This window comes from Spermophilus citellus, assembly GCF_964194105.1.
Source record: "Spermophilus citellus genome assembly, chromosome: 6".
NCBI classification, from domain to species: domain Eukaryota; kingdom Metazoa; phylum Chordata; class Mammalia; order Rodentia; family Sciuridae; genus Spermophilus; species Spermophilus citellus.
The window spans coordinates 65,618,026-65,762,204 of record NC_138187.1 but is presented as its reverse complement, the minus strand read 5'-3'; the positions used below and the strand labels follow the sequence as shown (position 1 = coordinate 65,762,204).

The following is a 144,179-nucleotide window of genomic DNA, read 5'->3' as shown; positions in this document are numbered from 1 at the left end:
CAAGAAATGGCCTGTAATGCTCCAGCTCTTAAAAAAAGAAACATGAAACATGTTTTCCAAAATTTGACATAATTTTAACAATTTACTCAACATTACCCATAAAGAATTGTGAAGTTGAAACAAACTTTTATAAACTATCCATAATAAAAATTTAAAGATAAAAATAAAGATAAACCATGTCAGAGGAAAGATTAAATTAGTTTTCTATGTTTTTCTGCAGAAAATGATATTACAAAAGTATTGTGTCTTAAAAAAAAAAAAGTATGTTGGGCTGGGGATGTGGCTCAAGTGGTAGCACGCTTGCCTGGCATGTGTGCGGCCTGGGTTCGATCCTCAGCACCACATACAAAGATGTTGTATTTGCTGAAAACTAAAAAGATAAATATTAAAATTCTCTCTCTTTCTCTCTCTCTCTCTCTCTCTCTCTCTCTCTCTCTCTCTCTCTTTTAAAAAAAAAGAATTACACGTGAATGTACACTGAAGTGGGTTTTTAAAAAAAATTTGGAAGAAAGCATTATGGAGTTGGATCAGGAACCTAATTAATAAAAAAGTGTCTTGTTGTTTTTCTGGAATTTTTGTTGTTTATGGATTTGTTAGCATTTTAAAATTTATAATTTGAAATTGTTTCTTTATCATCCTAATAAATCTTTTCTTTCATTTGAATTTTGTATTTAAAACTTTTCTTAAAGAGAGTCCCTGAATTATATAAGTTTTAGTCCTCAAATCTTGATCTTGGTGAGTCCTGGACAGCTAGTACATGTACCTAGGGAAGAGGATTGTGTGGAGACTGGTTTTCTGGAAAGGTGAAGAAGGGTCAGTCAAGTTGGAGGGCAATTCAGAGTCCATGGTCAGAAGAAGAAAGATGGGAATGAGTATTATGTTGTAGGGCAAGGGGGTAAAGACTTTGGGTTTGCCTTTGCATTAAGAGGTGAAAACAGGGGATCTTTAATAATTAAATCATCATCATTAAATGTAACAATGGCTAAATATATACTCATTAAACATTTTATTTTAAATGACCACAAAAGCCCTTCATCAGCAGGTCATGGGTGTAGGGGCCAAAGCTGGCCTAGTCTGAGTTGGTTGAATGAACTTTTGTCTTAAGTTTTCTGGTATAAACCGCACCCAGAAATCTTCCTCTATAATTTGGGTTTATAACTTTGGGGGAAACAATCTGAGTGAAACCTGCTTCTAGAGTGTTCTGTGATTTCTGTCTACTTATAGTTCTCTCACCAATATATAATTCAGCTACAAGCATTTCATTGATTTGTTGTTGTAGAGTGTTCTCAGGCATTCAGCTTCATTTTCATAGAAACTGCTCTTTTCGGTAGTCATATTTCATCAGTTTATATATTATTAACTAAATTACAGAATTTTTATCACAAGTGCAACTGGCAGAACAGATCTGGCAACAAACACATCTGACTCTTGGTACCCACACAACTCGGCTGCTAAGAACAGGAGGGTACAGGTCTCCTGGAGGATTGCTAACCAACCCATGTGGCCAGTGAAGCATGAGCTTCAGTGTGAGTGTTCTTGGGAAAAAGGGGAGGCTCTATATAGTTTATCCAGTAAGTCTGAGGTGGAACTTGGTTAAAGGAGCTTTCTACCTTACTGGTAAATCAAGTGAAAGCCAAGTTTTGCAAAGAAAGTACAGAAAGTAGGATTGTTGAACCTCAGCCCATATGCAAACAGTGGAAATTCAATTCGAAATCCCTTTTTTTCTAAACCATCCCATCTGTACATTAGTAATGGAACTATTTCCATAGAGCAAGTTTCTAAGATGGTAGGAATACTGAGGATCCCAAAAGAACTGCTCTCCCTGCATTCTAGTTAGGCTGGCAATATAGACACAGTTGTAACCAGTTCATTTCCCTTGTGACTTCTGTCTCTACACTTGCTAGACCTAACCTCCTAGTTCTTTCTCCTGAGCTGGCACTCTAGATGGCACAGAAATTTCTGGAGTGACTTTTGTATAATATGCTTCCCTAGCACCTTTCCTTATTGAAGCTAAGGAAAATTTCCTGAATTTTGGTTTGAACATCAGTGTGTCCAGAACCCCTAGTAAACCACTTCCCCATCCCACATGCAAGGGGGAACCAGGAGGGATATTGAAGATTGAATGTGGAGCTTTGTCTTATAGTCCTGTCTCTCCTTCATATACCCCTCAGTCTAGAGCTACAAGAGAACACTCACTATCTTCAGATGCACCTGGCTCCAGATTGACCTCCCACACATACAAGAAAAATCTCCCCCAGGATTTACCATCCTGTAGGGCTGATGAGTGCTTCTAGAGTTTGCTGCCTTTGCTGAGAGTGGTGTTTCCCAACGTCCCCTCCTCCTCACCTCTCATAGCCAATACTCAAGAAATCGTATGAGTTTTCCTTCTAAATGTCACATGATTTTGCTGCCTTCTCTCCAGCACTTAGTTCCAGCCCTCCTCATCTGGACCATGTTAAAGGTCTGTGACTGGTTCATTTGCCTTGAGATTTTGCTTTCCCCAATCTTTTCTTTGTAGAGATACCAGATCTAAATCTGATCATGTTACTTCCCTGTCTAAAATCCTTGACAATAAATCCTCACTGCTCACAGGATAAAGCTTAGATACCTCAACATGGTGCACAGGGCCCTGTGAGACCTGGCTTTGCTTTACCTTTTCAATCTAATGCCCTGCCTTTTGAGGGACAGGCCACCTGTATCAAATGTCTTTTCTTCCTTTCCTAGATGGCTAATGCCACCTGGCCTTTGAGAGTCTGCTCTGCCTTCATTTTCTGAGAAGTCTTCCTTCACTGTGTCCCTTGTCACAAGCATGTGCCCTGCTTTGTGTCTCCACAGCACCCCCCCCACCAACATATCTGTTATAACATTAATCAGAATTATTGCAACCATTTGTTTACCTTTCTCTCTGAATACATTGTGAGTTTCTCAAAGGCCTGGATAATGCCTTTAACTTCTGTATCCAAGACACATTGTGAAAAGTATTCGAATTAAGCCTTTTATTTAGAGATCCGTGGACATGGTGACTGGGACAACCATTTGAGAACACCCTCACCCCCAATTTGTTTTAATTTAGCAAGCTTATTTCAAGAAAAACATAGATTGATTTTTTTAAAAAAAGTTTGTATGTATGAGGAAGCTAGAGATGCAAAAGGAAAACAAAGGTGAGGTGGAGCTCTTAAAAATCAAAGGTGGGGCTGAGATTGTGGCTCAGTGGTAGAGCGCTCGCCTAGCACGGGCGCGACTCGGGTTTGATTCTCAGCACCACATAAAAATAAAGACATTGTGTTGTGTCCATCTACAAAAAAAAAAAAAAAAAAAAAAAAAAAAAAAAAAAGATTCTCTTTCTCTCTCTCTCTTAAAAAAAAAAAAAAAAAATCAAAGGGTAATCAGTAGAGGAAAGGGACCAAGAAGTGGGAGACAAGGAGGAAGGGGGAAAATGATGTTATAGGCCAAATTATATTGTTATATTATGTGCATGCAATAACAAATCCCATCAATATGTCCAACTAAAATGCATCAATGAAAAATCTGGAAAAAATTAAAAATCAGAAGGAAATGTTTATATGCAAAAAATGTTTTCAAGAGTACAATAGATAAAAAGCAAGGTTTTAAAAATAAGTTTGCCCTAGTCTGTCTCATAGTTCAGATTCTTGCCAGCTGAAACAATACAGCATTTCGAGGTCTGTTACTTTCTCTAAAGAGATCCAGAATATTAGTGGGACTCCTGCAAGAAATTTCTACAAGTAAGGTGGAGTATAATCCTTCTGCCTGTCAATATGGTAGAAGAAACAACAGTGGCATCCAGAGTGGGACTGAGGATGAAATGACTACCAGGAGACAGCATTCTCTTGTCTGGGGAGCTTGGGTGACTGTCAAGCTTCTAAGAAGGATGGCTATGGAAGGGATGGGTATAATTGTGTTGTATTCCTAGAACAGGGCAGAAAGAGTCCCTCTGTTTATGCACTCTGCTGAGATGAAGGACTGTGCTGGCAGGGGACAGAATGTTCCAGTGCAGGATATCTATGTTTCAGCACTGGTTATAAAAGGAAGGGAGTGTCCTTTATGGAGGCTGCTCAGTAAAACACTAGATAAAAGGCCACCATGAAAGCAGTGTATTTAGTCTGAGGTTCCACAACTCCGGTTTTCATTGCCAATGATCAGACTAAGGAGTTTTCTCATGAACTAATCAGAAAGGTCCAAGGTGGATTGAGGTAAGGCAAGCGAGTCAGGGACAGGAGCCAAGCTGGTTTGCAATGCAGACTCCCCTGCTCTGGGAATACCAGCTGTACATGCCCAGGAGGTGTTTGGAATGAGTCACCCGACCTACTGGAGGCAGGCAGCTGGAGCCTCTGTTTTGCAAGTCTCTTTACGGGCACCTTTCCCTTACCCATTCCTCTTCATGCAGCTGCAGCCTGAGCAAAATCAAAGCCATGGCTTCTGCTGGGATTTCCATGGGAAAGTATCCCCCTTTCTCTGTACTGTCCTTTCAGTCCCCTACACCCTGTGGCTTTGACATGGTTTATAAACACTGAGTCAACAACTTGCCAGAACCTCAAGGTCAGTGCTCATGGAACCTGTCACCTCCTGCAGCTGTGGGTCATAGAATAAATATGTGTCCTTGAACAGGGGTCTGTCTGCTGGATGGAGGCAGAGGGCTTCATGCCAGAATGGCCTGGCAGACAGACATTCCTAGTTAGGGTGACCAACTCTTCCTGGTTTACCTGAGACTTTCTTGGTTTTAGCATTGAAAGAGTCACATCGAGGGAAGCCCTCAGTTCTAGGCAATAAAAGACAACTGGTCACCAAACCCTCTAACTCCTACAAATGGTTCACCTGTCCCTTTCTCCTTCTCCACCAGCCCAAATGGCTATCCTTGTCCTCAACTGATGATACACCTTGTGCACACAGTAGCTTAGTGGAATGGATGACATTTTCTTCTTTATACTGGCTACTAGAAGTTTCAGAGCCTGAAACTTTTCTAACACAGAAGTCCTTAGGTGCATTTAATGTGTTCATCTTCTCTTGGCTAATCCTTCTGTGTTTAGATATTTTCATACTTATTGTAAGACAGCCCTCCTCCTATTTTATCTGTGCACCTTGGTAACTGTTTTAAATTCTTTTGCAAAGACTCCCACTTATTGGACCTCCCTCATATCTCTTGCAAGAAATCTTCCAACATAGTTCCAGACCCTTTTTTGAATGACTTGACAGTCACCCAGGCTCCCCTGATCCTGGCCAGGATATACAGATGTAATAAAATACACCTGGATTTGGCACATGGAGAAGAATCACTTGTACTAAGCTGTTTTTGTTTTTGTTGTTGTTGTTTTTGGTTATATACAGATTATATATTATATATTTATATTATATATAAAATGCTTGGAAAATATGTTGACCCTTGCTTAAATTCTGCTCCTCTTCTGAACCTTCTTAACAATTTGTTCTGTCACATTGTAAAGGTGAACAGGAGTTCAGCTACTACCCCAAACTATCATTTTTGGGTTTTCCATACACTGATTTCTCTCCATGTGAAAGATACCAGCTTTCCATGCTCAGGAAATTCTAAGCATAGAACCAGCTACTCATATGGCTTGGGCCAGGCCAAACAAAACCTGTCCCAGGCAGGATCTGTGAAAACAAGTCCCAGTGGCAGCTACTGTAGAGCTGGCTTTGATGAGGTGCGAGGAACATGGATTCCACAGGCCACAGTGTGGTTTGGAGAGTAGAAGCTTGAAATTCACAGAGTTTGTTTGCAATTCTTCGCCCTTGGCTGTTTTGGTTCTCAGTCTGAGAGGTACTCCTAGCCTAATTAACTTCTTCCTTTGGCACTCATAGAAAGGATAAGGGACTAGTCGGCAAAAGAATTTGGACATTTCTCATTTAGTGGGATTTGGCTAGGGGACTGCTGAATTCTGGGACGAGTGAATCTTGGAAAAATCACTTAGAAAATGTATCCAAGGTTTGTTTGCTAAAATCATTCCCCTTTTCATTTATCTTTGCAGGCATTCACTTCCTGCTTCAAACAAATTCAAATAACAAATTCAAATTTAGGTCTAAAAGAATGTGGACTGTGGCCACAATATGTTGTTATCTGAATTGTCCAAATGGTCCAAGGAAAATCTGATGCTTATTTGATTGATTTCTTTTACTACCCAGACAGATTATGATTCATTGGGAAAATGTTCTCTGTGGGTTTTAGAGTATTTTCAAGCAATGGTCATGCTGAAGAGGCCTCCGGGTCTGAAGACGTGTTTCTAAATGATACATAATAAGCTTGTCCCTGGGCCAGTTTTCATTTTGAAATCTGAAAGCTCTATCCACTCCCGGTCTAAGCATAGCAAAGAACCTCAGCTGGTTTCACCAAAATCTATTCCAGACCCTCAAACTTTGTTATAAAACAATGCATTTAGCCTTTGCTCCACTCAAAAGTGTGCTTTTTCTTTCTTCTTTGAAACACTGTGGGTTTGTAGAAAAACTTGACCAAGGCATTGGGTTCATGTCATGTTTATGATAAATACGCCACATATAATATATTCAACATGATTTTGTTTTATTTTATTTTTTGCTATGATGGGTAACTAACCCAGGGCCTTGTGCTGAGCTTCAACCCCTGCCCCCTCAACAAAATTTGTAGTTTCCTTTTCTTGAGAAATCTCTGTGACAACACAACACCTTAATCCTCGTCAAGTCATTGTGCAGAGCATTGAAACAAACCAAAGCCCCTGCTAGTGCTTGATGTTGGACTCTGGTGTTTTGGGATTTGTTTATAATATAATAGGTACAAATTCCTATAAATCACTCCAATGCATGCTTGAATGGAAATGACCTTATCCAAACTATAGGCAGAATCCTTTTCCAACAGAGGTTCAAGTGACTCAGTCTTCTCCAGTGAAGCCATGTAGGGCCTAAGAGGTCATCTCCACCCCAAAAAGAAAAACCAGGGAAGAGAAGGTCTTATGACATGCCAAACTTCTGGAGACTGGTGGTGGCCAGGAATGATCGCCCCTCAGCTTAAGACTTTATAGATACGGTGAAAAATAGAAAGGCCTGTGGTCCATTTTCAGGATATAGCTGTAATTGGATCCAATTCATTTTAATTATAGCTCTTCTCTTTGCCTGCCCCAATTTTACAATTACCTAATCGTGTAGAGTATACCTCTTAAGTTCCTGCAATCAGGGCAAAGGGCAGCACTGCATTAGGGAATGAGCAGGTGGACTGCCTGCCCAGGTGCATTTGCTAGTAGCCAGGCTCAGGTAGCACACTCATCTGTTGGCAGGAGTAAAAGTTTGCCTTGTCCACCCACTTTTGAGTGTGTGTTTGATTTCTTGCGGGGCTAAATGGAGGAAAATGGAAGCACATTTTCTGTGGAAACACACTCAGGATTATTCTTGCAGATGTAAAACAAGAATAAGGGGAATTAGAATAGAGGGAAATGGAAGAACAATTTGTGAATTCTAGAGGAGCTGTTACTCACTTTTAAGGTTTTGACAGCATCACAATAGCTGAGGATTTTTGACAGCTCTAGGTATGGTTGATGCTAATGGTAATATTTCAGGACCTCTTAACACTACATCTAGTTCATTGCCAGTTGTTGCATGTTCCATTCCTGAGAGGCTAAGGAGAATTTCAGTTCCTACTATAGTTCTAAGTCAGCCCAGGTTCTGTGGAATTTGTTTATTTTCTGGAGCACGGACTTCCATTCTGTTACATCTTTCCACACTGTGCATCCTTCAGCATTTATCCCACTTGGCATATAGTTTAATTTCCTTTTCTTTTCATTCTTTCTCTTAGAAATGTGGGTCTAAAGCCATCCCTTACTGAATACTGTCAGCAGATGAATATATTGAAAGGCGATGAATACAAGGGAACTTGGCCGTCAGCCAGTTGGTATAGAAAAAGGATGAGAATTATTTTGCTGTGAACCTAAAGCTGCACTAAAAAAATGAAGTCTATTGAAAAGTAAAACAAAACAAAAAAAAGTAAAATAAAAGAATGGAAATTCAAAATGCAAAAAGCTTAGGACCATACAGGATCTTCCAGTCCCTATAGTTTTAATGCATTTGAAATGTTTGGGACCAAGATCTGCCTCCTGAAGCTCTCTGTTTAGAGGGTAGTCAGCCACAGTGATTCCACACACCTGCTGTGCAAATGTCCTGGGGGTAGATGAGTACAGTTACCTCTGGCAGTGGGGGTGTGGACAAGTACAGAAACACAGCAGCACTGTAGCTCTCCCAACACAAACACAGGTCACCGCTGGAGAGACAGCAGCCAGCCACAGCCTCCTGAGAAGGGGACTCCTTTGCTCCGGCCTCTGTGTCTCTTCTCCTCCTGTTTCATAGAAACCTAGGAATGAGATGTGGTAGCCAAGATTCAAACCCAGAACCTCCAGATTTCCCTTTTTGTCAATCATTGTCCATTTTATTTAAAACCCATGTCACTTGGGCAGAGGATCCAGCCCTGGTTCAACATAAACTTCCAAACAGCTATTTTCCTCCAAAATCAGGTGACAAAAGAAAATTTGCCACAATTCTGTTCAGGTTGATCGAAATTATATTTTTTTTTCTAAAGGGGATGGCCAAACACTCATTGTCTCTGTTCATGGACAGGCAAATGTGAATGTTACATATGATGATAGATATATATTCAGTTGTATATATTCGATGTTGCTGATAAGTGGAACTGAATTAATGTTGCCACCCTCACCCCAGACTGCCTGACTCCCAAACATGGTAAAATGATCAAAAATTAGGGGATGGTTAAGGTGTGGTTCCATGGTAGAGCACTGGTTTGTCATGCTCAAGGTCCTGAGTTTGATCCACAGCATCCCCCAAATAAATAAATAAATAAATAAAGTTTAGGGGAAATGAATAGAACTGAATGATTTGTCTTGTTTTAGAATAGTGCATCGAATTTTTAAGTCAAGAAACATGCAAAAATAATTAATTTGATATGAAATTCTGGGAATTTTTCTTAGTAAGATACCTTGGCCAAGGCAGATGTTTGTTCTTTAATACCACAAAGATAGTAACATTGAATTCTGCAAAGCCATCATTTTCCAATCTTTCTAACCTACTCTAAGTAATTTTAAAAGACTGTGTGTTCCTCCTTGCACATTTTTAAGATGACATTTAAAGCTTTTTTCTTCAATAATTCAAATAGCTATAAAAGGTAGAATTTTCTGCATAATGAAAATATTGAAATTTTAAATAAAACGTTTTATTACTCTTTAAAGTGTATTATTAGAATATAAATACAAAAGTGTTTGGTACCGATTATTATACATTTAAAAATGCATAATATTCTCTTCTTTACCTGTTAGAAATTTAATCTTTATATTGCATTTCCATTTCTCTTTGATACCAACTTTTCTTTGAAGAAAATGTATTTAGATGATTTAAAATTTTTATTGACTATCTTCTTTGCCACAGAGATGCATATAAAAATGAAAAGTATAAAAATTATTTCTTCTGGGTTTGGGTATCACTTTTTAATATTGGCCCACATTTTAATAAAAATTAAATTTTGATCAAAATAATCATCAACTATAAACAGTAAACTTTTGTTGGAAATGTGTCTCTAATGAAATGATTGGTGTGTCATGGTGTCTTCACTAAAGAATGGATTTCTGATGCCAATATTTTTAATGACCCTTTTCTTTGGAACATCCACTATGGCAGACAGGCTCTCAGATGGCCCCCAATTTTTTTCCACATCCTGGGATTTGTGGGCTTGTGGTTGAAAACTATGACTTGCTACCAGTTTGCAGGATAGAGAAAGGACCCTGGGATGTCACTTTTGTGGTTATAATAGAACTTCCATCTTCCCTAGCAGACTTTCTTGACTCTCTTCCTTGCTGGCTTTGATGGGGTAAGACACTCTGTGTAGAAGGTCAAATGACAGGAACTCAGGGCAGCTTTCCATCTAACAACCTACAAGGAACTGAGCCTTCCTCAAACTTCATGAGCTTGGAAGTGGATCCTTTCTCATCTGAGCTTCGGATGACTCCTGAATGTAGCTTCAGAAGAGATCCTAAAGTAGAGGACTCAGGCCTTGCTTATACTCCTGATCATGGAAACCATGAGACAGTATCCAAGCATGATATTAGCTAAGTTAACCCATTACTCACTAGAGAGAATACACTCAAGATTAACACAGTAGGAATAGTTGGGATGGAGAAGGCAAGAATCTCTTCTTATAAAGTAAGAGAAGGGTATTCGAAAATGGATAGAATAAATATAGCTGGCTTTTTTTCTACCAAGTGTGTTCTCCTGCAAATATTTTACCAAAGAGTACATGCAAAGATTGAGAATCCAGAAATTGATTCTCTTCGATGTAGAGTGCCCATATACCATTTGGGAAGTTTCAGAATCCCCAAAGTTTGGTGTAAATTATTATAATTATTTGAGCCTTAATTGATTAATTAATTAATTAAGATATTTTTACTCCCCTATTGGGAAGGATCAGTCAGACTCTTTGACTGAAGAGGCATAAGTAAGGCACTCCTGAGTACTCCAAGCCCTGCCTCCAAGGGTCCACCCCCTCCATACCATCTAACCAAACTGCTCCAATTGGGAGGGACTTATCAAACGCTATGTGTGACACACTAACCCAGGAGTCAGAAAGGAGGGTGTAAGTAGCCTGACGGGCACCAAGAGAAAGAGGACAAGAATGTGCTCTTCATGCTGGGAAGATTCTCAGTCACCAAGACCATGGCTGCCCCACGCTCTCACTTCTCTTAGTATCTGAAAGGTAGGCTGTGTACTGCTTGCCTCAGAACTTGAGCTCACCATGGCTTAAACTGGTTTTCTATTTTCCTAATGTCAGTGTTGTCTTCCTCCATAGATTCCAATGTCAGGACAGGGCTCATGTCTTAAATGTATAATTAATTAAATGTATAAATAATTAAGGCTCAAATAGTTATAAAATAATAATTTAAATAACTTTTAGTAACATAGTCATTTATATTTGTTATAGAAAATGAGGACAAGCCAAAGAGAAAGAAAATGAAGAATAAATCATCTAAAATTCTTCTATCCATACATAATTATTGTTAGCACTTTTTTAAAAAATATTTTTTAGTTATTGATGGACCATTATTATTATTATTATTATTATTATTATTATTTCCTTATTTATATGTGGTGCTGGGAATCAAGCCCAGAGCCTCACACATACAAGGCAAGCACTTTACCCATGAACTTACTGTCTCCAGCCTCAAATTGATAGCACTTTGATGTCCTTTCTTAGAGGATTAAATAGTCACATTGTATATGCCCTTACTATGGTTTGTAAGTTCATATATTAGTAACTTAATTCCCAATGCAACGATGTTGAGAAGTGGAAGTTCCAAGAGGAGATAAGATCATGAAAATTCTGTCTTCATGAATGGATTGATGTCATTATTATCAGAGTGAGTTTATTATAAAAGAGAGATCAGCTCCCTCTTGCTCTCTTGAGATCTCTTGCCCTTTTGCCTTCCACTAAAGAATGATGCAGCATGAAGGCATTCTCAAAAGTTACGGGACCTCTCAAATTTGAGCTTCCCAGCCTCTAGAACTGTAAAAAAAAAAAAAATATCTACTTTTAAAATAAATTACCTGGCCTCAGGTATTCTGTTATAGTAGCACAAAACAGACGAAGACAAGTTACGTGGAAAATACATTATATCACAGCAGTGGTAGCTGCAGAACACCTCTTTACCCAGGCTCCATTCTTACCTCCTAACAGGCTCCTTACCTTTCCTCTCTCATGGTTTCTATGGAGAAAGATCCTAGGCACAAATCCTGGTGAGTCTGCTTCACCCTCCCTTTTCTTGCTGTTCTTTCCAACTGTTACTGACATAAAAAATGAGCAGATACTTAGGTTTGAACCTGGACATAAATACCTGGGCATGTTTAGTAGCAAGAAAAACATTTTGTTTAAATTGGAGACTTCTCTTTTGAATGCCTTGGGATCTCCGGTATGATGCTGCAGGAGTTACAACCCACAGATTGATTTCTCTTTTTCGGCACAATTTGGACCCTCTGTCCACACTGGGGCCAAGACTTTCTCCCTCATTGCTTTGTTGCTTGGCTCTTTGATGCCTGTCATTCATAGAGAAGTCAGGCATTACTGCTTAAACAATCTATTCCTGTATTACTCTAGGAAGTGACACTCTAGGAAGGCCTTGGTCATGGCCAGGTGGGGCTCAGACTCTTTGGAATCTGAGGGAGTGGCTCAAAAACAACCTGGAAGGGCCCCAAGCTCTGGTCTTAGAGGAATGCTTCTTGTCTTCATCCTTGCAGAGAGATCCTCTCTCAATTTGTACCAAACAGTCATCAAACCAGCCAGTATTGCTTGCCCAACTCATTCTTCAGTCCCAGTGATCTATTTCATAGAAGGTGAATCCAGTCTAAACAAGGTATATGAGAGGGAAAGGGCAACAAATGAATGAGCACTCTTTGAATGTGCAACCCTCACAGTCTAAATGACTTTGGGGGTCTTGGCTGGAAGCATCTTAGAGACACTTCTCAGAGACAACACACTCAAAGAAGGGAGTTAGAAATATGTTGCTAAGAACATTGTCTCCATAGATATTGTCATTGTAACAGCGGGGAACTTTGGACACATCTTGATTTCACTGAAATGCAGAAGAGCAGTTGTCAATAGAGCAAAAGCAAGGGTGATTGTTATAGTGGGCTCATACAGTCACAAATATTTATGGAGTACCTACTATGTGAAATGCGTTGATTAGGCATGATAGGAGAGAAAAGAGCTTAATAAGACCATCTGTGCCCATCATAATGAGTCCTGCCATATCAGAGAGAGACTTTCAGATTTGAGGATACAGTTACACATTTCACTCAGGAAGTATAAGTTTTCTAGATTCTGTTCTTCCTGCCTAATGCCAGGGCTCCACCTGTTTGTCTGATAGCTGAGACACTACCCACACTGGCTCTGCTATTCTCTGAGCAACACCCTACTTTCACAAGAACCACCCCAAGGCTTCTTGTCTCAGCAGTTTGGGTCCCTGGTCCTTCCTGTCTTATTTTGACCTTGTGTGTTAAAATGAGGCCCTGAATTTAAAAGATTTAGTTGTGATTTATATGTGCAATTTATGTTTCTAGTATGCCCACATTCAAATTTCTTAATTTCCTGAGTCTTTGCTATAGAATGAATGTATTCCTCCCCAAATTCATACATTGAAACCAAGCCCCCAAAGTGGTGGTGATTGAAGGTGGGACTTTTGGAAGGTAATTCAATCATGAGACTAGATTCCCCCATGAATGGAATCAGCACCCTTAAAAAGAGGATCCAAGGGGAACCACTTAACGCATCAACTGTATGAGGATACAACAAAAAGACACCATCTATGAATCAGGAAGAGGGCCTTTACCAGCGCCCAGCCATGTTGCACGCTGACTTCAGACTTTCAGACTCTCAAACAGTAAGGAGTGAACTTCTGTTGTTTATAAGCCCCCCGTCCATGGTATTTAGTTATAGCAGCTTGAACTGGCTGAAACACAGTTCTTCAATTTGTAAATGAGGTCTATACCAGTTAGCTTGCCAGGAGGGTTAAATGAGGAGGACTCATCATCAATGTGTCCAGTATATCCAGATACCCCAAGAAGAGCAATTTCCTTCCCTTTTCCCCAGTGTCTAATTTCCCTGGACAGAAAAGGCAGCTTTCTCCCTTCTCACTCAGAGGTTTTGTGATATGGGAGGAATTCCTTATCTGATGATGCCTTAACCAGCAGTCATCATTTAAAAATTTTGGATCTCAACTTCATTTTCCCCCTGGCAGGGAGATTTATACCATATCATATTTCCTCTTGCAGCCACAGCAGCTTTTATTATGTCATCAATTATGCATGGCTGGATGTCTGTGTTCTTGGGCTTTTGCAGCTGAGAATTTGACTATCTGGAAGAGAATACCAGTGTACTCAGTCTGTAGCATATGGGGACTGGGACACATGCCGATTGCTTGGCTGGACCTGTCAATGATAGAGATTTCCCATTCCGGTTCAAAACTGCCAGCAAATCCAGCCAGCTCATGGAGCTCAGTTTGACCTAAGCGGGGTGGGGGTGGGGGGAGGGGGGAAGCATCCTGCCTCTGTAAGTTTTGGTGCATCAAGGAAGCAGACCCATCCCAGGAAGAGCGATACAAAAGGCAACATCAACAGTTTGATGGTAGCTGCCTCCTCCTCTAGCCATGCTTGTGGGACAGAGATGCAAGAAAGTCATAGATTCCACTTATGGACTCAATAGTGTTGATCATACCAAAGGCTAAATTGCACCCAAAATTGAGGTTGTCGCTTTCCAGAAACTATCAGTAAAAGCAGACCAATCTTTTGGTTCTGGAGAAGAAAATCTCTCCCTTCCTGGAAACCCATGGTTCAAAGACAGTCCACATGTGAGGGCTGGGGTTGTGGCTCAGTGATAGAGTGCTCGTCTAGTTCGTCTAGGCCTCTAGTGAGGCCCTGGGTTCGATCCTCAGCACCACATAAAAATAAATAAATAAAATAAAGGCATTGTGTCCAACTTCAACTAAAAAAAAAAAACAAATATTAAAACAACCAGAGTCCACATGTGCCCATGCCTGATTTAAGGGCTTCAGTTTTCAGCATCAGCTCACATGGCAGGTTGGTGGCAGTGGGGAATGAAGTGGGGTAGTGATGGAGCAAGGACATCCAGGATCCATTTGCTCATGTGAGTTCAAGACTTTTGAAAGCATTCATTTATTCTGTTAAGAATGGAGGTGATCTCCTCAAGAAGGTATTTTAGGGAGTATTCTGGAACACATTCTTGCCTTGCAGTGGGGGTGTGTTAAAATAGTCCAGGATGCATCTAATCTAACATATGCCAGGGACAACTGACTCCCATGGATGCCAGTCCTCCACAGGTGTCCTGGGACTGAAATTCTTAGGAGTGGTTTTAACCAAGTTGCTCCTTCCTTCACTGCTGGGCACAAATTAGTTGGCAAAACAAGGCACATGGGGAAAGTTTCAATGCAACGTGTGCTGAGCAATGCGAAAGATGCCACAAGGCCATGTACAGTACATACCAGCAGGAAGCAGGCAGCAGCTCCTTTGGTGTTTAGAGGGGAGAAGGGCTTCTGTGAGATCAGTGGTCAATGAGGCCACTGGGGTTCAAGAGCAGTTCGTAGAGCCATGTCAGGGCGCCAGGCCAACCCAGAGAGGTAGATCTATTGAAAGTCAGATCAGCTTCTGAGAAAACATTTGAAGGAAGCAGGAATTGGAAAAATGTCTCTAGTTAGAACCCCATGCATCTGAGCCCAAGGAGGAGGAAAAGCCCTAGCTACCTGGGAAAGCTCCAACTTCCTCCGAAAGAATGGGTCTATTCTTCTTTATGAGATCATCTGTTCTCTGAGGCATTGCCTAGTAGATCGAACCGTGGAGCCCCTTCATGGGGGATAAGAGGCAAAATCAGGCTAACATGAACATCACAGTCAGGCTTGCAGTGGAGACAAAATGACAAAGCCTATAGCCTATTGCAGATGTGAGGGACATTCCTAGGTGCTAGTCCAAGGTCCAGAGTTTATGAACTGACTGCATTTCTGAGCCCCTGGAAGTGGCTCCTCATCAACCCACTCCAGCAGCCTTCCTTATTCTCTGCCCAGTGCCAGATATCAGCATACCCGGCCAGCCCTGACAGCTCATGGGGGACCGCCAATGAAGCTGAGTCCATGAAAATACGTTAGATGTTGGTTATGTTTACAGAAGCATTCATGAGAGGTGGTCAAAATCATGTGCCACAACATGGTAAAATATGTTCCCCAGAGAAATTTCCTTAAAAGGCATGGGTGTAGAATAGCTATTAGTGGTAGATGTAAAGAATAAAATTCTCTATTCTCTTCCTCCTGTGCAAGTAGAATCCTTTCTTATGTTTGCTTATGTATCCATTATTCTGTTCACATATATATTTCTTCTCATTTTTTCAATGTGCATTGACCTTTGTTGGCCTTTTGAATATGATAGTACATTTTATTGGCATTTGTAAGCTTTGCAATAAATTAGACATTTTAAAAGTACAAAAGTACATATCTCTAAAAATAATTACTCAAGCTTTGGCTAAAAGAGATGAAGTCCCAAGAGAAACATCAATTTCTTTTGTTGGAGAAAAGGCAAACATTTTTATGAAAACAGTGCTCATTCTGCAGAGTGGTATATGGAGGAGTATACACGAGAGACAACACAAGTCCTTTTCTCATGCAGCTGAACTGAAAAACAAGACAAATATTTTGAACAGTTCATACGTCAAAAAGACATGTGCAAGCTTCCCTTATTAAAATAATAGTGGTATCCTGGTGCACTGATGTGGTGCTTTCATCTTCAAAGCAATTTATGACTGTTCATGAATTGACTTGGGACAAAAGATCAGAAATTGGCGGGAGGTCTGGGTCTGTGATTTTGGGAAGAATGAATGAGAGAGAGATCAAAGACACATCTCCCAGCCCCCATGCTTTATTAGTGGGTCGCTTGGAGCCTGAAAGAAAGCCTGTGATTCTTCTGGACAGTGGAAGCCAGCAATTCAATGGCAGAGGGAAAAGGGTGCACTGGTTTCCACCCAATTCCATTCCTCTAGCCTTTTCTGGTTATGGCCCTAGAAACAGAGGGGACTAGGGTCCCAAGGACTACTTCATATTCAAACAAGAAAAGAAATTTCCAGATCCTATCATGGCCTCTATACCATTTCAGTCTCCTTTAGCCAAAATGGCCCCACCATCTGATAATGGCCTAGGCACTCTGCTGCCATGGATAGTATCATTTAATCCACATGACTATTCTTTGAGGTAGGCACTCTGATTTCCCCCATTTTGTAGGTGAAAACAGTGGAATGTAGTGTGGTTGAGTCATTGTCACAAAGTCGACAGCCACAGACAGAAGAGTCAGGATGAATATTCAGGTAAGCAGCCTCCAGATTTCACGATGCCAAACATGCCACGCTGCTTCCACTGTCAAACAAGGGAACTTGGAGTTTTAAAAACTTGTTCATTCACATACAATAAACTTCTGTAAGAATCTCTGACTATAGGATGGTGTTCAATTGTTATGCCATCCAGTGAGTATTTGAACATGTTGACCAAAAGGGCAAACAAGTCTAAACTTTTTTGGCTAACTATATACCTAGGAACACAGGGGGCTGGACAGCAGACTTTTGATCTCAACATGACAGACCAGGAAATGACAAGCAGAAAGCTTTTAACTGGCCTATGATAAAATGTGTTTTTGTACTCACTGTGATTCTTGACCCAGATGTCTGCTTCCCCATCATGGGCAGGACTGCTTGCTTGATTTCCCCTTCAAGGCAGCCTGCTTACTTGCTTTGCATGGACTTGGCATCCGCTTCCCACACCTCTCTCCAGGATAAAGGACACTCTCTTGGTCATCTCTACCTTCGGGTGACTCTTTACTTTCTATAAAGGAACCTAAGCCTGATTCTGATACCTTGGGTAAGGGAACTGATTACATTGGGCACATTCATGCCTCAATTTATTTCCTGCTCCTTGCCTAAGTATCTACAGAGTGCCCACTCTGTGAGAGAGTCTTTGCTAGGTGCTGGGGACCTAACTTGAATAAGGCAGGCACTGTCACTTCACTTGTGGAGCTGATGGTCTGATGACAGATGAGTGAAAAATAATTCATTAATTGAAATGAGCACTAGAAATGAAGATCCAGAGAGCTGAGTGAACAGATGATAGTGGCTTCTGACCGCATCTGAGGGTCAGGAAAGTGACAGTGGAACCAGAGGCAGAGAGATTAGTCAAGAGTGAAGAGGGGGTAAAGGAGAAATTTCAGGGTGAGGGAGGTGTGTGGGAAGCCTGAGGTGACAATTAAGTCAGGAAGTCAGGGAAAGGCCAACGTGATTTGAGACCAGAGAGTGAGGGGCAGTGGTAGGGGAGGAAGATAGGCAGGGCCAGGCCCTGTAGGGTCCTGTGGGTTAAAGGCCCATTTGAGGTTTAATCCTAAAAGCAACATGAAGTCATTGAAAGGTTTTAAACAGAGGGATGATGAGATTCAAAGTGTCTGTTTAAAAGAACATTCAGGATTTAGTGTAGAAAGTTAACTGGACAGGGCAGGAGTGGAGGAAATGAAGGAAGGAATGTCCAGATAAGACTCCATCATAATCATCCAGGTGAGGGATGATAGACCGGGATTAGAGGTGGGATTGGAGATGGAGTGGACTGGATAGGTGTTAGTTTATGCAGGCCAAAGAGAGGGTCTTTGCATACATGCAATCAACAACAAGGCTCTATAAATATTAGCGACCATTATTGTTAATGGTCCTTGCATCATTTAGATTTGAAATACAAAGATAAACTCTCTCTCTCTCTCTCTCTCTCTCTCTCTCTCTCTCTCTATATATATATATATATATATATATATATATATATATATATTCTGTAAAGAGAAACAGAACTCTAGATCAAATTTGGTAAACCACAACTTGGCTTGTGGGCTTAAGCTGGCTCTGTGCTTGATTATGTAAGTAAATTTTTATTGAAACACAACCGTGCTCATTTGTTTCCATATTGTCTGTGGCTGCCTTTGATGGTGAGTTGAGTAGTTGTAACAGAGGTCTTACGGCCTGCAAAGATGAAATACTTGCATTTAGCTTTTTACAGAAAAATGTGCTGACCTCTGCTCCAGATCAGTATGTTTTCTAATGATGACAATTAAATTTCTTTCTCCCTGGCCTTACTGATCCCAAGACCAGAGCTCCCCCTTGCCTTCTGTTCAAAGGGTAAAGGCAGTTTTCCTTCTTCTTAGCTAAAGAGAAAGCTATGGCTACATACATGCAACTAGCTATAATTCTATGTATTCTTGTCTTACAGAATAAACAAGAATAAAGCAGGAAAACCACAGGTGTTGATGTTTTATTTTAGATTAGAATTCAGAGTCCGTATGCTTAGGATATTTTGATCAGATCCCACAAAAGTCAGAGCTGCTGGTAGTACTTAAAGGGGATGCTGTCATATGGTTTCTCTCAAAAGCCTGACTTCCAGAGGAAGAGAGCAGCAGCACACCTATGTCCATGTACCTTAGTTCCTAATAACAGGCAGGACAAATATCTCATTTCTTTAAAAAAAAAAAAAAGTGGAGGGATTGCAGCTTCCTGCAATATACAAGTGCTAATGTTCTACAAGTAAGAGACAAACCCCAGAGCTATTTTATTTGATTTTTTCAAGAGGTAACATCCATCAACACAGATGGACAATAGAACAATTTGAGGGATGGAATCCTCAGAATTATGTGACAATATAAAAAAAATAGAGAAGTTACTCATCAGAAGAATAGAACTTAGAGTGGACTGACTTAACTACTCCCTGGATGCATAAATCTGAGCCATTTCAAAATTTCTCCAAAACAATATTTTCTTCATTTATAAAATGAGATTAATAATAAGATTAACCTCATAGGGTTGAATTCATCCAACTAATATTTGTTGAGCACCTATTAGGTATTAGAATCTGTCCTTGTTTTGGAGAACATGAATATGACCCAGTAAGAGTAAATCAGACAGCAACCACTCTGATGGAGAAGGCATAAAAAGTGCCCATCAAACTCAAAGCACTCTGCAAATATAAGGTGTGTGGTCTAAAGTAGATTACTCATCCCACCAACCATTACCCTAGACTTTCAATGTAACTTGGGGACTTGGGGATGTGGCCATCTAAAAATTATGCACAAACTGCAAGCTGGAATAGGGTAAGGAGAAAGAGAGGCCCTGGTCCCATATGTAAAATTTAAAGGGCACCAAAAAACTTCAATTAAGATATATAAAATATTAATGTGGCATTATAAACTCATGCTGAAGAATCCACAATGGACAAAACACCACCATTTTAAATGAAAACAGGCTCCGTATGACTGAAGTTTTTGACTTTCACCAGAATATAAACCAAAGAACTCCTGGTTGTTGTTGGCAAGGCCAAGGAAAGTGGAAACAAATAATTAAAATGGCGCCACATCAAGGTCTAGATTCACAGCCTCGGAGGTCTGTGGCCATGGCGGGGTGGATTCTCGGACCTCACAAGTAAAGCCCAAACAAACCCCAAATCTGGGTTTTCTAAAGCAACAGACCCTTTTCCTGTCAGGTCCAGGGCCTTGGATAGACCTCTCCTTCACTTCCAAAACACACAGACACATCGAATATAATTATTTGTGTTTGACAGTAATGGAAACTCACCCTTTTGAGACAGTTAAAACAACAGAAGTTAAAATGATTTGTACCACAACAAGGATATAGAAAGTATTTATGTAGAAGACTGAACAAATAAATTACTGTGTATGTCAGGGTAGGTGTGTGTGTCCGTGTGTATAGGTGTTAGTGTGAGTGTCAGTGTGTCAGCGTCAATGCATGTTAGTGTGTATGGGTATCTATGTGTGTCCGTGTATGTGTATGTCAGTTTGTATGTGTGTTTTGGTGTCAGATATGCATGTCAGTGTACATGTATATCAGTGTGTGTCAGTGTGTTTTGTATCTAGGTGAATAAGCATATCAGTGTGTGTTTGCATATGTCAGTGTGAACATGCATGTCTGTGTGTCTGAATGTTTGTGTGTGTGTGTGTGTGTGTGTGTAATTAAAACCCTCCCAGCCACATTGCGATTCCTGATGAAATCATCTGGTCTTGGCGTTAATGTGGTGCAGATGTGGTGACTCTCAGAATACCTGAGCTGCTCTGGGCAGCTCCCGATGCCTGATGACACTGAGCAGCCTCCATATTGTTGTTGGCATTGCTAACAGCAGCAGACGTTGCTCAGCTTCATATTTAACTCAACCTGCAGGCCCAATTCATTAAAAGGAGATTTATGGGTGTTCCAATGTTTTATTATAGATCTTGTTTCCAGGAGCAGAGCCTTCTGTGTGGCAGGCAGGAAGAAGGGGTGTTCAATTCATCAAGTCCAAGTTGAGCTACATGACAAGGAAGAATCAAGCAGGTTAGGATGTGATGGAAGGAGCACTTGGCTCCTCAGTTTTTTCTGGGATTGAAAAATACACCTTAGAAATCAATATAGTGAACTGAAAATTATTTATCCTGGTAAATATTAACCTGTTACCATTCATGGCCTACCAGGCTAGAAGCTTTGAGGGAAAGGAGTGAAAGACAGGATCTCTGCCTTCAAGGAACTTAAAGTATATTGCCTGGTTATAAAACAATGACATCGCCTTGAGGAATAGTTTGTGGGGTTCGTTTTATGAATTGACATCACCCCTTCTACCCACATTGTCATCAATAGATAGGTGGTACTCAAAGTGGAAGGAACATTGGGTTTGGTTTTTACCAGAAGACATTTCTGCAACCTTAGGCCAAGGCTTCTCAAAGTGCATCTTCTAGCCAGCAGCAGCACTGTCACCTGGGAGCTTGTGAGAAATGAAAATTCTCAGGCCCCAGACCAGACCTACTGAATTGGAAACTCTGAGAGTGGGGTTCAGGAATCTGGGTTTTCACAAGCCCTCCAGGTGATTCTAAAACACTCAAATTTAAATTATGTTCTATGTGTGTAATAAGAAATGTGATACATTCTGCTGTCATGTATTTAAAAAAATAAAAGCAATTAAAAATAAATAAATAAAACACTCAAATTTGAGAACTTTGGTCAGAAACAAATCTCTTCATTTCTTTGGTCTTATTTCCTTCCACTTACCACCCCTCAAATAATAAAAACCATTATCACAGTCACTAAGTAATAGGGATCCAATAAATTAATCAAGGCACTTGAAGGTAATAAAAAACAATAGCAAGTTATTATGTAATAACATGTAATTATCACCAGCACAAAACATAAAACATCTCCAAAGGAGATCAGGCACTCCCAGTAATAATTTTCTAGGGTGCTGTATTTCAGAAATGGTCTCCATCATGAAAAACAGCCAAGAAGTGCCTTCCATACATGACCATATTTTATTGTTATTTGCCCTTTTCAGATATACATGAGAGTAGAGTGTATTTTGACATATTACACATGCATGGAGTATAATTTATTCTAATTAGGATCCCAGTCTTGTGATTGTACATGGTACTGGTCGTGTATTCATATATGAACATAGGAGAGTTATGTCTGATTTTTTTTTTTTACTGTCTTTCCTATTCCCATCTCCCATCCCTTCCCTTCATTCCCCTTTGTCTAATCCATTTAAATTCTATTCTTCCTTCCCCACCCTTGTAGTGTGTTAGTATCTGCATTTCAGAAAGGACATTCAACCTTTGATTTTCTGGGATTATCTTATTTCAGTTAGCATGATAATCTCCAGATCCATCCATTTACTGGCAAAAGTCATTATTTTTTATGGCTGAGTAATGTTTCATTATATATATATATAAAACACATTTTCTTTATCTATTCATCTGTTAAAGGACACCTAGGTTGGTTCCATAGCTTAGCTATTGTGAATTGAGCTGCTATGAATATTGATGTGACTGCATCATTGTAGTATGCTGATTTTAAATCCTTTTGGGTATATACCAAGGAGTGGGATGACTGGGTCAAATAGTGCTTCCATTCCAAGTTTGCTGAAGAATCTCCATACTGCTTTCCAGAGTGGTTGCACCAATTTGCAGTTCCATTAGCAGTGTATGAGTGTACATTTTCCCCTACATCCTCACCCATACTTATTATTACTTGTAGTCTTGATAATTGCCATTCTGACTGGAGAGAGAGAGAATCTCAGTGAAGTTTTGATTTGCATTTCTCTAGTTGCTAGAGATGTTGGACATTTTTTCATATAATTTCTTGACCATTTTTATTTCTTCTTCTGTGAAGTGCCTGTTCAGTTCCTTTACCCATTTCTTGATTGGGTTATTTGGGGGTTTTGGGTGTTAAGTTTTTTGAGTTCTTTATATATCCTGGAGATTAATGCTCTGAGGTGTGTGTGGTAAAATTTTTTCCCATTCTGTAGGCTTTCTCTTCACATTATTTATTGTTTTCTTTACTGTGAAGAAGCTTTTTAGTTTGATACCATCCCATTTATTGATTCTTGATTTTACTTCTTGTGCTTTAGGAGTCTTGGTAAGGAAGTCAGTTCCTAAACTGACATGATAGAGTGTTGAGCCTACATTTCCTTCTAGTAGGTCTCTGGTCTAATGCCTAGGTTGTTGGTCCACTTTGAGTTTTGTGTAGGGTGTGATATAGGGATTAAGTTTCATTCTGCTACATGTGGATTTCCATTTTTCCCAGCACGATTTGTTTAATAGGCAATCTTTTCTCCAATGTATGTTTATGGAGCCTTTGTCTGGTGTGAGATAACTGTATTTATGTGGGTTTGTCTTTGTGTTTTCAATTCTGTTCCATTGGTCTTCATGTAAGACCACATTTCAAATGCCCACATCATGATAAATCTCATCTGTTTTAGGTAATTTTCCATTGCTACAAGAAAACATCTGATCACAGTGGAAGTACATATGAAAGGGATCACATAGCAGGACAGAAAGCCAGAGAACAGTGAAGAATCCGCTTGCTCTTCTATAACAACTTGCTCTGGTGAGAATGAACTGGGGTCCCAGGAGACCTACTTAATTCTTCTAAGAGCAGTTCCCCCAAAGACCTACCTGCCTTCCACTAGGCTCCCCCTCTTAAAGGTCCCACAAACTCTCACATCATCACACTGGAGACCAAGTTTTGAACACCTGAAACTTTGGGGGACCAATACCTTCATATCATAGCACCACCATACATTCACTGGGTCAGCATCTGCAGAGCCTTTAGTGAAAGGGAGTTTAGGCCACGTTACTCCAGGATACATAGACTGGAACAGAGTTTTTAAGGAGGAAGTGAAAATAAACCAAGGAGATAAACATTCAAGAGAGCTCAGAAAGTTACCCTATTGCTCTAGAGACAAATTAAATATATATGGCTGTGAAAAGAAAACAGAAACTTCCTTTGTACAGGATATTTGTATAAAGGTTTCATAGATATAAGTTTGCATAGTTGAGATGAAACCAACTCCACCATTATAAATCAAAGGGCTAAATGCACAGATAGTGGGCTATCCAAAATAGATGCTTTTGAATGGGAATTCCCAAACTTATTAAACTTATTAAATAAATAAGCCTCTTTGTAATATCAACTTCTCACATAACAATATGTTTACATTTTTATTGTGGCAAAATAAATGTAATGTGAAATTTACAATTTTTATTATTTTAAGTGTACAATTCTGTGCCACTGAATACATTCACCTTGTTGTGCAACCATCACCACCATCTAACTCTAGAACTTTGTCTTTTTTTTTAATGAGCACTGAAATCTTTGCTCATTAATAACTCCATCTCCCTCTCCCCCAGACCCTGGACATAATCATTCTGCTTTCTGTATGTATAAATTCAACAGTCTAGAAACATGATATAAGAAGAATCATAAACTACTTGTTCTTTGTGATGGCTTATTTTACTTAGCATAATATCTTCAAGCAAATGCCATAATTTCCTTCCTTTTTAGGGTTGAAAAGTATGCTGTGGTATGTGTTTGCCACATTCTATTCATCCATTCATCTGCCTATGAAAATTATTTTCACTTTTGGCCTCTTATTTGCTATCTACTTCAAAAGATGGAGAATAAAGAAAGCTGTCTGTACAGACACTTAGCACAGTGCCCATAATGTAATATATGATCAGTCAAAAATATTAGCTTATTTAGTACCCCTTGAGTAAGAAAAGACATGTTCACACAGGGATGTGCAGCCTCCTGGCCTAACTGCTAGTTGCTATGCGGGAAATCATTACTCTAGTTCTTAGTCAACAAGTGACCCCATCAGAAATGTCATTGCTCATTCCCAGCTTGAGAAGGGGAGGGAGAATGTGACCTAAATGTTAGTTCATAGAAAAACAAATATGATCATGGAAATGTGTTAGTAATGTTAACTCTATGTTAACAAGCTCCCTGATGACAGCATTTTGGGGCAGCTGAGAAAATGTACACTTATTCGGCAAGGGTTTATAGGCATGCATGCGGAGCCCCTGTCCACTAATTGCAAGGACACAGATATTTGGTCTTATGTTGATGACTCTGTTCTCAAACTAGGGGTCTGTTTATTTAAGCAATAGCTACTCTCTTTGTGAACAGTATAAGAATGCTTTTAATATAAAAATGTTCAGTGTTAAATTTGGGAAGCAAACAATCTGCAGTTTTGTTTTTTCTTTTGTTCCAAAGTCCATCTTATTGGGATCCTAATAAGAAGTTAAGGATGTGTGCGTGTGTGTGTGTGTGTGTGTGTGTGTGTGTGTGTGTTTCAACTAAAAGAGAAGTAACAAGAGAAAAAGGATGGACTCTCAGTGGACATTAACTAGAATGTATGTATTAATCAGTAAACAGTGAGCATCATTATAGGTTGGTCTGAAATATTGAGCTTTATGAAACCTCCTAGTTACCTCACTTCATAGGAAAAGAGGCAGAAAAAAGAATCACTGAGTGGTCCTCTGGGCTCCCAGGCTACGCCCAGCCCACCCATTCTCTCCAACACCAGTTTCTTTACCCTTTGGCTCAGGTTGTAGAGTGAATCAGATGCAGGTGTGGAGTTCGTCAGGGTCTGCTTACTAAGCAGAATGAAGACAGAAGAAAAGTTGAACTCCACATGTGTTAAGGAAGAAAATATCTCCCTAGGGAAGAGAGAAAGCCCTGGCCAGAGTTGTGTAGGCAGAGCTTTGTTAGGAGGAATATTTCATAAATATGAGCTAGAGAGGCAGCAAGAGGGTGATTAACATAATATTAACATCTCATTAGCAGCCCAAGGGAACAGGCAGAGAGAGAGGTGAACCTCTTTTTGCATGACTGGCAGGATCCCCAAAAGAACATATTCTTTTCTATTATTCTCTGTGCGTGTAAGTTATATTTTATTAATAAATAACTGGACAAATGTAGACCTCTCAGGTGCTTTTATTCATTGCATCTGGGCCAGGCAGGTGAAACTATTAAGAGTTATCTCCCATTTGGGATTCTTTCAAGCACATAATTCATGAATGTATACTCTGCTCACAAACTGACTTCATGCATCTTCTGATGAGACACAGTGGGAAGGACATACATTCACCTATGTAGTATTCTCGCCAAAAAAGTTTAACAAGGCCTCATCATCAGAGAACATCAAAATTCCAGAATGTGGATATTCCATGAGAAAATTAGCCTAAGCTCCTCAAAAAAAAAAAGTTATTAGGGAAGGAAAAACTTTTCTTCTTAGGTTTTTTGGTTGGATCCTTCGAGTTGGACTGAAAAGAGATAGATAAACAAGATGAAAAAATACATACATGCTATTTGACATTAATATTTTTATATGGCATGGGGGCTTCATAGAAGTGAAAAAAACAAAGAGGCAGTTTGATTGGGGAGCTTATAAACCATTGTAATGAAGAGTGAAACATTCTGGAGATGTGACAAGACAAGGAAAAAGAAGATTTGGGGAAAGGGTGGCAAATTGTGGGAAAGTGATTGCAAAATATATAGGGGAAACTAGGATTATTTTACTAAGGTTTATTTTTACTGTTTCATTTCAGCATCGTTCCTCCTCTTTGATGACAGGATATTCTCCTTTTCTGGGTATTGGCAGAGTGTATTTCTCATGGGAAATCTATGCCCTGGTTTTAGGCAAAAAAGGGAATGTACAGATAGCTTCCTGTATCTGCTGTTTCTCAACTGCCTTCAGTTCAAAATAATCCAGGGCTGGGGATGTAGCTCAGTGGTAGAGCACTTGCCTAGCATGCCCAAGGCCCTGGATTTGATCCCCAGCTTTGTCCACCCCCCAAAAAAATATGCAAAAGTGGTCTATTTTAGTGTCCATCCAATAGACAAAAGCCAACCAACCAACCAACCAAACAAACAAACAAAAAAAAAAGACAAGGATTCCTCCATATTTAAGAAAACTTAAAGAGAATGTCAACCTGTAAATAACACTAGTTAACTACTGAGAATTCTGATTGTGGATTTAATATTAGTTAATACTGATATTATTGAAATTAAATTTCTTGCTGGTGATCATGCTATTTTGATCACATAGGAGAATGTCCTTGCTACTGTGAGACACATACTGTAACGCTGATAAACGAGTACTATAGTCTTTTCAATTTACAAATGGCATGAGAACAGAGAGAAGAGAGACATATACAAAATGTGAACAACTGGTAAGAAAGTATAGTGTATTCCTTATACCATTCTTTCAACTTTTCTATGTGCTATGGGACGGCCATTGGGCTGGAGTATAGCTTGGAGTATAGCACTGGTCTAGTATGTGCAAAATCTTGGGTTCCATTCCCAGTACACACACACACACACACACACACACACACACACACACACACACACAAAGACATTATTCCAAATGAAAAGTTGGAGCAAGGGGTACAAAATATACTCTTTTCTAAAGCAACTTTTATTTCTAAGGCTAGTGTGATAGCCAGATCAGGCCTGCAAGACTTGAAAGAGTACCAAATCCACCAAGGGGCAACCCAGACGAGAGAGGGCACTGGCAATACCTAGCTAAACACCTGCCTCTCAACCCACAGAGGGAGAAATATAGGGCTCCATCTCCTGGTATGAGCACCAACTATCAATCCACTCAACTTAAGGGGAAAGTACCTGGGACCCCCAATACCACCTCAAGGTCACAACCCCAGACCATAGTTGGAACAAGAGACCACTTGTTGATACTGTTCTATTAGTAACAAGATGGAACAAGAGACCACTGCTTATGGTAATGTTTGTCTAATATGAGTGACGAAGCTCTTCTGTTTCAGTCAATCAAAGCCAAAGGACTATTCTAATTCAGGTGTTTTAAGTACCTCATATGAAGTCAGTTATCATTTTCTCCTAGAGTTTACTGACTTAATTAGTATGAAAGCTAAGAAATCCTTGAAGCCTTTGTTCAGTAATTATTTGCGTGATTAATATAAGCGTTACAATGGAGAGATTTTACTTTCCATTTGATATCAAATCTTAGAAACCTAGCACTGTGAGTGCATTTTCACTCACACTGGTCACAATTGAGTGTTCCACGGCAACTTGTGGCCACTGGCTCCATGCTGTACAGCAGAGCTGTGAGTGGGATCTGCAGCAACAGTGATTATTCTTCAATCCCTAGTTGGTCCAAAGAAAGTGATCCACAGGATCAAAGAAGTTGTGCCTTCAGAGGATTGGTAATCAGTGTAAAGGGCTTTTGGTTATTGCAGGCTCTTTTCCTGATGATAGATGAAGACAAAAACCACCAGAAGGAAGAAAGCCTGGGCTTTTCTCAGTTTAATCTACAGATAATTATCAAACATCTGTTCATGGTGTACTTTTTTCTATTTAAAAAAAAAAATGTTTTTCTCTTATACATGCATTATCTGTTCCTGCTCCTACACGAGCATTAAAAAACAAAAGAAACCAAGGTGTAGCTAATTTCACAATAAATTTAATAATTTAAAATTAAAATATTGGGCTGGGGTTGTGGCTCAGCGGTAGAATGCTTGTCTCGCATGCGCAGTTCCCTGGGTTCGGATCCTCAGCACCACATAAAAAAATAAATGAGTGAAATAAAGGTATTGTGTCCAACTAAACTATAAAATAAATATTAAAAATCACTGTACCCCACCCCCAGAGTACCACACAATCTCCAATTATTATGGAAGCAGAGCACTTTCAAAAATGAAAAATAAGTATCAAAACTCAAAAATAACAAAAACAAAAACCCATGTCAATAAGAAAATCAGCCCATAAAAGTTCTGATTTTCTACAATTCTTCTTTTTGTGAAATTTCACTTAAAAACCATATTCTCTTGGCAAATACATTCTCACACTTGTTCTTTACATGTATGTTTATATATTGTTTGGCATGCGCCTGGGCTACCGTCTTGTAAATATTCAGGAAAGCTCTATTACTTTGGCCATGCATCCATCTAGAATGAACATTTCTCCTATGACTTGTTTTAGTAAGCAGTTATTGTCCTTTGGAACTGACAATTGACCAGGAACAACCAGACTTAAGGTGAATAATCACAATCAGGTCTTTTGTAGCCCTTGGGTCCTTTTCACTAGGCTAATTGCAGTCTTGAAGAAATTCAAAGTGATTAAAGAGCTGGCTATGCCCTCTACGTCTCTGTCGGGTTATAATAAAAGCAAGCCTTACACCAAAATTGGCCCCACACTAAAACACTTATTAACAATTTTTTTTTTTTTAGCTCACAGGCCCAAAATAGTTTAGATAAGTGATTTAAAAGTTTGATGAAGGCCCAGTTTATGTATCCAAGTACCCCTCTTGCATGAAAAGTTTATGCTAGATAAGAGTAAATTCCTTCAACAGAATTCTGTTGGCATCAGGCAACAAAAATCCTCTTTGAACAAAGGTCACAAACAAGACCACTGGGGTCAAGCTTGTAAGCATTAAATGTTGCAGGCCTCCCTTATACAGGGTGAGAATATCTTTTCCCATTCACACATTTTGACCCCCTCTAATTCCCTCTAATGAGTACTAACTGCTCAATTCAACTGTTTTCCACCATGAAAACCCAATTTAAGGTCTTTATATGCTCATTGGAAGGGTGGAGAGTTGATCAAGAATAGGCAAGAGAAGCATTTGTAGTGGTCAACTTTGGACCAGCCCTTTCTGCTGGTGAGCTAATCTACGTGCCTAAGTGGCCACCTTTAAACTAACCAGCATCAGTAATTTTGCACTGTCTCTGCAGAATGACTTTGCAGTAAATTATAGGTAGTGCAACCTGTTCTGCATTAGGAAGTGGGGACAAGGGGGTACCACGAGAAAGCTGAGCAAAAGGATCAACTAGTCTGGGAGGTCAAAGAATCCTTGAGTTTATTTGAAGACTGGAGGGATGCCTAGGAATTAGCCTCTGGAGGCAGAAAGATATATGGGGTGTGGAAGGCCTGGGGGCCCAGAGATTGGTCATGATAATTAAATGGCCACAGAGGCACAAGGTTGTATACAAGTACACACCTTGCATGAAATGTTTATGCTAAATAAGAGTAAATTCCTTCAACAGAAAGCATGGGGACTCCCTGGTTTCAGAGGAAAGAGTCTAACCTGACCCTTTCCTCTGCTATCGCCACTACTAATTGTCTCCTCCATATCCCAGGACATTGGCATAGATTTCTGTCTGTAGAAAGAGGCCTTAATTAATTAACCACCCCAAGGTTTCATTTCTCAGGCCCAACCATTCCTCCCCATTTATTTATGACAATAGACTTGGAATGTAATGTCAAGGTGAAAAGTAAGTTTTGAAATACATTAACCTTGAAACTTTGCTGTTTATATAATTAAAGTATTGAGCTACTTTTAAAATTCTCACTATCCATTCATCTCTGACTTACAAAAATGATGCCTGAAGTTATTGCATGGACACATATTTTTGAAACAATTTTTTTTTTGCATAGAAAAATTGCTTCTGAATCTAATATTTCTTTTTCTCAGAATGTTCAGCTTGATGATCATTTTGCCACTGCATGGGGTGAGTTCTGCATGGGAAGGAGGGCCTATAATTATCTGGAAGACAGAATTGCCTCCTATTTAGGCAAAGGGAGCTGGATTCACACAATGGACTGAAATTGCTCCTCATCCTCTCAGATCAATGATCAGATGTTGGAAATCCTCTTCATTCTAACACCAAAGAACCAAAAGCCTACCAGAGGTATTATGATCTGCCAGTTCAATAGTCATTCATGTATCTTGTATTTTTGTTTTCCAAGTCAATAAACTCATGGGGACAGATGGAAATCAATATACCAATTGTGACACTTTAAGGAAGCTGGTGGCTTCACCTGAAATGGCCTATCTCTTACAGAGAGGCATTCCATACACTGCCACTCCTGATTAGCAAGGAAGAATTTACTTGTTAATATATAGGCTGCTGGCCCTCCCCTGAGCTTCTGATTTGATGACTGGGCTGGGTCCTGAAAATCTGCATTACTCACAAAGTCCCCTATAATGTTGATGTTGTGGGTACAGACACCACTGCCAAAATAAATAAAAAGGGAGGGAGAGAAGGAGGGAGGGAGGGAAGGAAGGAAGGAAGGAAGGAAGGAAGGGAGGGAAGAAGAAAGGAAGGAAGGAAGGAAGGAAGGAAGGAAGAAAAAAGAGAAGAAGGGAGAAAGATCAAAACAAACACTACTGTTTTCTCCTGTAATGATTCGTGGCTATTTTTCCTGCCAGCTCACCAACCATGTGGGCCTTTACAGGCAGATTATCAGAGAAATGCTGGTGATAATGAGGTTGTTGGCACAGAGATGGATGTCCAGAGACCCGGGACAAGCCTGGAAGTTGCCAATGAAGCCCATAGGCATGCAAAGCAAAGCTGAAAAAGAAAGGCAGGTGAGGCTGGCAGGTGCAGGGGAGATCCAGAGTTCTAGAACGCACACTGAATCACCTGGAGATCTTACGAGTATATAGATCTGTTAGGTGGGTGGGGCCAGAGAATCTGAATTTCTAACAAGTTCTCAGGTGACATTGATGCTACTGGCCACTAGACCACATTTGAGTCGCAAAAATCTAGATGGCACAGGTGAGAGATCCTGGCATTAAACACAGGATACCTGTAGCAAGGGAATTATAGACAGTGAGTCATTGACTCACATACCCATGGCTCATCACAGCACACTGGGGGCCAAAAGCCTAGGGAGGAGGAGGCTGCTTGAACGGTAAGCAGATCTACCCAGAGGCAGAAGCTTGAGTGATAAGAGAAGGAAGATCCTACTGGCTGTTAATGCAGAGTAATTTTAGATAAATCTTTCGTTTACTCAATGTCCTTATCTAAAAATTGAAGAAATCTGTTTGAAATGGCACACTACTTGCAAGTGCTTTCAGGAGACCAAGTACAAGCTCCTTGCCTTTGAGGTGACTTTTCCACTAGCCTTAGGACTGAACACCTTGAAGAACCCCAAAACCAGAAATTCTGAATTGATGCTGGTCATAGGAATCAGCTGGAATTATTTTAAGAAAAACACAGGCTCCAAGGCCTAAATCCCTAGGGAATCTACATTTATTGAAAGTTCTCCAGATTGTTCTTACATCCATTCCTCCATTGCAAGCCCCATTTCAATACTGTATTTCAAGACTTTCCCACTTCACTTCCAAGCACCTCATTACCTGCTCTCTCTGTGCTTCCTGTCTCCAACCTCTGCTGCTTTGTCCTAGCCAATTTGACTCAATAATATATTTTTAATTGCTTTTTTGATGATCCAATATTGATACATTATTATTAAGTCCATAGTTTACATTTGTGTTCCCTCTTTGTGCATTCAATGAATTTGGACGAATGTATTGAAGGAAACCAAAAGTATTTCTCCCAAAATATAAAGGAACAATGAGCTAAAGACTATCAATATGTGGAGATCTCTCTGCCTTCTCCCTGTTTGACTAGAATCAGGAGAAAGATTCACAAATACCTTTTCCCCCTCTTCCCCACCTAAAGATAAGATGCAAATCTTGTGCCTAACACTGTGTATCAGCTCAGGGGAATCTGGGAGCAGACTTCACTCCTTTTCAGTTGTTCTTTTGGTAACCTGGGTACTTGCTGTAGTTTGGGTCTAGAATGTTCTCCATGGAGTAGAGCATTGGTCCCCAGTCCATGGAGCTATGGGCAGGCAATGGAACCTTTAAGAGATGGGGCTGAGATTTTAGGTCTCTGGGGGCCCTTGAAGGAGTCTTTGGGACCCTGGTCTCTTTCCCATTCTTCGGTTTTCTGGGTGCTCTGAGGTGAGCAGCTTGTCCCACCACGCACTCCAGCCTCACCACTTGCCTAAAGCCTCAGGGCCATCTAACCCCAGATGGAGTAGCCTCCAAAACCATGAGCCAAAATACACTTTCTCATATGAAATTGATTTATCTCAGGAATTTGTTCCACTACTGGAAAGCTGACTAACACTAATTTCTTCTTTGACCTGTCACTTTTACAAAATGTATTGCTTTTTCTTCAAGATCCTTTATAAGCCAGGACACTAAGCCATTGCATCAGGTTACATTTTTTTTTTTTTTTTTTGGTACTGGGGATTGAACCCAGGAGTGCTGAACCACTGAGCCACATCCCTATCCCTTTTTATATTTTCTTTACAGACAGGGTCTCCTTGAGTTGCTTAGGGCCTCACTAAGTTGCTGAGGCTAGCTTTGAACTTGTGATCCTGCTACCTCAGCATCCCAAGCTGCTGGAATTGTCAGTTTGTTCCACTCAGGTCTCCCATGTAATGTGCATTGCACACATTAATAAACTTGCTTGTTTTTCTCTTGTTAATCTGTCTTTGGATATAGGAGACTGTCTTAACCATGAACTTACAAAGGGTAAGAAAAATTGTATTTCTCCCTATTGGAAATGTGGGTATCCCATTTTGAATTCCCACCAGCAATTAACAAATGTTCCTATTGCTTGATTCATTTTTTCAAATGCCACATTGATCTAGACATTCACTTGTTTGAAAAACTTCCATGTATGTTTCTCTGACAGCCTAAAACCCTGTTAAATTGGTACTGGGGATTGAACCCACCCCAGCCCTTTTTTTGCTTTTTATTTTGTGACAGGGTCTCATAAGATGCCCCGGCTGGCCTCAAACTAGTGATCCTCTTGCCTCAGATTTCAGAGTAGTTGGAATTCCAGATGTGTGCCACCATGTTCTTTTTAATATTTAAAATTTTTAATTGACACACAATTATACATATTTATGGGGCACAGTGTGATATTTCAATACATATATATAATATAATGATTAGATAAAGGTAATTGGCATATCCATTATCTTTAAACATTTATCTTTGTGTTGAGAACATTCAAAATCCTCTGGACTGTCTATTTTGAAATGTACAATCAATTATTGTCAAACACAGTTATCCTACTGTGCTATAGAATATTAGAAGTTATTCTTCCTATCCAACTACCCCCCTGAGCCTATCAACTGTTATTTCTCCCACTTCCTTCCACTCTTCCTAGACCCTATTTTGCTCTCTACTTTTATAACACAGTTTTTAAAACCTCCACATATGAGAACATGGCATGTTTTATCTTTGGGCCCCTGATCAATTTCACATAACACAATGACCTTTCCTCACATTGTGTAACAGTTTTTTGTTCACTTCTTGTTATCTATCTTTTTTTTTAAGAGAGAGTGAGAGAGGAGAGAGAGAGAGAGAGAGAGAGAGAGAGAGAGAGAGAGAGAGAGAGAGAGAATTTTTAATATTTATTTTTTAGTTCTCGCCGGACACAACATCTTTGTTGGTATGTGGTGCTGAGGATCGAACCCGGGCCGCACGCATGCCAGGCGAGTGCGCCACCGCTTGAGCCACATCCCCAGCCCTGTTATCTATCTTATAAGACAAAGTTAAAAGTACCATTTTTTCCTATATTTCCTTAATCACACTATCTCGTCCATGTACAACTAACTGCTAGCCTCTCCTGCCATGTTGGTGGTATCCTGATTTATCAAAGAACTTGGATAAATGTTTAAATTTTCATAAATGCTGTAGTGTTGGGAAGTGAGGCCTAAAGAGGGGGGAGTGTAGATGCTGAAGGCTCCACCCTCATGATTGGGCTAATGCCATTTTCTCAAGAGCAAGTTAGCTCCCATAGGGATGGACTCATCCTCAAGAGAGTGGGTTGGGGTTTGGAGTGTAGCTCAGTGGTACAGCACTTGCCTAGCATGCATGGGCTCTGGGTTTGATCACTACCACCACAAAGGAGAGGGGTGGTTATAAAAGTAAATTTGGCGTCTTCCTTTTTCTCTTGTCCTCTGCTTTGTTATGAAGTAGCAAGAAGACACTCACCAAAAGATAAGCAGATGCCTGCACCGTACTCTTAAGCTTCTCAGCCTCCAGAACTGTGAGCCAACTAAATTTCTTTTTCTTATAAGTTACTGAGCCACATCCTTATCCCTCTTTATATTTTCCTTACAGACAGGGTTTCCTTGAGTTGCTTAGGGACTCACTAAGTTGCGGAGGCTAGCTTTGAACTTGGATCCTCCTGCCTCAGCCTCCCAAGCTGCTGGAATTGCCAGTTTGCTCCACTCAGGTTACTTTTGAACTGAGGTTTCTCCCATGTAATGTTTCTCTCCGTCTCTAGCACTCTGTTAAAGAAACAGAAAAAAAGTCTTTTGGGTGTAAGTCTTCTCTTTCATCCATGGACAAAGTTCAACACTGCTGAAAGACAAATATAACACTTTATCAGCCAAATCAAATTCTATGTAAACTTGTCTAATGAAATCTTTACCAAGAAAGGTTTTCTGATGGGAAAAGAAATAGAATTGAAGGCAGCAAGACACAGAAGGGGGAAGGCTGGAGAAGAGGAGGCTGGGAAGAGAGAAGGCAAAACTCTTACTTCCTAATTGTGTTAGCCCTTTACTCTATAATGTCCCTGTCACAGATTAGATACAGCTGAAGCTGCTGAAGGCAGAGTTTGGAAGGAAGGAAAGAGACTTTGTTTTCAGACATCTGATGGAGACCCTGTGAATCAGGAAGGCTGCATCCCAAAGCCAGATTGACAGTTTTTGAAATTATTCCTCTTTATACAACAAAGAAAGTGGCCTTTTAAAATGTACCTTTAAAATATTAGGTCAGTAACACCTGTCTAAAGATAAAATATTATATAGCTCCTTTTAAGTGCATATACCCAAATTTATGGGAATACATACCATACACATTTTTCATTTTCTTAAACGGGATCTACTATATGTGGAGTTAATAAATAACCTTTTGGGGTTGCTTGCTCAGCATAAGATACTGTTTTAAGTCCTTTATATGAATTACTCATTTCAGTCTCCCAACAACCCTGTTAAGTTCTATGTGCGTATCTATCTTTATGGTTTGGATCTGAATGTCTCCTGAAGTTTCATGTGTTCAGAGGTGGGGTCTTTGGAAAGTGATTGGATCATGAGTGCTCTCACCTCAGTGGTTGATTAATGTATTGATGGCTGAATGGACGATGAGGAGGTGAGACTCCAGTCATAAGAGGTAGCTCACTGTCACTGGGGATGTGCCCTCGAATGATTTTTCTTTTCTCAGGTCTCTCTCTCTCCATCTCTTCTCTCTCCCTGCTTCATGGCTGTCATGAACTGAGTAGCTTTCCTGCCATGCTGTTCGGCCTCACCCCAGGCCCTGAGCGACGAGCCAGTCAACCATGGACTGAATTATCTGAAGCCAAAAAATCTTTTCTCCTCCAAGTTTTTTTCCCCCCTCAGGTAGTTGTCATGGCAATACAAAGTTGACTAACACACCCAGTATACAGATACTGCTTTAGTTAGTTTTTTCACCATTGTGCCTAAAAGACTTGACCAAAACAATTTAGAGAAGGAAAAGTTTATTTGAGGGCTTACAATTTCAGAGGTCTCAATCCATAGACAGCCAAACTCATCCCTCAGAGCAGAACATCATGGTGGAAGAGTGTGGTGAAGGGAAGAAGTTCACATGATGATCAGCAAGCAGAGAGAGAGACTCTGCTCACCAGATACAAAATACAAAATATATACCCGAAAGCCATGCTCCCAGGGACCCACCTCCTGCAACCACACCCTACCCACCTCCAGTTACTACTCAGTTAATCCCATAAGGTGATTAATTCACTGATTGGGTCTCATAATCCAATCATTTCTCCTCTGAACTTTTTGCATTATCTTGCACATGAGCATTTGGGGTCACCTCAAGTCAAACCACCACAGATAGGAAACTGAGGCATACAGAGGTTAAGTGGTTGGTTCCAAGTCACATAGCTGAAAAGCTGTAGAGCCAGGATTTGATCCTCAGCTGTCTGATTGTAAAATTCCTTCACTTATTCACTCAAGCAGACTTTTTCTTACATTGGTTCTATTTAATTTTTCTTTTTCATCAAAAAGCATATTTTGGAGCTATGATTTCATATTCTATGATTCCATATTAGTTTGTCTCATTCTTTTAATAGCTGCATAGCACAGTAAATTTCACTCTGTGCACACTCTTTTTATTTTATTTAATCATTTCCTATTGACATTTACATTGCCGGTTTTTTCCCCCTCTCCGACTATACTAAAATTGACATCTTTATCTTTTTATTTTTGCACATGTACACAGACTCTTAGAACTATAATTGTAGAATCAAAAGTTATGCATGGGAAAACCTGTGATTGATGATTGCCAATTTGTTCCTCAATTCACACTCTCTCCAACTGTGTATGAGAATATCCATTTACCTAGAATAGCTCTGAATATGAGTAATATTTTTGGTGAGCAGAGCTATTTTAAGTGGCCACCAGCCTTTTTTTCTTCTTTCTCCCAAGGAAGTAATAGAGGAAGTGTTTGTGTGGGTGGGTACAAAACAGTAGGTGCCTCAAATTCCAGTCACAAGACCTCAAACTCCTGCTTCTACACTCCTGTGCCACACCAAAAAGACCACCTGTTGAACAGAGAATAAATCAAAGGAGAATATTTTAAAACCTATGAACTTACTTAATGGATTAATTATTTAAATTGAAGTACTACATACTGACAGTAAAGTAGTCAAGTGCCACTGCTTGCATGGACAACAGGATGAGTTTTACTGAGTACTACTGAGATCTAGACATAGGGCATGTCCAGAATTCCAGAGCACTTACTATCCCTTCCCAAATGACATATACATTGGGATTTCATTCACTATAGAGTTGCTCTGCCTACATTTGAGCTTTATATAAGTGAAATTCATAAAATAACTTATTCCTTTGTGCCTGTTTTTTCGCTCAATAATATTTTTGAGATTCATCCATGTTGTTGCAAGACATAGCAGAGTGTTTGTTTTCACTGTTGTGTCTATTTCATTTTGTAGATATACTCTTGTCACAGTAAGTAGATACACATGAATAGAGGGCTGGGGGAAGGGAGAACAGGGCTCACTCCTTCAAAAGAGTGAGCTGATGGAGAATCCCACATATAAATTGTGTTCACCTGCCACGGGTTTCACTTAGGTGCCGAAGGGCAATTTTCCAACATGGTGAAATCAACACAGGTACGTTGAGCTGTGGAGGGAAACAGTAGCAATGTCCCCAAATACAAAATATATGATTCCAGACCAAATATAAAATCCCACTATGTGTAAAACTCTGAACTGTTTCCTCTCTTGGGATGACCTGTTCCATGTTCCCTGTGGGCATACTTCCAATTCACTAAACATTTTTATACTTATTCTATCTATGCCTCTTGACTAAAACCTTTCTTTCAAGAAGACTTCTTGCATATGTCTTTTGGTGAACAGATTGGATATATACTGAAGAATGGAATTACTGGGTTACAGGATTCGTGTGTGCTCAATTTTAATAGATACTTCCAGTTTTTGAAAGTGGTTATACCAATTTGTACTATCAGAGACAGTGGAAGTATTTCTCAATGTTCCACAGCTTACCGACTATATTAGACAGGGTTTTTCAAAGAAATAGAACCAATAGGATAGATATACATATATGAAAATATACACACACATATACATATATGAAAATATACACACACATATACATATATGTATACATACATACATATATGTATATATATGTTCATATATATAAATGGATTAATGTATTGAGAGATTTATTATGACTCATATAATTATGGAGTATAATAAATATATGATAAGCCATATATATAATTATATATATTATATATAATTATATATATTATATATATATAATTATATATAATATAATATATATATTATAATTCTAAACTGAGTCCTAGTCCAAAGGCTTGAGAACCAGGGGAGCGAATGGTGTGAATCCTGGTCCAAGGACAGGAGAAGACTGATATACCACCTTAAGCAGACAGGCAGGAAGCCAAAGAGGTGAATTTCTTCATCCTTTGTTCTTTTGTTCGATTCAGGACCTCAATGGATTGATAACACCCATCCAGATTGGAGAAAATCACCTACTTTAATAATCCACTGATTAAAATGATACTATCATCCAGAAGCATCCTCACAGACACACCTATAAATAATGTGGCTACTACCCATGACCCGGTCTACCTAGCACATAATTAATCATCAGTGCTTTCTGTTGTTAATTATTTTTTTAAAATTTGAACCATTTTGCTGTGTGTGTACAGATATATCATGGTGGTTTTACTTGCATTAGATAAATCCTTTGTTGGGAGATGTATTACAGATATCTTTTCCCATTTTCATTTTCTTACTGGGTGTCTTTAGATTAACAGAAGTTTTTAACTTTAATGGAGCACAATTTATTTATTTTTAGGTCAGTTCGTGTGTGTATATAAGAACACTGTGTACCCAAATCTATAAAGTATTTTCCATATTAGCTTTTAGAGATTTACAAGTTACCTTCACATTTAGATATAAAATCTAACTGGGATCAATTTTATTAATAGTACAATGAATGGATAAAGATTCATTTTTCCTTCACATAAATATTCAATACCTCTAGGTACCAGTAAGTGAAAAGAATATTCTTTTCAACTTCACTGTCATAAATCAAATGACCATATATGTGGTGACCTCATTCTAGACTCCCCATTCTTTTCCTTAGGTCTAATTTGGTCTTCTTGGGCCAATAGCACATTTTTAAAAATTATGGTATGTTGTAATAAACTTGATATCTGATAGTGTATATATGTTTTGGGCTTGTTTCTTCTTCAATAAAAATGGCTGGTTATTTTAACAGAATTGTATTAAATTTTAGAATTTGAGAATTAAAATTTGTATTACACTCAGTGTTCTAGTATACTATGAGATATTCCTGCACTTATTTAGGTTTTCATTAATTACTCTTAATATTTGTAGTCAATATAGAGCTCCTGAAAATCTTTGTTCCAAGCTATTTGATATCTTAGTGCTATTGTACATAGCATTTCAATTTTTAATTGATGCTATAAACACAATAGAATTGTTTAAAATTCACCTTGAATCCAGTAACATTGAGAAATTCACTTAGAAAAAGTAGTTTGCTCTCCATGTTCAAAGTCATAGTACCTGGCTATGATGATGATTATTATTATGAGTATTATTTCTTAAAAAATTTGCTATTTACATATCAATTTATTTTTCTTACCTTATTGTACTAGCTAGGACCTCTAGTACCAGAATAAACAGAACTGTTTTTTTTCCTCAGCTCAGGAGGAAAACCTTCAATAATTGATTATTGATAGGATGTTTGCTGGAGTTTTTAAAGATTTATCCATTAGTATATTAAGACAATTCTATTGTATTTTTAATTTGCTGCATTAGATACTACATATTTTGTTTATTGTGTCTATCTCCCCACTAGAATGCAGACTTTCCTAGAGCAGGGATTTTGTCTGTCTTATTCTTTTATTTCCCCAGTACCTATGGTGAGGCTCACAATGTTGTGAGGGTTAAATGAAATCATGTAGAGCAGCTGGTACAGCACTCAAGGCTCAGGAGAAACTCATACTGTAGTGGGTTTTTTCCATCATAGTTCTGACCATGTCATGGAGGCAGGAGGCTTCTCAGTGCCTCACAGTCTGTCCGGGGGAAACTGGGGTTGTCCACTATCAACAGCATCCACAAGCAGAGTGTAATGAGGTGCCAATTTGGGCTCTTCAGACACTAAAGCTTTCTGAAGCATCTCTTCTTGCCTGCATGCCAGATATTGCTCCATATACTCCCAGAAAGAGCTAGAAACCTCCCACAGGTCACACTAGAGCCCATCCAACCATGACCAGCACCTCATTACCATCACGATATAGGCCCACTGGAGGGAGTTGAGAGGACAGCAACAGCTCCAAAGGGGACATCTGGTGGGCTGATTTATGAGGCAAGGCTAGAGGGAAGGTCAAGGAGAGTAACTGTGTAATGTGGCTGGCTCGGGGTGGGTGTTTCTTGAAACACTCTGGGATGAAACCGAGAGGAGATTTGAGACTGGTGTTGAGGAAAGTGTCCCTGGCAATGAAAGCAGCATGTCAGAAGAGCACTCTCTCGACAGGAGAGGGGGAGCCCACCCCACTTAAACAGTGAAGGATGTGCAAGACTCCACTGGATAAGATAAAGCCATGTTCATTGCTGCTGATGGGAACTTCCAGCACCAGCCTGAGAGGGACCCAAACAGGGTAGCTTTAGCCTCTAGGACACTGGGATATCAACTAGTTGCCAAGAAGAGACAATCTTGTCCTCCTTATCTTGTGTGGCACTAGCAGCATATGTAACTTACTCAAATTGAAATAAACATGTATAAGGGGCTGGGAAGAGTTCTAGAAAGCACATGCACAACTTGTCCTATGATTTTAAGCAGGGTTTTTCCACATAAGAACTATTGACATTTTGAGCCAGATATTTCTTTGTCATGGAGGCTGTCCTGGGCATTGTAGGATGCTTAGTGGCATCTCCCCCGCTCCCTATCAGATGTCAATAGCACCCCACCAGTTGTAAAAAGTTTTTTTTTTTTTAAGTGTCTAGAAATTATCAAATATCCCTCTGGGGGCACAATTGCCTCTGGCTGAGGACTACTGCCCCAAGGTGACTAAGCATGAGAACTGCTCTCTGTTCTGTCTCAGAACCCAGGCCTTCGACAGGGGTGAACACATTGCCATGCTAAGCATGACCGAAAGCCTTTTCTTCTACTCTCTGGCTCCTGGGAGCAGCCTCCTTCACAATGCCAGGAGAGGGCTGAAGGTGGTGTGTGGCTCACAAAGCAGGTTATGCCACAGTGGGCTGCCTGACACTCTTCCCCCTCCCTGAGGAACTTCTGTGCGGAGGTGTTACCTTCTGAACCTCTACCTGTGGGGCAGAACGGACTGAGCATGCCCAGAAGACTCATAGGAAAGAGTGGAAAAGAACCAGAGTGCCTCCCCTTGCTGTCCAGTTTAGTCTGGCACCTGGGCAAGGTCCTGAGACCCAGGCCTGGGTAAGGCTACCTACCTCCTGGGTGATCTCCAAAAGGCTTACTTAGTTAAACAGGAAAGTGAGGGGACAGAGGACAGGTCAGTGTGAGGCAGGGGGAGGAGGAACTCAGCCTAAACACCCAAAGAGTAACTGAGTGTACACAGTCTGGGCCTGAGGCTTGCATTTTCTGTGGGGAAAGCTGATCCCAGTCCAACCATCCAGGATTTCCTGGACCCATTTTAGCAAGACGTTAGTAACATTTTTACTATCTTCACAAACCCAGACCCATACCCCCATCACCTGCAGCTGGAAGTAGCCATGAACGAATGAGGGATGTGCCAATCATGTGGTACTTGACAGGAGCCCAGAGTTTGGGAAAAGGATAGATTAACCCCAGGAAGACTGGCACAGCCAGAGCATCCCTGAATTCTCTTTGAGAAGAGGTTTTGGTTATAATATGCAAAAGTCATGAGGAGTTTCTTATGCTATGGAATTTGTCATGGTTCTAGGAGTGTAGTTCGGATCTTGGATATTCCCCGAAGGCCTATGTTTGGAGGCTCTGTCCCCAGGGAGATGCTACTTCCTGTGGAACCTCTAAGGGGTGGGCCTAATGAGAGGCCTTTAGGTCACTGAGGGCATGGCCTTGATGGGTATCATGGGACATCAGTCCTTTGCTCTCTGTTTTGCTTTCTAGCCATGAGGTAAGCAGTTTTGCTCCACCATGGGCTCCCGCCATGATGTGCTGCTCTGCCATATGCCCCAAAGGAATGGGGCCAATCCATAATGGACTGGGACTTCCAAAACCAAAGCAAATCTTTTATCTTTATAAATGGATTATCACAGGTATTTGTTATAGTGTTAGAAAGTTGACTAGCATAGAAGGGCTTTTACATGTAACAGCTATGGCTGCACATTAGAATCACCTGGGAGAGTTTTCATAAAATCATGGATGCTTAATACAGACCCAAATAGTCTATTTTAATGGGTATGGTGGTAACATAGGTAGAAGTCTTTCTAAATGCGCAGCTGGGGCTGAGACATATCACATCTCAAATGATCTTTGTCTTGTCTCATTAAAAAAAGTGGGCCACCTTCTAAATAAACAAACAGTATCATAAAGTGACATGATTTGCTTAAGATCATCTGCAGAATAGTCATTAGATTTTTATGTAGACACCACACCTCAGTTGATCCTAAGATAGTTTTTTAGAGCAGTTTGTAGGTTGTCAGTGTGGTTTTTAGTAAATGTGATTTTATTTCACTCTTGCAAAGTTCAGTGAAAGAAAGCCTTCCCGCCGTGGCCCTGTGTATCACTCTGTGACCCTTTGGGCAGCAGTGTAAGGACTGCTTAGTCAACGATTTACACGTGTTTCCAATGCAGGATCATTTGTGTCACATGTCTTTGGGCTCTCCAGGATGCTCAGCCATTAGATGTTCATGCCTTGGTTTTTTCTTGTCTGGTACAAGGGCTCCCTCCACCTCGGAGAATTCAACTCCTCCCAGCTGCTCTCAGTCACTCACCACCGAAGGAAATCTCTCCCCAGGGCCTAAAAGCAAGGTGTTTATCACAGAGCATGGACTTGAATCAGAATTACCAACTTGAGACTTCTCGAGGCCCACAGAGGACATTTTGTGTAGCATCGCAGGAATCATTTTATCTTGAAGAAAGAAGGCCCAGCCCTGGAACAAGAACCTCATGGAGTCTGGAGACCCTGAGGACTGAACTCAGGGCTCTTCTCACAACTGCCTGAGGATGCTCCAACTGGGCATCCAGTGCCACAAGGATGGGAGGAGACAGCTGTGCTAAGGGGCATGCTCACTTTTCGAGTGTTAAAGCATGTACAAGAGCAAATGAGCACATACCATACATACATGTACAGCACCCAGTACACACATGCAACATGCTCAACACACAATACGTGTGTGCTCAACACAAGCTGTGGCGGCCCACACAACACACATTGCAATACAGAATACATGTGTGTGCCACACAAGCATGTGACAAACTTGAGAAACCTCACTGAGCACTTCCAATACCAGCCAGCAGGGGATAGCATTGCAAAAGCTTTCTGGGATGAGTGTGTCACCATCTAGAGGCAACCAGCAGGAAGGTATGATTGACCTTGTGGCCTGTATCCAGGGCTTACTGTGTGCCAAGCATTGTGCCACGTGCTTCCACCAATGAAATAAAAAATAAATATCTGTTTTTCAAGACTAGTTTTCCTTCAAAATTCTCAAAGAATGGGGAGGAGAAGGCTTTATTCAGACTTATGTGCTGCTTCCCGCTGCTAAAAGCAGGCCTTGGTTAGGGTAATCACTGCCTTCAATCCAGCTTTGTCACTAACTAGGGTTGTGACACCAGGTAAGTCACTTAGGCTCTGGCCCTTTTCTGTAACATGAAATGGGGTGGAACTGTCAAATAGAAATATAGCATGAGTGGCAAAAGCCAGCCACATGTGTAACTAAACTCACTAGTAGTACCAGTGGCAAGGGGGCAGGGGAAGATAAAGAAAGAAAGAAAAAGCCAGGTGCAGTGGCAGACACCTGTAATCCCAGCAGCCCTGGAGGCTGAGGCAGGAGGATGGGGAGTTCAAAGCCAGTCTCCGCAACTTGGTAAGGCCCTGAGCAACTTAGCAAGACCCTGTCTCTAAATAAAATATAAAAAAGGGCTGGGGATGTGGTTCAGTGGTTAAGTGCCTCTGGATTCAGTTTCTGGTACAAAATAAATAAGGAAGGAAGGAAGGAAGGAAAGAAGGAAGGAAGGAAGGGAGGGAGGGAGGGAGGGAGGGAGGGAGGGAGAAGTTGTCGTTAGTAATATATTTCATTTAACCCAATATATCAAAAATAACATTTCAATATGCAGTATAAAAATATTGAGCTAACTTACATTCATGTTTTGTATGAAGTCATCAAATCTAGGTATATTTTATATTTATTAAAAAAAACAAAACATTTGAACCACCACAATTTTAAGTGCTCACATGTAGCCGGTGGTTACCATAATTGGACATTATAGAACAGGAGCAGAACTAGAGTGCTATCTCTCAGGCCTGGCATTCTGCTAGCATTACATGGGGAGTTATTTTTAAAAAGTACAAGCTGGACGTGGTGTCACATGCCTGTAATCCCAGTAGATTGGGAGGCTGAGGCAGGAGGATTGCGAGTTCAAAGCCAGCCTCAGCAATTTAGCAAGGCCCTAAGCAACTCAGTGAGACTCTGTCTCTAAATAAAATACAAAATAGGGCTGGGGATGTGGCTCAGAGATCGAGTGCCCCTGAGTTCAATCCCTGGCCCCCCCAAAAAGTACACATCCATGAAACAAAAAGGCAACAATTACAGTCCTCTGGTTCCACAATGTTAATCCCAGAACAGGCTTTCAGAACAAAAGTCTGAGATTATTGCCCAAATACCAAACACCACCCCAGCCACTTCTCCACTTCTTTTCCCTTTTTCAGTGTGTAATCCCATCCTTCTCTACACACCTAAGTTCTCTCTGTCTCTCTCCCTCTCTCCTTCTCTCTTTCTGTTTGGAGTCTGAAGAATTTCCACAAGGGGTTTCTTTTATTACAAAATACAAAACAAAGAGGTAGAGATGGGACAATCAAATTCTTTTACATCTCTTCTACTCTGTGGATCCTATGACTTTTGTGACTAGCCCTCAGGAAAAGCTCCATCACCTTGTCCTCGGGTCCCTAGCAGATGTCAAACCCAGGAAGGGCCCCTCCTTTTACCACTGTCCCTCCAGGCCTGTCCTTTGTGGATAAGGATGCTGTAATCTGAGCAACTCTAGCCCTTTTCTGCCTGAGCAGAGTGCAGAGCTCAGTCTCTGTGCCCTACTGTCCTGCTACACCCACAAGACTCAGGGCCTAGCTGGGCTGGGGGCTCTCAGGGCTCCTTGCCTACAGTGGTTTTGGTTAGTAGGAGAGCCCTGCTGATACACGGACTGACGGTTTTCCTGAGGGAGAACATCTGGAAGCCACTGGCTATCCAGGTGTGTGACTGTTCCAGCTCCAGCAGCTGCCTGCCTCCCGGAGGGAAATCACGAAGTGAAAACCTCCGAGCTAAAATCTCATGTTCACTGGGGCCCTTGGACAAGAGAATAATAGAGCAAATCTCTCTGACGTCACTGTAGGGAACTGAAAATTAATTTCAAAAACAAAGGAATTCCTAGTTACCTCATCCAGGTCAGGGAGGAAAAGAGAGGGTTGATAAGATTAAAGTATGTTATATGAAAATGTCACAAAGAAATCCATTATTTTGTACAATTAATGCATGCAAATAATTCTAATTTTAAAAAGAGATGTTTGGAGAAAGTATTGTCTATAATTATGCAGCACTTATTTATTTTCTAGACATAAGTGTCTTGCTTGTTATGATATTCTCTGGCCTTGGAAACATCCCGAACTTCCCTGGCCTCTGCCTCTCTTGTCTGAGAAAACGGGGACAAAAATATCTGCTGGGCCTGGCATGCAGGGTTGCTGGGAATACTGGATAAGAAAACTTTAGCTGAATGTTGTCAAGCTCTGAGACATGTCTGATTTTTTACCCCCTTGTAAAGTTGACAAGTGACCTGCCACTGGTGTCATGAATGTTAGTACAAGACACAGACTCCTAGGTCAGAGCTAACAGCATGTATCACCCAGAGCAATTGAAGTCACCAGTGTCTCCACATTTTCTTGCACTGGATATCTAGGCCCCAGTTCCCCAGGTGATGTGAGGGGACCTACACACAGGCAGAACTGCTCAACTGTGGACACTCCCATGTTTTCCAATGGGAAATAAGCCTGACTGACCTTTGCCCTGGAAAGAAACAGTTTGTTTTTTACTGGGGAGTAAATAAACCTTCCCTTTCCTCTGGAAGTGTATGTTTTCTCTGTCTTCCCAGGATGCTCACTCTGTAAACATCCTTAGAAAGAATCCTTGGGAAGTGGGTGACAACGGCCATCAAGGCCTCTGTTGGAACAACAGGCAGAAAGGCAAGTGACCCATGGAACATTGCCTCCCCATTAAAGCATTGGTTAAGTGTAAGGGCTATGCAGGCGTGAGGTATTTGTACCTCATTTGTTCTGAAAACTGCCCTGTGAGAGAGAGGGGGCAAAAACTCCACTGTCATATCACTTAAGTGGATCAGGAGTCTGAGGCCCAAGACAGTGATGTCTGCCCAAAGCCACCTGTTCTTTGTTGAATCACCATGTTGAACACTGAGAAATCTCGATTTCGGGTCCTGAGTTATTTCTACCATGCCACTGGCAAAAGGATATCTAATGTCACCCAGGTTACACCATCCCCATTACCATCTATAAATTGTGACACCACAAATGGTCAGCAGGCACTGCCCCTAGGAACTTCTGTTCCTTCCAAAGCTGAGCTCATTTGAAAACAGGTGATGTGGTGCTAAGTAACAAGGCTTTGTTCCGGGTTATCACACTTGTTCCATGGTCTGCTCCAACATGCCAACTCGAGTGTCAGGGGATTATGAAGCAGGTCACAGGCACCAGAGATCTCATGAGGAGAACTAGGCACAGGTTAGTGAACCACTGGGTCCCCACTTCTCTACTGTCATTGCTGCCTCATCCTCTGCACGATCCATACCTGTGGGGTTCTTTCTGTACAAGGAAGGTAACTAGGATCAAATGTTATATGGCCTGAGACCTGAGGTCTTTATGTGGTTCACTAAGTGTCTCTGGTCCTGGAGTGGCTCTTACTGCAATCCTATAGGGTATATGGTCTTCTGTGGGAGCTCCTGTCCTCTACTGGGTCCTTGTGGAATTTGTATTGAGTGTGGGTCTTGTGTTAATCAGCTTTGCATGACTATAACAAAAATATCTGAAATAATTAAGTTATAAAGAGAAAAGGTTTATTTGGGGGTCATAATTTTGGAGATTCTAGTCCAAGATTGGGTGGCCCTATTACCCTGGGCCTCTGGTGAGGGCAACAAGAACATTGTGGTAGGAGCCTGTGGTAGAATAAACCATTCATATCACAAGCCAGGAGAGAAGTCAAGAGGCTGAAGTTTCACAGTCTACTTCTAAGATACACCCACTGTGACCTAAAGACCTCCCATAAGGCTCCACCCCCTAAAGGTTCATAGCATTTCCCAGTAAGACCACCTGGCAATCATGCCATAAGCACAAGGACCTTTGGGGAGACACTCGTCCAAGCTATTGCAGGTCTCTTTGCCAGTCCATCACTATGAACACTGATTAACACTGACTGAACTCCTGCTGCTGGGCTCTTCCCATGCACCGCATGGTTAATCCTCACAACAACCCTATTGGTGAAAGGCCTGCGTCACCCAATAAGCAACAAAGCATCCACTTGTTGCAGACCCCATCTGGCTCTAAGACCCAGATATACTTCAACAAAGACTTGTATGTTGTCTGTACATTTTCACAAATAAAGTGGGGTTCCAAGAGCAGGACCCTGTGAAAGCCTTTCTTTTGCACCAGCCTGTTACAACAAAGTTCCTTAGTAGATTGGTAGATAAGCAGGTCTATGGGTTCTCTTTATAAGGAAAAAAAGCAAGCAATTGCCACCATCAGGCTGGATTGTGACATTGTCTGAACAAATCCTTCCTTGGCATGAACATAGGCTGCCCTCTAGTGTTTAAAGGCCAGCAGGCAGCCTTCTCTGCTCTGAATGCTCAAGGTTGGCAGTACCCCATCTTTCCAGGAGTGGTAGAAGAGGACCTAGAATTTTCACACTCGGAAGAATGAAATACTTCCCACTGGCCTCACCTCCATAGCAAGGAGCCTTGCGTGAAAATATCCTGGCATCAATGTGTTATGCAGGACTGCCAGTCAGTGTGCTGCGCTCCATGAGAAAGGATTTTTATTTCCTCTCTCTCTCTCTAAAGATAGATTTTGTATGGGATTCCTCTCCATCTATCATCTCTGAAGCCATTTATCCCAATGGCTACTGAGGTTTTCATATGTAACTGGATTATCAACTTGAATTCCACAAACCTCAGATACATTTCCTATTCTTTCCCATGTCACCATCCCTTTAGAAATCCAATCAATTTCAAAGAAATACATTGGATCCCAGACCTCATGTTTTGCCCTGGAAACCACCTTTTATTTTTACAAGATGATTTTTTTTTCTGTTTTATGTGATATCAGGACATATAGATAATGGTTGGTTCTGTCACTTGAAACTTCTCTGGATTAAGAGGAAAACTGAAACCTTGATAGTCACATAAAACAAGTATCCAAACTAAGATGATCCATTGCAAATGAAAGGAAAATCCTGTAGCTTTTCTATATGATGTAGCCTTATATGTGTGGGATGAATCTGAACCAGATAAGTTATGGGCGCAATTATAACTCTGACAAGGAATCCTCTGAAAGTAACACATCTTTGTAATAAAGATAGTCATTTAAAAACTTTGGTGTAAACTGTATAACACAATATTGGCATGCTTCAAATATAGTTTCTAACTTCATGCATGTAGAGCTTTTTCCCAAAGCCAGAAATAACTTCTGACAGATTCCATTCCTCTTCCATGGTTGAAGACAAAATGAGCAGATACCATGGCATAATTAGGGACTTCAAAATGCATCGTCCTTAATATGGCTGGGGGTGTAGCTTCATGGTAGAGCACTTACCTAGCATGTGTGAGTCCCTGTGTTTCATCCCCAGCAGAGAGAGAAAGAGAGAGAGAGAGAACAAGAAAGAAAAAATGAATGCCCCAGAGGCCCAACCTTTTATTTCTTCTTTTCTCAATAGAATCATTTTTTCCCTTTTGCTTTTTAATGTTCTCATGTTCAAAATGAAACCTCATAAATAAATATTCTGTTTCTACAAAACAAATTACCCCCACATTTTGTTTAAAGGAAAAACAAACATTTATTATCTCGAATTGATCCTGTGGGTCTTATTAGTTTACAGATTCCATTCAAGGTATTAGCTGCAATTGTTTGAAGGCTCCACCAGGACTGGGACATCCACATACAAAGGGCTTATATTTGTGGAAGGCAAGCCGGTGTTGGCTGTTGGTTGGAGGCCTCAGTTTCTCACCATGACCGTCTCTCCACAGAGCTGTTTGAGTGACTTCGTGACATGGCAGCTGGCTTCCCTCTGCATGAGGTATTGAGGACAGCAATTGTAAGCAAGAGTTTTTTTTTGTGTGTGTGTGTGATCTAGTTTCAGAATCCATGCACCATAATTCAGAACCTCTGCCTTGCTTCCCCTGAGACCAGCTGGAATAATGAAATAGAAAGGCAAGGTATTCCATGGTAACACCTGATTCCTCAACAGAGAGGTCTGTTCTGAACCCACAGCCACAAGGGCAGTGGCAGGATTTCCAAGGTTGTAGGTTCATCCACAGGGAGGGAAAGGAAGGCAGTGACATCAGCTCTTCATGGAACTTTCCAGGATACAGGAGGCTGTATTGCTTCATCCATCTCTCTATCCCCTGGCCCTAGCCCTTCCCTGCCTCAGTCTCCACCCAGTTGTTCTTTCCCTATCCCCCCAGGGATTTCTCCTGAGACTCATTGGGACCCTCTATTTAGACAGCCCAGGGTCCACAGCTTCTGCCTCTATGGAGGGTGTCAAGAATCTCCACAGTAGCATAGGGCATTATGTAAAATTGTGGATGTGTAACCAACGTGATTCTGCAATCTGCATTTGGGGTAAAAATTGGGAGTTCATCTAACCCACTTCAATCTAATGTATGAAATATGATATGTCAAGAGCTTTGTAATGTTGTGAACAACGAATTAAAAAAAAAAAAAAAAGAATCTCCACAGTAGCAAGGACAAGGATGGACAAGGTTTATGGTTCCATCCATAAACCTAGCATTTCAACCCCTGCATTTACCATTCACCTCTCCTCACATCTCTATTGTGAACAGCAAGGAACATTGATGGGACAAAGCCACTTCCTTCCTGTAAGGGTGTAGCTCCCAGGAATGGGAGGGTTTGCATCGGCCTGTAATGACAGCTGCTTACAGCTGGTCCAGTTAGCAGTATGGTTGCCGCCTGGTTGGACTGAAACAGTATTGAAAGCTCCCATTTTCTTTGGGGTAACATGTGTAGTCTTTTGTAAGACAAATCTCCTGTGCTGCTTCCTAGAAGGGTCCCATCACACCAGCTTTCCACAGAGACCTAAGGCACATGAACTGCTCTGTACCGTGGCTGGTGAGCATTCATGCGCACTGTGGCCAATGCCTGTAGGTAGTTTCCCTATAGCAGAGGCTGCTGCATGACAGTCAATATCTGTTGTCACTTTCTTTATTAGTAACACAACACTGATTTTATTCAGAGCCACACTGATGTCCAGTTAAAAAGACAACTATTCCCAGACTTTCTTGCAGCAAGTTTAACCATGTGGTTTAGTTCTTACAAACAGAATGTGGAATGTAGGAGTTTCTGGAGGTCTTATTAAAGGAAGCTAACTTATCTGAGGGAGAATTCTTTATCTTAACAGCTTCCTAGAAGGAGTCCTTGATAGCTGGCACCATCTTGGACCATGAGGTTACTTTCAGAATGGAAGCTGCTCTGAGGGGATGCAGAAACAGAAAGTCACAAGGAGCCTGGCTCCCCAATGGCGAGGGAGCTGACATGCTAGCCCTGAACTACCTGCGTCCAGACGTCTTTGAAAAGTGAGAGCAATACTCTTCCATCTTGTTAGAGCCATTGTTGTTTCCAATTTCCTGGCACAGGCAGCTGAACCTGATCCTAACAAATGAATTCGGTAGTATAAGCCTGTTACCTTTGAATTTCTTGATTAAATAGGATCATTCTCTCATCCTCTTGGGATGCAACAAGCATAAGATAAACAGCATGAACTTTAGAGTTAATAAAATACTTTTGAATCCCTGCTCTGCTACTAGCTGTGTGCTGCAAGCCACAACTCTGCCTTTTGGAAGGATTTCCTACTATAAAGTGTTGTCTGCACTAAATGAGTTAACAACTAAAACATATCTGGTACACAGTAAGGAAACAACAGTACTGTTTTTTTTTTTTCCTCCCCTCATCCTCATGTTGGGCATTTTATTTTAAGTACTCAAGAGAAATCCTGGGTTTAAATGCACATTTGGGATATTTCTACGTAAGCCAATCTGCTATCTTAACCTCAGGAATATAGTGGTGGGATTCAGCTATGTAAAAATACCCACAATTAATGCAGTAGAAGTACAGGACAGAGGGAGGCAGTCAAAAAAAAAAAGAAACAGCAAATGGAGTCTAAATTAACAAACCTCCCCTAACCTCAAAGGTGGACTCTCCAGCTAAAACCGAAGCAGAGGCCCACTGGACCCATGAGAGCCAGCACTCACTTTCCCATGGCATCGTAGCCCCAACAACCCTGAGTAATGGGATGACTGACATTGCCATCCTGTGTCCTGTAGGCTGACCACCTTGGGGGGAGATCTATGTGTGGGGTAGAAGCAGAAAGCCTGATTCAGTTAGCACCACACAAACAACTCTGAACCTAAGTATAAGGACCTGGAACAGCTAAACTGTGAGAAAACCAGTCTATATAGGCCACTATTGATTAATGTGTTGGGCCACCTGCCAGGCTCATAAACACCCCATGCCCTGCCCTAACATGAGAAAAGTTATGCTGAGAGAATTTGTATATTGTCAGTCCCTTGGCTGGTCCAGAGCTATGGTGAGGGGAAAGAGAAGCATGGTAAGTCATTGGAATGGGGGAGCGGACCACCCTGGTGCAAGACATGATGGCAGGACTCCCACCCTCGTGAGGACGCAGCCCTAAGTCACACACAGCCATAGTTTACAAATTGTCTTACTCTTGGACCCTCTGGCAGGGCAGAAGACCCTATGGAATTTCAGGTTTGCCAAAAAATAAGTTACATAAACTTAAGAGTTGGAAGGAACCAGAAAATTAAGTTCAATCCCCTTTTCCTCTTATGGAGTAAAGTGTCTCAGAGTGGGTGGCCGGGGTGACAACTAGTTAATGGCACAGCCAGGCCCAAAACTAGGCCCCTCAATTCCTAGGTTGTAAGTTTCACCTTACAGCATTGATTTGGTCCAGGGACATCTTTTGGTTTCTTTCTTTCTTTTCAGTTCTTAATATGTGGATTCAATTATCAAACAACTGGGAGATAGTCTTTACTTTAAAACCCACAACTACATAGGATCTGAAATTTCAGATGACCTTCAAGGTCCTAGAACAATCAATCTTTGAGCCCCACACACGTAGTCAAGGCAGAAATGAGAAAAACAGCCTACGAAAGCTAATGAGAGAGGGAGGAAACTTAACTTGGAAAGGAGGGCCCCATTTTTTAAACCTCATAAAAAGTAGCTTCATTTATTGGCCTGACTTCTAGCATTAACAAACCAAGAGCATGCTGCTTCCAGAAATGCCATGCTGGGAACAAGGCTCCCTATGAGAAAGCCGGACCCCGGGTTTTAAAACCTACAAGATGTCACACAAGCACTTTCCCCATAAGGCAAAGATCTAGCTTTGTTCTCCATGCTTAGCACACCCACAAGATTGGGGGAGGGGGTTTCTACATATCTGCTTCTCATGTTCAAGTGGGAGAGGCAGTTGAAGAATGGGAAGCCAAGAGGTGACATGGGCAAGGCCATGTGGTCAGCAGTGGAGTCAAAATTTGTACCGAATCCCTGAACTGATGCTTGGCCTCTTTCCACCATGTTGGCAAAGGCTTTGGGAGATATGATGCAGCAGGACCTTCAACTCCCAAGAAACACTCATTGGAAAACAAAAGTGCTGAAATTCTGTGGGCCTGTTACCCATGCCACCTGTTACTGCCCCTGCAGTCTGCTGCCCTCTGGGAAGCAGTCTGTAGGGCATCCTGGGCAGCTCTTGCCCCCACAGCCAAAGACAGTAGACATAGATATTTCCATGCAAAATCTTTATTTGGAACATGTGTTATGGACCAGGCCAGCCGTCCTGAAACATAAGGGTATTTACATTGTGCCAAGAAATACAAGAGCTCTGTACAGGCATTCATCTGTGCTTTGATGGCATTTTATCTGCTACTTTGCTCTGCTCTGCCTTCCCTGTGCTCATTTTCCTCACTGTCCTTCACCTTTCATCACCCAAGGTCTCCTGTACTGCCTTATATGGAGGTGGTGACCTCACTTGGTAAATGGCTGTTATTGTCTGTCTTCCCCGCACCCTCTCCACCTGCCCTAGGTAGTAAAGGTGCCCAAAGAAAGGAAAAAAACGTCTCTGTGGGGTTGCAGGGCCTTGTCTTCCCCTAATTTTATTTTAATTTACTTACTTCATGTAATCTATTTTGAGACTCTTCTGCTTAACATACTGAGTGCCAGGGCTTTGATTCTTGGCAGACGCAGGTGGAGAGTCCTTTGATGATTTTTATAACCTATGGGTTTCTCCTCGTTTGGACAACTGGTTTTCATTTCTAACTTGTGTTTTCAACTTGAACTTGCTTTTGTCTCCTTCTTGCTCTGTGACAGAGTGTCACACATCTGGGCTTCGCCGCAGGGCTCGGGTGCAGGGAGGTAGAAGTAGGTGCTGCTCTTTTGGCTTAGCTGCCAGCCCCAGCAGGGCTTGGCTTCCACGTGGAAGAGGCTTCCTCTTCGCCCCCAGTCATGGCACGGGAATGAGTGGCAGCAGTCTGGCTTGCCTTTGGGTTAACCTTGTCGGTAGGCAGAGATCACAGAAGGAGCACCTCCCTGGCCTCTACTGGGTTAGTAAACATAGTTGTGACAGGGGCTCTCAAAAGTCAAGGCCAGGAATGCACAGGAGCTTTGGCCATGACCCCACCTGCTAATGAACTTAAGGACTGTTTTAACAGGCAGGTGGCTAGAATATAGGGACCTTTTCAAGAGGCTTCTATCTGAATTTATAGTTCTAACCATTTCCTTTGTTTCCAACAAAACATGCAGGCTGGGGCTGCTCTTCCTTTGAATGTTTTGTCTCCCCTCTTAGCTTGGTGGGTCCCAGAGTGGACCAACCCTTGCTCCAGGAAAGGACCTCCCACCATGCTGACTCTTAAAGGTCATTTGGAATGTGTCTCTTAAGTTCTGTCCTGAGTAGCAATTCGCCTCCCATAAACAGATGTAAAGAATGTGCAGTCAAAAACAAAACAGAAAGAAAATGCAAGAATCTCCCAGGCCTGCAACAGCTTCAGTTTAAGAAACATACTCCTATTCCTACCCTTCCTCTTAGGCCTGGTTCTCCCCTGCACAGCCGGATCTGGCAGAACAATGCTCCCAAACATTAATGTAATCGTAGATAAGAATTTAGGAAATTGCAAGTGTTTCTCTAAGTTCAGATATTTAGAGACAGAGAATTCGGCTGCACTGGTTACTTTGCAAGAGATGTTAACCTGACAATGTGTATTATTTCCTCATTTTAAATGAGTAATGAAAAAGCCCAAACACGCAAACACAACCTTTGGGGAGCTGCAGGATGAAATGGTAGGTTAATGCTATCTTCCATTGTTCCCTTCTGCCCAGATCTGGGATGTAGTTGGCTCAACTGCAGAACCGCTCCATCAGATTTCCTCAGAAGCCCCAAACCAGGATGCTCAGAGTAAGTCATTCTGCGGCTGGGAAAAGTGGTCAGGATCTAGGTTCAGAGTCATTTGAGTTTAAATATTTGAACTTCCATGAATGACAGCCCTGTACCAACAGGCAAGTAGAAGAAAAAAGTCCTACTTAGAATTTCCACTTGAATCAAAACACAGACGTACAATTCTAGTAAGGAAACCAGAGCATCAAAGAGTAGATCCATGTTTTAGGGTCTTTAAGAAAAAAGATATCCAAGTAGTTATGAATGATATGGAAATAATTCTTACGAGTCAAACAGGAACTGGTTGCATCTTTAGAAAGGAGTTTTCTGGGATTTGCAAAACATAAGGTTGAAAATGATAATAAAGAATGATTTGCAATCATTCATAAATTTTCTTCAAAGAAGGGCAGCTAAAACTAAATTACTATAATTTCTCTCCTTTTGCAAATCCAGAAATACATTTCATACATAATTCTTTATACAATTTTTAGTTTAAATGGTCAAATTTAGAACTTTTAACTTTACCAGTTCCAAATTATTAAACACCAACAGAAAGTCATGTGTGAGAAGAACAATGAAAAACACAAAACAAACACTTTTTTTCCAGCCACAGGCATGTATATATGAGAAATAGGAGTAATGAAAGTATAATTAGTATTAATTTCAAAACCTCTGTAAAATCTAGTTTTGATTAGAAACTGTTATTTACCTCAGAATATGAAAGTTTAAAAGTCAGATTTTCAAGTTACTAACTTTAAAATCACCCCCTCAAAAGATTTACAAAGGCTTGAATCCAGAAAAATTAGGGTTAAAAACATAAATAGTAATAATTTTCACTAAATGCAGAATGGTTCCAGAAAATTATAATTACAGCTATTGAGAATAAAATAAAAACAGAAAAGAATTGAGACACATAAGGTACAACTTTTTTTTTCCCCTTGAGGATTCTTTTTTTTTTTTTCTATTGAGGCATGAGCTAAAATTTAATTATTTTGTTAAAAGAAGTTTCGGTTGGTATCAATGAAACTTAAGAAGTTAGAAAAGAGCTTATGTATATAAATGCATATGTACGTATGCATACATTGGAGTGTGCACGTAGGTATTTGTACATGTACCTTCTTTCATTTGCTTTTAATTAGGGAAATACAGAGATCTCCGAGTGGCTTAGCCTTCGCTGAGTTCTTTCTATCAGATGACTTGAATGATTCAACAGTCAGAACAAAGTGACCCGATCTCTTTCCCACCAGATTTTTCCTGGGAAGAGACTGGGCCTGTCTGATTGCTGCTGTGAAAACTGGAGTCTCCTCTAACTTCTCATAGCACCACGCTCTGGAAAGAGATTATAGGTGGGAACCAAGACTGCAAGTAAGTGTATTTAGACTGGCTTAGATTCTGTTTTGCCTGCTATGGTCCAAATACATGAGGTTCTTATGAAATAATATCATATGGTACAGATATGAGCAGGCCACAAAACCCAGTCCATCACTTTAGGGTCAATAGACAGACCAGCCAATGGTTCACATTTTAGGAATTTGAAATGTCTAAAAATAGATGAGGTGGTTTCTCAACAACAACAAAAAATAATAGAGAAAGAAAGAAAAACCATAAAAGGGGAAATAAGGGGAGAAGGGGAAAAAGGAAAGAAGGGAAAAGATATGAAACCATATAGAAAATATTAGCTAACAAGAATACCTTATTGAGAAGGAAAAAAATGCATAAAATGCATACATTTTGTGCAGGTTAATGCAATATTAAACACAGTAGAATATATAGGCCTTATTAATTCTTTTGTAATATCTCCAAGCACTTTTTAAAAATATGTGAGGCTAATTCAGAATCATTCTAAATAAAAATACACATTTCTTTAAAGAGACAGGGGAGGGGAAGAGGAGGAAGGTATGGCATCAGGGCAGATCCCCACAGACATAAAAAGATGAAATATGTTTTTTTGGTAATTTTAATTGATATGGCAGTAAAAATTGTTGCAAATATGTAGGCTGGTTTGAAGTAGAGGGATATTTTCAAATATAACCTTATAGCTACATTTGCAAAAGAAAATTTTGTGAAAGTTTATTAACCCTGTGATATGTTTATATTGACATTTCCTAAAATAAAACAGAAGCAATAGTTAAGAATGGGTCAGGGACATATGTTTTAAAGCACGAGCAGACCCTCTCTGGGTTCCTCTCACACAAAGGGATAGACTCTTAAATAAAATAATACTTCCTTAAAAATCTGCTGCCTAACAACTGTTTACATCATAGAAAAATAGCAATTTTGTAAAAAGAAATATAGTTACTTTGTTAAAATTGTCTATTTTAAACCAGCAATTATTTTTCATATAAAGAATTTCTAAACATCCATACAGAAAATAAAAATAGATAATACTGAGTGCAAAGCAGACCATGGCATGTTTGCAAACAACGAAAGTATTTCATTGCCAGATAAATAATGCTCTTAGTATATTACAGTACAAATGTTCTCTTTTAGAAATTTTAAAGATATTGCTTTTATCCTCTGATGGCAAGTTACTTACAAGTAAAGTTACTTCCAGCAGCAGAAGACCAAATTGATTAGAAATGGATCATATATATTCATTCACATTTACCCGATACTGGAAGCGCCCAAACACTGGGCAAAAGCCTATACCCCAAACCCCTTAGCATGAGTGTGGACTGCAGGCTGAGGAGATTCAGAGGGGAAATGACATTCATGGTCCTTTCAAAATCATTCATTATATCTTCCATGTCTACATTTTCACATGGAACCAAATTAACACCAGACTATTTATCAGCTTAGCCAAATTCATCAGGAAGGAGATTGCATGTGAAAACTCTTTTCTACATGTAGGCATTAAATCTTCATGTTATAAAAACAGATGGTTTCAACAGACTATTGCTTTATATTCACAGCAATTCTGTATGAATAACAGATTTCCTACTGACAGTGGTGAAGGAGAAATCAGTACACTAAAGACCAGAGCTGCTAGCTTCTGCTTGGGCAAGATGGGTGGATGGACTCAATCAGGGAATAATCAACCAGCAAACTAAGGTGGTCCCAGGCTTCACTAGAAATTCATCACACCCTCTCCACTCTGCTTGGGTCATAGGAATCTGTAAGAGAAACAAAGGAGAAAAGAAAAGGGAAGAAGAAATAAAATTAGTGCTATGTTTAACTAGTGTTTTTTTTGAGGATTAAAAATCCTCAGCCTAGAAATAAATTTGTTTAGAGAGCAAATCCACAAGAGTATAAAATTCATTTTTAGACACTGCAACAATCTTGTTTTCACTGGAAAATAAAAATCTATTGTTAAAAGGTTGTTTTTAAGAAATATGTATGATTATTACTCAAACATATGAGAAAATGTGAGTTGTTCAATTTTTTAAAAAAAATATTTTTTGTAGTTGTAAATGGACAGAATGCCTTTATTTATTTTATTTGTATATGGCACTAAGGATTGAACCCAGTGCCTTGCACATGCTAGGCAAGTGCTTTGCCACTGAGCTACAGCCCCAGCCCAAGTTGCTTAATATTTTGATGACCCCTTCCTGTTGTTCATAGTGGAATAGAATTAATGATACATGGAGAGTTTCTTAACCAGCAGTAATGTCCTTGGCTGATGCTATAGAGGATGTATTTTCTTTTCTCACCTTTTTTAAAAAAATTATTATTTGTGATTTTCAGCTATAATGAAAGCTTGCTTTAGAATACACATTCTTATGATCAAATACTGTCCCATCAAGGCCTGGGGATCCTGAAATCCAGCAACGAGTGGTACAATAACTAAAACATTGTAGAGATTCCTCAAAAATTAATAATAGAACTACCATATGATCCAGCAATCTCACTACTGGATACATACACAAAGGAAAGGAAATAAGAATGTCAGAGATACTTGCATACCTATGTTCATTGCAGCACTATGCACACAACAGCCAAGACATGGAAACAACCTAAAGGTCCATCAAGAGATGTATAGATAAAAAAAAATGTTTCTCTCACATATATACAATGAAATATTATTAAGTCTTAAAAATATCATTAATAACATGGATGAATCTTTTATCATGGTAAGGGAAATAAACCTGACACAAAAAGACAAATACTGTATGATCTCAATTTTAAAAAGGTTAAACTCATAGTAACAGAAAACAGAATGGTAGTTATCAGGAGATGGGGTCCGGGAAAAGAGGTGATGCTAGTCAAAGAGTGTGACCAGTTCAGGATGGTGGCATAGTCAATGATGTTGTGTGGTACGCTAAAGATCTGTAATAGTTAGATCTTCAGTGTTTTCACCACACACTAAAAATTCCTAACTATTCGAGGTGACAGATGTTAACTAGCTTGAATGTAGTACCTGTTCTACAATATGCATGTGTGTGTGTGTGTGTGTGTGTGTGTATAAAATACTGTATACTTTAAATATATACAATTTTTACTTGTCAATCATACCTCAACAAAGCTCAGAAAAAAAGGGAAAAAAAGCAAGGCTCAACACAGTACAAAAGGTGAGTCATTTAAAAAAGAAGTCTGGAAGGATGATACAAGTTGTCACTAAGGAAAACAACTGCAAAACCACCTTTTCTGAAATCCATCTGAAAAACTATGTGCTATGAAGGCCACTTAGATTCCGACTTCTCTAGCAGCAAAATACTTCACCATGTCCTTCTTGAACCTTTTCCACTTGGTGCCACATATGTATGATATGCTAAGTACCATAATGGTGATAACTAAGACAGTGTTGGGAGCACGCTGAGCAGATGTTATAGACTGGATGGGACAGTCTGCACTGAGGAACAGAAGGCTGCTCCTGCTCAGATGTGATTAGCTGCCCCAGGGCTAACCTGGCTGAAAGGAAGTGGAGTCCACATGAGTTATTGCCATCTGACATTTTACACTTAGCAACACCCTTGTGCCCACAAAAGCCAGCTGCAGCTGAGCACTAGAGTTTTGTGCTCAATCAGCCTCACGGTGTGCCAGTTCTGAAAGGGTCCACCTATGAGCAAAGAGGACACTGAGAATGAGGCAGGAAGTCATTATGGCTGATAATCTGGAAAGGGCACGATTCTAGCTAGTCTGAGGGAGGCTAAGGGCACGATTTCAGTTAGTCTGAGGGAGGCTGGGCATCCACAAAACTTCAAATCATACCTGAGGCCCACAGCCCTGGGGCCCAGACATGGAGCCATGAAAACAACTCTGTAAAACAATGGGCTCTTCCATTAGCTCGTGGACAGTCTAGGTTCGAGAAAAATATGGTGTGAGCACTGTAATGTTGTTTTAAATGTTCTAGTAGTTACATTCAAACAAATAAAAAGAAATTAACTTTAATAATATACTTTATTTCACCAAATATATCCAAAATGTTACCATTATAACATATATTAAATATAAAAGTTATTAAGATATTCTTTTTTTGTACTAAATCTTGAAATTCTGGTGCATATTTTATACCTACAGCACATATTTCAATGTGAATGAACCACATTTCATGTGCTTACCCATCCAAGAGGACAAGGGGCTACTACTATACTGGTCAGTCTGGATCTTGAAGGTAGAGTGGTTATCTGGTACTATGGTTTGGAAAAGTGTCCCCCAAAGGTCCATGTGTTAAAGGCTTGGTGGCTAGATGGTGGCATTACTGGAAGTGATGTCCCCTTTAGAAGGTGGAGCCCAGGAGAAGGAAATTAATCATTGGGAGTGAGCCCTTGAAGGGGATGTTTGAGCTCTAGTCCCTCCTCTTCCTGTCTTTTTCACTTCCCATCTACCATGAGGTAAAACGCTTTGCTATGCCATAAGCTTCTGCCATGGTGTGCTGTCTCATCACAGGCCCCAAAGCAACGGAACCAACTTACCATGGACTAAAACCTCTGAAACTGTGAGCAAAAATAAATCTCTCCTTTTTTTCAAGTTGATTATCACTGTGATGGAAAGCTAAAACGTGGAGTATTTTAATCCTCTTTCTCTGAGCTCTATTTCAGCCGATGAAAATCCACCAAGATATGTCCCAGTAGGTATTTCACGCATTAACGGCCTGAAAGCTATTGCCCTTGAAGGTGTGTTAATGTCTAGCCTCCTGATGGTGCTCTCTGGCTTCTTTGAACCTTCCCTGATTTTGTCCACTTTGGGCCTAAAGCAGAGAGCCCCTTACATCCTCTTTTTAGCTTTTCATTGAGTTTTTTTAAAAAAAATTATATGTTTTCTTCTTTCTTTTATCTGTTTAATTATGACCTGAATGGTTCATGGACATTATACATATTCATACTTGTTACTTTTTTTGCATTTCTATCATGTTTTGAAGGCAGTTATTTTTCATGGATCAGTATTTTAAGGATTGGGATGTTTGATTAGTGTATTTTGGTTTTGTTTAGTATTTTATTTAATTTTTATTTTATATATTTTTTCTCTCACTTATCTGTGTCCCTTAATTCTCTTTGCTTCTGCTAACAGCCAATCTCTATTGTCTTCTCTTTCACTCTTCCTTTAATTTTTTACTTTTATTTTCTCCCCTCCTCCCTACATCACTTCTGTTCTTTCTCTGTTCACCTTTCGAAATTATAAACCCTTTTGCAAACTTATTGTTTTTTCCTGCAGGCAATAACTGATCACATCATTTCTGTTTATTGTGACAATTAACACTGTAGATGTCACAGCATGAAGTACTTCGTTTAACACTGTATATTGTTTGCATTGATTGTTGTTGTTATTTGTCTCCCCCTAAAAAGTGAGATATTAGAAACCTTCAGGGATACTATAAGTCCACAGGGTAGAAAGTCTACCTCCTTAATACATATGGTTGGATGGGTAGACACACAAACAACATGAAAAAGGAAGGGAACAAATTGCCTCAAACCAAAATGCTTCAATAATATAATCTTTTGACACCACAGTGAAAGAAATGTCAGAGTAGTTTATAATGTTCATAGTTGAATTAATTTGTGAGGTAAAAAACAATGTAGGAGTAAAATCAGAGATAGATATTCTGAAAAAAAAAAAGCAGAAATCCTCAAAAGGAAGGAATCAAAAAACCAAATAAAAATTCAATGAAAAGCATCCCTAGTAGACTAGACCACTTGTAAGACAGAGTTTCAGACAATGAAGCCAAAATATATAATCTTGAAAATAAAATTGACCATGGAGAAAAGATGTTAAAAAGACAATGAGCAGAACTTCCAAGGAATATGGGATGACATGAAAAGACTAAATATAAGATTTATCAGAATAGCTGAAAACTCAAAAATATAAATTAAAGGAATGCACAGGAATGAAATAATGTCAAAAAATTCCACAAAGCATAAGGATGAAATGTAAAATCAAATACAGGATGCTAATAGAACCTCAAATATACAAAATTTCAACAGACCCACACTAAGGCACATTATTATAAAAAAGACTAACATACAGAATTAAGAGAATTTTAAAGGCTGCCAGGTCACATTTAGAGGGAAACTAATTCAGATCTCAGATAATTTTTCAACCCAAACTCTTGAAGCTAGGTGGTCTTGGAAAAATATATACCAAGCTCTGAAAGAAAATGGATGTCAACCAAGAATACTATGCCCAGCAAAATAGAGCTTAAGAATTGATGATGAAATATAAAAAAATCTTCCACATCAACAAAAGTTAAAATAATTCACAACTAGAATGCCTGTATATAAGAACATACTTAATAAAATATTTCATAAAGAAGAAATGAAAAATAAAACTGAAAACCAGCAAAGGGAGGAACTACACTAAGAAAACTAGTCAATCAAATTCAAATTTAAAAAAATGAAATAAATAAAAAGATGGAATAAAAATCATTTCTCAATAATAATATTGATTATAAATGGCCTAAACTCACCAATAAAAGACACTGATTGGCAGACTCTATTAAAAAACAAGACTCAACAAGATGCTGCCTCCAAGAGACTCACCTCAAAGGCAAAGACATCCATAGACTGAAGGTAAAAGGATAGAAAAAACCATATCATTCACATGGATCTCATAAACAAGCAGGGATTTCCATCTCCATATAAGATAAAGTAAAGTGAATTTCAGGCCAAAGTTAATCAGAAGGGATGAAGGAGGACATTTCATACTGCTAAGGGAATGATGACAAAACAATCATAAATATTTATGCCCCAAACAATGGAGCATCTACATACATCAAACAAACCCCTATCAATTTCAAGAATCAAATAGACCACAACACAATAATAATGGGTGACTTTAACATGCTTATTCATCACTGGATCCCCTCCCCCTCCCCCCAAAAAAACAACTGAATAAAGAAACTATAGAACTAAGAAATATAATTAATAACAGACATTATAGAATATGTCATCCGTCAATGACTGAATATACTTTCTTTTCAGAAGCACATGGATCCTTCTCTAAAATAGACTATATCTTCTATAAAGAACTCATAAAGCTTAACACCAAAAAGACAAATAACCCAATCAATAAATGGGCTAAGGAACTGAACAGATACTTCACAGGTGAAGAAATACAATCAATCAACAAATATATGAAAAAATATTCAACATCTCTACTAATTAGAGAAATGCAAATCAAAACTACACTGAGAATCCATCTTACTCTAGTCAGAAGGGCAATTATGAGAAATACAAGTAACAATAAATGTTGGCAAGAATGTGAGGGAAAAGGTACACTCATACATTGCTATGGGATTGCAAATTGGTGCAACCACTCTGAAAAGCAGTGTGGAGATTTCTCAGAAAACTTGGAATGAAACCACCATAACTCAGTTATCCTAATCCTTGGTACGGACCCAAAGGACTTAAAAATCAGCATATTACAATGATGCAGCCACACATCGATGTTTATAGCAGCTCAATTCACAATAGTTAAGCTATGGAACCAGCCTATGTGCCCTTCAACAGATGAATGGATAAATAAAATGTGGTATGTATGCACAATGGAATATCACTCAATCTTAAAGAAGAATGACTTTATGACTCTTGCTGGTAAGTGCATGGATATGGAGACTATTATCCTAAATGAAATAAGCCAATCCCGGAAAACCAAAGGCTGAATGTTCTAATATGCAGATGCTAACACATAATAAGGGAGGCATAGAGAAGAACAGAATGTCAGTGGATTAGACGAAGGGGAATGAAGGGAAGGGAGGGAAGAGAGTGGGGGTGGGAATAGGAAAAATGTCGAATATAACTTTCCCATGTTCATATATGAATACACGGCCTTAGAATAAGTTATACTCCATGTATGTGTAATATGTCAGAATACACGCTACTGTCATGTATATCTAAAAAGAACAAATTAAAAATACTAAACAAGCAAACAAACAAAAAACCACTCTTAAGCCTGATCAATGAAATGAATGGTTGTTTTTTTTTTGAAAAGATAAACAAAACTGATAGCATTTAGCTAGACTAGGAAACAAGTGGAATAGACATAAATAAAATCAGAGATGGAAAAGGAGACATTAGAACTTAGATCCCAGAAATACAAAGACTCAGAAGACTATTATAACAATCACACACCAAGAGGCTGGACAACCTACAAGAAATGAGCAAATTCCTGACTCAGACAACATTCAGAATTGAATCATGAGAACAGAATAATGAGAAAGGAAGTTGGATCAATAATAAAATGTGTCTCATCAAAGGGACATCCGGGACCTGAGGGTTCAACTGCTGAACCATACAAAATATTTAAAGAACCATTACCAAGTCTTCTCAAATCATTCCAAACATTTAAAGAGGAGGAACTGCTTCTAAATCCATTCTCTTAGACCAGCATTACCCTGATACCAAAGTCAGACAAGGACACAACAACAATAAAAAAGGAAACTATAGCCAGTATCCCTGGCAAAAAGAGATGCAAAACCCCCCACAAGTTATTAGCAACACAATTGAACAACACATCAAAAATGCTAGTCATGATGGAGGGATGCAAGGATGGTTCAATAATTTATCAATAATATGATATATCATATTAATGGAGTGAAGAATAAGGGACATATGATCATTTCAATAGACACCAAACAAACACTTGAGAAAATTCAACATTGTTTCATGATAAAAATCCTGAACAAATTAAGAACAGAAGGTTTGTACTGCAGCACAATAAAGGTCATACATGACAAGTCCTCAGCTAATCTCACAGAATGGCGAAAAGTCAAACATTTTTTCCCCAAGATCTGAAATAGAAAAGGATGCCCACTTTCACCACTTCTATTCAGCACAGTACTAGGAATCCTGGCCAGAGCAATTAGGCAAGAGGAAAAATAAAAGGCACCCAAATTAGAAAGAAAGAAATCATACCTGTATCCAGGTAGCGTGATTATATATAGAGAAAATTCTAAAGACTATTGAAAACTGTTATGATCTCATAAATTAATTTGATAAGGTTGCAGGATATATCAACATACAAAAACCAGTAATGTTTTTATACACTGATAGCAAACTATCTGAAAAATAAATCAAGGAAACAATCTCATTTATAATAGCTACAAAAAAAAACTCCTCTTGCGAATAAATTTAACCAAGGAGATGAAATACATCAACACTGAAAACTGTAAAACACTGATGAAATAAATTAAAGACACAAATAAGTGGAAAGATATCTCATAGATATGAATTAGAAAAACAGGCATTGTCAAAATATCCATGTTACCCAAAGCAATCTACAGATACATTACAATCCCTGATCAAAATATCAAACTAATATTAAAAAAACACTCTGAAATTTGTATGGACCCTCAAAAAACTCTGAATAGCCAAAGCAATCTTGAAGCTAGACGCAGAACTTCAAAATACATTAAAATGTTATAGTAACCCAAACATTATGGTATGGTCATTGAAACGGATACACAGACAAATGGAACAGAATAGAGGGCCCAGCAATAAATACACACATTTATAGGCAACTAAATTTGGGGTGTGGGAGGTACTGGGGATAGAACTCAGGGGCACTTGACCACTGAGCCACATCCCCAGCCCTTTTTTGTATTTTATTTAGAGACAGGGTCTCAATGAGTTGCTTATCAGCCCGCTTTTGCTGAAGCTGGCTTTGAACTCGCAATCCTCCTGCCTTGGCCTCCCAAGCAGCTCGGGGCAACTAATTTTTTTTTTTTTTTTAACAAAAGTGTTAAGAACAAACAATAGGGGAAGGACAGTCTCTTAGATAAATGATGCTGGAAAAACTGGATATCCACATATAGGAAAATGAAATTAGAGTCTTATGTCTCACATACATAAAAATCAGTTTAAATGGATTAAAGACTTACATGTAAGACCCCAAAACACGAAACTACTAGAAGAAAACATAGAGACAATGACGTTGGTTGAGCAATGATCTTTTTGGATATGACCTCAAAAACACAGGCAACGAAAGCAAAAATAGACGAATGGGTTCTAACAAACTAAAAAACTTCTGCACAACAGAGGAAATGACAAAGTAAGGAGACGACCTACAGAATGAGAAAAAGCATTCACAAACAATATGCCTGATAAGAGGCAAATATACAAAACTGAGGACTCAAACAACTCAATATCAAGAAATAAATCTGATTTTAAAAAAGGATCTGAATGGATATTTCTCAAAATATCACACACAAATGATTTATAGATATATGAAAAAATGCTCAACAAGACTAAGTGTCAGGAAAATGCAAATCAAAACCACAATGAGATGTGACTTCACTCCTGTTAGAATGGCTATTCTCAAAAATACAAATGATTCCAGTGTTAGTGAGGATGTGGAGAAAAGGGAACACATATGTGCTACTGGTAGGAATGTAGATTAGTGTAGCTGCAATGGAAAAGAGGATGCAAGGTCCTCACAGTATTAAAAGTGGAACTACCCTAAGATCCAGCGATCACAATATTGGGATATATATTCAGAGGAAAGGAAATCAGCATGTTGAAGAGCCATCTGCACTCCCACGTTCCTTGCAGCATTATGGGCAGAACAACCAAGGTATGAAATCAATCTAAGTGTCTATCAATGGATAAAGAAAATGTGGTACATACACACAATGAACTACTACTCAGCCATAAAAAGAATGGAATCCTATCATTTATGACAACATAAGACACTTTAAGTGAAATAAGCCAGGCCCACAAAAGCAAATGCTGAGTCACTTCACTCACATATAATAAGAAGATGTTCATCTCATAGAAGCAAAAAGTAGAATAGTTGTTACCAGAGGCTGGGGTGTTTGGAGGGGAATGAGAAAATGTTCGTCAAAGTATATAAAATTACAGCTAGGTAGCAGGAATAAAGTCAAGAGATCTATTACATAGCCTAGTGACTATAGTTAGTAACAGTATATTGTATTCTTGAAAAATGAAAAAATGAATGGATTTAACATTGTTATCACCATAAAAAAAAAAAACGATAACTATGTAAGGTAACACATTGCTGATTAGCTAGATTTAGTAATTGTGTTTTTGAGGTCATATCCAAAAAGATCATTGCTCAACCAACGTCATTGTCTCTATGTTTTCTTTTAGTAGTTTCATGTTTGGAATTTCTTCTAGTAGTTTCATTTAGTAATTCCAAAATGTATATATACTTTAAAACATCACATTGTACAAGACAAATACAATTTTGCCTGTCAATTTAAAATCAATCAATAGCTTAAAATATGGGCCATGTAAAAACCTTTTCCACTAAAATGACAAAGACTCCAAAACTTAGTACTGTCTTCTTCAGCAAAAGCCCAGCCAACTTGCCAAGTCAAAGGCCCCAACAGAGCCATGATGAACAGATTGTATCAATAATGCATTTTGCATAAGGAACAGAGCAACACTGGCTAAAAATCATACTGCATTTCTGGAAAGATTTTTAAAGTGTACCCAGCATATTTTTTAAAATTAAAATTTCTAGATTCCACTAGCTGAAACAATTGCCCTTTCCCATCTACTTCTAAACTCTTAGATATTAAACAGAAAACAAAAATAGGGGTGGAAGGGAGCAGCACCACTTGTGGGCAGCTTGGGAAGATGGACTGACTCAGGAAGTGGCAGCTCCCAGACTCTCCACTCATGGGCAGTTTCCCCTTACTCTAAAAGGGTCTGGACTCAATGATTGGAAGTTCCTTCCAGACTGTGGTTTATGATGTGAACTTTCTGATATTTACTTCAACTAACTGTCTAGTGACTTCTAGGATATATGATGGATTAATTCCCAGTTTCTAAAGATAATTCCCAGAGATCCCAAGAATTTGCTGGGTCTGTTTTCGTCACAGATGAGACGGTGAAATAAAGTTTATGAAAAAAAAAAATCACTGTTACTGTTAATGGGGAAACTGCCCAGTGGTTCCATGAAACAGAGGGGGCCGCATTAAAACACACTAAGGTAAGACAACAGAGAGGGTTCAAACGCCTCACATGAGACTTAGCAATGAAAACTTAGGGGACTTTAAGAAACAGAGCTGGCGGGTGGCTGTGGTTTGAATATGGTTTGTCCCCATCAAAACTCATGTTGGAGGCTAATCCCCAGTGTAAGGTACTGAACAGCAGCAGGGCCTTTAAGAGGGGACTGCTTTTTAAAGGGAGTGATACAGAGAATGGGTCAGTTGTTTCCAGACCATGCTGTTACAGGTGAACCTGGAACCTCCCCTCACTCTGTCACATACGTGCACCTGCAGATGCATCTGTTATGAAGTAGCATGAGGCTGTGGTCAGGTACAGCTGCCCGTCTCAAACTTCTCAGCCTTCAGAATTCAGCCAAAATAAAACTTATTTCTTTATAAATAACCTGGTCTCTGGTATTGTTACAGCAACAGAAATGAACTTAAGACAGTGCAAACTGTGAATTTAGCCTACTAAATCTTGAAATGTTTCATAAATGGTGATAAATTGGGAAGCAAAGAGTATTGGAAGGTACACAACCTAAAGGGACTGATGATCAAATCAACCTGGTATATCTTTTCATAATAGAAAATAAAGAGCAGTGAAGATCACTTGGGTGAATGCCTGTTATTTTAGGAGGAGATAAAATGCTGTGGTCTCCAAGGAAACTCATGAAGTTGCCTGGGATAATGGATGCTTTGTTGTCTTACCTTGTTATAGTAAGAGGCCCGAAAAGTTGATTATACAGATAATTTTATACAGTTGTTTACATGGATAATTTCTATAAAAGATCCTGATTTCTAAGGAAATGTTCTGGATAATTCTTTGAAAATGAACAATCTTTTGATGAAATGACCCAGAGGGTCTACTTTCTCAGAATATGCAGATTTACAATATTGATAAACCTTTTTTTTAAAATCAATTTAGGATTTCAAATTAATAACAAACGCTGGCCTTCTTGCCTAACTTCTCACCTGGGCACCAGAAGCCTTGATCCATGTTCTTCCGCTCCCTCTGACCTGCCAGATGCCCATTTTCTTCCTGAGAGATGACATCCTTGGAGACAGAGTGCAGGTGCCCAGCTCTCCATGATTGGTCCCCACTGCTCAGGGACACAGGTCCTCCTGGCTGCGAGGCCTGGCTCCCTGGGACATTCAGTTCCTCCGCCTCCCCTGCAGAGTCTATGTTCTTGAAGCTCAGGCACCTCATCCGAGACACAGAACTCACCTCTTTCATTCTTATCAAGCGGTCAGGGTCCGCCCTCCTCTGGGGGGATGCCAGTTTTTCTTGTAAACTTTCAATTGCTTTGGAAGGGTTTCTGAGCCTCTTTTCTGAGCCTGCCACATTTGGGGTCCTTTCTATAAAATGGAACAAAGTGGACCTGAAGGGTGGTTTTGCCCCCACATCCTTTGGCTCAAAGGACTTGGACTCCAAGTGGTTGGGCTGAGGCTCAGGGCTGGTGGGTTGGCTGGTAAGGACCCCATCCACATTCAAGGGCTCACAAGTCTGGGGAGCCCTTTCCCCTACAAAGAGGGGGCTTTCCGTCCAGCCACACTTTCTCCTGCCATAGAAGGCATCAGTGGTAACCAGGGGTGCATCTGATGGCACTGAGCTGGGCAGTGACTTTTCCCTGGAGGATTCTGGGCTGCAGGCACTTGTATCAGACTTGGGTGGTTCGTTCTGTCCTGTTCTGGTGCCCCGCAGGAGGGACTCCACAGCCACCTCAATGCCCAGAATCCTTTCTGCCCTCTCCTGCAGGGACTCCTCTTGGGGGATTTCTATTGCTCTTCCTTTGCCCAAAGATCCGTCTAACTTACTGACATTCTGCTCTTGCCCCATTGTGAGCCCCACAGACCGTAAGTCTGGTGCTGAGAGGCCTCGATTTTTGACAGTAAGGGACAGTGGGACCACTGTGTCCTTCTCTTTACCATCATTCTTCGGAGAGACCCCTTTGTTCAGCTGCACAGAACTTAGAGCATTGGTGAGTTTCAGACTTTCTGGTGGCTCTTTAGATTCAGCCAGATAGGACAGAGGTGCTGGTTTTGTGTCACTTGGTCTTGAAGACATCATTCTTTTCACAGGACCTGAGCTGATTAGCAGCTCATTCATTCCATTTACAACCTTTTGGCATTGCTTCTCTGTAAGTAGGCCTCCATCTGCCAACTGGAAAGGGCCAGTTCTGCTGTCTTCTACCTGCAGGGGACCTGGGAATTGAGGACGGGCACAGGGGTGGCCAGGATTTGGTTCCTCACTCCAGCTCTCAAATCTACTTATAATTCTTCCCAAATTAAACCCTGGATCCTTTGGCACCAACACCCCTGGCTGCTGCTCCTTGTTTTCATGGAAGCCCTGGTTTCTTGGTCCAGAGTCAGTGTAGTCTTCCTGCTGCTGTTCAGTCTCACTTTCCTCAAGGCTGCTGTTGTAGCTTTCTTCCTCTTCTTGAAGCTCCTTGTTGAAACTTTCTAACTGACTGATCAGATCCCAGGGTCGACGACTAACTGGTTTCAAGAGAAACTGACCAAATGGCTGTTTACTGTTGCAGGGGCCCGCCATGGGTTCCCCCTTCACCACCTCAGGCTTAGGCGCAGGGTGGGCTTCATGTTCTTGGACAACCACACAAGGCTGACTCTGGCCCACTTTTGGCACAAGTGCCTGATTTACAGATGAGGAAGTCCTTGAGAAAGCACTGTTGCTAGATGGGCTGAGGGACATTTGACCTTTTAGGCTATGAGCATCTGGCTTCTGGTTTTGGTCACCAGACACTAGTGCTGTGTGCAAGAGAGCTCTGGAGGCAGGGGGTTCTATGGATTTGGGGGCTGGTGCTGTGTTGCTCATTCCTCCCCCGTTTTCATCAGGAAGGAGCTGGGATCTTTGGGATTCTTCAGAGAAGTTGGTTTGAGTTTGCTGATCTTTGTATTGATGCCCTGGCCACGGGCTAGAATACTTGAACTCTCTGTGTTTTGCAAGGTGGATAAATCTGAGGTCATGTGTTTGTTTGTCTTCTTCTGGTTCCCCCAGATCGAGTTTTGTGAACTCTGTTCTCCCGACCATGCTTCCTGTGAGAGCTTGCAGCTCCAGGTCAGTGGAAGACGTGCTCAACAGACTTTGTTCCTGCAGAGCTGTGCTCTTATCAACCCTGTGCTTTTTATCAGCACTCTGTTTTAAGTCATTGTTGTTCGTATCTATATCTGGCAGATGTGATTCTGATTTAACTGGGATGGAAACCAAACAAAATATGGTCTCGTTCATTTTTTTCTTTGAAGTTTTCTTGGTCTGAATCCCAGTTTCAAACTTTCTGAGCTTGGTTTGGACTTCCCAGGTACTTTCACTCTGTGGGTCTGGGGAGGAAACCTGGCCTTCCTCACGTCCATGCTGGCCTCCTCTTACGCCAGTCCACTGTTCTCTTACAATGCCGGGATCTCTCTGGTCAGAGAAGTTTCCATCTTCCCCATTCCCAGGGTGCTGGCCCCACAGCCACCGGGGGCTGGGATCAGCAAAGGCCAGGCTCCTCTCATTCTCCGACAGGGGTATTGGGCCCTGTGCATTCACAAGGGCACCGTCGCATTTCATTTTCCCATGAGCTGGCTCTTGGGCAGTAACGGGACCAGAGTGATATGGTCTATCATCAAGCTTCATTTCTTCACAGAAACCCATAGGTTTAGCTAGTTTAATATGTCGTATCCGTGGATCATCAAAGGGGATGTACTGAACAGAGCTTTCATGGGCAGTGACAGGACTGGGGAATTGAGGGAGCCCTCGAGGAGAGCCAGGGCTCATGCTGTACTCATTCCCTGTTCCAACGACACCAGAAGGACGTGGACAACTGGCCCCGGGCTTCTCAGTAAGATGTTGCGGTTGACTGTGTTCACTACTCACGTGTCTGGGTGCTGTATCTTCCAAGTAGGGGTTTGGGATATGCTGGGGGGGCGACCTGTATGAAGGCGGAGGCACATAAACTGGAGGCTCCAAGCCAGAGTCTGACATGCTGAGCTCATGCCTGGAGTCATTAGTTTTGGTCGGGTAGGAACCGTGGGGGTCCGTTTGCTGGCTGCCCTGAAAGTCGCTGTTCTCTCCTCTGGTCTGTTGGTGTGAGCCATACAATGGAGGCTTGAGGGGTCTCCCAAATTTAGGCCGTGAAAAAGGGGTCAGGGAGCCACCCTTCTCAGGGTTCCTTGTGGACTCCAAATGTGGCACACAATTTGGAGCATACGGTGATATCAAAGGAATATCTGGTACATGTCCATCATTTACTGGAATGGGAATTTCCATGAAGCTTAGGCTTTCAGGGGAAAGACCTCGAGGCAATGACCGGGATTTCTTTTTGTTCTGAGAAGTCAACACATGTTCACCTTGAATGAATGGGTACAGCTCTTGAAACAATTTCTCCCCATCACCATCAGACATCTGCTTCCCTAACTTCCTTGGCTGATTCCAGCTTTCCAGGCTTACGTTCTGCCACTTGGCAGAACCCGACATCCTCAACTCTTCTTCCCAAACTGCCTTCTTCATCACGTCCTCTGTCCTTCCTCCGACTTCCCATGAACCCTCCCTTACGTGGATGGGCATACTGTGGGCTTGGGCCATTCCTCTGACCTCCAGGTCTTGCCGGTCTCTTGGACTCAGCAAGCTACTGACCTCCTGTCCTCCTCTTCTCCAATAGGCCTGGTTGTTACCGATCTGGGGCTGAGAGGACCATGCTAAGGTGGGTCGATTATAAAACCTACAAAAGAAACAAAGAGGCGTAGATGTTACACCCAGAAGAAACATGCACTTCTCTGCTTCTGTGGCTGGTGTGAAATCAAACTTAAGTTAGTGCCTTTGAAAGATTGCTACCCAATCACAGTGTTTGCCAATTTTAAGGAAAACAAGTCCCAGTGATCACAGATGGAGGACAGCCACATATTTTGCCAGCAAGGGCTGAGGAGTGGCAGCAGCAGGCTACCCAGAAGAACACAAAGGATGCTGGGTGTATGAGATATCAAGGCCTTTATGTTAAAACCCCCAAGGAAACAAGGGCATGCCCTGGAACAGTTCCTCAGGGTGTGGCCTTTGACAATCTGAGCACATTCCTGGCTAAATCCAGACTTACTGAGCAATCTCTGGGAACCTGCTTTTGATGATGCCACTCTACAGCAGTGATTCTTAATCTTCAGGGAGAGTGGGAATCACAGAAGGGTTGCTAAAACACTGGCTGCTGACTCCCTTCCCGTTTCTGATTCAAAGAGTAACTGGACTGGGCTATAGGAATGTCTAACAAGGTTTGGGCAGGAGATGCTGCTGGTCCTAGGACTTTACTTGGCCAGTTATTACGGTGTCAACATGACTGCACATCTGAATCGGGAGGGACCTTACAAATCCCAGTGCCCAAGCAGTGTCCTAGATGCATTACATTGTAAATTTGAACATCAGGAGTGATCAGGCATCAGAATTCTTCCAGGTTTCCTCAGGTGTCCCTGGTATGCAGCCAAAACTGAATACCACAGGCATACTTCCCCTATGGTGAGGATCACCAGTCATGCACAACATAAGGTTAGTAAGTGATATTCGCATATCTGACAGTATTCTCGTAAGATTATAAATGGAACAGAAAAATACCTACTACCTAGTAATGCTGTAGCCACTGTAACATTGCAGTGTAACACATTATTCACGTGTATGGGGGGAGGCTGGTGTAAACACGCCTGTTGCATTGCCAGTCATATAAAATACAGCACATATAATTATGTATAGTCATAATACTTGATAATAAGTGACTATGCTATTGGTTTATATATTTAGTACACAATATTTTTGTCATGCATTTAATTGTCCTTCTTCTACTTCTTAAAAAAAATCTATTGTAAAACAGTGGCAGCCTCGTACATTTAGCCTCTCTCTTAATTGCACCAAGAGGCCACATTGCATAATTGACCTATACCACTGAGATTTGTACAAGGACAAAGTCACCTAAGTACAATTTCTCAGAATGTGGCTCTATCATTTGGTGAAATGTGACTGTATATACATTACCAAATCTCAACACATGAAAGTTCAAATTCAGTAGGTCTGGGTCTAGCCCAGGCATCTGTATTTTGAACAAGCAGTCCAGGGGATTCTTATCCTTAAGCAATTTGGGAAATACTGCTATGGCTGACTTTGAGATTGATCAGAGGAAGAGCAGATGCAGATGGAGAGTGGGCTGTGTTTGTGGGGAATTTTGTCAGGCAGGAAACGGTAGTATCAAATGCAGGCTGCTCTTTACTACCTGATAGTACATACTGCTTTCCTAGTGAGCCCTCAGAAAATACAGATGCCAGGACCCAACCTCAGAAATTTGGATTTAATTGATCTTGTAAGGAGCCTGATAGCACTCTATTTCAAAATCTCTCCAGATGATTCTAGCAGGCATCTAGGGGTTTAGAATCACAGTTCTAATGCAACCAATGAAATTATCCATATAACACTGTTACACTGTGCACGAATACTATGATACCAACTACAAAGGACCAGATAATAAGAAACATTAACTGGAAGGGAGCCTGGGGGACTCAACTATTTTGATTAACCATGGGCTAAGCAGATGAGAGTGTCAACTCTAAAACCATTGTTTTTGTAGATTATTAAAGTATTTTATATTCATTGTTGAAAATGAATGTTGGAAAAACAGAAAATACAAACCAAACATTACTTGTAATCCTGCTGCTCTCAGGGATAGCCACTTTAATATGTGTCTTCTAGTCCATGTGTATATGAAAACATGGATTTTCAAACAGCCTCACTATTCTAGGCATCTAGGCTCATGGGAACGTCTCCCATACCCATGCTACATACAACAGCTAACAAACAGTGGCTGCTTCATACCAGCTCCACACTGAGTGTTTTCTGTCCATTTATTCACTTAAACCTCACCAGCATCCCTCTGTGGTAGGAATGATTGTCATTCCCATTTTACAGAGGAGGAAACTGAGGCAGGGAAATTGGGCACTGATACTATGCTGTGCATTGTGCTAAGCCTGTGCAATGACTTCTTCCATTTAAACTGTACAACAAATGAATTTCATGATTGATTTTTCTATTTCTATAAGGAATGACATTGGGATTTTAATTGGAATCACTTTGAATCTGTACAGAGCTTTGGGTAGTATGGCCATTTTGACAATTTTGACAATATTAATTTTGCCTATCTAAGAGCATGAGAGATCTTTCCATCTTCTAAGGTCTTCTTCTATTTCTTTCTTTAGTGTTCTGTACTTTTCATTGTAGAGGTCTTTCATCTCATTTGTTAAATTGATTCCCAAGTTGTTGTTTCTTTTCCTTTGAGGCTATTTTGAATTTCTCTTTCAGAGGATTTATCAGTGATGTATAGAAATGCATTTGATTTATGGGTATTGATTTTATATCCTGCTACTTTGCTGAATTCATTTATTAATTCTAGAAGTTTTCTGGTAGAGTTTTTTGGATCCTCTAGGTATAGAATTATGTCGCCAGCAAATAATGATAAGTTGAGTTCTTCTTTTCCAATCAGTATCCCTTTAATTTCTTTCGTCTGTCTAATTGCTCTGGCTAGAGTTTCAAGGACTATGTTGAATAGAAGTAGTAAAGAGGGAATCCTGTCTTGTTCCAGTTTTTAGAGGGAATGCTTCCAATTTTTCTCCGTTTAGAATGATGTTGGCCTTGGGTTTACCATAGATAGCTTTTACAATGTTGAGGTATGTTCCCACTATCCCTAGTTTTTCTAGTGTTTTGAACAAGAAAGGTGCTGTATTTTATCAAATGCTTTCTGTGCATCAATTGACATAAAGAATCATATGATTCTTATCTTTAAGTCTATTGATGTGATGGATTACATTTATTGATTTCCGTATGTTGCATCAACCTTGCATCCCTGGGATGGACTCCATTGATCATGGTGCTCTATGCATATGCGGTACGATTCTACATCGTGTCCAGCCAGTGAAAAGTTGTGCTCCATATGAGTATAATGAATCAAAAAGCTTTCTGCTGTCATGTATAATTGATTAGAACTAATAAAAATAAATTTAAAAAAATAAACTGTATGACCACCTTTACTTCCCCCCTGTGCCAGGTAAGGAAACTGAGGTACAGATATGCTAAACAACTTTCCAAAATTACATAATTTTTACAAATCTGGGAAATAATTAACCACTATGCCTTTACTTTTTTAAATGTAATGAAAACTTCTTCAAGTGCTTGACTACCATGGGTGAACAGTATTCCATCATACATACATACCACTGTACCAGTATGGACATTTATGAAAATTTCATCCAAACACACTTTGAGAAACACTACTGTCCACAAACACTGAATTCAAGCCTCATATTACTTAGAATAAATCTTTAGTTTTTTAAAAGGACTGAGTAGTCAAGAAGCACACTATTGAGTTGACCTTATATAAACCATCTCAGTGTATAGTCCCTCCTGTCATGTAGAGGACAGCTGGCTTTGTTGAACCTTCTCATCCCTACAGAGTATAATTTTTTTTTCTCTCTTGAAATAAGTGGAAATAATTTCTCATTAATTGAATTTGATTTCTTTGATTACCGGAAGATCAATTTTTTTCAGGTGCTTAAGTGTCATAAAGTGATTTATACAACATAGTCCACTTCTCGGCTGGTGGTAGGCCAAATGAAAACTACAAGGAACAGGGAGGTACTCAGAGCCATGCAGTAATGGCACATAAAGGCCCAGGAATTGACTGGGCTCAAGGGGAACCATTCCCAACACATAGATAGAAGGTTACTGCTCTGCAAGGAATGCCAATAAAAAATTATGTTATTATTAATATCATTCTTATTTTGGAAAAATTTCTTTGCATTGAAAGATGAGAATACCCTGAGTCACTATTGATGGGTAGAAAACATCGGGAAATCATTTTGAGGTAAAGTGTGTGGCCCTGAGCAGCGCAGATGCTTCTGTACTTACTACTCACATCAGTACAGGCTGTTGACAACAGAGTGGGAGGAGGTCACGATTTCATTGTTGCTTTTGTTGTCATCAGAATCGTGTTTGGAACACTCTGGGTTTAGAATGCTTAGCAGGGCCCTCCCGGGGGCCAGTACTATCAGATTGATCATTTTGGAGGCTACCGCTCCTTGCACACCTACCCACTCTGAAAGCTACAGTTTCTTCTCCTAGAGAGTCCTGTATGATAGCCCATCCATAGCATGAGAAAAACCTTAGAAGATAAACCATTACAAGTCTTTAGTACCAGGCTAGTACTGAAAAGGTGTTGCTCAGTGGTAGAGAGCTTGACTAGCATGTGTAAGGCCCTGGGTTCCATCCCGAGCACAGGGGTGGGGAGGGAGGAGTCTTCAGTACACACTGGCTACGGGGTACCAGACTCTAGAAAGTTCAGGGGAAAAACTTTAAAACTGCAACTTAATAAGACATTGCAATTGTCACAGCTTCAACTGTGAGAGTGCACAATAATTCATGGGGTATGTGGGGAATGCTTGGCAGCAAAACTACTTACTTTGTTCTACTCTTAAGCTGATTATACGTGGGCTTCATACACCAAAGGCTTTATTAAACATTATTCTTATTCCTTACCCTTATAAACATTTTCAGGAATGCTCGACTTTATAATCTGGCTCATTTTCTCAATTGATATTCTGATTTCACAGTGAACATGTGTTGTACGTAGAGAGGTAGCTGAAATCCCAAGGTGCTATTGGTATAGGTACATGCCACAAGCACAATCAGATGATGTATAAAATATAACATAAATGGGACAAGAGTACAAATAGACTGCCTTTCTATAGATGTTAATGTGGTTAGAATTTCCTCTCCATACAAATGTTATCATCTTAACTTTGTCAAAACTAATAAAAATGGCTAAGTATTCTGGGTTAAAATTTTTTCTATTTGCATAATACACCAAAATCCCAATTTAAGAAAAAAGATATCATTTGAGAAATTTTAAATAAATTACCTTAAAATATAGTAGTTCATAAGCATAGAAAACTATAAAGCATTTACTGAACAACCATCTATTTTGAACCTGCTCTGAGCCAGGCTCTGACAGGCACACATGAACCCCACATGGTGAGAGTTCTGGCAAATTTCTCTTTCAGACCAGTTATCATATGTGGATATTCTACCAGCTAAGATAAACAGCACCCCTTACCATACCACATATGTACTTCCCCATGCAACTTCAAAGCCAAGAATGTTTTCTAATACCTTTAAGAAGATAAGGTGAAATCAAACTCCTTTTTTTGAAAAAATTATTTACATTTAGCAAACATTAACAATAGGACTCTTTACATAAACATGCTGGACACATGGATACGGGGTGGGAAAAAGATAAGGCAGTGAAGTGGAATATGAAAGGCCAAATAAGTTGTGCTTACAAGTTCAATGGGACAAGCAGAATCTTTACACAGAATTCCCTGGAGAAAGGGAGAGGGAAGGGCAAGCTCCACATCATATCCCAGAAGAGACAGATGAGGTCAACAAAATAACTGACAAAAAAAAAACTGTTTGGAAAATATTTGAAATATGAACATATGAAAAATGACACGTCTAAAGAAAAATTAGCAAATGTACTCACTGTATGTATAAGAGCAAATAAAAAGAAAAATGAGAAATTTCTGTTAGTTCATATGACTCATTTCCAACCACAGTGGAAAATACTATGCTTTTTTTTGTTTTCTTTTTTTGTGTGATGTTGAGGATTGAACCCAGGACCTTGCTGGAGCTAAGCAAGCACTCTCCCACTGAGTTACAACCCAGCCCTGCCCTGCTTAAAGAACGGCAATATTTGAGATGACTTTTAACCACTGTTTCCATGCTTTAAAAAGATTATCTTCAGCAGACTCCAGGGTCCTCATGAGCTGCACCAACTTGTGACCTCTGGGCATGCAACAGCCTAGAACTGTGCCAGGCAGCCAGTGGGCAAGGGATAGATGTGGAGAGGCTTGCTGCCCATCTGACTGAAGTAGGAATTCTGTGGGAAATGAAACACAGACACTGAAGTTACTTCTCCTACCTCCAGGAACACAACTCTACCTCCCATGGGTGGCCCTCACAGTCTAATAGGGGTAATGGACAGAGAGGCTCCATTAAATTCATGTGGGTCCTGATCCAGTGATTTCTTTCTAGTGCCCCAGTCTGCAGTCTAGCAGATGCCTGCTGCTAGACCACCTTCAAGCTCTAATGTCATGTACTGGACTAGTGGACTGCTGCAGCACTTTGCTTCAGTGGTATTCAAAAACCACTCCCCTTCTATAGGGTCAATTGTTCTTACCCAGCTAAACAAGTTTACAGGTAGTGCAACCTCCTCCAAGAAGAAGGATTCTTCTCTAGGTTGACATGGCAGAAGGAACTGTGGGCATCTCCTTAGAGTGACCCATTTTCACCAGCCCAGATTAGGTGCTCAACACACTTCCATAGGTTCTGCCATCTCTCCCTACAAAGTTCTCTTCGGTTGCCTGGAAGCCTGCAATTCCACTTCTCAATGTACAGTGGGATATTCAATGTACCATAATGTGCAAATAACCCTCTGACACAAGGATAGCAAATAGGCTAATTCTGGAAATGGGAAACAGGAGTTCAGGAGAAGATTAAGAATGAAGTGCAGAGGTTAGCATAAATTACACATCAGTCATAAGAAGAAGCTGCTCAGAAACATAATGGAGAAACATTACTACTCATCCCACTTGGCTGTACTGGCAGAGTTGTAACCAGAAAATCCACAAATGCCTGGTCAGACTGCTAACGTGCTGCTGTAACTGATTTTTACAATGTCACAATAAATGACTGCAGATGACAAATAGTATAGATTAGCTAAAATAAAGTACCTTGCCGACAATTTTAGGGTTATTTTTTTGGTTATTTAACAAAATACACAATCTTGATAAGGGGTTTGGAAGAAAAAAGTGAAATTAATTTTGGGGCTTACAAACGGTGTTAAACTTAGCCATCTGAACGAGGGGCATAGAAACCAATTCAAAGGCAGTCAGGCTGTCAGTGCGGACAGTGGTAAATAAGTGGGATGTGTCTTGGCAAAGCACCTGCTCATAAACTGGCCCCTGACATCAGTTACAACACAGGCTTTGAACTCCTGAGCTTGGATCTGGGTTCCACAAAGATTAGCTCAGAATAGGGGGAAAAAAGACATTTTGGAAGGCATCTCTGCTGTGGTGCCAACTGGCTCTCTCACAGGACCATAATATTTTTAAAATTCTGATGGTTAGAAATGAACATGAATTGCTCTTTTGAGGGTGCCAACAGCTTTGTGAAGCATCACTGCACTAGGATCTTAATAGATTTTTGATTTTGCAAGGTCCAATAAAGATCCTTTAGATATGGGACGTAAGTCACAGACCCCCCTCAAAAAGCCCTGCTGCCTCAGGGAGTGATGTCTGGGTTTTCTGCTTGCTTTTAATACATGAGTAAATGCACAACTTGTGCTGATATGAAAGAATGAGCCGTCTTAGAAACTGTGGTGATAATTCTGGTAGTACAGATTGAGCATACCTAATCTGAAAACCTGAAATGTTCCAAAGTCTGAAATATTTTGAGCAAACTTTGGATTTCCAGATTAAGGATGTTCAGGCAATAAAGCTTAGGCAACTATTCCAAAATCCAAAAACATCCGAAATCTGAAACACTCTTGGTACCAAGTATTTCGGGTAAGGAATACTCAACCTTTAACATCTTTTCGATATATGTAACAGAATCAGGGATTGGTCTCGGTCGGTCAGTGCCCCCGCAACCCCCGTTCTAGTGCTGGGCATGAATTCAGTGTCTCTACATGCTAGGTAATTTTGCTCTACCACTGATCTACACTCCATCCCTCAAGGGAATGCATCTGAAGCTGACTCACATTCAGTGGGCTACCAACAAATCTATGCAAAGGAAACAAAAAGAAGAGAGAAGCAGGAGGAAGGAGAGAAATACAAATGAAAGAAGTGCCTAAGATTTGCATGGAAGGAGAAGAAAAATCATATGGAGACAAGGTAAGGTGGGACTTGGTGGAATGCCACCCCAGGTGGGCCACTGACTGATTAGGACCTCTTCTTGTGAAACATGTCATCTTTGAGCAACATTCTTCCTACAAGTACACTTAGAAGAGAGGAAATCATGTTTCAAAAATCCCCTGTCTTTGACTCATGTCAGTTATTTAAATGAGCCCACTTGTTTCACTGACTAAAATGGCAAGGACACACAGATGACTCAATTTAAAAGCAAGAAGACACCAGAGTCCTCCTTATTCCAGAAGCAGCCTCCCCACAAGGACATATGCCAACGTTCCTATCCACACAAAGATCCTAATGACAGATCACCCTCTCCCTTTACATAAAAAATAATCCCACACACCATCAATTGAGCCCATAGGGAAGACACCGCACAGAATGTCTTCTCAGGGAGGGGCATCAAACACTAAAAAAATAGCTCCCCACTTGAGCTACCAGGTAAAGCCCCAGTAACAAAAAGTAGGGGCAGATACCTACCCCTTTTGTGCTATGGCCCTTTGCATCTGAGTACCTGGTAGCTATATCTGTATTTAAGAGAGGTTATTATTAATCACCTTCTGATTTATTTTCTAAGGATAAAGTGTTTAGGTGGAGATAAGCGGGACAAGGAGATGGTATCTGCAGTCAGGTCTAAGGCACCCAGAGGGCTGCTCTGGGTCAATAGAACAGCCACAGTTTGTGGTACCTGCATGGGTTTAAGGATAATCCAGCATCTTGTGGCTTTTTACTATAGCACCAGGGAGCAGTACAACAATGCTGCCTGGAGCATGTGAGCAGCAGCCCAGCACCAACAGGATGGCATAGCTCTGACTGCAGGTCTCCTGCCATGTCCTTAACTTCTCTCTGCCTCTGACATCTCACATGTATTGAGGGATGGATGGGAACAATCTTGCCTTTCTGGAGTTTTCTGGGAGGCAGCAAATAAAATAATATATTTGAAGAGTTTAGCAAAATGACTAACACAGAAAAAAAACTCTTGTTTTTAGATATTATTGCTATTAAGCCAATTAAAGTAACTCTTCAGTGGATAGGTAATAGAACTGCTCCCCTGTATCGTCAGGGGAAGGAGGTACAGGTGAACACAAAGGACAGAAGAAGAGAGCTAAGTGTCTCTTAATGTAATGATTATTTTAGATCAGTATTGTCCTTCTCTAAGTCATAATCAATAGGCTATCACAGGAGCCAAAATAATGATACAGCTAACTGTCATAACAAGATGCCCATCCCAGAGATGGCTGAAGTTACACCCACTTCTACAAAGACGATGTGGAACAAACCAATATTTAGTTTATTAAAGCAAAATAGGAAGAACAAGCTCCAATCCACTTGTTGTCATGTAAATCTAATAGGTAAGGCAGATTATTTCAGTATTTTCATACTTGCTCTTTAAGATGGATATATTTTTACCTAGTTAAACTATCTTTATTAGTCTTGTCCCTTCAGTAGCCACTACAGTAGCCACCGTAGACATGAAAGAGAACACCCTTGATTCTAACATCCATTCCACATTTCCAACACACCATTTTCACTCATGGATTCATTTACTCTGTGAATATTTATGGACTGCTGTCTCTGCCTCTCATCCACCATTCTTTGGAAGCTAAGCTCAGAGTAGGGAGAAGTGGGGAAGGCAGACAGTAGGGAGCACATGCCAGGAGCCTGCAGAGCTGTGGAAAAGGCCCTCTTGTCCATGCTCTTGCCCTACACCATGCATAAGAACAGAAAGATGCCAAGAGGTAGGAAAGCTACCTAAAGGCCCCGCGGTCCCACTGCTGGACATGGCAGTGTGAGAAACTAGACTTCTAGTCTAGGTTTTTTTGTTCTTCATCAAGAACTTGGAACCAGTCATCTTGGAAGCAAAGCAATGGGCTCGAAAGATCCACTCAGGTCTTGGTTAGCCCCATGTTTATTGTTGTTACCACCCAGTGTCTCTCGGCTGGGTATTTCCTAGCTCCCGATCTCATCCAATTCTTAAAGAAGAACCTCTCCACAAGCCACGCTCCTCTTGGTGATGTCACAGCCGCCCAGACACGCATAACTCCATGCTGCAGGAGTCTTCCCACTAACTCTGAAAGTGCTTCCTTATCACTATGCTTCTGGAAGTCTGTGTTCAAAGGATCCAAAGTGCTCCTTGTTGGGAAAAGCTGACAATGGCAAAGCAACATGAGAGCATGTGCCAGAGAGGACAGGTACCCAGGCACTTCTGGAAGGTCATGCTGCTCCTGAACAAGAACAAAGCACCCCCAGGGAAAGGTATCCAAAGGGACCAGGGGAAACAGGAGGTTTCAATCTGCATGTGGGCTCAGAGCATGCCAGACCAGGAATATACACTTTCCCCTGTGAAGAGGTCAAGAGAGCCATGCCTGATGCTCAGGGTATGAAACAAGCGTTAAAAGATAAATAATGTGTGTTGGTTTATAATTTTGTAAAAAGAAAGAGCTACACAGGAACAGATGTTGAACTTGAAGATTCCTTTTTTGGAAAACCATTGTAAGTGGGATATGATTTGAGAGGAGCTTCAAAGGCTCCAGCAAATTAACTGTTTACCGTATCCAGTAGCACCATCTAGAATGGGTGTTTACTGATCGGATAGAAGCCTCCCAAGATGAGGGCCCAATGCCACCACATCAGAGACTCTCCCAGTTTGCTGAGTCTCTAATTAGTCACAACTGTCACTGATGACGGAAAATAATTACAAGTTATTGCCATGGTTAACTAACAAATTTTTTTCTACTAGAATTCCTGGGGCAAAGCGGAGAAGAGTCTATTGTGGTGTGACTTTCAGATTCAAACCTCAGCTAAGTTAAGTCATTTTACAGCTTCCTCTGATTATAATATTTCACAGGAAACACATTAAGGAAACCGAGAATGCCTGATAACAGTCTTTTACATATTTTACGGCAGCTAAATATTATTCAGTTGTGGCTACTGGCATTTGAAGTATGCAGTTTCCTCCAGGTACAGATAACACACAACTTTCCCTGATCGGCGTCCCCTAGACCATCATGTGCAAGTGCCATGTGTATATTGGTTAGGAAGCAAGGCCTGTGGGCTCTTGTGTACCATGGAAGTGACTTTCATGCCAAACCTGTGGGCAGTTTCATAGTCACAATCTGTTAACCAAGACCGTCCAGGAGTGGGTTAGCCTCTAGACCAGAAGGCTTACCAGGAGGTAAATGGCTTAAAAAGGGGAAAATGCCAAGTCTTTAGAGTCACTCAGTGAATGGTTTGTGAAGAGAGAACATATTTTGGGCACAAGGTCAGGACCCCTGGCCTGGAAACTGTCCTCATCCATAGCCCCTGATGCAGACAAATTCCCAGCATCCATGTCTGTCCATTTCCTCTCCACAGCCCGCCTTCTACCCCTTTTTTGTCCCCCTGCCCTCAATACAAGGCTGATATGCCACTGGCTGCCCAGCAACACTGATTCTTTTCTACAAAAACTTAAACTAAGACACAGATGGAAGTTAGCAGTAAACTCAGAGGTTAAACCCTCACAGAGGATAAGGGAAAGATAAAAGTTACCCTGAGCCCAAGTGACTGTTAGGGAAGAGGCTGCCCAGCAGAAGGGGATGCATAAGAACAGAGAGATGCCAAGAGGTAAGGAGGGACAAAGACTGAATGGGTCTCCCCTCTGCAGACTGTCTAGAGAGACATCAATGAACAGACAGACCCGTCCTGGCTTCCAGCACTGTCGCTCTCACATCTGATGAGGTCTGGGCAGTCTTCCTTCATTTCCTGTCCATGGATGGTTCCTGAGATTTCCTGTCCTACCTATCCTTACAACAACCCCTGCCTTTCCATTTAGGTGGGTACCAGTTTCTGCCACCCCCAGCATCTACAAAGGAGGAAAGCTTTTTCACTAGGAACTGTTCAGCCCACCAAAAGTCTTGCTGGGTCTATGGCAGTTACTTTCTCCTTGTTTGTTCCCTGCTATAAAAGGGCAGAAGCCACTGACACTGCCACCTCGAAGCCAACACTCTTCCTCTTCACAATGGAACCTTCTCACACTAGTCCCACCCTTCTCCTCTTCCAAGGTTCTGAAAGACTCGTCCCTTGTACACATTGTCTGGGCTTATGAGTGCAAGGGTTGATTCAGAGGAATTATTTAAGGAATGAACATTCACTAAATGAAAATTCTTTAATAGGAATTAGTCAAGTCAAAGATGACTTAGATATGGTATCAGCCTTCAGGAAGCTGACAGTTTTGAAGACCAAGAGAAAATGTTGGAAGAATTCAAAGGAGAGGGTGACTTCCATGACAGCAACCTGAAGCCATTAAACTGGTAAGATGGGGTTTCCAGTATGAGATTGGGTGGAAAGGGAATGGGGCCTGCATGGTGACCCTGTGTATCTGGCATCCCATCAACAGGAGGCCACAGGAGAGGCAGGTTGGCTGAGCTTATGTGGCCTGCAGGGCCTGCTACAGGGCTGGGCAACGCAGGGAGCAGAGCCAGGCGGGCCCTGTGCTATGCAGCAGTTACACGACAGGGGCCCAGAGCTCATCTTCTGTGCCTTCCAGCCATAAGATGAATGGTCCCACACATTAATACTTAGTTGAGGAAAACAGTTCTCTCATTAATTTGGATAAACTATGTACAAATGAGAATTGATTCTTGGTCCTATCTTCACTACTTGAGCCTAAGAACTTTTGGGAAAGTTCACATATCCCTGCACCTCTCTTCACATCTGAATCGTCACTTCTTTACCATCTTGGATGCTCACTATTACTTGATCTAATAATAGCAAAATCTCCTAAGCATAGTGTCTTTAGCAAGGTAGGTAACAAGTATTCCATATGTTTGAAAATCCTGCCAAAAGAAGCCCCAGACGAAGGACACCACCTTCCTTTATGGCCCTTAACAATGTCCCCAGAAAAGCAGTATTACATATGTCATCTAAAGTAGGTATGAGAGGATGTACTCCTTCTACAACTCCCCAGGCCTGCAAGGGACAAGGAAATGAGAAAACAGTCCAGCACAGGGCAGCTATAAAAGGGGCTCACAGAATTGAGGCCCCTTTCAAACTTGGCCAGACCTAGTCACCAGGCGTCTGGCAGCCCAGAGCCTGTGGCTAAGCTGGGCTCCCTCCACTGTTGCCCTGAGTGGCCCTGGACAAGCCATTGACATTCTCTGGGCTTCATGTTATTCTGTAAAAATTACCAGTGTGCCTATGTCTCTACCACCTGCCAGCACAGAACAAACTGATCTCTTCCATCTAGCCTTCCAAACTACAGCCTTCACCTTGCCCAGGAAATTGGCAGTGTACTGAGGACCAGCCCAAGGTGTCCACCTGAGAAACAGCATTAGAGGAGCCCTCAGGACTCCCCAGTCACCCTGCTGGCTTGGAGTTAGATGGCCATCCTGGTTCCAAGTGCCCCCAAACCTGGAGACCAGCCCAGCAGGGGCTACTGTGTGAGAGAGGATAGGCAGCCAGACTACAGCTGCAATTGTCAAGCGATCAAAGGCTGTGAGCTGGCAGAACACCATTTATTCACTCAGATTCAGAATTCACATAAGCCATGGCATGGTTGTTTTGTCTTGTTTTTGGTTTTGTTTTTATGTTTTTTAAGCTTTTAACTATTTTTAACTTTTATGTATTTATTTCTTCCTAAAGCATGTTAACCCAGGAAGCCTTGCAATCAGTCTCTGAGGATCTGGATATTGGAATAGAGTTTTGAAAATATGTAAGCTTTTCTCTTTCTGCTTTTTAAGTCAACCTGAAGCCATCACACACCTCCCAAGTTAATCAGTAAACCTCAGAAACATGGAGAAAGAGACCAGATTTATGGAGAACTTAGTCAACAACCCACTGCCACACAAAAACACTTATTTGAGCACTTCACTCGTGACAGAAAGAAATACTGCTTATGGGTCTGATTATGCTACCCACCTAACTCTGGGCAGGTGGGTCCTGAGGGTTCCCAGGTTACCATGCAAGGGTTAGAAAGTCCTGAGCAAGCTGCGCCTGAGCTCGGGGGCCACACTACACACAGAGAATTCTAAAGGGGATTCTATTACCTCCTATTCTGAAACCCAATTCTGATCTGATCTAACTGACACAGCCCATCTGTATGGATTCCACGGCCCTGTCTTTACCTCATACAGAATTGAGTCTTCTGTTTTTCAAAAGTTCCCACAATGGCAGGAAGAATAAGTTGAACCCATCAGCATATATTACATAATATATCATTTACTGTGTGCCTAAAGCTGTAATGAGCTCTGCAGGAAGTACAAAAGAAACAGGAGATAAAGTACAAGCGTAATATCTTCAATCCACATTGGAAGATGGATATACTCAGTAAAAACTAGAAAGAACAGAAAGCAGGAGAAAATCAAGCACATGTTTTTCTGATCGTAATTAAGGTTGCCTTCACCTTCAGCCAACTTGTCCATTAGAGTCCTCATCCAAATTCCATGGCAGGGAACATGGCTTCCAAGAGAGTTAAGCCCAAGAAAGTAGTGGAGAGAGGTGTGGATGGTGGAGGGCAAGGTCAAAGAACCACAGCCTCCTGTCCTCTTTCATGCTACCTTTCATGAATAACCTAGTTCCCACCAATGAGAACTGACTGGGTAGCACAGAACTGCATTGACTACACTGTGCAAGAGGCGCTCTTGCTTCTACCCAGTAACCAGTGTTGACTGCTCTGACTGCAGAAATGAAATCTCTCCCATTTTTTGCCTGAAAGATGTCAAACAATGAGGAAGAAATTTTATGGGTCAAGGTGTCCTGTAACCCCAAAAGGCCGGATGATTCCCATCAGACTTAATTCACATTTCGGTGTGCTTTTCTTAAAGATACACCCCTGCCTCCACTTGTTGCCTTTGTCCATTCTGGCTGGTTGCAACCAGCTGCATGAAGCAACTGTATACTGAGAGCTCTTCTTCTCCAATCTGTACTAGGTCCCAATGCTGTATTAACGACAAAACAGTTTTATGAAGGGGTGACAATGGTTTTCTCCAAGTTGAAAGTATTTGGGAGAGAGTTAGTTTCAGGGCTCCTATCTCATGCTGGCTTTGTGGTAAGTTCTAGAAACTCCCTTTTGTTAACCATCCCATTCTTCCAACCAACCAATGCTATCTATCTGTTTATGTCATAGTGAACACCCACAGATGCAGCTGTGTTCAGATGGGATACCCAGATGAAGTACAGTGCAAATAGAAAGGGCAGATGGGTCCGAAGCCAAGGGAATTATATCAGTACACAAGAAAGGTTCTCTTTGTGACAAATGGAGGGGAATACAACCTCCTGTAACCTACAAAATATCGAAATGTATTAATAAGAAAGTCAAATGTACCATGAATGTGTGCGTGGTCATGAATTAGCTTTTCCAAAGTTCCAAAATGATTCCTACCTGAAGCAAGTGAACAAAAAAGAGAACAGAGACACACACAGCTTTAAAACACATTTAGCACAGTACTCACCATTGTTTACTGAAGGACTACTATAGCCAGCCCCTGGGCTAAGTGCTGCTGGAACACCCCAAATACCACAAAGGAAAGAAATGTTCTTATCTGAGACTCTTCTTTTCCTCATGGTCCCATCCAAATATAAAAAAATTACTAAGATGCAACGCAACGCCAAACTTTTAAGTTAAAGGAATATGGCAGGTCAACAGGGAACCTTACCCGGCCTCAGCAGCTCTAGAAGCAGAAGTGCTTGGGCGCTCCCCGTGGCCCCTCGGAGTGCCGCGGCGGCTTTCAGAGTCACTCACATGTCCTGTCCCTGGGGATGATTTACTGTGTTCAAAGGCTACAGGGCCATCTTCATACCCATTCATCAGGCCACGGGCACCTCTGGTCCTTGTCCTTGCTCGCTGGCGCCCTTCAGGGTTCTCTTCACATGGTTCTCTTGACGGTTTGTATCCATGAGAAATCAGAAGATCTTCCACGCTGTACATGATGCACTGGCTTCAAAGCTCAACCACTGAAACCATCATGGTGGCCAGACCCATCACTAAGGGGAAACAGAGAGAGGCAGTTTGTGACCTGTCCTCCCTGAAGAACTGCAGTTCCCTGTATCCACACCAAACCTGACCAGGGTACACCTACACCTAAGTGGAGAAATGTGGCTTTGTCTACCAGAAATCAACCCCAGTGGGCTCATGCAGGAGAGATGCAGGCCACACTGGCTCCACAGGATGTGTGGGCAGGTATGGGGCTCTCATGCTCTGATGACTACTGCTAGGAGCCACAAACAAAATATAAATGGCACCTTTGGTTGTAAAGCGACGCCAACTAGCCACTGAGGTATTATTATGCTAAGATTTACATTCATATGTAAATTGGGCTCCTGCTGTTCACCTTGGCTTGCTACAGGACTCAAGTTACCGGACTGCTGGAGAGTTCCCATTGGTTGGGGAAAGATAGTAGGAGGAAATTCCGGGGAAGGTCCGGGACCCTGGCTCCGGGAGGCGCGCGGTTCCGGCAGACGCCCGCGTGGGAGGACCGGGTTTGGCTTGCCTGCGGCGGCTTTTTCAAAATAAAGTTTTGTTCCTGCTTGACTGGCTCGTGATTCTGTGCCCAGCCAAGACTGCGGCATTTGGTGGCCCGTACGGGGAACGCCTGAAACTTAGAGGTGAGTAAAACTGCTCGCCCCTGAGGGAAGGCGACAGAATGGGTGAACATTTAGAAAAACAATGTGTTCTTGTTTTGATTTATTTTGTTTTTATTTCAAGCTCCCTAGCCCTAGAATTTTCTCAGGCGAACTGGGAAAAATGGTTGGCTCAAGGTTTGAAGTTATTCGGCCCTGAGAAAGAGAAAATTGATACAACCATTGTCTGTTCCGTTTTTGTTTCATTCTGTTTTGGCTTTGTTTTATCCTATCTTATTGGGTTACGTTACCTTTATAGTAGATTAGAATCCAGTAAAAAACAAACCGAAAAACTACTAAGTAAATTGTTAGAGGTCCAGACTATGGTAGAAAAAACGCTAGGTCAAGCAAAAGAGAAGGTCTCTCAAGCTAGTCAGACAGAGGAAAATTTAAAGAAACCAAGCTTAGAGGAAAAGCAGCCATCAGGTGGAGAATTACAACAGGAGGTTGCTACTAACTCCGTTCTATCACCAGAGGGCGTAACTCAACCAACAGCTCCATCTACCGCTGAGCGGCCCTCAACTCCCGTAGTTGATGGACGGAATTCTGAGGCAGGACCCCAAAGATTAGCATGCCCTGTACTTGAGCAGGCAGGAGGGCAACGAATTCACCGTGCTTTAGATTTCAAAACAATAAAGCAATTAAAGGAGGCTGTAACGACCTATGGGCCGCAAGCTCCCTTCACAATAAGCATGGTCGAATCTGTTACCAACTTGGACATGACACCAACAGATTGGGCTAACATGTGTCGATCTGTGCTAAACGGAGGACAATATTTATTATGGAAAGTTGCCAATGAGGAATTTTGCATGAAGACAGCTAAGCGAAATGCAGAAGCTGGTTATCCTCAAAGAAATATAGAAATGCTTTTGGGGAAGGGACCTTATGAGGGTCAAAGACAGCAAATTGAATATGACCCTGGCGTATACGCACAGATTGCTGTAGATGCAGTTAGGGCATGGAAAACTTTACAGGGGCATGGAGACTTACAAGGTCAATTATCTAAGGTAATACAAGGAACTAATGAACCTTACGCTGAATTTGTAGATAGACTTATTCAGTCAGCCTCTAGGATATTTGGTAATACAGAACAGGTAATGCCATTTATAAAACAACTGGCTTATGACCAAGCAAATCGTTGCTGCAGAGAGGTCATTAGACCATGGAGACATGAAGATTTAAACACATATATTAAATTATGTAGAGACATTAATGAACAAGGACAAATCTTAGCAGCAGTACAACAGGCTTTAGATGCCAGGCCAAAAACATGCTATAATTGTAATCAAACAGGACATTTTAAAAGGAGTTGCCCCATAAGAGGAGGGTTTAACAAAGCGGGGTATCAAAGGAATAGAATACCGGGTATTTGCCCACGATGCCATAGAGGGAAACATTGGGCTAATGAATGCCGTTCTCAAACCACCATAGAGGGTATTCCGTTATCAAAAAACGGACAAAGACCAAGTGTTTACCCACGATATCATGGAGAAAGGTATCAGGCTCCGTTGCCAAAAAACGGACTAGAGGGCCCAATGCCCCGGGGCCCAAAACCACAAATATATGGGGCAATGGAGGAACCCAACAGCACCATCAAGGTAGTGCCCAGGACGCATTATCCATTAAATCCCTCATCAGACAAACTAGAGGGAACGCAGGGCTGGACATCTGCTCCTCTGCCAGAGCAGTACTAACTCCAGAGATGGGAGTTCAAATCATTCCCACAGGAGTAAAAGGACCTCTTCCCCAGGGAACAGTAGGCTTATTATTGGGACGCAGTTCTTCTACACTAAAAGGACTTACGATAAGTCCTGGGGTAATTGATCCCGATTATGAGGGTGAAATAAAAATTATAGCTAGTTCTCCAAGAGGTATATCAGTAATTTCACCAGGAGATAGAATAGCACAGTTATTAATAATACCCAGCCTGCATGATAAATTTTCCAGTCGTAATGTAGAAAGAGGTTCCAAGGGATTAGGCTCCACAGGTGTAGATTGGGCTATGCTGTCTTTGAATTTAGATTCTCGCCCAATGCTAAAATTAAATATACAAGGACATAACTTTAATGGGCTGCTGGACACAGGAGCTGACCTTAGTGTCATCTCTCGTCAAGAATGGCCAAAACATTGGCCATTACAACAAGCCACTCAAACGCTTCGAGGCCTAGGAGTGGCGACTAATCCCCATAGAAGTGCTATGGTATTAGATTGGAGGGATCCTGAAGGATGTGAAGGAACTATACAGCCCTATGTATTGGATCATCTTCCCGTAAATTTATGGGGACGAGATGTCCTAGATCAATTAGGATTGACATTAACAAATAACATCAATCCTAATGCGCCCACTACTAGGGCTAAACAAGGCTTTAGGAAAGAAAAAAGATTAAAAGAACAAGAACAAGGTATAACAGCACCTATTCAAATAGATCAAGAAATAAATAGACACGAATTGGGTTTTCAGAAAGGGCCACTGAGACAATCAAAATTACTTGGAAATCAGAAAGACCAGTGTGGGTTCCTCAGTGGCCCCTGACTAAAGAAAAGATACAAGTAGCCCATGACTTGGTCAGACAACAATTAGCGGAAGGACATATACAACCTTCCGTATCTCCCCATAATACTCCCATTTTTGTCATTAAAAAGAAATCTGGTAAATGGAGATTATTACAAGATTTAAGAGCCATTAATAATGAGATGGTTATTATGGGACCTGCTCAATCAGGGATTCCTCAATTGTCTGCTTTACCAAAAACCTGGCATGTTTTAGCTATAGATATTAAAGATTGTTTCTTTTCAATTCCAATTCATCCCGAGGATAGTCCACATTTTGCATTTACTATCCCTGCACTGAATCATGAAGGTCCTGATCAGAGATATGAATGGAAAGTACTCCCTCAAGGGATGGCTAACAGCCCAACTATGTGTCAAATTTATGTTAATAAAACAATCCAGCCACTTAGAAACCAAAATCCTGAACTACAAATATTTCACTATATGGATGATGTGTTATTGGCACATAAAGATAAAAACACATTACTAGAATGTTATGCCACACTTACAAACTTATTGAAAAATTATAATCTAGAGATAGCAATAGATAAAGTACAATTAAATCTTCCAATTAATTATTTAGGAGTTCTATTATCCTCAACCATGGTCCGTCCACCAAAAATTCAAATACGAGTAGATCAACTCAAATCACTTAATGACTTTCAAAAGTTATTGGGAGACATAAATTGGATAAGGCCTTATCTAGGCATACCAACAGGAGAGTTAGGACCTTTATTTGATATTCTAAAAGGTCCATCAGATCCAAATTCACCCCGCATGTTAACGCCTGAAGCAAGAAAAACATTAAAAATCATTGAAACGTATATGGAAAATATGCATTTGGATAGAATTGATATAAGTTTGCCTTTATTATTTATTGTACTACCAACAAAAAATATTCCTACAGGAGTATTTTGGCAAGAAGGTCCATTATTGTGGATACATTTATCTTATTCTCCTAACACTATTCTTACTAGATATCCTGAGGCTGTAAGACAATTAATACTCAAAGGAATAAAAGCAGCTAAGGGAGTATTTGGGATTTCTCCCAATAAAATTATCACTCCATATACTATGGATCAAATTGATGAGTTAGCTAATGAGTTAAATACTTGGGCAATAATCATGTGTAAAACTAGTGTTTCATTTGATAATCACTTACCATCTAATCCTTTGTTGTCTTTTTGGTCTAAGCATCCTGTAGTTTTTCCAAAAATGACAAGAAAAACCCCTATCATAAATGCTCCAAATATATTCACTGATGGGTCAAACAATGGTACAACAGCAGTAGTTACTCCTGATCAAACTTTTACATTTTTAGTTCCCAAACAATCAGCTCAAAAGGTAGAGCTTAATGCAGTATTACAAGCTTTTATGATGTTTAAAGATTCTGTATTTAATTTATTTTCTGATAGTCAGTATGTAGTTAATGCTATAATATCCCTTGAAGATGCTGGTAGGATTTCACCTTCTTCTACTGTTTTCTCTTTGTTTTCTGCTATACAAAGTCTAATCTGGGACCGAAAAGATCCATTCTTTATAGGTCATATCAGGGCACATACAGGATTGCCTGGAGCCCTTAGTATGGGCAATGAACTAGCAGATAAATCTACACATGACATACATATTTTCTCCACAATAGAAGAAGCTATAAATTTTCATAAAAGGTTCCATGTCAATGCTAATACTTTACAAAAACGTTTTAAAATAACTAAAGAACAAGCCAGACATATAATAAAACAATGTCAAAATTGTGTGACATTTTTACCACAAGTTAATCTTGGAGTCAATCCTAGAGGACTGATACCTAACCATATTTGGCAGATGGACGTCACACACTTGCCAGAATTTGGAAAATTAAAATATTTACATGTTACAGTTGATACCTCTTCCGGATTTTTGATGGGCTCCCTTCATGCCGGAGAAAAAACTAAAGATGTTATAGCTCATTGCTTACAAAATTTTGCCACTGTGGGTGTTCCAAAACAGTTAAAAACGGACAACAGTCCTGGTTATACTTCCACCTCTTTTAAACAATTTTGCTCATCATTTGGTATTACTCACATAACAGGAATTCCATACAATCCACAAGGACAAGGCATAGTTGAAAGAGCTCATCAAACTATTAAAATGTACTTATTAAAACAAAAGGAGGAAATTGGAAAGGGGTATATATCCCCCAAAGATAAACTTAAAATAACCCTTTTTACTCTAAACTTTTTAAATTTAGATTCATCGGGACTTAGTGCTGCGGAAAGACACTTGTACCCCAAAAATGTACATAAGCCTAAGGTACTTTGGAAAGATATTCTAACAGGACAATGGAAAGGCCCCGATCCAGTCATAGTATGGAATCGGGGTGCTGTCTGTGTTTTCCCACAGGATGAACAACAACCGATTTGGATTCCAGAGAGATTAACTAAAACAATTTCTACAGAAAAAGAAGATGATTTGACTCAAATTCATAACAGCTGACATCCAGAGCTCCAGCTTGGCTATTCTTACATCTGCGGCAGTGATTAACCAAGGTGTTTTTTTTTTTTTTCAATATCTATTTTATTATTGCATTTTTCCCACACCATAAAGTTCTATTTTATTTTATTTTATTTATTTATTTATTTTTTGAGCTCATACAAACCTAGGTTAATGTTTTTCTGATCAGTTTTATTTTTTGACTGTGTTTTATTTTTTGACTGTGGAGTTTTTAAACATTGCAATGGAGATTTCACCTAGGTATAGTTACAAGGCCTTTATTTACTATTGTCTTATGTGTTGTATGTTGTGTGCACACTTCTGTTTTGTGTTGTATGTCTGTATGTATGTATGTCCATATTTCTTATATGAGGAGCGCTCATGAAAAAATGGATCCAAATTTTTTCTTTATTCACGTGATTTATATGGTTTAATTTAAATTAGGTGAACAGCTGTTAATGATTGTTTTTAAAGATGGTTAACAGATTTGTTTGTTTGCTAATTTAAATTTGGTAAACAGCTGTTAAGGATTGTTTTTAAAGGAGTTTAACAGATCTGTTTGTTTACTTTCACCTTTCCTTTTTATTATATTTAATAATTCTGTTCAGGATAATGTCTCTTTAGCATCATTGCCAGAATTCCCATCTCCATCCCAGTGCCGGTGAAGACTAAGATAAAACCAAACTACAGCTTCTATGATAGCAATCACAGTAAACTGTATAAACTGATGCATCAATGAATATAACTCAACAAGTAATGCTATCAAGGACTTGATTTACTTTGGGAGGAAATGGACACATTGATAGACTCCTCCAATTTGAACTGCTTCCAGAACTTGCCTGGACTATATATCAGTTGCATACATTGTGAAATATCATCTGGTGCACCGAATTGTGGTACTGCTGGCATATCTTTGCTGATGGTGTCACCAGTGATGCAATTTCCTTGCCAGCTCACCCCATGTTTATTGTGGTAATACTGGCATATCTTTGCTGATGGTGTCACCAGTGACGCAATTTTTCCAAGGAGCCATCAATTGGCTTAATGTCGTGGCATTTCTGTATCCTCCTCCCTTCTACTAGTGATGGTCTAAAATTTGGGGGCCAACAGAGGTGAGGCAAAGAACCTCACCCCCCCACTGGCACCAAGGCAAAATTTGGGGGCCAACAGAGGTGAGGCAAGAACCTCACCCCCCCCACTGGTGCATAGGCCTATCCACAAGCATGGCTGAATGCTGGACCGGTAGTCAGTGACGGGTTGATCTGATTACAATGGATTCAACCTAAGACAGGAAGCTGACGCCTAAAGGTCAGTTCTCCCATGACGGGTAAGAACCATATGTTAAATTGGACAACCTACCAGGCACGGTCCATAGCCACATTGCTTGTTGCTTAATTAAACAGAAGGGGGCAAATGCTAGGAGCCACAAACAAAATATAAATGGCACCTTTGGTTGTAAAGCGACGCCAACTAGCCACTGAGGTATTATTATGCTAAGATTTACATTCATATGCAAATTGGGCTCCTGCTGTTCACCTTGGCTTGCTACAGGACTCAAGTTACCGGACTGCTGGAGAGTTCCCATTGGTTGGGGAAAGATAGTAGGAGGAAATTCCGGGGAAGGTCCGGGACCCTGGCTCCGGGAGGCGCGCGGTTCCGGCAGACGCCCGCGTGGGAGGACCGGGTTTGGCTTGCCTGCGGCGGCTTTTTCAAAATAAAGTTTTGTTCCTGCTTGACTGGCTCGTGATTCTGTGCCCAGCCAAGACTGCGGCAGACTACCTCTTGGAGAAGAGTCCAAAACAGTGTTTAAGTGAAGAAATGATCAAAACTGCCCAAGGACCTCTAGCCCCACTCATCTAAAAAGAAGCGCACCAAAGGAGTCAGGGCAGAGCAAACACAGACACAGAAGCTGCAATTACTACTTCATGCTTCTAAAATGAGAAACTACCAAGACCCAGCCTAATCTTATTATATGTGCCTGTTTTCATCTTGAAGGCATACCTTTTGCTCTGAAGGGCAGAGGGAGTCTTTAATCAACACGTAGCCATGATACACTCCAGTGCAAGCAATCGGAAAAGCCACTGCCAGGGCAGCTCCCCAGGGAGGCTAACTAGCAGCTGGAAATAGATTTGAAGTGCTTAGGCTCATAATGAGAAAACAAACAACGTGCTGATCCAGCTCACACACTCTACCTGCTGGGCAATATGAAAGTTTCCACGTGAGACTTTAAAGAACAGAATTTTTCCTCAACAACTTTTGGGGGAAAGTGCTGCATCTCTTGGTCAAGGGTGTCCACACTCAAATTCTGCCATCTTAATTGGCAGCAGCTGACCCCAGTATAAGCTGCCCAAAGGCAAGCGGACCAAGAAAGAAGAAAACAGCAAACAGGCAGGGCTGCCATGTTGATTCACCAGGTGGGAGACAGGTTGTGGTCAGATGGATAGATGGATTCACCACTGCTTCAGCCTCTGCAGAGGCTGGTTGAAGCTCTGGCCTGGTGATAGCATAAAAAAAGCTGGCTTGGTCAGAGCTTGGCCAGCTCCAGCCCCACTTTGCTGGTGCTTAGAAATAGAGTCACTGTGGCCACCACAAACAATGGCCAGGAAATGCCTGCTGGCCCATGTGCAGGTGTGAGGAAGACGCCTGTGCTTCCTGTCAGCAGGAATTCTCCCTGGGGTCCCTCGTGTTATTCTGCTGACTGTGCATGTCCTGGCTTTGCATTGCCCACTAGACCACAGGAGCAGGACAGTCCCTGTTGTCAGCCTGGGGAGGTCTGCACAGTGTAGGTCTATAATTTTCCATCACATCCCTCCATTCTATGGCAGCTACTGCACTCACAGGAACATCTCTATGGCAACTTCACCATTCCTGACACTCCTCTGGAATGACACTCCCAGGGCTGCCTGACTTGGGTCATTCACTTAGAAAAGGAAGGACCAAGAGAAGCAGCATTTGTTCTCTGACTCAACTGAGCAAATCACTAGGCTAGGAACTATAGTCAAATGAGATGTTATTGTAAAATCAGAGGTATGGGGACACAGGCTCAAGGCTCTGAGGACAAGGTCTTTGCTTTGTTCCATGCCTACTTTCCAGTAGTATCTAGTATTTAGTATCTTCTTAATACATAAATACCCGTTGAATTAAGGCACAAAAGAGAAAGGGGCATTTGAATTAGGTTTTGAAGAATAATTAGGAGTTCACTAGATAAGCTGCATGTGAATACATATGAGAAGGGAACCTGGCACATAAAGTACACTGTGGGTACAGTGATTCCAAGAGTAAAGAAATGGCTTAGTAACAAAATCTTGGGGGCCTAGAACAGAGTCCCAGACCCTCTGACTCACATCCGAGTCAGCTCCAGAGCTGACTGGCATATGTTCCACACAGAGCTGGTTGTACTGCAGCTCAATTATCAGAATGGTGAAGAAGCAATAACCATCCCAAAATGTATATGTGGGTCATTTTCCTACTAGGGATGGGGAAGTTGGTCCAATATGACTATATGTTTGGAATTATACTTAGCAAAACCTTAAATGGCATGACAACCCATACCAAGCCATAAAAATTTTTTGAAAAAGATGTATAGGTATACAAGTCATAACCCGACCTTAAAGATCTGAGGTGAAAAGTATTCCGAATGCTAGAAACTACAAACTCATTTCCATCCCTCAGAGGTAGGCAGACCCCGGGGAGCAGGAGCACAGAGCACACAGACTTCAACACTCAGGACTTACAGCCACGTGAGGAGCCCAAGAGGCCAGGGGAGACCACAAGCCCAGCAGTAACCGACGTTGCTGCCCCCATCTAAACTTGTGGAAAACTTCCACTCCCAAGGCTAATGCTTTTTGCCTTGTCAATCCCAGCTCAACCTGGCTCCTATTGCATTTCCACATTCACAATGATCACTACCCTCTCCCCTCAGAGGTTTCTGAACAGTGTCATATTATTTCTAACCTTTGTCATATTCAGCTTACCTTCTCTAGCACCCTTATCTATGCAATGGGCTGCCTCAAGAGGTGGCAGGCTTCTCCTCACAAACATGTCAATTACAGTGGCCACTAGGACGATCTGCTGAGGTATAGGAAACTCAGGTATCTACCAAGTTGCTGCACTGGAAAGATGGCCCTTTAACATTTCTTTCCAGCATTCTAAATCAACAACTTTGATTCTATCACTCAGACACCAACTCAAAAGGTGGCTATAAAGACAAATATACAATAATAAATAGATAGATAGATAGATAGATATAGTAGGAAGGAGGAGACAGCATGGTGGTGCACACTTATAATCCCAGAGACTTGTAAGGCTGAGGCAAGAGGATCCCAACTTCCAAGGTATCTGGGAAAGTCAGACCCTGTCTCAAAATAAAAAATAAAAAGGGCTGGGGTAAAGCTCAGTGGTAAAGCACCCCTGGATTCAATCTCCAGTAGCCCTCCTCCAAAAAAGAGGTGGTGGAGGGGAGAATTTCTCAAAATCTATCAAATTTTGCTAGGTTTATGTACAAATATCCTGCAATGAATCCCATAAGAACATGTATAAAATAATAATAATAATAATAATAATAATAATAATAATAATAATGTCAGAGGGATCAGTAAAACAGAGCAAGTGGATTGGGGGAGGGAGGAAGAGAGGGAAAGGGAAGATATTGAGAAAGGATATTGAGCAAATTATGTTATGTGTACATATGAATACAGCATAATGAATCCCACTAGTATGTGTAATTATAATGCACCAACTTAAAAAAAAGACAAATGCATAATGAAATATGACATCAACCTAACTTATTACCATCATTATTGTTAACAACACATTTCACAACCTGGAACTGTCTGTGTACAGGTACACTGGCACAGGATCAGGTGTGATGGCAGCCCTTTGCCGATACTCGGATTCCTGGAGCCAGTGAGTAACCACACCAAGGTTCAGTTCTGTCATGTGCAAAATGGCAATGTTACTATCTTTCCATCTCACCTGACTGCTTAGTGGGCCCAATGAGAACATGCAGAAGTGTAAATCACCATACACATATAACATTATAGATTTATTGTGCTATAATGTTTCTAGTTTATCTCTGAGGTTACTTGCTTATGGAAAGATTTCAAACAGTTGCTAATTTTACCATGGAGTTCAGACCATTTCCTGATTTCTTTTGTATCATTTGCTATGTTACTCTTGTTTGATTTCCAAAGCCATTCCTGCCTTATATCACCCACATATCTAGTCTTCTCTGAGTGTACATTTCAACTTCCAGCCAAGTAACTAAGAAAAAAAGTATTATTTTATATAGTCGAAACACATTTGCTGAGTGCCTATAATGTGCCAGGAATTATAATTATAACAGTGAACAAGACACATTCTTTGCCCTTGAGGATCTGACTGTCTAGCTGTAAAGATAGCTAGAAAAGAGGCAATTACAATACAGCATATGCATACATTAGTGAAGGGAGCTTGCCACCTATGCCATCCTGGAGAGGGAGCAGGGCACAGTATGAAGAGTGTGGGCTTTGACATCAGAAAGACCTACATTTCCACCCTGGCAGCCTTTATCTAAGGATACTTATCTTCTAAGCCTATTTTCTCATCTGTAAAATAGATGTATCCATCACTTTTTCCAAAGAAGAATATGTGGTGCCTAGGAACTTTCAGGCTGTTAAGACAGTCACTTCTATTGGGCTTCATAGCACTGGAAAGATTTTCTCTTTTAATTAAGAGAAATCAGGGCAGACCAGCAACCTGGCTCTCAGGGACCTTCTCACTCTCTTGGGCCTTCAACCATATGATATACTCTTTCCTAGTTTGGTTCTGTATAGCTTGGGTTATGTCAAACAAGGCTTTTGATCAAAACAAACTTTGTAGAACAGCACATACAAAGAAGAAAAATCAGACTGATGAAAATAACCTTTTTGTAAAAGAAAGATTTTGTGCTGAGTATGCAAAAAAAGGAAAAAAAATAGATGCAATCTTTCAAGTTTTTTTCCCCTGTCTTGTTTTTAAAATGAAAAATAAAATGTTAAAACTTAAGTTTCAATGGAAGAAACAGTGATGGAAACAAGACACAAGAACACTGAGGTAGGTGCCACTGAGTTTAGTCCCAGTCTCTCTGTTACTTTCATGACGTGGAACCAAAAAAGAAATATTTATTAGCATGTAGTCTCTAATTTAGGTAGAGGAATAACAAGGCTGGAGAGCCAAGTTTTTCTGGGTGAGGTTTTTGACCAATCCATGACATCTCTAGATTTATATTCTATTCTTTTCAGCCCTTAGGAAATGCCTGTGACAGGTTGTAAAGTGCTCAAAATACTGTCCCAACGATATACAAGTTCACCAAGAATTCCCTTCAATTCAGGGTTAATTTACTTTCTGTGCCTCTCACCCCATGGCCCCAATAAACTCTCTCTACCAACCAGGAGGAAGAACGTACAATAGGAGCCCACAATCACAGGACACATGAACAATCAAATCCACATCCATGAGGATCTGCCATGAGCCAGACACTGTGTCAGTTCCTTGGCACTTTGCTTTCTTTTGTATTCCCATCAACTTCCCGATGCAGCTGTGGATATCTCCATTTCACAGATGAGAATACTGAGGCTGCAAGCCCAAGGCGACACAGCTTCTAAGTGGCAGATCCAAGGTCTGCCTAGCTTTGAAGTCCATGTGTTGAGATTTAACACTCCTGGGAAGGTGCTGATAGTTCCTGGAGGTGAGTAAAGAAGGGCTTGCAAGAGCATGGGTGAGAAGGGGAATGGGCCACTTTGTATCTCCAGGCTTTAGGAAGGCATCAAAACAGAACAACTGTGATGGAGAAGTGAAGGCATGGACTAACTAAACACCTGAAAGAATGCACCTGCAGAGTGGGCACGCAATCTATCCTATAGATTCCCCTGCTCTTAAGCAGGTGCAGCCCTCCATATTCTCCCCCACCCACTGCCACCTAGAAGTGAGCGAGTAATAAAATGTCCAAAACCTTTCCACTGAGTCCTTCTTTGGGGTCTTTATGTTTAGGCTTTTTCAGCCTTGGGATTGAACACCAGGCTACTATTTAAGACTTATTCATTTTATACTTCCTTCCTCATCATCAAGTTCCCTAATTTACCAAATAATATATAAACAAGAAAAATCAAAAAGATATGGTAGCATTAAACTTAAAAACTATATACTTTAAAAGAAAAACAATTCTCCCTTATTCTCTTGAATTAGATGGTTCTTGTGGATGACTCTACACACACACACACACACACACACACACACACACACACACTCACAAGTCAGTGCCTCCCTTATCCATATGTCTTGATGGCCACACTGATATTAATTTTTAAATATCCAGCAATATGCTTCATTCACAAATATATCATTGACTGTACGTCACAAGCCTCTTTGGTCATTTTAAGTCATGGGCTCTTTCTAAGTAATGTTGAGCTATCATAAAACCTGCTGGGTAAAACCAAAAAACAGGCAAATCACATCTAGGACAAATGAGAGAGGAGTAACAGCAACAACAAAACCCTAAATTAAAAAAAAAAAAAAGACAAAAACAAAAAACCCTACATAGAAATGGCCACTCTTATCGGCAACATCAACAGAATTTGGACCTCAAGTAGGTAATGGAAACCACAACTGGATCCAGGCAAAGAAAAGACTGCTCAATGGTGAATCTGGCAAGAAAGGGAATAGGAAAGTGGAGAGAGGGATGACAGAGGGGGGACAAGTAGTTAGATGTCCCCTCAACTACAACTCGCAGGCATGTGAGTAGAGGGGATAAGAAGAAAAGGAGTAATTTTCAGGAGGGGAAGTACAATGGATTTTAGGTTTGGTATGACTAGGATAATGGTCATTTCTTTTACAGAAATGGGAAATAATTATTGGTTCAACAGTATGACAGGTAATTTGACTTTGATTCAACCCAACTCTTCCCACAAAATTCTTTTTTTTCTCTTTTAATTGATTTTATTTTTTTTAAATACAACAGCGGAATGTATTACAATTCTTATTACACATATAGAGCACAATTTTTCATATCTTTGTATAAAGTATATTCATGCCAATTCATGTCTTTATTCATGTACTTTGGGTTTTTTGCATTAAATTCTTATTACACATATATATCACAATTTTTCATAATGCTGTTTGTATATAAAGTAGGTTGACACCCAATTCGAGTCTTCATACATGTACTTTGGATAATGATGTCCATCACATTCCACCATCCTTGCTAATCCCCTGCCTTCTCCCTTTCCCACCCTCTCATCTTTCTTATCTAGAGTTCCTCTATTCCTCCCATGCTTCCCCTCCCTACCCCACTCTGACTCAACTTCCTTATATCAGAGAAAACATTGGCATTTGGGGGGGGGGGGGATTGGCTAACTTCACTTACCATTATCTTCTCCAATGCCATCCATTTACCTGCAAATGCCATGATTTTATTCTCTTTTATTGCTGAGTAAAATTCCATTGTGTATATATGCCACTTTTTTTTTATCCATTCATCCACTGAAGGGCATCTAGGTTGGCTCCACAGTTTAGCTATTGTGAATTGTGCTCTATAAACATTGATGTGGCTTCTCACAAAATTTTCTTTTTCCCCAAACAATGCAAATGGATTTTCAAAGACTAATTATCTGTCCCTTCCCAAAGACCACCAAAGAGACCACATAAAGCAATTTCTCTGTATTGCTGATTTCTGAGGTAAGTATTAGCTCTATCATTTATATTCAAATGGTCAGGATTATAAAATCAGGAAGCTGTTGTTAACACTTATCTGATACTAAAGGGTGGAGCTGAATTGCTTCCCTCTTCTTGTTTGGATGCCTATTTTACCATGTTGAGGTGTGTGTGTCCAGTTAGATAGAGCCTGGGACTGCAGGGAGAAAAAACAACCTCTGGGTCTCAGTCTTCCCCTGCAAGAGAATAACCGGAAGCCTGAACTAGAGGTTCATTAGGCTCCTTCTAGCTCTTAAAAATCTGCTGGGATCTCCAGACTGTGCTCCCTTGTGATGAATAGCATGCATTTCTAAGTCAGCTGGCCACAGGAGAAAGAGAGAGAGGAGGAAAAAAAAAAAAAAAAAAAAGGAAGAGTACAACTAGTGGCCATGGCACAGAGCAAAGCTAAGTAGGTCATATGCAGATAGACCCTCTGACCTTGGCCTCATTAGCACCAGGGCAGAGGCCACTCATGAAAGCAGAGGTAAATGGCCACACATTGAGAAGAGGAGGACCAGTGAGTTAAACATCTAGCTATTCTCCATCCCAGAGAGCAGGTGTTGCGCACTTAACTCCAATCTAAATTCATTAAAACACTTTTTTTTTTTTTTTTTTTTTTTGCACTGGACAAGCCAGATACTATATTCTGCACTAGAGAATGTAAAGACAGACCAGACCTGGTCAACCCCCTCCCTGGCGGATGTTACAATCCAGGTGGTGTTTATTCTCATCACTAGCGTGGAGAGCAGCAAATAAATGCCATTTAACATGTATCATTTCCTCCTCCTTTTCCATTTATTAAAAAAAAACAATATTTTTATTCCCATAATTACAGTTATAGGGCTCCCTAAGACATGGAGAGGAAACAAAATACTAATAAACTCATTGCAACCAGAACTTTCTTTCCTTTTTAAAATTTGCTTAGAACATGAACTGAAAATTAAAACACACAAATACCCAATCAAAAATATAAAAAAGAAAGCTCACTCTTACCTGTAATCAGAGAAATGCAAATTACACCAAAATGCCATTATTCACATACCAGATTACTGAAGCTTTAAAAAAGCTGTGTTTGTTGTTATGAGGGCATGGTAACTTATCAGGCCTCTTCTACCTATGGGTGTAAGTGTGTATGCAAGGGGCTGTGCACAAATGCATATTCCTTTCTTGAAAAGTGATTAGCTGATGTAATCCCAGAGGCTCAGGAGGCTGAGGCAGGAGGATTGTGAGTTCAAAGCCAGTCTCAGCAAAAGCAAGGCTCTAAGTAACTCAGTAAGACCCTGTCTCTAAATAAAATACAAAATAGGACTGAGGATGTGGCTCAGTGGTCAAGTGCTCCTGAGTTCAATCCCCAGTACAAAAAAAAGGGGTGGAGGCGGGGTGGGGTGGGGGGAATAGGTGATATGTAATGAAATCTTTAAACATGTGAAGCCCTATGAAGTACTAATGTCACTTCTTAGGATCTATCCTAATGAAATATTCAGAGGTATATACACGTAGAAGTGTAAGGCTATATATCCAAGTTTTATTTGTGATAAAACATTGAAATAAATGTTCATTAGGGGATGGCTAAAAAAAATTGATGCATCTATATGGCAGACTATAATATGAATACACATGTATAAAATTATGTTTTCAGGTATCTTATAGCACAGAGAAATGCTCATACTACTACGTTAAATAACAAAGACATGATTCAAATGCTAGATTAATGTGATATCAATTTTATTTATACACCTGTACACACAGAAGGGGAAAAACACCAAAAGGAAACATAACAAAATTCAATAATGATACCGGACTCTGGGTTTTTAAAAAAAATTTCCTTATTTGTACTTAATGTATTTAATGATGTCTATCATGAAATATATTATGTTGATGATACGAAGTTGCTAACAGGTCAAAAATAGTCAAATATTGGCAATTTCATATTCTTCACATACTTAATTTCATTAATACTAACTTAAGTATATATAACTTACTATTGTGTATATGTTATAATTAACTTAAGCTATATTAGTATAACATTTCATCATCAGTAATTTGTCATAATCACTCATAATTCGTATATTAAGTTTTTAACTTAATTAAGTTATAGTAACAATGATTAATAACATAATGATTATTATTATTAAAAAATAATAATATAGCTAATCATGCATATTTGTCTCTTATATTAATTTTTAGTTCATGTTGCAGGCTCCCCTCCAAAGAAAACTTTTTAAAAAAACAAAGAGTTGCCTAGGTATGATTAATAAAATGTATCTTTGAAAATATATTGCATATTTGGAAGACTCTAAACCATAAAAGAAAGAGTGAAGAAAAGAATAGATGAAAAGAATAAATTACATAAGGATCTAGAATTTGGCACACATATTTTATCTGCCATAGATATGCTTAACGTGTTTTGGGTAAGCCTAAGATCATGTGTTCTGAAGAAACCCAATACAAGATTACAATTTGCATTCTAAAGGTCTTGATTAGACATAGTTACTCCTCTAAAAAACCTAAAATATCTCAGTTATATTCACTGACATTCCATACTTAAGATGTAATCAGTCCCTCAAATTGTTGGCAATTCAGTGTAAATATTTCTTCAACTGACAACTTTCAGGTCTAATGTTATGATTAATATAGAGCAAAACACTTTCTTTAAACAAGAGGTAAATAGCTCTTTTACAGACAGAACAAATCAGGATGGAGTATACTGCTATACTCAGGATGGAGTATATTGGTGTAATACATGAATTGTGAATGCTTTCTGCAGCTTTTTTTGGTAATTGTAGAATTATGCTTTTTATAATGACAATAGGATTTCCATTTCCCTTGCAAGTCTTAATTATTAAATAAATAACTCCAAAGTTCTATTTTAAGTTCTGGGACAAGTTCTCACAGACTGTTGTTACCATACCACACAGTGTGAGGACCAGCTCTGCCACAGCCCTCATGTCATTAAAAACTCATAAGGCATGAAAAGCAGATCTAATCTGTGAAATAATCGTTTTGGCAGAAGAACCACCACTGAGTTTGCTTTCCTTAAGGTGATAAAAAGAAAAAAAATAAAGGGATGGAAAACTTGGGGTCCAAGATAAAAAGAATCTTGAAATATTAATTGCTGGATTAATGAGAATGAGAGATAAATTACTTTTCTAATTCTTCTATGTCTCCACAACTTGGGAACACACTCCTGTCTTCTTTCACTTCTAAATTCTGTGTCACACAATTCATGCTCTGGCTACTTCACCTCTTTTTTTATAAAAGACCCCAAGTACCTGATTAACATTTTTTAAAGATTACAAATCATTAAGAAAGGACTGAAATTAGGTATGATTTTTGACAATCATCTGGAATTTGGGGTTATTTGTAAAAATAACTATAAAACTTACACTAGGTTAGAATTTTATTCCATTATCATCATCATAACACATAAAGCCTGCCATGTAATGATTTCTATTAAACTTTTAACATACTAGTTTTATTTCATACTTTTTAAATATCTTTAGGATAAAAATGTTAAAGTTCAAATTATTTCGTATAATTTTTACATTTTTATTTATTTTCGAATTACAAGGGTCATGTAAAGTTATTTCAAAAGTAAACATTGCAAAATTCAGAGCTTAAGTAAAAAAAAAAAAAAAAAAAAAAAATTCCTAATAACCCTACTGTGCCAAGAGATAACCAGAAGAAATAGTTGCTTCTATTTCTCCAACTATGCATAGAGGTGCTTTCATTTTTTTTGTTGTTGTTACTGTTTTCTTTCTTTTGCCTATTTGAAATACATGGCAGTATCTCCTCATAACAGTTACGTAAATTCTTTCATTTACACATGCAGAGACAAGCTTTATTAGGTAAGCTATAAAGAGATAACCAATAAGCAGAAAATTCTAAAGATAGTGGATTGATCATAAATGTTTGCCAGTTTGAGCAAGCTGTTCCTAAACATATTATCTATAGAAAGTTGTTGAGAAATACAATTATAAAAAGTCAAGGTAATAAATTTCAAATAAAACACCCTAAATTCAAATCAAGATTACTGAGGTTTTAATATGGGTGTGGGTCCTGGATTTCCTAAAGCAAAGCATAGGAAGACAGATCTTCCCTTCCCTGGGCTGCTGGCTTTAGCAAGTGAGTTCTCTCAGTATTCTTCAAGCCACAGGCCTTTGGAGTAAAGCACAAGGCAAAAGGTTTTCACAAGGATGATAATCCTAAAGGTAAAAAAGCAACATCTTCAAACAACTAGAAGAAACTGCAATAAGGGGCTCTGCAACAGGCCCAGAAGATTCCAGAGATATAGTCTTTGCTTATCAAAATGAAAGTCACAACAGAACAATTGTTTCAATCCAAGGCTCTATGTTCTAAACTCTCTCCAGATTAATTACTGTGGAGTCTGGCCAAGCTCATTAAAAGGGAAACTCTGGCCTCCTACCATGATTGGTGTTTACTGTTCGTCTAAACCAGGGGGCTCTCCCAGCAAGGACAAGGAGGACTTGGAGGAGCCACCAACTCCTGGGCTTTCTTTACTGATGGTAATGAAAGAATTTATCTTTGAATACCATTTTAAAAGCAGACTTCAAGAATCTTCATATTTACCTTATTTTTTAATTGAAAAATTGGTTCCTTTCTATTTTCCTTGTGTATCTTGGATCACCAGTTGTATTTTATAACTACTGAACAATACATTGCAGGCCTCTGGAATCTGTGATCTCTCAGATGAGTTATCAGATAACTCTGATGAGCTCCTCTAGCACTCCAGAGCATGTGGTCACTCAGGCATTTTATGTTCCAAGAGGGTGGAAAGACAATTTTTTTTTTTCTCCCCCTGAAGCAGGCTTCCTCCACCCACCCTATCCCTCGTGGGCCTGCCAAGGGCCTGACCTCCCAGTCTCTGCAGCAGAGGGTGAAATTTTGCAGGAGGAAGGCCCAACAGATTAAAGGCCTCTGTTCAACAAATATTTGCTCACCCACTCCAGCAAGAGTAAAAGTTTGCTACATGTTGCCTGTCTGGAGTAAAAGGGAGAGACAGTCAGGAAGCTTGTTCAGCTGGTGACAGAATTAGACACCTAATATCAAGGTAAATAATGAAGTCCAAGCACTCAGAACACTAGGAAAAACCAAAGGAATTTACCAAACTCATGATTTCATATGAAAACCAACACAACTCCCATCAAACAGAATCTCTATGTGATTTCCATAGATCTTTCTTCAAGATTGCTTTGTTGGATGGTCTCAATCCAACTATTTTAAACTCTAGAACTACCTTACATAAGGCACAGTTTTCCTAAAGTTTGACCTTTACTGTTACACTATGTCTGCTTTAAAAAAAACAAAACAAAACAAAAAAAAAAAAAAAAAAAAAAAACAGAGCATTTCTGACCACCAAAATCCCACCTCTCACTTCCCTCCCAAGAATCTCCCCATCTTTCCACCCTCACCCCAAATCCCTGGGATGTTCATTCTTTAAGTCTGAAAAGACAAAAGGCCAGAGTAGGAAAACATGAAGCTGTGGGAGAAATATCACATTAAACTGTCACCGACAGGAAAAACCTGGGAATTGTGTGGTCCCCACTGCCCAGACCTCTCTGGAAGACAAGGCCTGACACCCAGACTTTGGGAGAGGTGAGAGGGAACTAATTCCTTAAAGTCCTCTGCTTCTAGAGATCCAGGATGAGCAATGACTAGGGCATGGCCAGGTAGTGGCTGGCGTAAAGTTCCCGTTTTTAATTAATTAACTTATTTTCTTCACCAGTAAAATCACAGCTTCTTTTTCAACCCCCCAGAAGAATCAGCGACAAGCGCTAGGTTTCTTTAACCACTGACAAGAAGCGAGAGTGGAGCTTTCAGCAGTGGGTGCTGAGCAACACTGTGGTCACAGCATCTAGTCAAACGCTGGCATTTGGGGATGAACTGACTGCGACTGGGGGTGAGGAACCACAGGGAACTCGCTGAGATCTGGGCACGGAGACCCATGGCGGCCAGGCTCCAGATCCCATAAACGAACTGATTTACAGCACCCCCAAGCGGGGTTCTTTCCCGAACCCCACAAGCAGCCGGGATCCGCAGCTGCTCTATCTGGGAAGCAGCAGCGAGTAGTGTCCTAATCCCTAGTCCCGACCGCGCAGCGCGGTGGGCGCGTAAGGCCCGGGCTGAGACACCAGCAGGGAGCGGGGGTGCGGCGGTGGCGGGCTCCTAACGTCCCGCCCGCAGGTCCCGACTGCTAGGGGTGCCGTGGGAACCGGGACCTCGGGGACTCCGAGCCGAGACTCAGTTTCTAGGGTGGAGAGGTCCGTGAAGTCAGGCGCGCAGGTGAGGGAGGGGGTTAATTGGACCCCCCCCCCGCTGTGTAGGGAGATGTACAGAGGGCAACGAGCGACCCCCGCCCTCCCGAGCCCTCCCGAGCCCTCCCCGCGCCCACTGGAGACGCGAGCGCTAACGCCAGCCACGGCCCTCGGAGCCCGCCCGGGGATTTCGGCGTCTCGTGCCCGGGACTGGCACCTCGGGGACTCGGACCCCTCCCAGACTTGCAGGCGCTTCCCCACCCTTGGGCTGCGGGCAAGGGGCCCGCCGCGGCTCGGCTGCCGGACTGAGCACCGCGCGGGGGGCTCCAGGCGGGGCTGCCACCCGGGGTTCGGACATCCCCTAACGCTGGGGAAGCTCGGACAGGAGCAACGTCCGGGCTGGAGAAGTTGGGGGGCGAGCGCGAGAGGCTGCCGGCAAGGCCCGCGAAAGCGCCGTGGGAGCTAGCCAAATGGACGGTGGGACTCAAGAGCGCGAGACACGCCAGGACTTACCGAGCGGCTCCCTCATGCTGGCCCGCGCCGCCGCCGCCGCCGCCGCAGCTCCGGCCGGCCGGGCACCAGCGCGACCCGCCCCGCCAGCAGCCGCCGCGGCCGAGCATGCCCGGAGCGCCGCCGCCCGCCCCGCCCACCGCCCGGGATAGCCCCGCCCATAGCTGGGGATAGCCCCGCCCACCGCCCTTGCCGCCTCGGGGCTCAGGCCCTTGGCGCTGGAGGGCAGCACCTGGGCACAGAGCCGGATGCGCGCGCTTCCAGGCCTGAAGTGGTAAGTAGCGCGGAAGGCACAGGTGGGCTGGCCACCCTTGCCTCTCTTTTCCTGTCACTTGTGTTTGGGCAGCGTCAATCTTCTGCCAATGTCCACATACAGAGATGCTCAAGAACATACACAGATACACACAAAACCCCTTCTCTACAGTCATAGAGTGATGCACACAAACACATTCGAATAGAGTCACACACAGGTACACAAACATATTTCACATACATACCCAAAAACTCACACAGCACAAACAGAACACACACACATATACAGTGAGGGCATGCTCAGCAGAAAACGGCGATGGTGACAACAGCTTGTTTAGGATTTACTTCTTAAGTAACATCTTAGCCTCTTAGCTACAGCCTGGAAAGGACCTTAGAGGTCAACTAGTGTCTATCCTTTCTTATGGCAGATGAGGAAACTGAAATCTGGGTTAGGATTTGCCTACAGACTGGGAGTAGGGAGAATAGGAGGAGGTCAGTGAGTTCAGACCACATTGAGCACTTCCTGACCCCAGACCCACTTCATGTTTCTCTTCAAGCAGCAGAGGGGAAGAAAGATTAGACTGCTAATCTGCTCAGGAGCAAGTTGTTACACTTTGAAGGGCAGAGAAAGACAAAGTGTTAAACTTTTCTTATGAATGGAGAGAGGCAAGGAGTGGGGCTAAGTCCATCCAACAAAAGTGGATGACAAGCAGGCTGATGTCCCCATAAAACTGAGTTTTTGTAAACCATTTAGCCACACTGTGGTTTTAGGAATGTGCTTGCTGATAATAACTAAAGTTTTGTTTTTGTTTTTTTCACTCTCCCCATATCTGCTCAGATTTTTCACTCTCCCCATATCTGCTCAAATTTTTTTTTAAGTAAAATGAAACATAGAAGACTTTTCCCAGGAGTTGGTCAATAACATTTGTATCATTACTTCTTGTCATCAAAGCATCTTTCAAGGTAGGTTGCTTCAATGACATATACAATTCCTTTTTCTCCTCATTTTTCCAACTCATTGAAATAAACTTTTATTATTTCTTTATTGGTTGTTCAAAACATTACAAAGCTCTTGACATATCATATTTCATACATTAGATTCAAGTGGGTTATGAACTCCCATTTTTACCCCGTATGCAGATTGCAGAATCACATCGGTTACACATCCACATTTTTACATAATGCCATATTAGTAACTGTTGTATTCTGCTACCTTTCCTATCCTCTACTATCCTCCCTCCCCTCCCCTCCCATCTTGTTGTTGTGTGACACCTATATGTGTCCAAGACTGTATGGACACTTATGGAGCCAAATGTTTCTGTGAGAACCATTTATTGGCTAGTGAATTAAGATTAGGACTTGTTTCCCCATAGAACAATGTCATATTGTTGGGTTTCTAGGTCAACCCCACACAAGTTTTATAATGTAGCTAAAATGCTGAAGAGTTACAGTGGAGAGCAACAGTGACCAAATAAGATAAAGTCTAATAGGGAATGTATTTTAGCAAAGGCAGATTCAATTAGGGTAAAGTAATCAGATTGAAATACTGGACATTCAAAAGAAGATGACTGCATAATTTCAAAGATGTTTGTGGTTTCTAGATCCTGGCTCATTATCATGTCCACCTCATCCTTCTTTGCTCCATACAGATATATCACTAGCCCTGCTCTAAAGCTTTCCAGTCATGACTAAGGCCATTTCAAAAAAGAAAAGGAATAAACCTCAGTCCATCCCACACCCCCCAAAAATAAAAGAGAGAGAGAAGATGCTATATGGGGTGGTCAAGGGCAAAGGTAGAAGATTTTTCTGAATATCTGGGACTAGAACTATAAAGAGGATGCAGAGAAAAGTTGAAAAGATACATGAATATGGGTGGGTAATTATCTGAATTATAAATGTAAAAAGACAAACTAAGATGGAAAGTGATGAGAAAAATTCATTTGGTTAGTTTCCACACTGGTCACTGGTCACTGGTACACAGATATGGGATATATATATATATACATACATACACAAACATATGTGTGTGTGTGTGTGTGTATGATTATGTTTTTAGAAAAGAGGACATTTCTTCTTAAGTCTTTGTAACTCAGAAAACACCTACATTCATTTTATTTTGATCATAAAAAGAATTGCATTTCTTATTCCATCCTCCTAGTCTCCCAGTGGCCACCTACTTTCCTGCAACTTCAGTCCCTTTCCCCCACCTACTTGAGGTTGGGAGATTTAAACTCAGGGGAATATACCTAGCATTTACCAGGCCCACTAACACACACTTATAATCCCAGCAAAAAAAAAAAAAAAAAAAAAAGGCTGGGGATGTAGTTCAGTGGTAGAGCTCTCCTGGGTTTAATGTCTGGTACTGTAAAATCAAGCAAGCAAACAAAAAAAAACCTATAATTTATATGATGTAAATTATAATTGCAAACAACATTTCACACAATGATGTTAGATATCTAGCATAGCCTGGGAACATGTGCTAGGATCCAGCCCCGGATGCCCCAATGTCCCCTCCTTCCTCTGAGTCCTGGAGAAGGGATTTCACAGACTCAGGAAGGAACTTGGATTATTGAGTCATCATGGCAGATGTGCAATGACCAGAGAAAGAATGCTTAAGATCCTGCTTAAGGAGGAAAAAAAAATAAAAAAAATCTGTTTCTTTAACTTACTACATTTTCAAGGACCTAGAACTATATGTTAGGGTCCTTTACCGGTGACTATAAAGTTTCTTCTAGCTGATTTAGTTGTTCTTTGATTCTTAATATATGAAAACACCACCAGTTCTCAAATTTTTAAAAAATGATTAGTGTTCTTGACTAAAACCTTGAAGTCCATCTTGATTAGTTCTGAAAAGTCAAACAATGATGATTATACAAAAACTAGAAAGAATTTTACAGCAGAAGTGCTAATAAAATTTGTTTTTAGATATTGGCATTCTTTCTATTAATTCAGAGGCTATACTGCATAAAATTATCTTTAACTAACACACACTTACAATCCCAACGACTAACCATGGACTAGAAATCTGTTTCCCAAAGTATACTCCATAGACCACCTATGTCAGGATCAAATGAGGGGATTTGATGGATAGATATCTAGACCTCATCAATAATGGACACAATCAGAATTTCTAATTCCTGTGGGTGATATTTTGAAATGTGAACTTTAAGTAAATGCCCAGATGATTCTTACACACAGTAAATTTTAAGAAGTAAGGATAGAGCAGGAGAAATGGAAATAACATACGTCAGGATTATAAGAGAATGATTGGCACATAACACACACTCAAAGCACAGACGCCATCAATATCACTGTATGATGATAAAGAGTAGCACAGCAATGTCCTTCACAAATCAAGTGTATTAGGTGTTTATTAACTTAGAAGATTTGACACTAACTGAAACAAAATTTATAACCCTGGGGACTAAGAAAGATAAACATTTTTCAATCATACACCTTCACTCTAGGGAGATTGAATCTGTATTGTTATTATATGAGAAAAACCACTTTTAATTATTGGCTACCTTTGTGTCAGCTTTGTCCCACATATGGCTGCCCATTAATGGAAAACAGCTTCTCTGTCTCTCTCCCAAGCCCTGTCACCACTCACAGCAAAGGTTTGCTGTTTACCAGTGGTCGAATATTCCAGGCACCCCCAGCCTGCACTCTATAATTCTTTGCCAGATTCCCAAAGAAAACCCTGGAATGGCAGTGTCCTCTAGGGAATGGCAGTGCCTCTCTGGGATTCCATAGGGATAGAGAGATGCCAATGTGGCTTCTAGCAGACTGAGATGTGGCCAGCACCAGAGGGGTCCAGACATGGGCATCCCTGGGCTGTCTCTCCCCTGTTACATGCCCGCTAATCAAGAATTAATCAAAATTAATTCAGGTATTTCAAAAAAAATCCCACAACAAGGCTGGGGGTGTAACTCAGAGGTGGAGCACTTGCCTATCATGTGCAAGGCCCTGGATTTGATCTACAGCACTGCCCCCGACAAAAGAAAACCCATGAGCAATTATGAGTTGTTCCAAGTTGGTTATCAACATTAAAAGGAATGCTTCCATTTAGGAATGGACCAATATATCAGGTCTTTATTAAATCAGTGACGACTACCAACAAAAAATTATATCAAGTAGTTGGAGAGAAAGGTGAGATACACCTCTCACTTAACTTTTCTATGGGCCAGACTCTGGACTAGGCTCCAATTTACATATTTCCATGTGCATAAACATAGCATTTATTAACAGAGTTGTATGCCTTTGAAGTACTTATTCTAGGTAAAGATTGAAGAGGATATAAAAATTCCCTAAATAAAACTCTCCATCATATTTTATTGAAGTTGTTTTTTAACAACTGAACAGCTTGTCAGCTTTCCATCACTGTGACAACATACCGGAGACAATCAACTTGTAATGAGGAAAGATTTATTTTGGTTCCCAGTTTCAGAGGCTTCACTTCATCATTGGTTAGCTCTTGGGCTTTTGGGCCTGAGATAAGGCAGCACATCATGGCAAGAAGCACATAAGTGGGCAAAGCTGTTCACCTTATGGCAGCAAAAAGAGAGAGAGAAGCAGGCAGAGGTCTCAATATCCCCATCAAGGGTACACCCCCCAATGACCTAACTTTCTCCCACTAAGCCCCACCTCCTAAAGGTTCCACACCTCCCACTAGTGTCACATCCTGGTGACCAAGCTTTTAACACATGAACCTCTGGAGGACATTTAAGATCCTAGCCATGACAAACTTCCCGAATAGCATGTACCATAGATACTTTGGATTTACTTTATTGGCATACATACCTGGTTTGGCAACTAGATTCTGAGTGCGTGGAGGAATGGACTGTTTATTCCTATCCTGTTTTCTTGGGTTCTATATTTGTCTATTTGGCATTCATTAGTCACAGGGCCAAACTAACAGCCAAAGTTGTTTATACCTCCTGTGATCAGAACTCAAACTCAGAACTACCTCCTTATTGAAGTCACATACCACGCCAAAATTTTCCCTGCACTAAATCAATGCAGGGACTGCTACCAGACATTGAAGGAGAATTGTGTCCCAAAGATCCCAGAAATTATGTGCGAGCCAACACTCTGCTAACTCCCTGATCTGGCCTTGACTTTCCTGCAGAAACCCCACTAAGGGCTGAGGGTTGGGCCTTTGCCTCTCTCCTTCTGCCTCCTGACCAACTCTGGTGCTTCCTGGAGGGTCCTGTGTGACATGGCATGCTGTATTTCTCACTTTAATCTTTTCTTTCAATGGCATTGACCTCTCAGGAATTGTCACTCCATCATACCTTTGTTAATGAAGATCCAGGGCCGAGGGTGTAGCTTTGTGGTAGAACTCATGCCCTGGGTTCAATCCCCAGCACCAAAAAGAGGATATAAATTAAAAACCTCCATAAATTAGTGTCTGAGTAGGCACTAATTTCTTCCACTGAGTACCTAACACCATTCCTTTGGACAGACAGATGAAACAAACAACTGTAGAACTGGTTAATTGAATATTTATGAAGTAAAAAATGGTCACCTAAACCCAGATTATGGGGTCCTATGAGCTAGTTGAGGGCTGAAAGATTTCCAAAGGAAAAGACAAAATACTTTTAGGAGATATCTAGATTTTGATTTCTTTGCCAATTTACTTTAACTCGGTTTAGAATGTTATTTTTGCTCCTTCTGTGTTCTACTTTAAACTCAACTTACTGTCCTAAAACTCTATTTGTTAGCCTCTTATGTGCCTGGATGATCTGTATATCAAGTAAATATGGTCTCTTTAAACTAGCAAAACTCAGATTATTCTGAAAGCTTGTGATATCAAAACATGCAAATAAGGGAGGCCAAAGAGGGTGACTAGTGATTTGCAGAAAGGCAACTAGTAGACACGAAATGTGTCTGAGCGAAGGTAATAAATCAAATGAAAGTTAGCTTTCATCATCAATAGTTGAAAAATAACAGTGTCAGTCCAAACCCAGTGTCTTATCTAGCTGGAACAATTAAGTAGTGTCTCCAGATTTCTGGGTAACTAGGCAATGTTTCCTTTATCATATTTCCTCCTATCTTCCCTTGATAAGTTAGTGCATTTTCCCCAATTATCACTGATAAGGTCCTGCAGAATGTCCCGTTTCTGTTACATCATCACTAGTGTCCCCATCTGTGGATGGATATCTGTAGCTCCTTCCTCGTGAAAGGATACATTGAATGGAACTCTTAGATCAGCAGGAAACTGCATGTGCTTTTGCTTTTATCAAAGTAGTGAATGTAATAATTATTTGTCTATGTAGTTTTGCAGTCTTCCCTATAGTTCTTGATGCCTACAATATGCATTGGAACTTTTGCTGCAACCATCAAATACCTGGAGGTTACCATAACTAACTAGTCACAGAGGTAGTACTAAATCCAGCCCTATTTTGTTTTTCCCTCTCTATATAGCATACACTGGCACTGTAACATTGTATGTCTTGAAGTAATGCCATTCATAAACAAAATGTGCATACTTCTAGGATGACCATACTTATTCATGGTCAGGGGCCACCTGTTTATCAATAGATCCATCAAAATATGGAGCTATAATAGATTATACATTTTAAAGGATTAATAAAAAAATGTAGAACATTTCTCAGTTACCAATTCTTTGTTGCTTCCTCCCAACACACTATGCCAATATTATTTTTTATTATTTTATTTATTTATTTGTTTGTTTATTTATTTATTTCGGTGTTCCCATCTTTCCTGTAAGAACAGGGCAGTGTCACAGGGGAGAACTCCAGAAATGATGACACACTAAGGGCTATAAGGACACAATCTTTTAATGCTGAAGCAATTGCAGGATGGCAAAGAGGGGGTTTTCAGCCATTTAAGGTTTTTTTTTCCTTTTTTTTTTCCTAATGCTGGGGATTGAATTCAGGGCATCATGCATTTCTAAGTCAAGCACTTTACTACTGAGCAACGTCCCCTATCCCTCAATTTTAAGATCTTAATAATTAGGTTTAAGGGTAAATATATTTAAAACTCAAGACAACATTCTTACATGTAGATTTTAAACACTGACATAAAAGTAATGAAAGAAATCCCACAGACACCAAGATACCATTGCTTTGAGAAAACAGGATATTCTCCTCTTCTTTATGAAGGCAAATGACCTGAGGCTAGTATTGTACACACTCGCCTGGCATTCAAATTAAAGGCCTTGAAACAACTTTAGTTCACATCTAATACCCATTGATATTCAGTAATGTACATTTACTTAACATTCCCATTTTCCAGGTTACATGATTTATTTTGTGTTCCTTGCTCTCTTAGACACTTTTTCTTTGTACTAATATCTCCATACAGGTACATGTCTTCCTACAACATCCCTCAATGCACAAAGATCTCTTTTTTATCACATCAGATTGTCAGTTTCCTAATGGCATGATGCCTTGGTGACACCTGCCATTCATAAGATAAACCATTAAGATTAGAAATGTCATAGTCTGTTTCTGATAAAGATTAATCAGTAAATTTATGGATTATTTAGGGGAAAACTAGTGGTTAATGGTTATTGAGTAGGAATCCAAAAGTGAAGCCCAGAAATCTGCTGTTTTAAACAAGTTCATTGATTTCAATGCATTGCAAAGTTTGAGAGCCACAGCTTATGACCACTCCCAACAATAACTCATCATTGAAAGTTTCTCTTAATAATACCCATTCACGGGCTGGGGATGTGGCTCAAGCAGTAGCGCTCTCCTGGCATGCGCGGGGCCCTGGGTTGGATCCTCAGCATCACATAAAAATAATAAAAAAAATAAAGATGTTGTGTCAACTGAAAATTAAAAAATAAATATTAAAAAATTCTCTCTCTCTCTCTCTCTCTCTCTCTCTCTCTCTCTCTCTCTATCTCCCTCTCTCTCTCTCTCTTTAAAAAAATAATAATACCCATTCACATTGTAGTTCTCATTAACCATTAAGGGCACTGGCTGCCCCATTTGGGGAGCTGAATATATATTCAGAGGAAAGTGCTTCCCAGTTTCCGTGCTTGTCAGGAGGTGACATAACCTCAAGGGAGAAATATACAGGCTTTGGAGTCAGATTGAGGTTGGATCTCAGTGCTGCCACTTATTGTGTGACTTTAGGTAAAACAATTCAGTACTCCAAGCCTCAGTCTCCTTATATAACAAACCACAGTCTGACTATGATGCTTAAATGAGATATTATATAAAAGCATTCAGAAAAAAAGTCAATATTCCTTAAATATTAGCTGTTCTTCTTCCAGAAGCTTATGTAAAAATGAGTGAGAGCAATGCAGAGCACCTGGCACATCAGAGCATCCTGCAAACAGGAGGTAGCTTCAGTTTCCGGGGACTAAATATAACTTAAGAGCACAGTTCTCTCATTTGTTGAGAACCAAGGGAGAAAACTATTTCTATATTCATTTGCTTTTTGAGGAAAAAAATGTTATAGAGATAGCATGATGAACACATTTTTGGAAGGATCCTTCCACTGAGTCTTTTCTTTGGAAGCAAGAATGTAACTTTCCCCCTCCCTCCCCACCTTCCTTCTTCCTTTCCTTTCTATAGGAAAATAGTATTACAAATAGCATGTGCATTTTCAGATTGAAACAAAGCATTGGAGTTCCTTAAAGCTACTGAAATACCAGCAAATGTTTAGTCAATACATACCCTGAAAGGCAGATATTTAGAGGTACCTTCATTCTTCCAGGAACCCAGACAGTCCAAGAATCCAAGAGAACATTGTAAAGAAAAGATTCTTACTTAATGTGAAGTGTGACTTCTCTGAGCTTCATCTGAGCATATGGCTCTGTGTGTGTGACACCTGCACATGAAGACAGCAGTGAAAACTAGCTTTTGGAATTTACAGGACTAGTTTTAGCCCAGTGGTGAGGGGATGAACAAATGTGTTAGGAATCTTGACCAAAATACTATGGACAAAATAGCCATCTGATCGTCAATGAAGAGCATACTCTGAGGCATACAGGAACATGATAAATCCATAACAGTACTTCCTTTGGACATTGAACACATTGTACCTATGGCTAGGACAGTGCTTTGTTGACTTCCACCCTTCCAAATTTAATTGGAACACTGCCAAGTGGGGCAAGTTGAAAGTAATTTCAAGTTCAAGTACTCTGTGTACTTTGAGTCAAATTCTCTGGGCTGAACATTCAGAAGAGGCAACCTGGCTCTCTGGACTTGGCTTCCCTTTGTTCTCAGGCTGATAACATCTCCCCACACGGGGGGGGGGGTGGGGGTGGGGGGGGGTGGGGGGGTGGGGGGGTGGGGATGGTGTCTTTCAAGGGTAGTACTGATGTGCACAGCTCTCCATCCATCCCAAAGTACAATGGCGACAATTTCCAGGAAAAGGCAACAGTATCTGCAGCTATGCTCACATCTAGCTGCTGCTGGTGATGTCTGCAAGGAAGGAGAATCCAGGAAGGTTGTAAAGGTGTTCTTTAGATTCTTAAAGGAGGCTGCTGGTGGGAGAGATCATGTGGCATCTGTCACCTATGCATGCCCACCACCCCCTTTTACTTCAGGCATGACAGTCTCACAAATGACTGCTTTCTCATATAAGAAACAACACCTCCTTTTCATTCCCCAGGTCAGACTATCTTTTAAAGGGCTTAAGTCTTTTTATTTTAATTTCTGATTGCACAAACTAGAAATCCATATAGATTTCTAGGAACCCTTATATTCTTCCATAAGGAAACATTTTTGGAATCTAGAGTGGAATGGGTTGGAGCATCCTAATCTCTGAAGGGAGTAAATATGCTTTGATAATGGAAGATATGACACAATCAGAGTTTTACCTCCTAAGACAACAAAGAAGCTCATGGTATGCAAGCTGATAACAGACTTAGTTACAAGCTGCTTTTAATGTTTCTAGTTGAGTCCTGTAGGAATAATATGCTCTTCCATTTAAACCTATAGTTCTGATGACAATTCACACAGCTTTATCCCAATTCCATATAATGGCCTAAGTGATTTAATGTTCATATCAGCACCCAATGACCAGGATGATTGTTATTTAAGGAGTGGGATGAAGGTTGGCTAAGAAGACAGAATGCTCATGGTTTGCTCTGACCTTAGCATTAATTAATTAATTAATTAATTAATTAATTAATTTTGTACCCAGGGATTGAACCCAGGGGCACTTAACCATTGAGCCACATCCCCAGCCCTTTTTTTTGTATTTTATTTAGAGACAGGGTCTCACTGAGTTGCTTAGGGCCTCACTAAGTTATTGATGCTGGCTTTGAACTCACCATCCTCCTGCCTCAGCCTCCGAGCCACTGGAAAAACAGGGGTACACCACCACACCCAGCTGACCATTATCTTTTGATCGAAAATTGTACCTTTAACCCACCCTAGGAACCTACAGTCTTTCTGCATAAAACTTCCTCCATAAAGTGAGGCCTGTGTCACATCAGAAATGCCAAACCCTAAACATAGGCAGATGCCAACCTGTCAGCATCATACTGTCAGATTATAGAGCAGCACACTGGAAAATCCAAAGTGAGTAGGAAGAGCAAAGATGCATTGGAAATTAGGCCAGCTTGTCTTTGTTGTACTAACATCCGTGGAAGGGGAAGGAAGTCCCTCGGAAGAATTAGGGTACAAAGCGGAGGAGCTGCCATGCTCTGTGTCTGTTCTGTTTTCCACAGTTGCCACTGCGGTATCCTCATTATATTATAACACTTATTTCCAAGCACTGTCACTTGTTCTGAATCATCTAAACTGAGATGACAAATGGAGTTAGCTTGATGCCTCCTGGGGCATGCATATTTTCACTTCTAATTTATAAATATGGTTCAAATGGGGACTTTTTGAGTTTTGATACCTGCTATAGTTTGAATCTTTAATGTCCCCCAAAGATTCATGTGTGAAAGGCTTGGTCTCTAAGGTGGGGTTATTGGGAGGTGGGACCTACATCATTTGGGGTATAGCCTCAAACAGGATCATGGAAGAAACCTCTTCCTCCTGCTCTCTTTTGCTCCCTGGCTCATGATGTGAGAAGTTTTACTCTGCCACACATTCCTACCATGTTATGTTGTCTCTGCCTAAGGCCCAAAGCAACAGGACTAATCATGGACTAAAACCCCTAAAACCAAGAACCAAAATTAACTTTTTTCCTTTACAAGTTAATTATCTCAGGTATTCCATTATAGTGATGGAAAGCTGACTAACACAGTTCCTACACAGGAGCCTGTCAATTATTTCTTTCTAGCCTGAGAACAGCAGCATTTTTATTCTATCACTATATTTAAAATGTGCATGCATTGGTTGACTGCACAGCTAAAGGTGAACTTTAACATTTTAGTCTTCTAAGGCTGTAGGTCACTCACAGAGATACAGAAAGAGGGCTTCCCATTTCAGCAAGGGATAGATGGCAGACCAGGGCTGTTCAGTTCTCCTTTCCTAATTTTGCAATGATGTTGGGAAGGGTCATCCGTGTGTAGCTGGGATGATGTAAAGACACACGTGTAGCCCTGGGTGTGCTTAGCATGGCACTGTTAATCATTAGCATCTAAAGCTCTAGTGAGATAGGACTGACAGCCTGTTATCCTCAACTTCACAGGAATCAAAGTCAGCATGTGAGCAAAGCCATCATGCTTCTCAAGGGTAGGAGGAAACAAAAGACACAATATATGCTGGGGTGAGCCAGCAGGGCATGCTGCACTGCTTACACCCATGTTTTATTCATTTTAAAAGGTTTCTCAGGGAGAGAAGAAGCACATTCCCCAGCAGAGTTGACTTGCCCGGGAGGACAGGCAGAAAAATGGTCATGTATTGGACAAAATGTGGAAAAATATATGAAGACATTTGGAATTACAGAGTATCTTAATGAGGCCACAGCCAGAGAGCCTGAATGGCCCAGGGAAACCCATCTTCCAGATTCTGCATATCATTTTCACTGTACCATAACAACATATTTACACCCCCCTAGCAGAAGATGGTAGGTAGAATTGAGCTGCCTAAGCCCTTGGCAAAGAACTGAGCAAATGGAACTGACCTTTCCACTTAAAAAAGAAATTAAGTATACATTTCAGTGGATCCAAGAACATTCACAGTGTTGATAACCATCACCTTTGTCCATTTGCGGAAATATTTCAACATCTCAAACAGAAACTCTATTCATTAACCAATAACTTCCAAGTACCCCTCCCATTCAGCTCCTAATTTTCTGTAAATTTTCATATTCTAGGTACCTCATAACTAGAATAACATTTCTTGTTTTGTATCTGACTTATTTCAGTTAACATAATATCTTTGTTTTATCTATGTTGCAGCATGTACCAGAATTTTGTTCATTTTTAAGGCTGAATCATATATATATATGATTCAGCCTTAAAAATATATATAAAATCATATACATATAATTTATATAAATATAAATCATATATATATATTTATAGAAAATTAGCTAGGATAATATAAGGACACATGTGTAGTCCATGTACATATATATGGACACAAATATATATAATTCAGCCTTTAAAAAGGAAAAATATGCCATATATATTAAGAAAAAAATATATATATGCCTCTTTTGTTGTGTTTTGTTTTTGGACAGTCATCCTAAGGAGTATGAAGCTGTATATATATATTATATGTGTATTATATATACACATACACACATGTATGTGCATTACATACAATATCACATATGCATACATACATATTTACACACACACACGTCTTGGTTGTCCATTCATCTGTTGATAGACATGAATTTTTTTTCCATTTTTTGGCTATTGTGAATAATCCTGTTGTGAATAGTATGTCAAATATCTGTTTTGAGTCCATACTTTCAATATATGCCCAGAAGTGGAATTGCTGGATCATATGGTATTGCTTTATCTAATTTTTTGAGGGTGTGCCCAAACTGTTTTCCACAGGGGCTTCACTATTTTACATTTTCACCAGCAATGAACAAGGATTCAGATTTCTCCACATTCTTGCCAGCACTTGTTGTTTTGTTGTGTGTGTGATTTTTAAGTGATCCTAAGGAGCGTAAAGCAATGTCTCATAGTTTTGATTTGCACGCCATGCTTTTTCCAATTTAGTCATTAAGGACAAGTGTCTTTTCCTCTGAAATTCTGGTAGCTCCCCCTGATCGAGCACACAACGTGATCGAGCATACAATATACCCGTGAAGCCTGTTTTCTGACAAATCTCAGAGTGTCTCGGCAGGGATTTCACCTTGTCGCTGCCGCCAAGCTACACACAGAGACTGATTGGAATTGTAGAAAGGCAAACTCCTGAACCGGGAGTGCACTTTGCACTTCCTATGGAGCAGGATGAAGGGTTTTTTTTTCTTTCTGTCTTTAAATACAGCAGCATCAGAGACTTCCATTCAGTGAAAACCAGGCAATTCACCCATCAAGCCTGTGAAGATGGTTGAAGCAGACGCTCTAATGGCTGAATGGCTAGACAAAGGCAGCCATGATGGGGTCTGCTCCTTTTGGCAGAAAAGCTCATTGCTCTGACCTGACATAAAGATCAGTAAATTACACCTGGGATAATTGGAAGAAACTGGACCTTGAACCACCAGAGGAGTTGTTCCTCTCGTCAGTCAATGACAACAGGCCCCCCTTATGCAACCGTACAAAAAAGCCACAGACAACAACATGTTTCCTTTTGGGACTTGCTGTATCAGAGCTGGCATTTCTCTTTGATGACACTCAGGAGGTTGGTGCCTGTGATTCTAGGACTGACACTGACAACTTTAGGCGAGAACGGTCATAACCAGTGGCTTTTTTTTAAAATGATTTTAAAATTGTCAATGGAACTTTATTTTATTTATTAATTTTTATTTATATGCGGTGCTGAGAACCGCATCTAGTGCCTCACACATGCTAGGCAAGGCTCTACCACTGAGCCACAATCCCAGCCCACGGCCAGTGTTTTTAAATACACTCAGTAAAGGATGGTCAGATGTTATAGTCATTTTCTTTTGTGTGACCTTGAAGATGGGAACTTTATATGATGTTATGGGGATGGAGGTCATAAGAGTAGTAGAGGTAAGGGTCCCACAAATCTGGCTCTAGGCTCTAGTGCACATTCTCTGGTGAAACTATCCAGGTCAATAGCAGTGAAGCTCACCTTTGCTGCTGATGCTGGCAAAGAGATCTTACCTTATTAGTAGGTCAAAAGGAGTAAGAATCAGAGGAAGCTTCTCTTTAACCAGCCACAGATATATATTCAAACTTTGGAGTCATGGAAATATTAATTTCAATTAACTTTGAGTTTCTATGGAGCAAAATTCCCAAGAGAAAGAATCTTATTGGTCTACTTAATTACCATTATCTCTGTCCCCACATAACTTCTTTGCAAACCTCTTCCTGGTTACTGGCCATGAACTGGCTACCCTTGGGTCACATGACATATAATATGGCCACTCGGAGAAAATAGAGAGTAGCAGGTAAGAGAATGCCTTGGAGTTTGGACTAGGTATCACATCAATGATGGATGCATCCAATCTATTCATTCTTAACTCTGAACTTATGAAAACCAGAAAGCTGGACTTTGCATTTGTCTCCCTTGCTTAAAACTTAGAACAGTTTCTATAGATTATGAGGATTACTTATAAAAAAGAATCTAGGTCAGGTCCTACTTGCATATGATTATTCCTAATTATTATTAATTAATTATTTAATTTTTAAATAAACCCTCCCCACCTTAAAGAGAGATTATCCATATAAATCATATATATGATTTATATATATATATATATATATATATATATATATATATCTTTAATGAGTTACATGAATTGAGTAACTATTTCCTAGATTACGCCCAGGTGGAATTAATTTTCTTACTCTTCAGTGGTTTGGTCTAATAGTTAATAAGTGAAGGAAAAAGAAATTTTTACTCCTTTAGAATTCTCGTCTTAAAAGAACTACCAAGTTTCAAAGCATCACTTTTCCCTCCCTTCTAAAAGACTCATGGTTTATCTGCTGCCTTTGCTCTCCTTGCCATCTTCAAACAGTTGTATTAAGAACAGTCCTCTCTCCAAGCTTGGCACAGTAACAGGCACCTGTGGCTTTAGCTACTCAGGGGGCTGAGGCAGGAGAGCTTGAGCCCAGGGGATCAAGGCTAGCCTGAGCAACATAGCAAGACCCCAGGTACAAAAACAACTTCCTAGTCACATGTTTTACAGATGACCAACCCACCCCTACTCAGTAGGAAAGCTCTACCTCCCACCACTCTGCCATCCATGCCAGGCCCACTCCCCCATCAATCAATCCTTTACAGGTCACTGCCCCAACAGAATGCTCCTCCTCACCACCCTCCAGGGTTCCATTCAATCCCATATCAGCCGCAGTCACCCAGCATGAACCCATAGGTCTGCAGATGCTGCGGGCTTTCCTTCAACTGCCCTCCTATGGCTCAACCAGACTCTTGTTCTAGGTGCCTGCTGCTCAGTTGGCTTCCTAAACTCCTCTCGCATATGACACTAGGAGTCTTCCAAGATTTGTTCTCAGCTTAGAGAAAGAGGAAAACAAATTCTCATTTCCACCAGAGCAGCCCTATTTTATTAGAGTTGCACCAGACCTGCATTTATATACCAAAGTCACTGAAAAACAATGGATTATACCCTCACAGTGGATTATACTCTTACTCTGGCCCAAATCTCCTTACTAGTCACTACTCTTGACTCCACAGATGAAGTCGAATGTTTTCTGAGATCAAGCTTAAAGGGCATCTACGCTGCTTGTGAGGGATAAGCCATTATTGGCACCTACTAAATCCATACTATGACTAAATTACCAGATTAGCTAGAGAAAAAAGAATAAAGGAATAGAACAGAAGGCTACTGTATTTTGATATTGTACATGTCGGTAAGGAGCCCAGTGAGTTGGCACATGCCTGTAATCCCAGCAACTCTGGAAGCTGAAGCAGAAGGATCACAAGTTCAAGGCCAACCTCAGCAACTTAGTGAGACCCTCAGCAATTTAGCAAGATTATGTCTCAAAGTAAAAAAAATAAAATAAAAAGGTCTAGAGGTAGCTCCATGGTAAAGCACCCCTGGGTTCAAGTCCCAGTACCAAAAATATACATCTCAGTAAGAAATATGATTTGTTACAAATGACAAAAAACAAATTTGAATTATCTTGGTTAGTTCAATCTTGAAGATTTAATTGGATCGAATATTTGGAGAAAGAATGAAACAAACAGGTTGGGTAACTTAAGGCACAGAGCTGAATCAGAGTCGCAGATTCAAAGACCACAGGTCCCAGCAACAGCAGCAGCATGCCTCTGATTAAAAAAGAAATCATTGTCCTGCCCCAAAGAGATCATGCACATCTGAGTATAGTCATTCCTAGAATTAGTAGATGTGTATTTAGAAGTTATGTGTAGTACTATCAACTCCAGAATCACCTACAACTCTGCTACAGTAAGAAGTTTCTTTTGTTTTTAAAGATAGCAAACGAACAGCTGGAAGGTCAATGGATATATGAATTTCTAAATTTGCTGAAATTTAAACTCAGTTACATTGTTTAAGAATTATATCTTTTATGTCTAAGTCTAATTGTGCTTTTACCTTTTTTTCCTTGGAAATGAATAATTATGAATACATATTTATACATCTCATACAGAATGAAGATGATAGAAACCTTAAAAAGTGCCTTGGAGCAGATGGTAGTTTTAGAACAAAACAGATCCATTAGCTGTCAAATCCAGCTTCCCGTAGGATGAAAAATAGTTCTCAGGTGGTGCTAAGAAAAGCTCTCACTTATTCTAATACCTTAGGACATGGATTCTTTTGTAAAAATTTTGGCATGGAAAGACTATGACAACCTACAATTAATGAATGTCACAAAAATAAAATAATAAATGCAAAAAAATTGAAAAGACTTCACTGATCAAATATGAAACCCAATTTAAACTGTATTTTCAAAGATAATGCACTTGATATAGGATCGAATGGTGCAAATTTCCAGGGTTTTCCAGGTATGCATAGTTTTCCTGTGCCCGTTTGTGGAATCTTTTGATCTTTTGTATTTAACTATGATGAGGAAGAAATAATCTCTGATTTTATAAAAGTAGAGATTTTTACAACTAGTAAAACGTTAGAAGTCATTATAGATTAAGCAAATGATTTGTTCAAGGTCACATGACTATCTTGAGCCAGTGCTGGAACTGGGAGTCAAGTCCCATCTCCTATGTCCTTCCTATCATCCCTACCAATGCTAAGTGACCATTTTCCAAAGGAATGTTTCTACAAATAGCCACTCATTTAAGATTTTATGTACAAATAGATTCATGTGGATCTACTAAGTCTTGTGGATAAGCAATTTTTTAAAACATTTTACCTGTCCACAAATTGTGTTCAAGGTAAACAAATAAAATTATAGGTTTCTTGCTCTACTCAGTGGAAAAACCAGAGTCCTATGTGTACCCTGCAATACAGGTCCCATCTAGGAGCACTTTAATTAAATAGTGAAGCTTAAATTCCTATCTAGTAAGTCATCAAATCTGTATTTAAATAACTCAATCCATGATTTTCATGGGAATGAAATAAAACTTCTGTCCATCAGCATTAGCATAAGTCAGGAATAAATGAGAAATAGAGAGAGTTAAGCCATAGCAAAGAATCCAGGCAAAAGGGCAAAGCAAATTTGAGAATCTGGAAACATTATTCATGAGCTGGGAGAGGTAAATGAATTTACTTAATATAAAATCAGTATGATGATTAATTTTGTGTGTGAACTTGACTGGGTCATGAGGTGCCCAGATATTTGGTCAAACAGTTTTCTGTATTTTTATGAGGGTTTATTTATTTATTTATTTATGTGGTGTGTGTGTGTGTGTGTGTGTGTGTGTGTGTGTGTCTGGATATTGACCCCAGGGCTTCATGTATACTAGGCAAGTGCTCTACCACTGAGTCACATTCCCAACCCTGAGAGGGTTTTAGTATGCTTTCAGATTTAAATTGGTAGGCTAAGTGTGTTTGTCAACCTTACATTGCTATGACAAAAATGCCTGACAAGAACAACTTAGAGAAGGAAAACAGAGGTTTCATTTCATGGCCAGCTAACTCCCTTGTTCTGAGCCTGAGATGAGGTTGAACATCATGATGATGAGAGTGTATGGCTCAGGAGACTACTCAGTTCATGGCAGCCTGGAAGCAGAGAGTGAAAGAAGTGGGAAGGAGCCAGGGACAAGAGAGAGTCCCCAAGGGCACACCCTTAATGACCTACTTCCTTCAACCATGCCCCACTGGCCTATAGTTACCACCAGAAGTCCATTCAGATTATTAATTCATCAAATGGATTAATCCACTGATGAGGTTAAATTCCTCACAACACAATAATTTCCTAATGGTCCTACTTGTGGACATTGCTGCATTGCCTTCATATGAGTTTTGGGGGCACATTCCTAGATCCAAACCATAACATTAAGTAAAGCACATTGTCCTCCTTAATGTGATGGGTCTCATCTAATCAGTTGTAGGCCTAAATAGAACAAAAAATTGATCCTTCCCCTGAGTAAGGTAGTTCCTCCTACCTGACTCCCTTTGAACTGGGTCATTGGTTTTTGTTTCGTTTTGTTTTTCTTTTGTTTGTTTGTTTTTTTCCCCAACCATCAAATTCAAACTGAAACATTGGCTCTTCTGGGTCTCTGAGTCTGTTGGGCATTGGACTTGAACTTACACCATCCACTTTCCTGGGTCTCCAGCTTGCAAATCACACTGAAGATCTTTGGTCCTGTCCGTCTCCATAATGACAAGAGTCGATTACTATTAATGCATCATATCTATCCATCTGAACACATCTTATTAGTTTTGTTTTTCTGAAGAACTCTTAAATATAGAGAGCAATCATTTTCACTCTGGAAGTAATCATAGTCACCCAGTCAATGTCCATTCTGTTTGTACTTTCACATAATTTTCAAATTGGTTTGTCTTCATAGTCTCCATAGACAGAGATAAAGTAACAAAACCTGCCACTCACTGGTTTCTTTTCTTGCAGTAATGTAACCAATCTTGTTTTAATTTTTTGCCTTCTTTGTGAACTCAGGATAAATTTAAAAATTTTCCCTGTTTCTGAAGAGCAAAATGATTCTCTTTTTGGTGTGATCTATACACTTGGTAAGATGGACCATCTGGTTTATCTGCCACTATGTGTATGCAAACTTGTATTGGCCTTGGCATTTCCAAAGCATTTTTACCATTTTTTTTTTTTTTTGCCAGTGAGTCCTTACCATAAGATTCCTTTTAGCTAAGAAAATTCTGCAATGAATTGAAGGCATGGTTTCCTTCTCTTAATGAGTCAATCATCAAGTTAGAAGATGTGCTAGATTATAAAATCAGAAAGAAACTTTCAGAAGCTCTGAGAAGAAAGAGGCCCAGGAATGTTGTGCAGTCATGAGAGGTTACTTAAAGTGGTAGGGGGAATGTCCTCATGTGAAGGAAAGAAAAGCAGTATTTCCCAATGGGGAGCAATATGAGTTATAAGTCAAAGAAATGGGAACAAGTTTCAAGAACTGAAGATGTACGCTGGGAATTGTGTGTGTTTTTGGAGTCAGGGGCGTACAGGGGTGGTGAGAGATGAGTTGAGGTGGAAAATTCCCTCCAGACACTTTGCAACTGGGCCAACAGCCCTAATGTTTAATATCAACCATGACTCAGTTTACCTATTCTATTTAAGGGTACCCATGGACTGAAGGCGATGTTGTCCAGTCCATGAAATTCTACCTGCGTGCCCTGCACATCTGCATAGCAGGAACCCATGACATCAAAAAGAGTTTTGTTCAGCCAATTACTCACAATCCAGTCTTCCTTCTAGAAAGTCTACTTAATTAAATGAATGCCTTTGAAATGTTGAAAATTGAAATGACATGACAAATTGGATGGGTTGTAGATAAAACTGATCAAACTTTACATATATTTACCAACTCTTTAGAAAGGTGGGAAATTTCAAATTTTTTTAATGAAAAACTGTTATAAAAATAAAAGTGGTTTTTTGTTTGTTTGTTACCGGGAATTAGACCCAGAGATGCTTTACCACTGAGCCACATCCTCAGCCCTTTTTATATTTTTATTTAGAGACAAGTTCTCACTAAGTTTCTTAGGGCCTCATTAAGTTGCTGAGGCTGGCTTTGAACCCATGATCCTCCTGCCTTGGCCTCCTGACACACTGGAATACAGTTGTGCGCCACTGCACCTGGCCATATTAAAATTTTTAAGAAATAATCTAAGAAAAATGAACATATACAAAAAAATTAAGAAGTAACTACTTAGGAAAACAGCTAGAAATGAAGTCTACTTATTGTCTGCCTCTTTTTGTGTACTGAATTCTTCCTTTCTATAACCTTGGTGGACAAATCGGTGTAAATGGTATGTCAGTTGGGCAAGAACATTATTTCAAAGGGAGATTTTACTGGAGAGTGGAAAACAGTCTATTACTGAGTTTGAAGTGCACTGAATTAGACAATCCGATGGAGAGCTCACTTCTTTTTATTTGTAACTGTCTCCAGGATGATGTCAATGGGCCTGAGGTGGGAAATTCTATGTTTGGAATGTGCCATTATTCTTAGCTTTGGATTTTCAACAGTGAATTTTGCATGCCGAGAGCCAAAAACCCAAATTCTGACTATTAATTACTACCTTAGCCTGGGTGGGAATCCAATCCCACTTTTGAAGAAAGTTGTCCAGTGCTTTGTTCCAATGACCTCATTTTTGTTTTAGCCATGACATTTCCCATCACTCGTACACTAGAGAAAGAGAGATGGTGGGAATCGCTTCCAACTGTTTTCAAACCAGTCGATCTGAAATCTTTCTAATGTGATACATGTGACTGGAAAATGATTGCATACTCCTCATAAACAAAGAAATTAGATTAGCCTGTGAATCAGAAATGGTTTTCCAAAAGGGTTATAGATATTTATCTCTGTTTTTTTAAAGCATACAGCAAATTTATTGGTTTCAGTGGGTTTTAATTTCTTGCTAAACAACTTCTGTTATCTATGGGAACAGCAGAATAAGAATAATAGAGTGGGGGCTGGGGATGTGGCTCAAGCGGTAGCGCGCTCGCCTGGCATGCCTGCGGCCTGGGTTCGATCCTCAGCACCACATACCAACAAAGATGTTGTGTCCGCCGAGAACTAAAAAATAAATATTAAAAAAAAAATTCTCTCTCTCTCTCTCTCTCTCTCTCCCCTCTCTCACTCTCTCTTTAAAAAAAAAATAATAGAGTGGACCTCAAACTTGGGGTCCTCAGCTGGTATGATTTGGATATAGTCTGAGTGTGCCCCAAGACTTTATGGGTTGAAATGTAGTCCCTTGTGAGTTATTAAGAATATGGAAGTATAACCTGACTACGAGTGTCTAGGGCTGGATTCTGGGAATTGGTTAGGATTAGATAAGGTCATCAGTTATCATCCATGATGGAATCCTATTGGCTGGAAGAGGGAGACCAAGCAGGCACACATACACATTCATACGTCCTGGCTCTTGCCATATGATGTCCTGTGCTGCTTCAGGTTTGTGTTAATCAGTTTTACATTACTATGACCAAAAACACCTAACAAGAACAACTTAGAGGAGGAAGAGTTTATTTGGGTCTCATGGTTTCAGAAGTTCAGCTGGGGGTGAGCCAGCTCCCTTGATTTGGACCCGAGGTGAGGCAGACCATCACAGCAGTAGGGCATGAGGGAAGAAAACTTCTCAGCATGTGGCAACCAAGAATCAGGGAGAAGCCAGGGACAAAATATGATCCCCATGGCATGCGCCCAGTGACCTACTTCCTTTAGCCGTAACTTTCCTGTCCACAGTTGCCACCCAATAGAGTTGTCCTTTCAAATTATTAATCCATCAAATGAACTCATCTACTGGTTAGATTATGGCTTTCATAATCTTTTGCCTCTGAACATTGCTACATTCTCTATCACATGTGCTTATTGGGGGTATCTCATATCCAAACCATAGGAAGGACTCTGGCAGAAAGCAGGCAATCACCAGATGTGAGCCCTTGAACCTCCAAAACTGTGAGCTAAGTAAATTTCTCTCTCTCTCTCTCTCTCTCTCTCTCTCTCTCTCTCTCTCTCTCTCTCTCTCTTTGTATGAAGTTTGCCTGCCTCAGCTATTTTGTTGTAGGGATAAGAAGTTGACAGGCGCCTTGGATGGGAATCTTGGTTCTTTTAAGAATGCAAAGTGAGGAAAAGCCTATTCCCTGCAGGTGGAGTAGAGTTCTGCCCAGACTCCTTCCTGCTCCTTCACATATTCCACCGGGTGAGGAGGCCAAGTGGTATCTGATTGTCTAGTCTGAGAAGTTGCTGGCCATAGTTGGCCTAGCATCTTGCTCCTCTCTCCCTTTGAATCTACCAGTGAGCACATTCTCTTGGTCAGTTTTCAAGGATTGTTCAGCAGTAATGCCGTTAATGGCTGGGAAAATATTTCTAATTTAGGAGCATGGTATTAGCAAGTCTGCTTGGCCTGTAGACTGAAGCATCATTCTCCAGGATCCTTTTATCAGTAATACAATTGCCTAACTCATCTGATTCTGAATGTGGGAAGGGAAAATGGGATTGAAGTGGGTAGGGGGGTTGTTATTTATTCATCCCCATTGGGGGATGAATGAAAGGTAGAGAGTGGATCTAGTGAAAAAAATCAAGTCTCCTGGGTGTGAAAATTACAAACAGGAAGTCTATTTGAGGGTTGATTCAGCTGCAACTCACCTGAGAGATCATTAGCATTAGAATAGAACAGGGCAATGATTCTCCCCCTGGGAAATTCAGGGGAAACTGTCACTGTCCTCAGAGTCTGCAGCCTCAGCCAGAGCTGGATGAATCCTCATGGCAGGCCTCTGGATTCGTTTGTTTACTTAGAGCAAGTGAAGAGGTCAGCCAGCCTAGTGTTCAGGTTCTAAACCAAATAGTGGGGGAGATAGCAAGATAAAGGCCCCAATTCAATTTCCATTTCTTTCTCTTTTAAGAATAATAAGATTCAGAAACACAGTGACCCAAGGGCAGGAACTGGGACAGAGACAAGCACAGATAACAAATTTCTATGCTAAGAAGGGAGGCAACGTACAAAAAGAATGCTCATTAACCAAAATGGAGCTTTATTTTCGCTCTCCAGGGAAAATCTGAGAAGCTATTGATGGCAGAAGGACTTAAACTCAACTCTCTTTTAGGTTTCATAGGGAACGTGATGCATTGGGTGGTGTGATGGATTGAGCACTGGTTGCAACTGGAATTCCAGGCCAGACCCTCCTATGATGCCTTCTATGTCATTAATGAAGTCATTTGCCAAGTGTGGATCAAGCCTTCATCCTCTGCAAAATAAGGGGCTGGACAGCCGTTTCCGCTGGTTACCAGGATAGGTCTCCTGCTCCAATTGTTTCTTTCTGGCGAGGGGAACTGAAATACCTTGTGTTAGTGAATGTTTCTGTGAGAGAAAGCAGAGCCTCAGAGAAGAGTATCCGTCCTCCAGTATCCTGAACAACACCTCTTTTCTCCCTGCTTGGTCTGGCTTGCCCCATTTGGCAGCCGCTTGTAAAACTACTGCTGTGTTCCCATCTGCCCAATCTCGGCAGAACATCAGGGATAAAGGGTGTGAAATGTGAATGCTTCTTCATTTTTTTTTTAAGTTGCTACTAATGGCTGTCTAGGGACAGAAATGTTGGCAGACCTTTTAGGCAGTCCCTTCTGAAATACATAAAAATATCCAGAGTTCACCAGATTGTTGTTTCATAGAATGTAGGGTGGCTGCTACCATTCTTCTAGCCAGTGATGCTGTCTGATTTATTCGAAGGGGAAAGAAGTCACTGTCGATGAGTTAATCACTTGGAATAGAGCAGTAGATGCCAGATGTCTAGTGAACAGCAAGGCTTTTCTGTATTTTAAGGTTTTTAAAGCACACACACACACATGCATACATACACGTTATCTCTGCTGTATAAAAGTTTATTCACAATGCATGGAAACACAATTGTCTCAAAGTAAATTCAGAATGGCTGGTTGTTTTGTTTATAATTGCACTTATGAAAATGGTCAAAAAGAATGTATGTGTCCAAGATTAAGAAGAAGAAGAAGAGGAAGAAGTAGCAGCAGCAGAAGCTGCTGCTGCTTAACTTTCACCAACAACTGGAGAATATGTTGATGTTTTCCTTCTAAACCTATTTGGTGTTTACTTAACTAATTGTTATCATCCTTAGTTTTGAAATATTATTACCAAAAAAAAGCTGCATAGCCCAGCAACATCATAAATGGTATTCTATATATTTGTTTGTTTCCAAACCTAATGGCACCAGAAATTCCTTAAGATTATGTGAAAGTCAAAAATTCATTGTAAACACTATCTACTTACTTATTGATTGCTTGAGAAACTTTTTAGGAGAAAATATTTGCAGAACTGATAAACAGCTACAGGATGGGTAGAAGCGGCTAAAAGAAAAAAAATGAACATTTCTACATCTTTATCTAATCGCTTTCTAAATCCCTTTCCACGTTCAGTCAAAGGCCCAATAAGATCAGGATCCTAAAAACTGAAGATCACCAAGTTACACGCCTATAATCTCTGCTACTCTGGAGATTGAGGCAGGAGGATCACAAGTTCGAGGTCAGTCTGGACAACACAGAAGGACTCTTGTCTTTAATTTAAAAGATGAAGAAAGGAAAAGGGAGGAAGAAGAAGGAGGAGGAAGGAAAGAAGGGAAAGAGTGGAAAAGAAGGAAGGAAGAGAAAGAGAGAGACAGAGACAGAGGGAGAAAGAGAAAGAGAGAGACAGGGAGACAGAGAGAGAGAGAGAGAGAAATTTGTACATCCAGGCCTTTGGGACATAGCTGTACTCACAAGGTGCAAGGACAGGTCATTGTCTGTTGGATTCTGCTCTAATTCACATGCTATTGATAAATAAGATGGGGGACAAGGGAGGGAATTGGAGCCAAACCCCATGGCAAGTTTGGAAAATCCAGCCTGGGAGCACACAGTGCACAGGGTCCAGGCTGCGCACAGCCAGGCTGGGACAAGCCCATTAATTTCCTTTCAGGCCCACTGACTTATGCAGACCACAGGTGCACAGGCTTGTCATCATCCTCGTGGCTAAATAAAACCATTAAAACTCCGGAGGAGTAACAATATGGTGACTTAAAGACGACCGACTGGTACATTTGTGAGAAGCTTTGCAATATGATTTCTGACAGTTGTTTGGCATAATTAAAAGATCACTAAACAGAGCTAAGAAAAAAAATTCAAAAATAGATGTGATTCTGGATGAGATTCTAATAGCATAATGGAATTTCTGTTTAAATTTATCCTTAAAGGAAGCTCTTGTCAAAAAACAAGGCTGAGACAGTGGTTAAAGATAGGTGGTACTAACACATGGGAGCTGACGTCAGAGTTTCTCTGAGGGGTGTGGGAGGTAAGAGGGTGGAAAGACATGAAAAGATTATCAACTACTTGAATTTCCTCATGATAGCAATAATGATATTTTTAACTCTCTTCGAGTTCTTTAAAGTCAATCTACTTCAGGTCTAAAATCAAAGAGTACATTTCCTGCAACCTGTAAGTTTCCTCTGGAAGGAGAAAGAAGGGTGGAGGATGAAGACAGGATGAGCAGAGGGTGTTCAGTTGTTCCTGTGTATGGGGACCCAAGTGAGGCCATAGCAGCAGGGAGAAATGAAGATAGTTACAAGCTGGTGTGGAACTGCGTCTCCTGGCATCTAGTAGTGGGCAAAGCACAGCAGCTGGGAGATTTCATAGGTGTCAAGACCATAATAGCAACTCCCATTCCCCTATCTAACCCCCTACCCCTGCTGATAGGAGCTAGCTTACCTGGGTAAGTTAGCAGGTTTAGCTTACCAAACCTGGGGGAGCAGTGGACAAGAGCCTCACCTTGAAGCACAAAGACCAGTACTGCGTATCAGACAACCCACACAATGAGTGGCCCAGTGTCTTCCAGAAATAAATATTCTCTGCCTGTGGGTAGGATTCCTAACAGCACTGGAGCCAGCATTTTGGTTGCTTAGCATTTGAAGATATAGTATCCCTGGGTTGTTTGTGAACAATCCCCAAAGCCCGAGCCAGGTAATAATTTGCCCTTCCACTCAGGGGCAGGCCAGATGGTTGCAAGAGCAACGTTTGTGAATGAGAACAAGTCACTGAGCTAGTGAATGAACCTGTTGTGGTGCAAGGTCCCTGCTATGGTTTTGATAAGGTTTGTTTCCCAAAGGTTCATTCAGGTGCTGGAAGCCTTGTCCCCAGGGTGATGGTGTTGAAGAGTAGTGGGACCCTCCAAAGGTGAGGCCTAGTGGGAGATGATTAGGTTCTGACCTCCTTCGTGAAATCTAGGTTAGGTCTTACAGAAATGGATTCTTTCCCTCAAGCATGGGTTTTTATAAGAGTGAGCTTGCTCTCTCTTGATTTCTGTCCTACCCTGTGATCTCTCCCTCTCACATGTGCTCCTGCCATAATGCCATCCGCCATGTTGTGATGTAGCCAGAGGCTCTCACCAAAGGCTGAACTAGTGCTACCCAAACATGGACTTTCAGCCTCCAAAAACTGTAAGATGATAAATAAATCTATTTTCTATATAAAATATCCAGTATTTTGTTATAGCAATACAAAGTAGACTAAGATAGTCCCTAATGAAAGCCTATTGTGCTAATTTTGAAAGTGAGAAGATTACAAAAGGCTCTAAGTAAACCAAGGGATTATTCAGTAAAATATATATATATATATATATATATATATATATATATATATATATATATATTTTTTTTTTTTTAAATAATGAATTAACCACAATAAAATGTTGGAAAAAATAACAGATGGGCTATACTGTAGCAGTAATCCAAGATGTGCAAGTCCACCAAGGTCACAGATATTGAATCTACTATCCTTTTAAATGCTGAGGTGTGAAGAGAGCTGTGACTCCAGTGTAGAAACAAAGATCATGCAACAAAGGCATCATAAGTAAGGGATGGACTCACACTGGGAGCGATTTAAATATTGATGAACCCACAGTTGGTCTCCTAGTTTTTCCATGTAGATTTCTATGGTATCTTCATTGTTTAACAATGGGTGTTGTGCATATATTAATGTTGTTCACAAGTCTATTAGTATTAGTATTCAGTGTGCACATATTAGTGTCACTTACAAGATAACTTTCCACATCTGGCACCCACATTGGTTTGGACAGTTTGGACACTGGCATTTCAGTGGAATTGTTGGTGCATACAACTGCCTGTGGAGAAGACTGAGACAGATATAAAGCCTTAAACTGGCCCTCTTCAGCACTGCAGAGCAGAGAAAGAGGCTTGACAGCTTGCTGAATCGGTGACAAGTACCTGCTTACAGGATTGCTCAATGCCTTCCATTCGTGAGCTCTAGTACCTTGTTTGTAGCCCTCTTCCATTACCAGGGCAAGAATCTTATATTTAGGGTTTAACTCTGGCAGCAGCACCAAAGCAAAGAGAATCCTGGAGATAAAGTACAGCTTAGATATTCCACAAGTATTTGGAAGTCCAAGTTGTTTTTGCTAGAGTCGTCAAAAATCTTTGTGAAGAATATGGGCTTATTGACTATTGCTTTCAATAGGTCCTTACCTGAGAACTTGGGCATCTTGTTATAAAGGCTTTGGGGCTCTGTAATTATTGCTCAGAGCTTTGCTACGCCCATGAAGCTTTTTACTGAGTATGAGATAGTTGTTGCCATTTGAAAGGAAGAATGTGAAACTTCTTTTGGGGTTGGTTTAGGAAATCATTAGGAATTTGTCTTCCCGTTTTGGTGTTCCTCAGACCAAAGTCAGTAAGAAAATTCATTAGCTACTCTGAAATATGAGAGGTGCAAAAGAACAAGTTAGACTTCTAGGTACTATGTGGAGTTACTGTCATTGACTATAGAATGTTCACCTTCAAGAACAGAGGAACTCCATCTCCACCCATGTCTTCCTTTGTGCAGTCTTGGGGGCACTGGATGGCAGTCTGACAGGAAGAAATCAGTCTTCTTACTGCTGTTAACTAAGGCACCACTCTGGCTTTAGTCACCAGCTGCCCACTCCTACTTTCTTTTCTCCTTGCCCACACATCTCCCAGATTTAGCCTTCCCATTCTCGGTCATTTTCATTACCCAGTTTCCTGCCCGGATTTCTCTTCCCCTGATTTCACTGAGGTGTGGAGTAATTCCCCATCTTGGCCTCCTCCTACACTTTCTCTGAAACAAGCACACCAACTCCCACATTTGGGAGTATAAAGGAGAACATCTAGTTTTCACCGGAAAGTCATTCCATTCAAAGTGTCTATGTAGGTTGGTGGCCCCACGAGATTTCCATTTCAGTCCAGGGTGGATACAGAATGGTACCCCACCAGCTGTGGGATATGTGTTATGATAAGGGGTATTCTCCAAAAGTCCATGCGTGAGACAATGCAAGAATTTTCAGAGGTGAGATGATTAGATTATGAGAAGTCTGGACGGATTGGTGGATTAATCCACTGATAGGGATTAACTGGGCAGTAAATACAGGAAATAAGGGTGTGGCTGGAGGAAGTAGGACAAAAGGGGTGTGCCTTTAGGGTTTATATTTTGTCCCTGATGAGCAGAACTGTCTTTGCTCCTGGTGGCCGTGGCCTGAGCTGCTTTCCTGTTCCATGCCTTCCTGCCATGATGTTTGGCCTCACCTCTGGCCTGGAACTATGGATTTGGCTGTCCATGGACTCAGACCTCTGAAACCATGAGCCAAAATAAACTTTTCCTTCTCTATGTCGTTCTTGTCCAGTCTTTAGGTCACAGCGACAAAAAAAAAAAAAAAAAAAAAAAAAAAAATCTGACTTAAGCAGCATTATTCTGGGAGAATTTGATCAACTCATCCTTGCCCTAGCATTACCTCTGGCCCTGGGAATACTCTATGTCCATTCTCTATGTCCCAGAGCTCTGAATCATTTCATCTGAGTCCCTATTTTTCTCACCTTCCTTGAACTTGCATTCTCAATTTGGCCCCTGATGGATGAATCCATGGCTCTCAGCTCTGGAGGTTATTCTTGGATCCTTGACCCACTTCTTCACTTCTAGTTCAGTTTTGCTGATAGATATTTACCAGTCAATTTTTAAAGCTGATTCTACACCCGGGTGACTGAATCATGACTTTTTGAAGCTGTAGTTCTAAATTAATGCCAGGCCAGCCTTACCAGTGGCCCTGTAGCTTTGATAATGGATGTCACATCCCAGCTTCCTTATATGTATGGCCTCCACTCAAGCCAACAGCCTGAAGCCCACTGTCCATCTCATCTCATTTGTAAGGTTGCATCCCCATCAGACCTGCAATAACTTTGAATTTGGGGTTGAAAGCGTGCACTTCATTTTCTACAAATTTGCGCTTGATATGTCCAAGTTCTAGAGTATTTATCCTGCTGTAGTTTAATTATGTGCTTATCTGTTGGTCTCCCAGGCCAGACCACAAGCTTCTCTCAGGCAAGGTGAAGTCTTGGTTCTTGGGTGCCTGCCACATGAAAGATGCTCAGAAAATATTTCTGAGTCACTCTGGTGAGCGAGCTGAGTACTCTGGAGGAGAAACCTTGCTGCATCTTATAACCCCAGTCTTGCCCTGAATAGGATTTCATCCCTGGAACTATGGTAATGAAAAATGATCAAATTAGTACAAAACCAGCTGTTCCCGTTCACCCTGGAGGTTTCACGAAGGTTTGTTTCTATTTTCTTATATTTTTGATTTTTCAATAAAGTGGAACTTCTCTTTGAAACTCATGTCACATTGAGTCAGCTGACCACAAGTCAGTAAAAAAACGATGCTGTGCTCCATTTTCCTCTCATTGTCAGTCAAAGTCAAATTTCGATCCACTGGATTCACACACCCACCAGAGAAGTTGGTGTGTGATGGGCTGCCCCACTAGACCAGCCTTGTACTGGACTCCTGCTGAACCACAAGCTCAGGTTTGAACCTTGGTTTCCTCATCTGTGATGTGTGAAAAAGGCTACTACCTCGCAGAGTTATTACAGGGCTTAGTGCTAATGGATAAATGCTATTACTGTTATTATTATGGAAATCTCAAGGAATGGATCACATTCTCAAGCTGGCACATAATGAGAATCAAGGAATCACTAATGCATTATTCATCACACCTTGACATGACTTTTATGTGACATTCAGCTGGAATATCTTCGATCTGTTTCTTCTTCATTTGCTATTCTGAGCTCAGAGCATAACTAGCTCATCAGTTCAATGAACTGATTTTCCTTAAAAAAATGAGCATCTGTTTATGCCAAAGTCTCAGGTTCTTGCATGTACCGGTCTTCCAAGGTTGAGGAATGAATTGACAAAGACTCTGGTGCGGGGGGGCAGTGTCATGGAATTTCTCAAATAGATTAAGGCTGCATGACACGTATGCGACTTGCTTCTATTTGGAGACACTGTGGGAAGGTGAGTCAAGCAAGAGCTCAGATTTTCCAGTGAGCAAATGCAGAATTTTAATTAGCTTTGAGTCCATTTCTCTTCTGGAAATAGCAGATCTCTGAGCATTTCTTCAATAGTATTACAGTAATTATAACAATTCTGAAAGAAATAATAATTTATAGAGTGTGTTTTTGTAAGCTTATGGAACAAGAGAGGCTACATCCAGTTCTGTATTTGGTGCATGCCTAGAGATGCTTAACAGTATTAATGACAGAAATGTAAATTGTTTGTTTCATGCTCTCTACAATATGCTATGGTAGTATTGTCCAATAGGACTTTCTACAATAGTAGAAATGTGCATACCTATGCTAATATGGTGTCCTCTAGCCACATGTGGCCATCAAGCATGTGAAATGCTGCTAGCTGCAACTAAGGGCTGAATTTTTAATATCATTTAATTTTAATTAGTTGATTTTAATTATTTCAATAGCCACGTGTGACTCATAGCTATTATACTGGACATCAAGCACTGAGATACCAACTAGAACCCAACCAAGTTGCCCTACCATCTGGACACCAAAGGGAAACCCAAATGACACTGTAGGAGCCCCAAAGCTCCTTAGGTATTAAAGCTCTATAGAAGCCTGTTAGTTGGGTTCTCTCAAGTTTTACCCCACAACAGATTTTAAGCATCCAGTTCAAAAGAGAGGCAGGTACAATGAATGGCAGCCACATAAAATGAAAAAGTTTGAAAACAAACCAGGACACAAAAAGAAGAAAGAGTCTGAGATTCCTGAACATCAGGACAAGGAAAGTTTATATCTCAAAAGTGTAGTGTTAGATGCCATGGACCATCAAAAAATGTTAAACATGCTCAGAAGCATGTTTCAGGAAGGAGTGGAGAGAAAATGAACAAGTATAATCCAGACCTTTATCAATCAAAGGTGGTAAAAATTGGCATAGTTTTGGCATATAGATGGATGAATTTTGGTAATCTGGAGATTCCTGTTACAGGTTCCATCTCATTATTCCCAAAAGAAGAAGTTGTAACACCCTATGATGTCCTATTACTTTGGGGATAAAATCTCACATGACTACTATCACCCTTGAGTCTGCTCCTGCCTCATTTTATGTGGTTTCTCCTGACTCTATTTTTCGGCTCTATTTGTCTTGCTTCTTTTCCTGAAAGGTATCATGATTCCTTACTCCAAAGAACTTCTATCTAGGATTACTCTACCTCACCTCCATTCTCTCCCCTAGCTGGCTCCTGGGCATCTTCAGATCTCAGCTCCTGGAAAAGCTTTCAGACGCCTCAACTCTCTTCCCTGTATCTAGACCTGATCCCTTCATTCATCATGCTTCTGTCTCAATTCCTTTCCCTCCAATTCCTACTTGAATTTATATCTTCATTAGTGAGATTATCTCATTTGTTCATCTATAAACCCCAAGCAAGCAGAGATTGCATTTGGCTGGATTCATTCACCTTTGTATCTACCATGCTCAGATTATACTCAATAAATGCCAAGTGAGAAAACTTGGAATGGAACTACCATTTGACCCAGCTATCCCACTCCTAGCTTTATACCCACAGGACTTAAAATCAGCAAACTGTAGTGATGCAGCCACATCAATGTTTATAGCAGTTCAATTTACAGTAGCTGAACTATGGAACCAACCTAGATGCCCTTCAACATATAAATGGATAAAGAAATTGTGGAGTATATATAAACAATGAAATATTACTCAGCTTTAAAGAATAATGAAATTATGGCATTTTCAGGTAAATAAATGAAACTGGAGAATACCATGCTAAGAGAAATAAGCCAATCCCAAAGAACCAAAGGCTGAATATTTCTCTGATATATGGAAGCTAATTCATAATAAAGGTGTGTGTTGGCAGGGCGTTAGGGAAAAATAGAGGTACTTTGGATTAGGCAGAGGGGAGGAGGTGCGGGGGTAGGAATGGTAGCAGAATGACATTATTTCCTATCTGCCTATATGATTTCATGACCTATGTAACTCTACATCATGTAAAACCAGAAGAATGAGAAGTTATAGTCCATTTATGTATGACGTGTAAAAATGCATTCTACAGTCATGTATAACTAATTAGAATAAATTTTAAAAAGATGCAAAAAAATGCTGAGTGAAAGAATGAATGAATTCTAGTTTATTCCTAACACATTGGCATCTTTAAAAAAAAATCTCTTTAGTCTCTGAGATGACTCATATTCTCTTTAAGTGCCATTCCAAAGTTCTTACTATCCAATAACTTATTGTCATGAAAACTTCAACCTTAAAATTCCACCCACTTCTCCCTTATTTACTCCACTTACACATCGGCTCAAATAACTTCCTGTTTCCCTTAAATCCTTGGAGCACACACGTTGGCAAGCTGATCTGTATCTATGGTTCTTGCCTTGGCAATGTAATTGTCTTCATGTTTTCACTGTTTCCTTCATTTGAATTTCCTGAGGGCCCTTGAATTCCTGACTTACTTTCCACCAAGACAGCAGCAGCGTCTTTTAAGATTTGTAGTCTCTTTCTACAATCTCCTCCATAGTCTTCCTCTAAACTTTCAATCTATTTCTACTTTTGTCTGTGTTAAGAAAGGATTCTTAAAATGTGGAGAAATAAAACCTACCCAATATTCCCAACTCCTATGATCCCCACATTTGAAATATAAAATATCATGACAAAAGAAAGACCTCAGTTAATTATTACTAGAAAACCTTCAAGGAATTCATCCCCAACTTCACATTTTCTGTCTCTTCCATATATTTCTAAAGAAATCAGGGGTAAAAACTCCCATTAGTCCTACTTTCTTTCCCCAAATCCAATAAAATTGTGATGCTTCAGGCTATTTTCTTTAGAATGGGTTTCTTTACTGGTTAAACGTTCCTTTTCAAATAGACCTTATTTAGTACCAAATTCTTGATAAAAGGTAG

General features: G+C 40.5%; 1 protein-coding gene and 2 long non-coding RNA genes across 4 annotated transcripts; 2 read left to right on the top strand and 1 right to left on the bottom strand.

Annotated features, from left to right (window-relative positions):
* Positions 1-47,155: 47,155 nt before the first annotated feature.
* LOC308651058 lies at positions 47,156-51,426 on the top strand. Its single transcript, XR_014022479.1, has 3 exons — positions 47,156-47,273; positions 49,787-49,854; positions 51,178-51,426. It is a non-coding gene; the product is annotated as an uncharacterized lncRNA (long non-coding RNA).
* A 3,781-nt stretch (positions 51,427-55,207) lies between these two features.
* On the top strand, positions 55,208-62,160 carry LOC308651059. The gene is made up of 3 exons (XR_014022480.1): positions 55,208-56,583; positions 60,676-60,769; positions 61,045-62,160. It is a non-coding gene; the product is annotated as an uncharacterized lncRNA (long non-coding RNA).
* Positions 57,160-110,771, bottom strand: JCAD (junctional cadherin 5 associated). Of its 2 annotated transcripts, XM_081297753.1 has the most exons (4): positions 110,632-110,771; positions 89,152-89,479; positions 69,515-73,260; positions 57,160-58,331 (listed from the first exon to the last, which is right to left on the bottom strand). In XM_081297753.1, exons 2-4 carry the CDS (start codon positions 89,421-89,423, stop codon positions 58,297-58,299), a joined length of 4,053 nt encoding a protein of 1,350 aa, XP_081153879.1. In that variant the 5' UTR covers positions 89,424-89,479; positions 110,632-110,771; the 3' UTR covers positions 57,160-58,296. The 2 variants fall into 2 exon arrangements, with proteins under 2 accessions (XP_081153879.1, XP_081153880.1); XM_081297754.1 differs by lacking the exon at positions 89,152-89,479 and having other exon boundaries at positions 110,632-110,728.
* Between the last annotated feature and the right edge of the window lie 33,408 nt (positions 110,772-144,179).

Bases quoted from the DNA above. Each gene is read 5' to 3' on its own strand.
- JCAD (XM_081297753.1), bottom strand. From the start codon at position 89,423: ATGTACAGCGTGGAAGATCTTCTGATTTCTCATGGATACAAACCGTCA. The intron at 73,261-89,151 runs GTAAGGTTCCCT...TTTCTTTTGTAG, and splicing joins TCTAGAGCTGCTGAGGCCGG to GTTTTATAATCGACCCACCT. The intron at 58,332-69,514 runs GTGAGAAGTTAG...TTTCTCTTACAG, and splicing joins TCAAGGCTTCTGGTGCCCAG to ATTCCTATGACCCAAGCAGA.